General features: G+C 37.1%; 6 protein-coding genes across 6 annotated transcripts; 4 read left to right on the forward strand and 2 right to left on the reverse strand.

Moving 5' to 3' along the window:
- Positions 1–20,239: 20,239 nt before the first annotated feature.
- Positions 20,240–40,696, forward strand: LOC121388485 (acyl-coenzyme A thioesterase 8-like). Its single transcript, XM_041519839.1, has 6 exons — positions 20,240–20,432; positions 24,908–25,047; positions 31,068–31,293; positions 35,345–35,502; positions 38,451–38,654; positions 39,920–40,696. Exons 1-6 carry the CDS (start codon positions 20,329–20,331, stop codon positions 40,024–40,026), a joined length of 939 nt encoding a protein of 312 aa, XP_041375773.1. The 5' UTR covers positions 20,240–20,328; the 3' UTR covers positions 40,027–40,696.
- A 10,785-nt stretch (positions 40,697–51,481) lies between these two features.
- Positions 51,482–59,908, forward strand: LOC121388602 (nuclear transport factor 2-like). Its single transcript, XM_041520008.1, has 4 exons — positions 51,482–51,686; positions 52,967–53,035; positions 56,884–56,982; positions 58,613–59,908. The coding sequence occupies exons 1-4, from the start codon at positions 51,573–51,575 to the stop codon at positions 58,733–58,735; spliced, it is 405 nt and encodes a 134-aa protein (XP_041375942.1). The 5' UTR covers positions 51,482–51,572; the 3' UTR covers positions 58,736–59,908.
- A 6,332-nt stretch (positions 59,909–66,240) lies between these two features.
- LOC121388389 (proteasome subunit alpha type-7-like) lies at positions 66,241–75,955 on the reverse strand. The gene is made up of 6 exons (XM_041519695.1): positions 75,804–75,955; positions 72,976–73,102; positions 71,393–71,517; positions 70,434–70,556; positions 68,778–68,960; positions 66,241–67,292 (listed from the first exon to the last, which is right to left on the reverse strand). The coding sequence occupies exons 1-6, from the start codon at positions 75,903–75,905 to the stop codon at positions 67,197–67,199; spliced, it is 756 nt and encodes a 251-aa protein (XP_041375629.1). The 5' UTR covers positions 75,906–75,955; the 3' UTR covers positions 66,241–67,196.
- Positions 75,956–77,052: 1,097 nt separating this feature from the next.
- Positions 77,053–86,814, forward strand: LOC121388742 (dual specificity protein phosphatase 3-like). The gene is made up of 4 exons (XM_041520227.1): positions 77,053–77,146; positions 81,713–81,899; positions 82,686–82,909; positions 86,395–86,814. The coding sequence occupies exons 2-4, from the start codon at positions 81,727–81,729 to the stop codon at positions 86,586–86,588; spliced, it is 591 nt and encodes a 196-aa protein (XP_041376161.1). The 5' UTR covers positions 77,053–77,146; positions 81,713–81,726; the 3' UTR covers positions 86,589–86,814.
- Positions 86,815–90,354: 3,540 nt separating this feature from the next.
- On the forward strand, positions 90,355–99,186 carry LOC121388830 (respirasome Complex Assembly Factor 1-like). Its single transcript, XM_041520344.1, has 4 exons — positions 90,355–90,530; positions 96,119–96,222; positions 97,104–97,233; positions 98,094–99,186. Exons 1-4 carry the CDS (start codon positions 90,432–90,434, stop codon positions 98,136–98,138), a joined length of 378 nt encoding a protein of 125 aa, XP_041376278.1. The 5' UTR covers positions 90,355–90,431; the 3' UTR covers positions 98,139–99,186.
- Positions 99,187–100,702: 1,516 nt separating this feature from the next.
- On the reverse strand, positions 100,703–115,272 carry LOC121387994 (PRELI domain containing protein 3B-like). Its single transcript, XM_041519184.1, has 6 exons — positions 115,189–115,272; positions 114,106–114,274; positions 111,343–111,429; positions 109,050–109,120; positions 107,991–108,093; positions 100,703–106,768 (listed from the first exon to the last, which is right to left on the reverse strand). Exons 1-6 carry the CDS (start codon positions 115,218–115,220, stop codon positions 106,640–106,642), a joined length of 591 nt encoding a protein of 196 aa, XP_041375118.1. The 5' UTR covers positions 115,221–115,272; the 3' UTR covers positions 100,703–106,639.
- Between the last annotated feature and the right edge of the window lie 6,624 nt (positions 115,273–121,896).

Consider the following 121,896-nt stretch of genomic DNA (forward strand, 5'->3'; position numbering starts at 1 on the left):
TGTATCAATGACGGTGTATCAACAGCAGTGTATCAATGGTGGTGTATCAACAGCAGTGTATCAATGGCGTATCAATGGCAGTATATCAATGGTGGTGTATCAACGTCGGTGTATCAATGGCAGTGTATTAATGATGGTGTATCAATGGTGGTGTATCAACAGCAGTGTATCAATGGTGCTATATCAACGGCAGTGTATCAATGATGGTGCATCAACAGCGATGTATCAACAGTGGTGTATTAACAGTGGTGTATTAACAGTGGTGTATCAACAGTGGTGTATCAACAGCGGTCAACAGTGGTGTATCAACAGTGGTCACCAGTGATGTATCAACAGTGGTGTATTAACGATGGTGTATCAACAGCGGTCAACAGTGGTGTATCGACAGTGGTGTATTAACGATGGTGTATCAACAGCTGAACATAATGCAGATCAATATGCATGGTTGTGCAGTGATACATATTAGACAGAACCATATTTGGTGTGTCACGGCTAAAAGAGAATGTCCAACATCTGCTGTCATTGTAAGATGTTTTTACTAACAGCCTTTGTATAACAACTAAAAGGGGCTGTTCGAAAATTACACACAGTGGTGTAGAAAGGTGCCAAAAAGTCTGAGAGAGGCACACATATATATATCTATAAATATAAATACATGTATATATAAACCATCGCTGCTGCTACTGGATCAAGAAAAGTGGGGGGAGCATATGCCCCCTTTGCCCCCTCCTCCAGTTCCTATGCCAGTGACATAACACTGTGGGGGGGAGAGGGTATCATGGAATGCTTTACAAAACATTATGGGGGAGGAAGAGATGTTTGTCAGGAGTTTTGTAATGTTTTCAAACCAATGTCTGATTTTTAACTACGAAGTGCATGTAAAATCAAACCAATCATTGATAATTTGTCCTTTAATAGGATTTTTGATCCAGTATTTATTATCATATCAAACCAAACCACAAACAGAAAATCCAAAAATATTGCTCAACTTACATGTATGTCATCATGATAGGGAAAGCAACATGTGTGTGTTGCCAAATATTATGTATTATAGAGGGGAGGGGGTTGGTCTTAGTATTACAAAATATTATGAGGGGTATATTAAAAAAAACCCTCTAATTAAGTTGTTGAATGGCCCCCAAGTAACATATATATTAATATATTAGAATATCAGTCTATATACACAGAGAATACTACATATAACATATTATATATTAATTTAAACTATATTGATGTTTAGAATATCAGTCTATATACACACAGAGAATATTACATATAAGATATTATATATTAATTTAAACTATATTGATGTTTAGAATATAAGTCTATATACACATAGAGAATACTACATATAACATATTATATATAAATTTAAAATACATTGATGTTTAGAATATCAGTGTGTATATACTTGACTTGAAGATTTTTACATGCTCATATACCACGAAGGTTTCGAGCATTGTGTCTATATACACATAAAGAATATACTACATGAGTGGCCATTAAATACTATTATACAACAAATTGTTTTAAAACATACTGAACGAGCGATATCAAGTTGGATACTTTTTTAAACGAGTGGTGAGATAAATGGTATCTAATGGACCCGAATATAGTATTCTATGTCTTATATATGTTCAGAAACCACGTTCAAAATTAATTAAAATGCCTTTTCCAACTAAAACCTACATATATGTACGGCCCTAGCACTGGTAGTTAACTTGTGCATCACAGACAAGTCCATTTCAGGTTATCTGGCTGGTACATCATAGCGTAATCGATTCAATAGTGCTGGTTTTTTCATTGGATAGTATGGCATTGGCAACCTGGTCATCACCTAGGAGCAGCCAAGCATATGTCTTGTGAATGTTGTCATACGTATATATATATATTATGTACTAACAGTATGTGTTATCAAAAATAAATAATGATGTTCTCACCAATGGGTGTGTAAATGATTTTTGTTATTTTTTTATTTTTAAAACTTTTGGTCGTATCAAATGTTTTGGATGTAAAATCCAGCATGGGCTATATTAGCATGACCAAAAACACAATGCATATACTAATACTGATATCTAAACAAGAAAATATGTAATTTTAGCTGCCAAAAAGGCTGTTAGTCAAAATGATCCTACAATGGCAGCAACCCGAGGCCATTCTCTCAAAGAAGAATACAGGTAAAAAGGAAGGAAATGAAGGAAATGGTTTATTTAACGATGCACTCAACACATTTTATTTACAGTTATATGGCATCGGAAAAGGTAAAAAAATAAACAGTCAAACATTGAACATAGTTTTCATCGTACCGGCTACATTCAATCCAAAAAGTGTTTATATTTTCCTCCTTGTAACGCCGTATCCGAGTCAGCTCCCATTCACGTATTATGCGCTTATTGGAGTCACACAGTGACAGCCATCCTCCACGTACACGCATCACCATTTCTCCTTTGACTGTGAGAAATTGATTTGGTACTAAATACACTGGAAATTCATCTGCAAGAAAGAAACCATATTGCTCAAATTGGTTATCATACCATAGGTATTTAGGAGATAACCATATGGAGTTTTTAGATTTGCGGGTGTTATTGTCTATTTGATCCTGCAAATGTCATTTGCGGGCATCAAATAGACAATAACACCCGCAAATCTAAAAACTCCATATGGTTATGTCCATTGTAAACTGAATCGTTTTTCTACAGAACTAACTGCATATTTGGCATTCCTTGAAAAAAATACCTGGCTACAATCTAACTGTAGACCCTTGAATCATCAAATTCGCCTGTTCCAATTGCTAATGACGTCACTTTCTAATGACGTCATTAGCTTTCCGGGTGTTATTGTCTATTTGATCCCGGAAAAAGAATGTATTTAACCAATCACAATACAGAACACACGACAGTCAGTTTACAATCCTAAATATTAGCACATGGAAATACACAAATACATTAATCAACACTATCTCATGGTCCATTCATTGACGTGGTGAGGTAGCTTGCATGTCTCAATGACTTGGAGAGCTATGCCAACTGGAGCATCAGTTCCTGGTAGGGTCACCCAAGCTGGACTGGTCAAAGGGTAGAGACTAGACTAATATGGACTGGACACACAGAGGACGTGAGTCAAGAAAAATAACTGTCTAGGAGAAGCAAACTCCCTGGGCTGGAGAGGCTCAGAATCCTAGTAAGAAAACTCTCCTAGGAGAAGGAAAATTTCAAACTCAAAACAAGTCTACTGAAGTCAGTGTAAAGAAGCTATGCATAAGGTTTAGCGTGGAAACCAAAAGAAAATGTCTGTACATGCACCAAGCCGTATGATCATCATCATCATTTATGGACAATGTATATACTGGTAGCACTTTCCTCAATGCCATAAAACTGGCAGACAATTTTTTTTAAACGACATGATGTATTCTTCACCATTAGAGCTAGTTTTAATAATTGAAATCATGCAGACATTACTTAGATTTTATTGTTTAGATGTGTTTCAAGTCATCCTGGTGTTCCTAATACTATGAAATGTATTTCTCATATTTTATAAAAATGTGTACCTCTGAGAAGTAAGAGTTATGAAGACGAGCTCTAGTCTAGTTTTTAAGGGTATTTTCCCATTTCAATATCAAAGAGTCCTGTTTCGCTCTATTGTAAATTTATCCAAACGTGTTATGGGTTTGTAGATTAATCAAACTAGGGTTTGTAACCTTAAGGGTAAATTATGCATCAAACTTAAAATTCATAATGTTTGTAACATTGCTAAGGTAGTGTGGTACGTCGAAGAAACTGCACCATAACTGGTACATCAAAGGCCATGGTATGTGCTATCCTGTCTATGAAATGGTGTATAGAAAAGATCCCTTGCTGCCAATCGAAAGAAGCAGCCCATGAAGTGGTAACAGCGGGTTTCCTCCTTCAATATGTGTAGTCCTTAACCATATGTCTGATGCCATATAACCATAAATAAAATGTGTTGAGTGCGTCATTAAATAAAACATTTCCTTCCTTCCGAAGGAACTGTAATTGCACATGTTTTAATCAAAATGTTATAAACTGGGTTTTTTCCCACCTTCCCATAAAAACAAAGAAAAGCTTACTCAGTGGAGAATTACCAAAACCACCCATTTTGTTAGTCAAGCATGTACATGTATTATTCCAGTTAGGAAGTGTCTAGTGTATATTGTTAATTGTAAAACAGTAACTCTTAACATTAATAATTGTGTAACGGCCCCTAACATTACATGTACTAATTCTGTTTAATACCATACATAAAATTTATAATAATAATAATAATGTATTAATAAAGAATACAACAGTTGAAAGTGAAAGATTTACTGTAACAATACAAGTAACAGAATCCCTACCATTTAATGATGACAAGCTTGCCATTTCTTTTTTAATGTGTTCCACCCAATCATTAGCTTCAGTGTCTGAAAGAAGAAAAAAAACATGACACAACCTAAACAAATAATCAACCTATGGACTTAAGAAGCATTTGAATTATTAGGACTATGCACCTATTGCCATGTTCACCAGGAAAGACCCTATCACAGATTGCTTATTTAACTTTCTGACACACCCATTGGTGAGAAGCTCATTTGTTTTGGGGGTTTTCGCCAGCCTCAGTGGTGACATGGTTAAGCCATCGGATGTAAGGCTGGTAGGTACAGGGTTCGCAGCCCAGTACCAGCTCCCACCTAGACAGGGCTAGCTTTGGGTGAGCAAAATGTTTTGCCAAATTGTCTATTAAACTTCAAAAATAGCCCTGCCTAGAGCAAGTTTTAATAACTCAGTGGGTAGGTGTAAGACCACTACACCCTCTTCTTTCTTACTAACAACTAACAACTAACCCACTGTCCTGGACAGACAACCCAGATAGCTGAGGTGTGTGCCCAGGACAGCGTGCTTGAACCTTAATTGGATATAAGCATGAAAATAAGTTCAAATGAATGTTATTTTTGATAACATACTGTTAACATGTACATGTGGCAACAATTTAAAGACATACAGTTGGCTGCTCCTAGGTGACGACTAGGTCATCACTGTCATACCATCAAAAACAAAACCATGATCGAAACTGATTACTCTGTAGTGTATGTGTCATCCTGATGTGTAAGTGACGCATAAGGTCCATGAATATGTTTTAGTAGGAAATAACATTTGAATTTATTTTAAATCTGGGGGTTTTAAGATACATGTATGTAAGGAATAGAATACTACATTCGTATCTGTTAGATATCATTTATCTTACAACTCATTGTTCAGAAACATATCCAGATCCAGATTAGATTTATTTTAAAACAACTTGTTGTAAGATAAATGTATCTAAAGGCCACTCATGTAGTGTTATTTATATATGCACTTTCCCTAAAGACAGGGCAGCACATATCACAGCCTTTGATTTAATAGTTGTGGGGCATTGGTTGGATGTAAAAATTTACAAATGACAACAAATGAAAACCCAAGAAAATTTACATCAATTCCATCGTCTATACTATAGGAACATATACAGTGAACATTTTTCGTGTCAAATGATTATGTATTTTTATAATCAACAATTACATATACACTGGTGGAGTTTAATTTACCGATCAACTGTCAACAAGTATAATCGATCACTGGAACATGACCACAACCATCTAAAGTCACTGGATATTCTGTTGTTTCCCCAAGTTTATATGATATTTTTTATGTTATAAAGTAATTCAAAATAGGACTCCATGATGACAATTTGAAAATGGATTTTGTGGAATATATTACTAAATAAACCTATCACCATTCCTCCACCAAATATCTTTATTAAGTATTTTAATTTCCTTTTAATGAAGAAACCTGACAGTATAATGGACATGAACACATACCTGAATTACAAGAAAACGTAACATCTGTGATGTCTGCAACACTCTCTTTGATGTAAATGACCACCGCATGTTTTCGTTGATCCTGTGGTAGACGTTCAACAGACCAGAAATTAGTAACCATATATTCAGCCCGTTGTTTGCCAATCTTAAAACTCTCTTCATCTTTGTACTTGATAAGTGAAGCAGTGTGTGATGAAACACTTTTATACAACACCAGCCATCGTCTTTTATATATCTGAAATAATAAACACCAGCCATCGTCTTTTATATATCTGAAATAATAAACACCAGCCATCGTCTTTTATATATCTGAAATAATAAACACCAGCAAGCATCTTTTATACACTGTATATCTGAAATAATAAACACTATCCATCGTCATTTATATATCTGAAATAATAATCACCAACAAATATCTTTTATATATCTGAAATAATAAACACCAGCCATCGTCTTTTATATATCTGAAATAATAATCACCAACAAACATCTTTTATATATTTGAAATAATAATCACCAGCCATCGTCTTTTATATATCTGAAATAATAATCACCAACAAACATCTTTTATATATCTGAAATAATAAACACCAGCCATCATCTTTTATATATCTGAAATAATAAACTCCAGCCATCGTCTTTTATATATCTGAAATAATAATCACCAACAAACATCTTTTATATATCTGAAATAATAAACACCAGCCATCATCTTTTATATATCTGAAATAATAAACTCCAGCCATCGTCTTTTATATATCTGAAATAATAATCACCAACAAACATCTTTTATATATATGTAATAATAATCACCAACAAACATCTTTTATATATTTGAAATAATAATCACCAACCATCGTCTTTTATATATCTGAAATAATAATCACCAACAAACATCTTTTATATATTTGAAATAATAAACACCAGCCATTGTCGTTTATATATCTGAAATAATAAACACCAGCAAACATCTTTTATATATCTGAAATAATAAACACCAGCAAACATCTTTTATATATCTGAAATAATAAACACCAGCAAACATCTTTTATATATCTGAAATAATAAACACCAGCAAACATCTTTTATATATATGAAAGATGTTTACTGGTTTTATTATTACAGATATATAAAAGACGATGGCTGGTGTTTATCACTTCATATATATAAAAGATGTTTGCTGGTGATTTTTATTTAAGATGCTAGTGGATGGTAACACTCAAGTGAAGACCTACCTTCAAGTGCTTGCTCTTCACCTCCACATAGCCAAACTTGGCCATGCTGTCTTTAGCTTGCTGACCATGACTATCAGATGCCATTTCTCATTAGTTCAGACATTTCTCATAACCATGCTTGCATGCACAGATCAAACTAACTCTATACAGCTTACTATAAAAAAAAAAAACATAATGAAAAAACAAATTAACAATAACTAGAAGTAAAACAAAAACCATGATTATTTGCATGTGCTGGATACTTAAACAATACAACAAACCATATACCTGGTAAATATTTTAGTCAGTAAATGTTTTGGATTCACCTTGACCCGGCAATACAGCCAGTGCACCATGATTGGTATATGAAAGGCAGTGCATGGTATGTGCTATCCTGTCTGTAGGATGGTGCATATTAAAAAAATCTGTTGTTACTAATGGAAAAAATGTAGCAGGTTTCATCTCTAAGACTGTATGTTAAAAGTACCAAATGTTTGACATCCAGTAGCCAATTATTAATAAATCAATGTGATCTAGTGGTGTCGTTAAACAAAACAAACTTTAACATTTGACAAGGCAATAGTGCCTGACACTATCTAGATGGCTTAATGCTATAAATTATAGTGATAATAATTATAACCAGGTTATACGTGAGAGTTCAGCTGAGTTCAGTCAAATTAAAATGTGTTATGGAGAGGAAGGAAGGAAATGTTTTATTTAAAGACGCATTCAACACATTTTATTTACGGTTATATGGTGTTGGACATATGGTTAAGGACCGCACAGATATTAAGGGAGGAAACCCACTGTCGCCACTTCATGGGCTACTCTTTCCGATTAGCAGCAAGGGATCTTTTATATGCACCACCCCACAGACAGGGTAGTACATACCACAGCCTCTGATATACCAGTCGTGGTGCATTGGCTGGAGCGAGAAATAGCCCAATGGGTCCACCGATGGGGATCGATCCCAGACCGGTGTTATGGGGAGAGACAGAAATCAATATATAAAGCTTTCAACCATGCACATGACATTACATTTACAAAATATTTTAATATAGTAACTCCAGGTACCTATATAGTCTTTTGAAAGTGACATTCAACTTGTGTTGGTAAGGGATTAAAATACTGCCAACTCACATATACAGGTAGAATGTATACCACCAATAGTAACATACATGTATGTGGCTAAAACTCCTACCTGCAGCGTATCAATCAACATATACACCACAGATATAATAACGACCACCCCTCACCCTTAAAGTAAATCAGAAAAAATTAGGGGTTCAGCTTGGGATGTATGATTGAAAACACACTTGTTAACATAAACGGTATCACATGGGAATTTGTATAGTACTGTCTATGACTATCAGCCTCTACTGAATAACTGTGATACATCAATGTGCTCGTGTGTGTGCTTTATGATAAAGCATACTGGTACCTTTGATACATATATATTAGACAATGGTTAAGGGTTGGATAGGAAAGTCTACATAGGGTCAGTAACACATGTGACATGGAATAGTGTAATGAATTTTGCTCCCGTTTCACGAGAGATTATAAATTTTTACCAGGGTTCGCTACCCCTTTTGGTTGTAGTCTCCAAAAATAACTATTATAACTTAAAACACAAGCAAACATAAAATACCACTCTAAATACTATGATCAAACAGATAAAAAAACATTACAAATTATATATTTATTCAGGTTAATTATAATTATTATTACAATTTTTTTTCCAGAGAAACCAAAGACTAGAAATAACTAAAACTAGCAATCAGTTACAAAAATATCACCCTCCCTTAATTTAATACCACCTCTTCTTAGAAACATTCATAAGTCTTGCAAATTTAGATATCTGTTAACCAACCTGCATCATATAAACCGCTCCCTATTAAAGTCTGAGAGGACCTTTAAAACGGTTCTGTCCTTGTTTATTAAAAAAGTGTTTACAAACTGTACCCCCAGACGTTACTCCCTATTAAAGTCTAATGGAACCCTTATGCTGGTTCCACGTACCCTGGCTTATTTGGAAAGTGCATCCCACTTTAATTTACTCAGATATCCCCAAATTGCACAGACAGAAATGAATACTATTACTTAGTTATAACTACGACATTTTACACATCTAAAGGTAGACTATTTGGAAGCAAGCACAAGCATAAATTATAACAAGACTATAAGAAAAAAACCAACACTCACTATCAAAAGCCAAACTCGAAGTGAGGGCTAATCAGTCACCACTGTACAAACCATTTTCATTGGCCAGCAAATAAATATTATACAATACGATTAGCTGGGTAATTAAAATTCCTTTACAAAGCCCATAGTTTTCCAAAAACACCCAAGCAAGTTTTCACCAAAATACCAAAATAAATATGGTCTCATTTCACACTTAATTTCAACAATTTAAACAAAATACCGCAATATAATGCAACTAAACTTAACGTAACATTCCTGCCATAAGCAGGCAGACCAGGGTCAGTATAGCAGGTGAGAGTTGGTTTTGGTGCTATTGAATTTACAAATGTCCAGTAGGATTAAAGCCAAATAGAAAATGTAGCGAAATTTATTGAAGGTAATTTTGACGCATAATTTATAATGGTTTATCAAAATAGAAAATGGAGCTAATTGGTTGATTTGACTTAGTTGGTTGAAAAGTAGCTCCTTGCTGGAACCTTTTGGGATTTGGTAGAGTGAGCCAGTATTCTTTTGTTCGACTCCCCATGACTTTTGATATTCCAGTTGTAGGCATTGGCTGGGACAGGGGAAAAAAACAGAGGATCGGACTAAAGAATCTCAGGTGATTACTATTCCGATTCAGCTAAATCCCGCCCCTTCTTAAGCAATGAAGATACTAAGTAAGATTTTTCAGATATGTAAGCCCATATGACTCAACATCAATTAGTCCTGTATCCACATGGCAAATCCACCCAACCATTTAATTTTCAGATTACCTGCCAATGCTGGATCCAGCATATATATCTTATACAGGGAATGTGTAAACCTTCCTGATACATACTACTTCAGTCTTTCTTAATTTGTGTCAAGTGTGATGACTTCAGCTACAAATTTCCTTTTAGATTTGTTTGTTAAAAACCGTACCAGCAAAAATTCATCAAGGTAAATTAAATGCAGCCCTTTGAAAGAAAGAAAAGAAAGAAATGTTTTATTTAACGATGCACTCAACACATTTTATTTATGGTTATATGGCGTCAGACATATGGTTAAGGACCACACAGATTTTGAGAGGAAACCCGCCGTCGCCACTTTATGGGCTACTCTTTCTGATTAGCAGCAAGGGAGCTTTTATTTGCGCTTCCCACAGGCAGGATAGCACAAACCATGGCCTTTGTTATCCAGATATGGATCACTGGTCGGTGCAAGTGGTTTACACCTACCCACTGAGCCTTGCACTCACTCAGGGTTTGGAGTCGGTATCTGAATTAAAAATCCCATGCCTCGACTGGGATCCGAACCCAGTACCTACCATCCTGTTTACCGATGGCCTAACCACGGCGCCACCAAGGCCGGTTGCAGCCCTTTGGGTCTTGTGTAAAAGTGCTTGGGATTAGAGCATTCTCCTCTACCCTTGGATTTCTGCTGCTAGGACTACAACCAATTGGAATTACCAAGAGGCATCTTATCATCTTCGCTGACTTGGAAGTTGTTCTGGGGGTGACATTATTGAAGAAACCAGCCATGACGTTCCTTTATCTTTAATCATTATTGTATAACAATAGGTCTCCATTATGTACCAATGGTTTCATTAAGTGTTAGAATTAACAGGATTATTGTTTATTTTTGACATTGTTGTTTCTTCTAACTTCTATTCATGAAACATCAATTTTAAAATACAATAAAAAGACACCATCTAATGTAAACAGTCCTGACAATAAGCATTTTCCTGACGGATTTTCAAAGTGTGTGTGTGTGTGGGGGGCTAATTTTTATGGTTGTTCTATCATCAAGTTTCCGTATTAACATTATAAGACATTTTAAAGTCCCGAAATAGAAACTGGCAAAAAAAGTCTGATAACAGGACCTACATTATGTAATTCCATATAGATCAGGATAAGACAAAGAAATTTTGTCCAGGATGTCACGTGTGTTACCCATTAAGTCGTGCATGTGCGTTACTTGGGTGTCACATGTGTTACCATGGTTTGTAGGAAAAAGGTTAATAATTTTTATTCATCTTGAGTGCAACGGCCCCCCAAAAACAACAATTTAAAGCCTGCCCACAGCAATTTAAAAAAAAAAAAAATGAAAAGAAGAAGTTTGTTTTGTCTAACGACACCACTAGAGCACATTGATGTATTAATCATTGGCTATTAGTAGTAAGGGATCTTTTATATGCACCATCCCACATACAGGATAGCACATACCACGGCCTTTGATACATGTATACCAGTTGTGGTGCACTGGCTGGAATGAGAAATAACCCAATGGGCGCACCAACAGGGTCGATCCCAAACCGACCGCGCATCAAGCGAGTGCTTTACCACTGGCTACGTCCCGCCCCTTAAAAAAAGGAGACTTTTGCAGTAAATAAATAAAACTAAAAGGTTATTTTGCTTAATGTAGTCATATTTTAAATGTACTAATGTTATATACTGGCAGATAATGTACACCAGGTGTAAACAATTTGCCATCATTGAGGAGCATTACCAGTGGTCATTAATATCTCAACGATGGCAATTGCCGTCATTAAATTCTAGCCCTGTAATTTCAATCTTCAAAATGGCTCTGCATATCATAAACATGTTACAATGATTGTCCCTTTAAAATGTTTACATTGGTTAAATTCAGTTTGATACTGACTGGCACTTTAACTACAGCAACCCTGCATTTTCTAGTGCTGACCCACTACCATGACCAACTTCACACTTGAAAAAAACTGCATAAAGCCTTTTCTCCCATCTCAAAACAATTTAACAACAAACAAAAAATATGAAAGAAAGTCTTCCTGTGTTGAAGTTTTTACCCTGTACAGTATATATACAGCCTGTAGAGTATTTATTCCATAACACTCCTTAATACAAAAGTATCGATATAAAGTTGCTATGGCTGAACCAGTGTCAACATATACCGCAATACTTGCAGAATACTAGACAAGGAAGAAGTGACACTTACATATTTACATTTCTAGCTTTCAATCATGCCTGGCTGCAGTGGCACATGTACTTCCTCTTTCAAATAATATCACTTATACCTCACTGGTTATATGCCCAGCACTTTGTTTGTTTATTCTCCTGAGGATGTTGGTTTTTAGACTAACGAAACATCGAATATTTTAAATATTTTTATGTAATTTAAAATTTTAAGGTGGTTTCAGTGGAAACATATATTTTTATATGTTTTTTTTTTAAAATAATATCACTGGTCAACACATTCCTCTTTACTGCTTTAACACTGAAAAATCAAACACTGCATACATAAACTACACTATAAACTAATCCTGTGTACCAGTACTTCCTGAATATCAGATAACCTGCTGTATGTCCTATTTCTCAATTTTAACTCACCTGTTAGGCTATACCGTATATATAGGCCATTGTATTCAAGAATGTATGTATATCTCTGTTGTAACGTACACTCTATAGGTAAGGCAATTGCGTATCCAGGGCTCACCCTGTGCATTGCCAAATTAGCCAATTGCTAAATTTTATACAAAGTGGCTACAACATTTAGTCTTTGGCTAATAAAATATTTCTTAAATTAACCACATCTTAATAATTTTCAAAGAAATACTCTACATATCTCAAAACTGGCTAAAGCAAAAAAATTTCCAGTGTAAGCAGGCTGCATATCTATGCACACCCCATAATGCATTAAATGGTGATTTGATTAATTATGTTTCTTGTCCATTTATTTACTGGAACAAAGCATTTGTAAATTAAGGTTTATTTATTCTAGAAACATTCATAAACACTTCACCTACAAACTTATTTATTCATCTGCAGAAAAATGCAGTCCAAATTATGCAATGAAATAAAAATGTAACAACTTGATTATAGAAACAAAGTTGAAAAGATTAATTTGTTAAAATATTTCTAAAACAATAATTCAGTGTAACTTGGCAAACACTGGTAAGTAATTGAACAGAATTCTGAAAAACATAGAGTTATGACCTGATCAGCGGTAAACATGTAAGAACATCAGGCATATTTAGAAATTTCATCTAGCCCTAGAGTCAGGGAGATTGACCTAGCCCCAGACAAAAGCTGGCTAATCAAGTCCAGTGGTTAAGAAAAGTTATTATTACCCCTATGGTTAAAAATATCTTGGTACATATCAAAGTGATACAAGACCGTGGGCCCACTATAACCCCCCTGCCCCTCCCCCCCCCCCTCCCGGGATTTTTCAAGATGAGTATATCTTTGAAGCCTATCCATAGACATATTCAAATCAACTTGTCTGCAGGCAATCTATTGGTGGGTGTGCCTGTAGGGCACGTTTGAGTGTAGGCACCCTATTTATTTTTAACAGAGCAAATTTCTGATCAAGGTGAATGTTTCACATAATTTTCAAAACTATTTGAAAATAATTCTGGACTATATCACTGCTTTTACTTTAAAACTGGGTTACTGGTGAATGTATTCCACCAAAAACTAATACATTTTTGGCATTTTACTAAGTATAGTGAGTCAATGAATTTGAAATGTCCTGAGTATTACAAACATAGTATATGAAAAAATTGCATGGCAATGTTGAAGTTAACATGCATACATATTTTGAACTGGTTTAAGACCAAATTATGAATGCTATTCATGCTAAATTACATGTTCATAACAAACCACAAAGCAATGCAATATATGTGGTATGGATATAGTACCAGGGATATACTCACCAGCAAAAGTTACACAGTTCCCGATATACATTATTCTCTATGTACATGTGTATATATACATACCGTACCTAAAACATTCTGATTCTTTTATTATTGTATTGTATTTAATATTGAGGGCAGCATTACTTAAATATTGATATTTTGAATATTTTTATATTACACACAAGTCTTACAAACATAAAAAGTGAATTTACATACCATTCTAGGCAAGTCTGCATTACATATACAATTTATCTATCTCACAACAGTTCATCTTACAATAGCTAGGTTTTTTTGTTGCTTTTTGTAATATTTTAGAATTGCAGTTCTATTTACATTATGCTTAACTTATGTTTTGGTGTATATAATTGATATCTGCATAGAATATTGTCATCAGGCAAATATCTAGCACTATAAAAATTTAACTTTCATTCCCAATTCTCAATCATTTTATGTGACCCAAATATGATATACCGGTATGTGAAGTTTACAATTTTCTATTTCTACATCCTTTCTTTTATTCTATAAAGTAGATGTTAATAACAATTACAAAACAATATAATACGATGTATGAATAATTATATACTTTTCAAAATAAGTTACTAGTAAGCAATGTTTAATTTCTATGTATATATACACATACCTAGGATTGCCTGAAGCTTTTATTATTAAAAAAACAAATAGACCTGGCTTTTTTTAACATATTGAGGTTTCATTATTCAAATGTGGTTCAGTATATGGAGTTTATATACAATGTTCACAAATTTATGAAGATGTCTCTCTGTTCTTAGTACCAGCCAATTATAAGTACCTTTCCTCGGCATGTGTGTTAAACCATTTACAATTCATCTATCTCACAGAAGCTTGTACTATTTTTAAAAACATATTTGTATTTAAATTGTGCTTAATTTATGCTTAGGTTTATATAATTGACATCAGATATAGTCATCAGGCATATCTAGCACTTGACTTTCTTTCCTATTTCAGTGTTATCATCTGACTCAAATATAATGTCTATTATGTTCACAATATTTGTAAAAAAAAAACATTCCTCTGGGCCTTTGCTCTTGTTCCTTCCTCAATATGTCAACAGCTCTTGCATTATCAGATCACAAACCATCCAATTCAGCTTCAGTATTTCTTTGGACATTTCTCAGACATTTCTATGTGGTTGAGGAATACCCTGGACTTTGTGATATAACTAATATGAGACCATGGCAATTTGCTCTCTTCCAATTTGCTCTATTGGTACAGCATATTTTCAGGGAATATCTACTGGATGGAAGGTTTGCAACTAATCCACAGTAGCATAATAACAGCATTTGTGGTTTGGCAGTAAATTTCTCATGTGAAAGGGGTTCTTCCAAGCCACACTTGATCAAGAAATCCCTACAAAGGTCTTAAGAGACTGGAAGACCTTTTAAATTAAAAAAAGAAAACTCTGCCCTCAGCTTCTTGGGAAGAGGGTTCTATTTGTGAGATAAAGTACATGTTTCAAATGCAAACCATGTCTGGGGGTGTTGTAAAGTACACAAGAAGATGCAGAAACAAAGATTATACTTCAATATCTGTACATTGCTGCCAGTTCACCATCCCAGATACGAAAATTGTTATACACTCAACTTGGCAACAAGAGGCATCTTATAGATGTGCACAGCATCATTAAGGATGCAATGAAGACACCAACTAGCAATTCCAGCTGTGCTTGCCATTACTGGCTATGATACCAACAGTGCTTTTATGCAGAATGGAAAACTGGAGGTTTTGAATATTCTCAAGTAACACCAAGACTTCCTTGAAATGTTGTTAGCTCATGAAGTTCAGCAAAAATTGATGTTCATATATTTAAGAAGCAGATCATTTCATATACCTTCTCTATGGGAGTGCAGGCATGAATAACATACAAAAACATTATGACTTGAGAAATATCTGGAAATGTTTGTTGCCAAACCAAGGATGATAATATTGAACTACAGTAGAGTGTAAATCAGCCTTCTCCACTCAACTCTACATGTATGTATTCACTGAGAATGCTCTGACAATGCACATAAAGAGAACAAATTGCCAAGTTGTCATTTGGTATCAGTCATGCCAGGCAGTCCAGGCTATTCCTCAACCAAATTGTCATATGGTTGAGAAATTTTAGAAGGAACACTAGAGATGAAATAGTGATATTATACTATGAGCGCTGATGGACATACTGATGGAAGAACCAGAGCAGAATCTGGAGAAGGAGAATACCAGAAATTGTGAACATGACAGACATATTTTAATTGCATGAAAATGCAAAGGAATATGAAAGGAAGTCAAAACTTTCCTAGACAATATTTGATGTAGAAACTAATTATATACACCTGAGTATAAGTTAAGCACAATGTAAATATAAAGGCAAATCTAAAAATATTACAAACACAGACTAGTAATAAGATGAACTTTTGTGAGATAGATGACTTGTACATGTAATGTAAAAGAAATTATGGTAGATACACAAAACTGATGCTTTAAATTTTAACACTGGTGTTTAGTAAAGAGGGACATATTCATAATATTGATGCACATACATGTATACTCAACAAAATTAATTAAGGGCTAGTAAACTTTCTTATATTATAATATAATTCTTTGTTACTGTTATATTATTTTAGCATGTTTTGGTCATATACATGGCTTCTATACATTGTTTCAGTAAACGTTTACTGGTTATACACACAAAAAACACTGGGTATTTCACATACTTATGAAAAATATTGAAATGAGCATTAGGCAAGTATTTCTTACACATTTGTTCAAAATGTTTTTTGTTATTGTGTTCCCTCAAAATTGTTATTTAAGTCATTAAGTTCAAGAAGATGCCACAATGCTGACAACTTTCAACGGTAGAAGTTGTATTTCCCCCCATATTTAAAGAAAAATGCTAAAATATCTACTGGACCTTAATTAATTTTGTTGAGTATAGTATAGGCAGATATACTGAACCATATTTGAATAATGCTGCCTCAATATATTAAATACAGTGCAATTTTTAATGGTAAAAGGTTCAAGCAAACCAAAATATGTGTAAATATAGAAAATAATGCATTTCAGGCATTGCTTAACTTTTGCCGATGAGTATATCATTATTCATACCACATATTGCATTGTTATTTGGTTTGTTACTATTAACATCTAGTATAGGATGAATATCATTCATTTTGGCCTTATATCTGTTAAAAATGTATATGGATGACAACAACATTACCCCCATTCAAATGGTGATATTTTTTAATCCACCAACATTTTTGCTGCAGACAAGCAGATATTAAATTCATATATGAGGTATCTAAAAATACTTGTCTCCAAAAATCCCTAGGGGGGGTGAGGGTTTCGGTATCTGGCCCATGGACTATATGGGTAATAAATAGGATATTAAACTCGCTATCTCGTCCTTTGCTGCTAATAAAGCCGGTCTGACCCATGGCACTAACAATTGCAGGTAGTAGGACAGCTAGTACTGGTATTGTAACACTGCCAGAAGTAACAAGTAACTTTAGTGAGTGACAATAAACATTATTTCACAAGGGACATAAACATGATACGAAATGAAAGCTTGTTTAATATCCTATAATTCTGTAGTATAGTAGGCATGTGTTGACGAATCTTCCAAACACATTCCAAGCAAATTTTCTTTTTTTTAAATGTACTTTCAGGGAACAAATTTTTGCTGAGCTAACCATTTTGAGGTGTACAATTTTTCACTCACTTTTCAAAAACTAATGTCGGGCATTCCAAATGGATGTTTGTTGCTCTTTCAACTTCTTTTACTGTCCATCTCCACATCCCTGTCCTTGTTTTGCCAAAGGGGTGGCACATAGCTCAGTGGTAAAGTTATTAGTCTAGGATCAATCTCTGTCGGTGGGCCACTTGGGCTATTTCTCGATCCAGTCTGTGCTCCATAACTGGTGTATCAAAGGCTGTGGTATGCACTATATCCTGTCTGTGGGATATAGACTGTCTGTCTGCATATAAAAGATCCCTTGCAGATAATCGGAAAGAGTAGGTCAATGCATGACAGCAGCGAGTTACCTCTCTGTGTGGTCCTTAACGCCATATATAACCGTAATTAAAATGAGTGTGTCGTTAAATAAAACATTCCTTCCCCTCTGGTCTCTCCAATCTCAACAGAAGAGCGGGATGTGGTCCAGTGGTAAAGTGCTCGCCTGATGCACGGTTTGTCTAGGATTGATCCCTGTCGGTGGGCCCATTGGGCTATTTCTCGCTCTACCCAGTGCATCACAACAGGTTTATCATAGGTATTGGTCTGTGCTATCCTGTCTGTGGGATGGTGCAAATATTTAACATCCAATAGCTGCTGACTAATAAATTAATGTGCTTTAGTGGTGTCGTTAAACAAAACAAACTTTATTTCTTCAGTTTTAACAGGTGAATATTTTTTGTGACACACATCTGCCATTTCCAATCAGCTTAATTTACATTCGGATCACGTGTTCAGAATTTACTTCTGGCAGTGTTACAATACCAGTACTATCCTTCTACCTGTGATTGTTAGTGCCATGGGTCAGACTGGCTTTATTAGCAGCAGAGGATAAAAATGCCAGGTGGGTGCAGGGAAGTACATGTCCCTGTGGAGGAAGCTCAGACATGTTGATCACAGTGTGGTAACTCCAGGCCCATAGGAACTTGGGGCACTTGAAGACGAAAATGAGGGGGGGGGGTCTTACTCTCCCCCTCCACTAGAGTTTGTCCCCCCGCCCCCATACATGACCACTAAATCCAGATAGCATTCCTACAGGCCAGCTCAAAGCTGAGGAAATAGACAGAAGAGGGTCCAAATGCTCATGTCTATTAAAACTGTTTTTTCTATACTGATAATGAAAATGATAAGCATTCTAATAGGTGCAGGGGTGGGGAGGGTTACACCCCCTCCTGAAATTTGAAGTGTCCCGAGAAAACCCCAGTGTTCAGCAGATGAATACAATGCATTTACTGGAAGGAAATGTTTTATTTAACGACACACTCAACACATTTTATTTACAGTTATATGGTGTCAGACATATGGTTAAGGACCACACAGATATTGAGAGTGGAAACCTGCTGTTGCCACTTCATGGACTACTCTGTTCGATTAGCAGCAAGGTATCTTTTATATGCACCATCCCACAAACAGGGTGGTACATACCACGGCCTTTGATATACCAGTCGTGATGCACTGGCTGGAATGAGAAATAGCCCAATGGGCCTATCAACGGGGATTGATCCCACACTGACCACATGGTGTACCACTGGGCTATACAGATGCATATACAGATTCGATTAGCAGCAGGGGATCTTTTATATGCACCATACCAGACAGGATAGTACATACCACAGCCTTTGTTACACCAGTTGTGGAGCACTGGCTGGAAAGAGAAATAGCCCAATGGGTCCACCGACGGGGATCGATCCTAGACCGACAGTGCATCAAGCGAACGCTTTACCACTAAGGGACGGTCCATAAATATCGATGTGCTTCACAATCCGAACAATGTTCGGAAGGGGGGGAGGGGGTAAAAGCCATGTTCGGATTGTTTTTCAGGTAAAACATCGGTCCATCGAAGGTCAATGTTTCGTACACATATCAATGTTTTTATGTTAGGATTAGGGGGGGGGGGGGAGAGAGGGGGTCAAATTTACATTGTTAGGATTATAAAAACCATTGACATTTATGGACCGTCCCTAAATTAAATTCTTTGGCCTTGTTGATCTGGCACGTGTGAGGTCATGTGACACGCACTGAATGTTAATTCATCTTTTTCCATTTTAAGTCAATTTCTACGAGTCATGTAACATGTTGACCCGATATTGGTAATTTTAAGGAAATAAACAAAAACAACTTAGTAAAATTAATGGTTTTAGGGGTTTGTAAAGTTTTGTATTTAGATACTTACTTTTCTCATCTTTATTGTTTATAAAAATGTTCCTGAACTGTGAAGAAAAACTTCATAAATGAACGACATGCCGATGATAACAAATGGATGTTGATTGCGCGAACCGTGCACAAGAAAACAGAATTTGAAGCATAACGCAGTTAGGGACTTGTAGTTGATCAAGATTAATTTTGTCTACAAGTCTTGTCTTGATCAACTAGGGCTCCCTGGACTTTTTTTTAATTTTTAAATTCATTTCATAAAAAGGGCATGACATAAATAATGATGTAAATTAAATGAAAGAAGTGTAAAATGTGGTGTGAATAATAAATAATTTTAAAACTATATAATACTGTTGACGTCTAGGCTAGCCGAAATTAAAAACTCACCTCATTGTTCAAACTTCTGTAGCAGACGGTGTTGTGTGGAAGACATCAAGGGTACATAACTCTATACGACAGAAAACTTCCTGGTGTCTTGTGTCGGCTACTTTCGACATAATACCATTATACTGTAACTCGTGTCACCATGAATAACTCGAATGGAATGTCAGTGGATAATAAAACTGACCTCGATAGTATTGTTACAAAAGCGTTTTTAGATCTTGAAGAAATAGAGGTCAATCTTTATAGGTAGGCATAGACTACAGTCTCATTAGTACAGTGTATCCCGTATCATAATCGCGGCCTGTGTCGGTTCACCGTCCAGTCTAACTCTAAGCTTAGTCACAGTGCACGGGGCACATTAAGGCAATACTTTTCTAAACCACACTTACTACGTCCCTTCCTCCGGACTACGTTCAGTCTAGCCCATTCCGTGATTCCCTGCCTTCTCTTTGCACAAAATTTCAAATCGTAGTTAGTGTGTGTGTGTGAGAGAGAGAGAGAGAGAGAGAAAGAGAGAGAGAGAGAGAGAGAGAGAGAGAAAGAAAAAGAAAGAAAGAACAAGAACAAGAACATTTGAACAGTTAAATTCAGTGTAAATATCCGAACAGGAGAGAGAATGTATCCGTAAAGCGCTCAACTGATGCATGGCCACTCTAGGATCAATCCCCATCGGTGGGCCCATTGGGCTATGTTTTGTTCCAGCCAGTGCACCACAACTGGTATATCAAAGGCTGTGGTATGTGCTATCCTCTTGTGGGATGGTGAATGTAAAACATACCTTGCTACTAATGGAAAAATATAGCGGGTTTGAACATTTATTGGATTTAGGCCCATTAACAGAGTTTATACATACATTCAGGAGTTTTAAAAGTGTCCATTTTAGTGTTTTAATCCATGTATCCGTGTGCAAACACTATGTACTGTATTTAGTATGCCATCTGTTTTGTTATCTTTTCCTATTCATATGTATCTCTTGTGTGACTGTAACAGTATATTTTTTAGCTCGTGTAACTGAGTGCAACATTAGGCCAAATAAAAAAAAAGAATTGGTGATCGTCCCCACCTGTACCAGAAAAATGCGCCCGCCCCTGAATTTATTTTATTTTGTATTTTGTTAAAAACTGTTAAAAATGCATCGCAATAGCAGCAATTCAACTTTCGTAAGCACCGTAACAGGTTAAACCATCACCAGGTCCATCTAGCAGCCATGCAGTGAAGGAACTACAACATCCAGGGGACCATGTTTGCTATAGAGTTGCCAGCTCTGTACCTGGTCTCCAGGGTTTTATAAAGTGTTTCTCAGAAAAAAATATTAAATACCCCCCCCCACCCTGATTTGTGTGATCAAAAGGACGATCATCAACTCTTCTTTTTCTTTTTTTTGGCCTTATACATACATTCATGAGTTTTAAAAGTGTCCATTTTAGTGTTTTAATCCATGTATCTGTGTGCAAACACTATGTACTGTATTTAGTATGCCATCTGTTTTGTTATCTTTTCCTGTTCATATATATCTCTTGTGTGACTGTAACAGAATTGGTGATCGTCCCCACCCGTACCTGAAAAATGCGCCTGACCCTAAATTTATTTAATTTTTTATTTTGTTAAAAACTGTTAAAAATGGGTCGAGATAGCAGCAATTCAACTTTCGTAAGCACTGTAACAGGTTAAACCATCACCAGGTCCATCTGGCGGCCAGTGAAGAAACTACAACATCCAGGCTTATGCGCTGTTGGCTGCTACACCCGCAGACAAAATGGTCTCCAGGGTTTTATAAAGTTTTTCACAGAAAAAATAAAGATACCCCCCCCCCACCCTGATTTGTGTGATCAAAAGGACGATCACCAACTCTTTTTGTTTTATTTGGCCTTAGTTTAGATGGAACTCGCCCATACTGAGGAAGTTGCATGACATTACAGAACAATTGTTCGTGTTCAAACATTAATACATTAATGATAAATGCTGTTTTGATTTATTAGTTGTCTGACGCGCAACTCATGTCATAAAATCAGGATGCCAGACTAAACAGTGGGTCATCAGATAAAAGTTAAAGTTTATTTTGTTTAACAACACTACTAGAGCACATTGATTTATTAATGTTCAGCAGTTGGATGTCAGACATGTTGGTAATTTTGACATATGATATAGTCTTAAGAAAGGAAACTGCTACATTTTTCCATTAGTTACAACAGATCTTTTATTTATTTATTTTTCATTTCAACTTATTTTTCGTGCTTATATCCAATTACCATTCAAGCACACCTGTCCTGGGCACATACCTCAGCTATCTGGTCTTTGTCTGTCAAGGACAGAGCATTTGTTGTTAAGTGTTTAGTGAGAGAGAAGAGGGTGTAGTGCAACCCATGTAATTAAGAAAATGTCCACAGCAAGAAACATGCCTTAAAAAACATTCTAATATAGTCCACAGAAAAAAAAAAGTGCCTTGGAGAATAAAAAATCTCTGTGGGCAATTACAGGGGATACAGTGGTCTTACACCTACTCGCTGAGTCATTAAAACTCGCTCTGGGTGGGAGCTGTGAACCCAATACCTACCAGCCTTATGTCCAATGGCTTAACCATGCACAACACCACCGAGGCCAGATCTTTTTTTATATGCACCATCCCACAGACAGGATAGTACATACCATGGCCTTTGGTGTACCAGTCTTGGTGCACTGTCTGGAATGACAAATAGCCACTGACTGGGATTAATCCCAAACCGATCACACATCAGTCGAGTACTTTACCACTGAGCTACATCCTGCTCCTCACCGGCCTCGGTGGCGCAGTGGTTAGGCCATCGGACTACAGGCTGGTAGGTACAGGGTTCGCAGCCCGGTACCGGCTCCAACCCAGAGCGAGTTCTTAAGGGCTCAATGGGTAGGTGTAAGGCCACTACACCCTCTTCTCTCTCACTAACCACTAACAAACTAACAACTAACCCACTGTCCTGGACAGGCAGCCCAGATAGCTGAAGTGTGTGCCCAGGACAGCGTGCTTGAACCTTAATTGGATATAAGCACGAAAATAAGTTGAAATCAATCCTGCTCCTCATCACAGATGATTGGGACAATTACTGGAGCAAAGCTAATTAGGGGGAAAACACAGACATTAAGGGTTGGGTGGGGGTCATATACTTTGAAATGGAGAATGTATGACAAGGTGTAGATTTGTGAACAGTAATTTACAAGCCCTGTAAGGGCGAGGTTTTTATTTTTTTAATTAATGAGTTTATTGCCCCCAGATCAGTTGACAGTGTCAAGGTTGGTGAGCCTTGAATCATTGCCTTACAAAAATACATGTATATATTCATACCTTCTAGTTACATACATTTGAATTTGTTAAAAACAATACATAAATATGAATACAATAATGGTTTTGATCTGAGGGGGACAGGGGATAGAGAATGGACAGATGAAATGAATGGGGGAAAAAAAGAGGAAAGATAAACAGAAACTAAAAAAGAGAGAAAGAAGCATGTATTATTTACTCGTATTGTAGATTAAGATTGGTTTTCTGATTCTACTGAATTTTTAGTATATCCAAGCAAGCCCAGATTTTCCTTTAGCTTAACAAAACGTGCAGTTATGAGATTGAAGAAAATAGTATCAATTAATTCTCCGATTTTCAAGCAAAAAGATTCAACCATTTCTCCCAATGTTCATTAAATTTGTCATACTGGCAATTTTTAAAATAAATACATCTTTCTATTTGGAATTTAGTTTTCAGGATATTTTCAATGGCCTTTTTGTGCAAACTTTGTTTAAGTATTTTCATGTTGTAAATGTAATATTTTATATTGACAGTTATCCAGTTTACTACGTATCTTAGATCACCATCTGTCATTCCAAACATAACTACATTTTTGCTTAGTGGGATGCAAAGACCAGCGAGTTATTTGTTATTCATGAATCCATACTTGCAGGTGCATTCTCCAGCTTAATTCATTATTCGTTTTAAAAAATTATGTGACTGCTAAATTAAATGCTTTTTTATATATTTAAATACAAAATTTGGTTAAAATGGCAAAGAAACTTTACAAAACTAATAATCCAAAACCATAAGATCCCTTTGGACTAAACCTGAAGATTCAACCATGAAATCCTCAGCAGGGTACGGCTTACATTACGTGGCTCCAGTTTCATATATTAGAGAAAAATTGGGTCGTGATTTAGCTCAGTCGGTTGAGTGCTCACCTGAGGTGTTTGCGTCGCAGGATCAAACCACCTCAGTGGATCTACATGTATTAAACTGATTGGGGTTTTTTTTTCCATTCCAACCAGTGCACCATAACTGGTCAAAGGTCGTGGATCTCATTCCAACCAGTGCACCACAACTGGTCAAAGGCTGCGGTATGTGCTTTCCTGTCTGTGGAAAAGTTCATATAAAAGATCTCTTGCTACTAACTTAAATGGAAAAATGTAGCGGGTTTTCTCTCTAAAACCTTATCAGAGTTACCAAATGTTTGACATCCAATAGTCGATGATTAATTAATCATTGTGCTCTAGTGGTGTCATTAAACAAAACAAACTTTAGAGAAAAATCTGCAAAATTTGTAAAATTTTATTAGCCAAACAGGTTTTGTTTAGCTAGGCTAAATAAAAATAGACATTTGTAAACTTGTTCAAAGTGTCCAGTTATAAAAAAGTCCATGCCTTCAGTTTATAACTCCTGTGTTTGGAATTTTTAAAACTGAAATGCATTTTTTTTTTTTTTGCAGGGGTTCCAATCTGTTCCGTCCTGTTGGGTCACGAATTGTGTTTGGAGGGCAAGTTGTTGGTCAGGCTTTAGTTGCAGCAATAAAAACTCTGCCTCCTGACTACCTCGCACACAGTCTGCACTCATACTTTCTCAAAGGAGGTAAAGAATATACTTTTTTTTTTTTTTTTACAAAATGTCATTCACGGTTTGGGATATAATATGATGTACATTTGTGACTTGTCCATAATATAATATAAATTTTCCTACAATTCTGAGAAATTTGACTATATTTTGAAATTAAGTCTGTTAACTTAAAATAGTAAATTCTCTCAACCCAGCAATCGTTAACTTAAAATGGTGAATTCTCTCAACCCAGCAATCATTAGGTATTAAAATTCATTCTTACAAAAAGTTGGTAAGAACACCATGTGTTATTTTTGATAACACATAGTTGTTTACACACGTACGTGTGTTAACAATTTCAAGACATACGACTGGCTGCTCCTACATGATGACCACCAATGCCATACGTCCAATAAAAAACCCAGCACAGTGGAAATTGATTACACTGTGATATATAGTTAGCCTAACAATCATGTGTCTGTGACGCGTAATTAAGGCAGCTACAAGTGCAAAGGGCTGTAAATATCTTTTAGTCGATAAAGATGTTTAAATTTGCTTAAAACCTGGTTTTTGAGGATATGTAAGAAATAGAATAAAACATTCGTGTCCATTAGTGGCGGATCCAGAAAATCCATTTAAGTGGGCCCCCAATGACATGAGGCAGAATGCCAATGGAACTTTGGGGGAGGTTTGGAGGGGATCATAAAAAAAAAGAAGAAAATTAATATATAATAAAATTATAACTGTCGCAAAATTTAGGGGGGCCCCCCCCTAGATCCGCCTCTGACCATTTATCTCACAACTCGTTTACAAATGTATCAAACTCGCTTTTGTTCGTTAGATACATTTTAAAACAACTCGTTGTGAGATAAATGGTATTTAACGGCTGCTCATGTATTATTCTCTATTTAACAACTATGACCTTGACCTGTGTGTAAGTTGATTAATCATCTCCAAAGCAGACATTTTAGTGGTGAAAATTTAGTTTATTACTTTTGGTGTATTCGAAATGCCTTGTTATTCTAGATTTGTAGGTTGGTTTACACCCTGACAGATTGGCAAAAGGTCTGAAGCTATTCACCGGCCTCTGTGGTGGTGTGATTAAGCCATCAAGCATAAGGCTGGTAGGCACAGGGTTCGCAGCTCGGTGCCGGCTCCCACCCAGAGTGAGTTTTAACGACTCAATGGGTAGGTGTAAGGCCACTACACCCTCTTCTGTCTCACTAACCACTAATAACAAACAACTAACCCACTGTTCAGGACAGACATCCCAGATAGCTGAGGTGTGAGCTGAGGTGATAGCTGAGCTGTGAACCTTAATTGGATATAAGTTCGGTAATAATTTGAAATGAAAATTAAAAAATGAAGCTACTCTTAACTGTATATCAGTATGTAATGGGCACTTTAGCCAAGCTGTAAATCAGTAATTGACTACGAAAGTTTGTTTTATTTAACGACGCCGCTAGAGCACATTGATTTTTTATCTTATCATCGGCTATTGGACGTCAAACATATGGTCATTCTGACACTGTTTTTAGAGGAAACCCGCTGCTGCCACATAGGCTACTCTTTTTACGACAGGCAGCAAGAGATCTTTTATTTGCGCTTCCCACAGGCAGGATAGCACAAACCATGACCTTTGTTGAACCAGTTATGGATCACTGGTCGGTGCAAGCGGAGCACTCACTCAGGGTTTGGAGTCGGTATCTCGATTAAAAATCCCATGCCTCGACTGGGATCCGAACCCAGTACCTACCAGCCTGTAGACCGATGGCCTGCCACGACGCCACCGAGGCCGGTGTAATTGACTACGAGTGATAGAACATACTTGTATATGGGTACATGCATGTATATCAGATCTACATGTATACAGTATTGTACAAGTACTTAGTGTCGTTCTGAAGTGTGAGGGGATCCTAGTCTTGCAGTGGTGATATTTTAATTAGAAATATGGGCTTGTTTATGTTTTCTGTTCCAGTGATTGACACATTTCCTGATTCAGGACACCATGTCCAAGTTCGCATTACTTCCTAATTGTATGTACACGTGTGACATAAATACAGGTGTAATATGAATACAGGTGTAACAAGTTTGAAAGGGTTAATCAGGGCTTCTAGAATTTTTATAAAATTCACTAGCCATGGGATCAGTGATTTAAAACATTTACTAGCCACAATTAAAACTTTACTTGCCCTGCTTTACTGTAAGTTAATACAATTTTACTAAATAATAGTAATAATTAGATATGTTATCTAAAGAGGGAGATAAAGCTTAAAAACAATAACATTGGGGGGTGGGGGGGGGGTAGCGGAAGGATATTCATATTTACAAAATGGACTGAACTGCAATATTTGACAAATGTTTTTCACAAGTCGTTGGGCATGGCAATAGTAGTTATTTACTAGCCCAACATTGAATATCACTAGCCATGGGATTGGGGCTACCATAATCTAGAAGCCCTGTTTAATTCTTGTTTTTATTACATATGTATTCAATCCTACTATAGTGATAAAGACATTTTTAAACCGTGTGATAAATTTATCTTGTATCACACATATGTGCGATCTGGACCAGAACTTGTAAATGAGGAATTTCCTTTTTATTTTTATTGCAGTTAGCACTAAATGGTAGGGTTGGTAATTTTTTTTTTTATTATTTTAATTTTATATTTAAAAAATCTAATTTATTTGATTTCAATCAGATTGTTTTTATTTAAATCAGAAAATCTGATTTTTTAAAGTTTATTTTTTAATTGAAAAATATAAAATTCTCAAAATGTGACATGATCTTCCACATCCAAATAACAACTAACAACAAATTTAAAGGTTTCTGTAATGCAATTATCCATCAATTATTCAATTGTATATTTAAACATTTTCAAACAAAAATTCCTAATTACTAATGACAAAAGCCTTTTGATATTCCTTTTATTATTGTAAAATTATCACTTGACAAAAAATCATTCAGCCCTAAAAATATCTTTAGGCTTCTTACAAACATTTGATAAAGTTTCAAAACTACATTTTTATAAATTTCAAAGACCACATTATAGTGTACATTAATGTATTAAACTAAATTAAACTATAATCTTTCATTAACTTAGAGAAGTCACCGCAATACCGGTATTGATTACTTCATGGGGCGGGATGTAGCCCAGTGATAAAATATTCACTTGATGCGCGGTCGGTCTAGGATGGATCCCCGTCGGTGGACCCATTGGGTTATTTCTCGTTCCAGCCAGTGTCCCACAACTGGTGTAACAAAGGCTGTGGTATGTACTATCCTTTCTGTGGGATGGTGCATATAAAAGATCCTTTGCTGCTAATCGAAAAAAGAGTAGCCCATGAAGTGGCGACAGCAGGTTTCCTCTCTCAATATCTGTGTGGTCCTTAACCATATGTCTGACGCCATATAACCGTAAAATAAAATGTGTTAAGTGCATCGTTAAATAAAACATTTTCTTGATTACTTCAGAATATATTTCTAAACGTTTAAAGAGTGACATAACTTCTAAAACCTAAATGTAGTTGCAATTAAAGGATGACTTTAACTTGAAACACAAATCTGTATTTAAATGTGACACTTTTTAAATTTGTAAGTATTATTTAAGTAAAGCATACGTATTTTTAAAATAAGATATGCATATTGTCCAAGTAAGGTTTGACTTAGGCATTAGTCTGATCTTTTATTCTACACTAAAAATATCCATCAATATCACCATCCATCTTTATATATTGTACTTCTGAACAACTCTATGTATTTTTCTTTTTTTTTCAAACAAAGTTAGTTATGAGGATATCAGTTGGAACTTAGGGGCGGGATGTAGCCCAGTGGTAAAGCGCCCGCTTGATGCATGGTCGGTCTGAGATCGATCCCCATCGGTGGGCTCATTGGGCTATTTCTCGTTCCAGCCAGTGCACCACGACTGGTATATCAAAGGCCGTTGTATGTGCTTTCCTGTCTGTGGGATGGTGCATATAAACGATCCCTTGCTACTAATGGATAAAACTGGGTTGTTCTGTAATAATCATAAAACTGGGTTGTTCGGTAATAATCATATATTAGACACTAAATGGTCATAGTTAAAACTGGGTTGTTCTGTAATAATCATATGTTAGACACTAAATAGTCATAGTTAAAACTGGGTTGTTCTGTAATAATCATATGTTAGACACTAAATGGTCATAGTTAAAACTGGGTTGTTCTGTAATAATCATATGTTAGACACTAAATGATCATAGTTAAAACTGGGTTGTTCTGTAATAATCATATGTTAGACACTAAATGGTCATAGTTAAAACTGGGTTGTTCTGTAATAATCATATGTTAGACATTAAATGGTCAGAGTTAAAAGTGTTGTTCTGTAATAATTATATATTAGACACTAAATGGTCATAGTTAAAACTGGGTTGTTCTGTAATAATCATAAAACTGGGTTGTTCTGTAATAATCATATGTTAGACACTAAACGGTCAGAGTTAAAAGTGTTGTTCTGTAATAATCATATGTTAGACCCTAAATGGTCAGAGTTAAAACAGGGTTGTTCTGTAATAATCATATGTTAGACACTAAATGGTCAGAGTTAAAAGTGTTGTTCTGTAATAATTATATATTAGACACTAAATGGTCATAGTTAAAACTGGGTTGTTCTGTAATAATCATATGTTAGACACTACATATATATATGGTCATAGTTAAAACTGGGTTGGTGTTCTGTAATAATCATGTTAGACACTATATATGGTCATAGTTAAAACGGGGTTGTTGTTCTGTAATAATCATATGTTAGACACTAAATGATCATAGTTAAAACTGGTTTGTTCTGTAATAATCATATGTTAGACACTAAATGATCATAGTTAAAACTGGTTTGTTCTGTAATAATCATATGTTAGACCCTAAATGGTCATAATTAAAACTGGGTTGTTATTCTGTAATAATCATATGTTAGACACTATATATGATCAAAGTTAAAACTACGTTGTTCTGTAATAATCATATGTTAGACACTAAATGGTCATAGTTAAAACTGGGTTGTTCTGTTTCATCATATATTAGACACTAAATGATCATAATTAAAACTGGGTTGTTCTGTAATAAATATATTAGAAACTAAATGGTCATAGTTAAAACTGTGGGGTTTTTTGTAATAATCATATGTTAGACACTAGATGGTCATAGTTAAAACTGGGTTGTTCTGTAATAATCATATGTTAAACACTAAATGATCATAGTTAAAACTGGGTTGTTCTGTAATAAATATATTAGACACTAAATGGTCATAGTTAAAACTGGTTTTTTTTTGGTAATAATCATATGTTAGACACTAGATGGTCATAGTTAAAACTGGGTTGTTCTGTAATAATCATATGTTAAACACTAAATGATCATAGTTAAAACAGGGTTGTTCTGTAATAATCATATGTTAGACACTAAATGATCATAGTTAAAACTGGGTTGTTCTGTAATAATCATATGTTAGACACTAAATGATCATAGTTAAAACTGGGTTGTTTTTATTGTATAACCATATTCCTTCTCATGAATTCACTGGTACAAGTTACAGTGAATCTGTGACACAGGCTCCTGTGTCAGTGTCAGATCAACATAAAAAAATAGGTTATTTGTTAAACGCTGATTATAGAAGTTAATGAGACTTTTGTTATTAATCTTTTCTTGAAAGTAAGCTTTTATGGTTGACTGACTGTACAGTAGATGGCACATATTTTTGTAATATTAACTGTAATGAATAAGTGGGTTTTTTTTTAATTTTGACACATCTTAATATATAGTGAAACCCCTCTAAACCAGACACCCTTGGGACCAAGTAAAATGTCAGATTTTAAGAGGTATCCAGTTTAAAGAAGTTACGTTCTGCACAGATTTTTTTTAAAAAGACCGTGAAAAATGTCTGGTTTTGGGGGAATTCCGGTTTACAGAGGGTCCGGTTTTGAGGGGTTTCACTGTAGTTTGCATAATTTACATGTATAGTGTGTTATCGAATTATTCTTTTTCAAACTGACGTGCTATTAAACCTGTATTATATTAATTGGCAGGAAGTTATGAACAACCAATTGTGTATCATGTGGACCGAACACGAGAAGGTAATACTTACTGCAGTCGAAGTGTCAAGGCTGTTCAGAATGGGTCACCCATTTTCACCATGCAAGCCTCATTCAAGAAGGAGGAGTCAGACCCGTTTGAACACCAGTTTACAATGCCACACGTACCTGAGCCCGAGAACTTGATGAACACAACTGAAATTCTACAGCAAGTATTAAAGTATGTACCTGAAATTCAAGCAGCTACCATATCAATTGTATGTAAAGTCAGGCCTCAAAGTTAACATTCTCCCACGATTTCAGTCTGTTTCGACCCTTTCTGTCAATTTCCTCTGACTCTTTGTCTTCTGAGCTGTCCAAACCATCGCCTACCTGTGTTAACTTCCTCTACGGGTGCAGTCTCTGTGTATGTCCCTGCACCCACCTGGTATCCTCATCCTCTGCTGCTAATAAAGCTGGTCTCACCCACGGCACTAACTAACGACTGCCGGTAGAAGGGGTGTATAGTAGGTGGTTACAAGTGCCTCTTAACAATGCCAGAAGTAACTACTGAACACTCCCTGAAGTGGTCAGACTTAGCCCATAGCTAAAAGCTGATGGGGGAATATGCAGGTGTGTGGCATGGATTACCACAAGAGACAAGCTTCTGTCGCGGTTGGAGAGACAAGGACTAGGATGTGGAGGTCGACAGCGAGAGAAGTTGAAAGATAGTAGTTGCCAGATCAGGAAGATATGAGATAGAATTCAGAGAGAAAGGAAGGGGTCAGTGGGATAAAAAAAAAAAGAAAAAAAAAAAGAGTTAACATTCTGAGCTACATTGTAGGCATAAAGTGCTCCTACAGTAACAGTAAAAACAATTAGGAGCAAAATATTTATTTAAGGAGTAAATGTATGACACTTTACTGAAAGTTTATGTGTGGAGTGATGTTGAAATTGCAAGATACCAGTTTAGATATTTTGTTTACAATAAATTTAAAGTAGGTCTTTTTGATAGGAAATGTGTTCACTGTATTGCCTGTACATATTGTACTATGTTTTTGACAATTTAATTAGAAGAAGCCATATCTTGACATGTTATCCCTTGTTTCTACACATTAAAAATTCATGTTTTCGCAAACATCTGTCAGAATTTGGCCATTTTGGTTCATCTGTGTGGACATACTCCATGTTACTTTGTTACAAAGAATCCCTTGCTGCCAATCGGAAGAGTAGCCCTTGTAGTGGCGACAGCGGGTTTCCTCTCAAAATCTGTGTGGTCCTGAACCATATGTCTGACGCCATATAACCGTAAATAAAATGTGTTGAGTGCGTCGTTAAATAAAACATTTCTTTCTTTGTTCCATGAGTGCTATGTCAGTTCCGTGTGCCATGTGGCAGTAGTGGGGGGGGGGGGGGGGGGGTAGTCGCTAGGCTGTTACGCAATTACCATGTTAGAAATATAATTTTCCTCTGTTTAATAAAACACTTCTTTCTTTGTTACAAAGAAGCTGTTTTAGAGGTATAATATGTTGTAGCCTGTGTCACTGGCAAAGAAATACAATAATTATAAGAGGATAATAGAATAATGGTGAGTCTTCAGGTTGCCCTTTGCAACTAAATTACTTCATTTATGTGCAGACCTAAAATTATAGTGTCATACATGTATATGCAGCCAAATAGTTGTTAATTCGAGCCTTGTTTATTAAGCATCTCCCAGATCTATAATGAACACTTTACTGTACCTGTAGCCTTCATTTCATTTCAACTTATTTTCGTGCTTATATCCAATTAAGGTTCAAACACGCTATACTGGGCACACACACGTCAGCTATCTGGGCTGTCTGTCCAGGACAGTGGGTTAGTTGTTAGTTGGTTAGTGGTTAGTGAGAGAGAAGAGGGTGTGTAGTGTGTTGGTGCCGATACCGGGCTGCGAACCTTGTACCTACCAGCCTGTAGTCCGATGGCTTAACCAATGTGTCGCCGAGGCCATGTAGCCTTCACAGACACCAAAAAGAAACAAATGTTTTATTTTACGACACACTCAACACATTTTATTTACGGTTATATGGCGTAAGACATGGTTAAGGACCATACAGATATTGAGAGAGGAAACCCGCTGTCGCCACTTCATGAGCTACTCTTTTCAAGTAACAGCAGCCAAGGGATCTTTTATATTCACCATCCCACAGACAGGGTAGTACATACCACAGCCTTTGATATACCAGTCGTGGTGCACTGGCTGGAATGAGAAATAGCCCAATGGGCCCACCGACGGATCGATCACACACAGACCACACATCGAGCAGGCACTTCACAGCCACCATGACATGCAGCTAATCTGTAAAACCATCTTCAGTAAAGTTAAGGAGAGCCTGGATTCATTTTGCTGCCATGGTGCAGGGTTTTAGAGTGCACCACAGCTGAGGTGATGAAAGGTGTACCCAAAATAAGTATGCCCAAAGTAAGCAAAAGTAATGTTGGTTTTATTTAACGACGCCACTAGAGCACATTGATTTTTTATCTTATCATCGGCTATTGGACGTCAAAGCCCAAAGTAAGCAAGGCCAAATTAAGTACAAAAATGCTAACCTCAAAACATTTCACCTCAAAACCAACTGAATGTTAAAGTCACAGACCCTAGTTTCAACCAATAAAAATGGACACTAAGTTTGGTTAATCAACAAACCTGTAGCACATTTGGGTAACGTTACAACTGAGTGAAACAAGAGTCTGTGACGATGAAACGGTAATATACCCTCAAAAATGGACTAAAACTTGACTATAACCATTACTTCTCAGATGCACATGCGTTTTTAAAATTATGAAAAATGCATTTTGTGGTATTAGAAACACCAGAATGACCAGAAACACTTTGGTTGTACAGAAATGGATAATCTAGACAATAAAATATAAGCAATTTTTAATTTCAGTGATCATAAACGGCTCTAATAGTGAAAAATATGCCTGAGTGTTTAAAGACTAGGGTCTATCCCTTTAAGCTGTAGGCCTAATTAGATTAAAATAACTTGAAATTAATTTCTGAATATTTAGCACTCTTTACTGGATATCATTGACATTACTGAACTAGAAAGACCTCAGAGTGCTCAAAATGTTTGTTGTGCCCAAATTAGTGAGATCTAAAACCCTAATGAATGAATGAATCTTATTTCTTTGCTTGAACAAATAGTTGAGCATTTTCACTAAGGGAAGGGTGGAATAAATATAAATATTTTGTTATCGGCTACTAGGCTAGAAAAAGAAGAGAAGGCAATTCAGACATTGAATTTTTAATGGCGGACACGTACAAGTGTTGGTCACGTGTTTCACAAATACTTTGGCTCAATATGTCTAGGGGTTAATGGAAATGCATTAAATTAAGTATATAGTGATATCAGTTCGGTTATTTGAACTGTGATAGAAAAGTATTGAATTATTACAATCTTCAATTTCCAATGAGTAATGCAAAGAAACTATTCAACATGAGTAATGCAAATAAACTATTCAGCATGAGTCATGTAAATAAACTATTCAGCATGAGTCATGTGGCTTTGTGAATCAATATGACCTTGGGCAATACACAATGACAGTTTAGCCAGAGTTATATTACTACTAATAATTTGTAACATTGCTAAACTTTTTGGATTCCACAATGGTGGTTTCTCGCTTCATTCTTTTCTAATCAACACACAAATACACTTACAATCAACTTAACATAACCAGATTATTAATTATTTCAGGTTCCTGAATACTTCATGAACGTAGATTAATAATCATATAATTGGGTATTAAATGAAATTACCACAATTACCTAGAAAAAGAAGAGAAGGCAATTCAGACGTTGAATTTTTAATGGCGGACACGTACAAGTGTTGGTCACGTGTTTCGCCACGTCATCAATCATCCAAAGTTTCCTCCCTTCCTACGTTGACTAATTTCCTCCGATTACCATAGTCACTATAATTAAGGTTGGCTCAACAGTTAATACAAAAATATATATATATCGTTTATCATGGTTATTGCCCGTTAACCGTGATGTTTATTTTAAATAAAACATGAGTGGAGTAGTCAAGGTTAACATTCAGTTTACACAATCCTAGTGTCGAATCAGAACATTACAATTTATTGGTATTGATAAGAAGGCTGCCTGCATGCTAACTGGACACTATTTGGGACCGTGGTAGATTTTCTTAGCTTTTTTTCATAATTTTAAAATTGGAGCATCAAAAGTTTATTATTTGGCTTTTAGATTAGACAATGAAAATAAATAAAAACATATGTTCTTGTGTATTCAGGTTTCCAAATATCAGCCAACGTCAGCAAGATTACATCCATAAGCGTTTGGCTGAGGATATTACGGTGGAGATGAGGCCTGCTAACAAGGATGAGTATATAATGCAGAAATCTTTGGCACCAAAACAGTGTACTTGGGTGAGAGCGATTGGGCACATAGGTAGGAAATCTTGCTGCTTATCTCTGCTTTTGATTTTTAGTTTTATTATGGTATTTATCAGCAAAGCTTTTCTGATACCAATTTCACATCCATCCATTCATTATCTGCCATCGATAAGACTGAGTGAACTTTTTCTGAGTACGATTCTCTGGGGAAGTCTCCATCAACTTTGTATATTTTATTGCTTCATATTTTGCTTTTAGCAATTAAATTTATAGTTAACGTAACTTAATTCCTGTCAGAGATGAATACACACATTTCTGTCAAAATTATGTTGCATTTTTTCCTTGCCTGGTTCCAGGATTTGAACACAAGGACAGCACCAATGGCAAGGAAGGAAGGAAATGCTTTATTTAACGACGCATTCAGCACATTTTATTTACGGTTATACGGTTAAGGACCACACAGATATGGACTACTCTTTTCGATTAGTAGCAAGGTATCTTTTATATGCACCATCCCACAGATAGGATAATACATACCACAGCCTTTGTTACATCAGTTGTGGAGCACTGGCTGGAACGAGAAATAGCCCAATGGGCTCACCGACAGGAATCGATCCTAGATCGATCGTGCATCAGGTGAGCGCTGTATCACTTAGCTACGTCCTGCCCCCCCTGAACAGGATACGGTTTATATCTTACATTTTAAACCTTTTTTTTATGCAGCTTAACAATAAGAGTGGGGAAATCATCTTTATTCCAGGGCTTCTAGATTATGGTAGCCCCATTCCCATGGCTAGTGATATTCAGTGTTGGGCTAGTAAATAATTACTATAACTAGCCCGACGGCTAGTGGAAAAAAACCCTTGTCAAATGCTGCATTTACATATTTTGTAAATATGAATATCTTGCCCCCTCTTTCTACCCCAATTTAAGAATTTTTAAGCTCAATCTCCCTCTTTAGGTAATATATCTGATTATTACTATTAGTAAAATTGTACTTATTTAAAGTAGGGCTAGTACATTTTTTATCATGGCTAGTACATTTTTAAAATCACTGATCCCATGGCTAGTGGATTTTTATAAAATTCTAGAAGCCCTGTTTATTTGTAACTTTCAATATGTTCGAACTATACAAACAAGAAAGCTATTTGCAGTATGACATACATATGATTTTTGTGAACTGCAACTGGTATATTAAAGGCTATGGTATGTGCTATCCTGTCTGTAGGATGGTGCATGTAAAAGATCTTTTGCTACTGATGGAAAATTGTAGCGGGTTTCCTCACTAAAACTATAATGTCAAAATTACTAAATATTTGACATCCAATAGCCGATGATTAATAAATCAATGTGCTCTAGTGGTGTCATTAAACAAAACAAACTTTATTTGTTGGAAACATTACTGTTATACAATGGCTGTAGGCAAGCTCAGTATTGCCGTATATGTTAATGAGCACATTGGCTATGTCAAAAACATTTGAAAACTGCAGAAAACAAATTCTTATGTTCGAGCCCTGTGTTTCAGAATATATATATATATATAGACAATAAAAGTTTAATGATCAGCTTTATCCTGTGAAGGTAAAAATAGGCAGGTCCAACATGCTTGTCAAGTGAAATTCTCCATTCATCCTGAGCAGGATAAAGTCTATAACATACATTTTTAACCCTTTTTTGAAAGAAAGAAAGAAAGAAATGTTTTATTTAACGACGCACTCAACACATTTTATTTACGGTTATATGGCGTCAGACATATGGTTAAGGACCAAACAGATTTTGAGAGGAAACCCGCTGTCGCCACTACATGGGCTATTCTTTCGATTAGCAGCAAGGGATCTTTTATTTGCGCTTCCCATAGGCAGGATAGCACAAACCATGGCCTTTGTTGAACCAGTTATGGTCGGTGCAAGTGGTTTACACCTACCCATTGAGCCTTGCGGAGCACTCACTCAGGGTTTGGAGTCGGTATCTGGATTAAAAATCCCATGCCTCGACTGGGATCCGAACCCAGTACCTACCAGCCTATAGACCGATGGCCTACCACGACGCCACCGAGGCCGGTTCCCTTTTTTGAATGCAGCTCAACAATATGACTGGGGAAATCATCTTTATTCCTAACTTCCAATTTGCAGTATGTCATACACATGATGTTTGTAAGATGTCATTTTTGCAATGTCCAAAAATAGTTCTTAAAATAATAATTTTAAAATAAATACAGTGTCGTGTTATGCAAATGTATTTCTTTTCACACAACACAAAAAGTTATTTCCATGTTGAAATTACTAAATGTAAAGCATATACATTTAAAAAATGTTCTCAAAGCAAGATAGTGGAGTGAGACAGGTGTATTATTTTGCTATTAATGGTTGCTATAAAGTTACAGTGGTTGCAGGATAAAAAAAGCAATTAGCACTGTTCAGACCACTCATGTTCTGAGGACAGACAAATCAAAGTCATAATTTTAGACATGGTCAACATTAATGTTTGCTGTGACTCTAGATAGTAGCCTTCCAGATCGACAATCCTTTCTGGGACTCTGGTAGCTAAAACACTGTGGGCCACCAACAAGGCCGAGGCCTATCAATGTTGATACTAATAATTAAAAAGAATAACATATGAATTGGATTTTTTAGCAAGAGATAACATGATGGTGTAACAAGTTGATCAGTTGGTGCCAACCAGTTGGTGGATGGAGCACTGGCATAGCTAGGATTTTTTTTTTTGGGGGGGGGGGGGGGCAACCCACACTATGTATAAGTATATATGTAATACATATACTGTATTAAATTTTATAAAATCATACATACATACATACATATTACATACAACCCACACTATGTACATGTATCAGTATATATGTATGTATGATTTTATAAAATTTAATACAGTAAAAAAACATACAAAAAAAACCTTTGATTGGGGGGCAATGGCCCCCATGGCCCACCCCCCTCACTAAAACACTGGGATGGAGATATTACAACTGATTCCCAACACTATTTGCAGGTGATGATGTCCAAATGCATCAGTGTGTCGCCGCCTACATATCCGATACCATTCTGCTGAGGGCTGCAATACTGCCTGCAGGAATGAACAACGCCGTGTCACCAAAGCGCTTCATGATGATGTCTCTTGACCATTCCATCTGGTTCCACAACTTGATGCACACCAACGAGTGGATGCTCTATGAGGCTGAAAGTCCATTTTGTGGTATGCAATTTTTATTCAGAGCTGGTCAGAACAATACTAATATACTCTATCATATGTGGTCATGTGGGATAGAAAAAGTACACCCGAGGTGGTGGAAATTTCGATCCGAGACGAGGCTTGCCGAATCCCAGTTTAGAAATTTCAATCACATGCTCAGACTGGGTTATTTGCCTAAATTAAATGAAAATGCCCAAATTGAGGTAACAAAAGTTTTTCATATTAACATTACTGCTAAACAGCTATAAAGGGTTGCAAACAAATCACTATGCATTTTTACATGGATTACAACTAATTTTGCCAAAAGAATGATGGAAATACATGGTAAAATGGCCACAGGTTAGCACATGTTGCCCGAAAATCAATATAATTTTTGCCTGAATTTGATAATTTGCTCCAGCACTAGGATATCAGTTGCCCCCCCCCCTTCCCCCCCCCACCCACTCCATCCCCTATGTTTATGGTAACCAACTCCTATATTTTAAAATAGAACATGTTAAAACAAACTGTGTTAGTCACACACCATCAAAACTGTCATCTTTGAATCAACATCAATATTGCCATCATCATCATCATCATTATTATCTACATGTATCTGCAACATCTTTATGTCCTCCTCAGCACCCCCTCCCCCCAAACCCCCCACCCCCATCTCGTACGCTTATGCATGCACTTTGTGTTTTACATCCTCGGTCTGCAGACTGACACAGCATAGAAAAAAAGAAAGAAAGAAATGTTTTATTTAACGACACACTCAACACATTTTATTTACAGTTATATGGCATCAGACATATGGTTAAGGACCACACAGATAGAAAGAGGAAACCTGCTGTCGCCACTTCATGGGCTACTCTTTTCGATTCTTTTATATGCACCATCCCACAGACAGGGTAGGCCTTTGATATTCCAGTCGTTGTGCACTGGCTGGAACGAAAAATAGCCCACTTGATGCGCGGTCGGTGTGAGATCGATCCCCGTCGGTGGGCCCATTGGGCTATTTCTCCATTCCAGCCAGTGCACCATGACTGGTACATCAAAGGTTGTGGTATGTGCTATCCTGTCTGTGGGGTGGTGCATATAAAAGACCCCTTGCTGCTGATCGAAAAGAGTAGCCCATGAAGTGGCGACAGCAGGTTTTCTCTCTGAATATCTGTGTGGTCCTTAACCATATGTCCAATGTCATATAACTGTAAATAAAATGTGTTGAGTGTGTCGTTAAATAAATAAAAATAATAAACAAAACAAAACTTCTTACTGTTCTATTGTAGGTGGGGGAAGATCTCTGGTCCTTGGTCGACTGTGGCGCAGAGACGGGGTGTTAGCCATGTCAGTGGCGCAGGAGGGTGTCATAAGAACTCTCAAGTCACAGTTATGATGGACAACAATCAGCCGTAATTTAAATAGAACAATATTATTTTAATATGTATTAAATGCTTTATTATTGCAAAGAAATGTCAAAGAAAACCCATTCGAGAGTGTGTAATTAATTTTACAGATGAGTTACGTGGAACTAGACATCGTTCAGCTTGCCGCTTGAAATTAATTTCACAGATGAGCTACCCAGATGTAGATAGCATTCAATTTGCTGCTTGAATTGTACAGTTGTTGTGTCCTAGACGATTTCTGGATTGTCTTCTCAGTTGGTCCCTAAGATATCTGACTGTGACAGTGTGTTGACGTAATCTCATGTTTACAAGATATCGGTCTTCACGACGTGATGCTAATTTTAGCATACCACGACGAGGGCGATTCTAAATGGAATTGGTCACATGAAAAGCAGCCCCACAGTCTGCCAATAACACTTGGACTACTTTCCAGTTCTCTGTGCTTATAATCCTCTGATGAGTGAAACATGGGAAAGGTGAAGATTTGGATGCCAAAACTACGCAAGGACTACACAGACTGCGCATGCAATCCACAAACAAGGTCATAAAGTGCTGACATGTTGTTCGTGAGATGTATTCACTTTCATTACACCTCGTTTAGTGTTTCAGTATGACATTTTTTTTAAATCATCCATGTACTTCGTTAATGAAGATGATTTGCATGAGAGCCTATACTTTCTTACAATTTTGTTCCATATAAAAAAATATATATATAATAAAAAAAATAAAGAAAAAAATAATAATTAAGCATTCTTGTTAAAGAACAATACATTGACATACTTGAAAACTCCTTTGACCCATAACAAGTTTTGAGTAGTATAACATATGTAACACGTCAAATGAACAAAAACAATTTAAATTTGTCCAAAGAGTTGTTCATGGAATGGAGAATTATTATTCCTTCTTTCAAGAAAAATTGACATTAAAAATGTCAAGGTGCTCATTTATTTTCACTTACATATAACTGGTTAAAAATTATGTACAAGTCAACTGTATAGATGGGAATGGCATGCACACCATAAATAACATAGTTGGAAAAGATGTTTTTATTTGGAGGGTTTTAAAGATGTATTTTAAAAATCCAGAATACTACATTCGTGTCTGTGAAATACCATTTATCTTATTAAATATGTTGAAATGTTTTCAAATAACTTGTAAGATAAATGGTATTAAACAGCCAATCATGTATTTATCTTTTATTTATATCAAGACCAAAAATGTATTAGATATATGGATATTCAAAGCAAGAAAATGTAAGTGAATTGTAATGTTAATAATAATAATAATAAAAGGGCTTTTTTTCTTTTCGAAAATACATGTATGTTAAAATGACTATATATTCAGGTGACATACCTATATATTTCACATCCACCTTTGTTTAGATGAACAAAAACTATGCTTAATTAGGTTTACTCAAGACGAGAGTAACCAATCGGATCACAATTATGTAACTATGGTTTACAAATTTAGTTCCAGCAAGTGACTAGTCTATACAAATCAGATTTGTAGAAAAAGTTGCATATTGCAAATATATTATTTTTAAAACCGTTTTTAAATTCCAGTATGCCCAATGTAATTCATACATCTTCACCACAACAGACAAAAAGTCAAAATGGATTTTTAAAATGATTTTGACCCAATAGCAATAAATTCAATGTTAGAATACATCTATTTGTTTTTATTTATTTGTATAAAATGTAGTTGTGTTAATTTGGGATGGATTGTTTTTGTCAGAATAATTATTTATAGTTTGTGTTTGTATCTAGGAAGAAGAAAAATATGGTGAAACTTATCACCACTAAAACTTCGAAATCTAGTCGCAAGTATGTGATCGTCACCACACATAGCCACAGCTTTTGGAAAATTAAAAAAGTATACAGTTCCATTCATACAATGTGTTGCTTGTAATACTGTTTTGATTCATCTTATCACAGATGACTAAAACAACACATTTGAGAAAATTGTATTCTAATGGTTGCAGTACATTATGTGGACAACAGTAGTGCTGACATAATATACCGTAACTGGAGTTTGAATAAATGTTGTGACTTGGTTTATGAGTGGTCAAATTATTTTGTTACCCATGACTGTAGATATTTGAATAATATGTAATTAAAACCAGATGTCAAAACTCACTTCCTTTGTCTTTTAACATGAAAGAGGCGGGACATAGCCCAGTGGTAAAGCACTCATCTGATGTTTTGTCAGTCTTAGGATCGATCCCTACCAGTAGCCGATTTGGGCTATTTCTCGTTCTAGCCAGTGCACCACAACTGGTATATCAAAGGTCGTGGTATGTGCAGTCCTGTCTGTGGGATGGTGCAGATAAAAGATCCCTTGCTACTAATGAAAAAATGTAGCAGGTTTTCTCTATAAGACTATATGTCAAAATTACCAAATGTTTGACATCCAATAGCTGATGATTAATAAATCGATGTGCTCTAGTGGTGTCGTTAAACAAAAACAAACAAACTTTTGACATGAAGATCATACATACACACATAATTATGCTTGTGCAGAAAATTCAGCAGGGGGAGACTAGACAGAAAGAAGGAAATGTTTTATTTAATGACACACTCAACACATTTTATTTATGGTTATATGGTGTCAGATATATGGTTAAGGACCACACAGATACTGATAGAGGAAACCTGCTGTCGCCACTTCATGGGCTACTCTTTTTCGATTAGCAACAAGGGATCTTTTATATGCCAACAGGGTAGTACATAACACGGTTTTTGATATACCAGTCGTGATGAATTGGCTGGAACGAGGAGACTAGACAGTGGCGAGCTTTACTCCCCAGGAAAATATAAAACGAAAATTTGTTTGGAACAGAGGGGTTCAACCGCAACCCCCACCCCTGCACATGTGCCTGTACACACTTGCGTGCACACACATACATACATATGTATGGACACACACAATATTTGGTATTCGAGATGCACCAATGAACCCAGCAATGCACTCGCTTGGGATCAGAGACCAATAGGATTTAAAATTCGAAACCAGCACCTACCAACCAAAAAATTAATGACCATATCACTGATCTGCCAATATGCATATTCTGCATGTAGACCCCGATGTAAAAATCAATAGATACAGGGGTTAGTCTATCTATGAATGTCACTAATTGCAGCCCGGTATGTCCCTGGGGAAGAGGTTTCTTCAAATCTGCAAGGGGAGAGGGGAGGGGAGAGAGGGAGGGAGGAAGGGGGGAGAGAGAGAGAGGGAGGGAGGGAGAGGGAGGGGAGAGAGATTTGCGCCTTTGATCTCAGTCAGGGGCGGGACATAGCCCAGCGGTAAAGTGCTCGCTTGATGCGCAGTCGGTGTGGGACCGATCCCCATTGCTGGGCCCATTCGGCTATTTCTCGTTCCAGCTTTTGCACCACGACTGGTATATCAAAGGCCGTGGTATATGCTATCCTGTCTGTGGGAAAGTGCATATGAAAGATCCCATACTGCATTAGGAAAGATGTAGCAGGTTTCCCCTGATGACTACGAGTCAGAATTACCAAATGTTTGACATCCAGTAGCCGATGATTGATTAATCAATGTGCTCTAGTGGTGTCATTAAACAAAACAAACTTCTTCGATATCAGTCACCCACCACACACTCCAACGTCCACTTGCTTCCGCCGTGCCTGGTTTCCCAAAAACCGTGGACAAGTTCAAATTCAAGATGTTTAACATACCAGTGGCGGATCCAGAAAATCCATTGGGGGGGGGGGGGGGGGGGGGGGGGGGCAGTAACATGAGGTGGAACTTTGGGGGGATGTTTGGAGTGGGATCGTAAAAAAAGAAAATTAATATATAATAAAATTGTAACTATTACAAAATTTAGGGGGGGGGGGGGGGAGAGCTTCTGCATACATTTTGTAACTATGTCCCCTTCATTGCCTAGCTAGATCTGCCAATAACGTAACTAAATAGACGGCAAAGGGGCGGGATTTAACTCAGTCGGTTGAGTGATCGTTTCAGGGACTTACGTCGCAGGATCAAACCACCTCGGTGGATCCATTCAACTGATTGGGGTTTTTTTTTCTCGTTCCAACCAGTGCACCACAACTGGTCAAAGGCTGTGAGAAAGTGCATATAAAAGATCCCTTGCTTAATTAGAAAACAATGTAGCGGCCCGGTTTCCTCTGATGACTACGTGGCAGAATTACCAAATGTTTGACATGCAATAGTCGATGATTAATTAATCAATGTGCTCTAGTGGTAAATAGTCGGTAAACAGCTAAATCTGTATGTTAACTGGGCCTCCCGTCCCAGGGCTGGCCACTGGCGAAGTCAGTAAAGTTTGTTTTATTTAACGACGGCTCTAGAGCACATTGATTTTTTTATCTTATCATCGGCTATTGGACGTCAAACATATGGTCATTCTGACACTCTTTTTTTTTTAGAGGAAACTTGCTGTCGCCACATAGGCTACTCTTTTATGATAGGCAGCAAGGGATCTTTTATTTGCGCTTCCCACAGGCAGGATAGCACAAACCATGGCCTTTGTTGAACCAGTTATGGATCACTGGTCGGTGCAAGTGGTTTACACATACCCACTGAGCCTTGCGGAGCACTCACTCAGGGTTTGGAGTCGGTATCTGGATTAAAAATCCCATGCCTCGACTGGGATCCGAACCCAGTACCTACCAGCCTGTAGTCCGATGGCTTAACCATTATGCCACCGAGTCCGGTAGAGCCCAAACCTGGGATGGGCGTGCCTGAACCTTTTGGATATGGGCACGTTAATAGAGTTCCCAGTTCCCAGTTAATTGGGCTTTACATGATGTAATATCAGTGGCGGATCCAGAAAATCCATTTGGGAGTGGGGGGGGGGGGGGGGCTAATGACATACCAATTAAACTTAGGAGAGGTTTGGAGGGGATCGTAAAAAAAATTGAAAATTAATATATAATAAAATTATAACTGTCACAAAATTTAGGGGGCCGGGCCCCTGGCCTCCCCCCCCCCCCCCCCCCCCCCCCCATAAATCCGCCTCTGAATATGCTACCCTTCAATCATAGACCTGGAAGCAGTCCTCGAGCAGTCAACCGAGTATAATATCGTCTACATTCAGTAGGTGTTAATCTGTGTGAAATGGCTGGGGTAATTAATATGTGTATTGGTAGCAGGCTGACTGAGATCGAGGGCGCAAAGTAAATTTTTTAGGAGGTTCGGGAGTATGATCCCCCGTAAAAGTTTGAAAACTAGATGTCCAAAAATGCCAAATCCTGCATTCTAGAAGTAAAATTCACCTTTGCCTTAAGATTTACTACCAATATTTTTTTATTAAACCCCATCCCCCCCCTAACCTTCACCCCCCATTCCCCGCCATGCCCGAGTCCCCGAGCTATTAGACATATATTGTGCGGGTACATCAGTAAAACAAGATTCCGTCAGTCTACGTTGATTAGGTGTTAATCTATGTGAATTGGCTGAGGTAATTAGTCTGTGTATTAGGAACAGTCCCCGAGCTATCAGATATAGGCTATATTGTGGAGATATATCAGTAAAAACAAAATTCCGTCAGACTACATTCAGTAGGTGTTAATCTAGATGTGAATTGGCTGGAGTAATTCGTCAGTGTATGCCTTATACTTGGTAGCAGGCCAACTATCCGACGTATGCACGCGCGCAAACACACACAAATACACACACACGCACACACGCACACACACACACATACGTACGGGTCAATCTACAGAAAGCATCACTTTTCAAAATACAAATACAAGATAAAACAATTAAAAGACATAAAGTTTTATTGTTAACTTTTTGAAACTAGATGAACACAAAAACATAAAATGATCAATGTCATCCGCCTGCATAGCATGTGCAGACGTATCTTATTCCATGAACAAGGTCATTATGTCATTGGTGTTACCGGACAAGTGTGATCCAATTGGTTTATAGTGTCCAAGAGCACATGGATGTGTTATTTGGGTGTTCATAATAACATATTTCGAATAATTTTAGCATTAAAAACTATCCAAGGGTCACTGGGTGTAATTTTGCATTTCCACACAGATATTCTACATGTGACTTAAATTATTCATTGTGGTAGTTTTAATTATTTAAAAATATGGAGTCCTTCAAAATAAATTTCATCAAAGTCATAAAGGTAGAACCTATGCTTTCCTTAATAAACAATTTAAATTTCAAACATAAATTTCTAGAGAAATGACAGTTAAAATATTCTTGAGTAACACCAATGACAAAAAGGTAACACCAATGACAATGTGTAGCACCAATGACATTCAAGACTATATCCTTGAAACACTATTGTTCTTGAGACTACCACTACTTCTCAACAAAAGTATGTAATTAATATTTCCTTAAATTTGGGGTGTATTTCTGTTGAATCTTTTAATATATATATATATATCGTCGCGTGAGAGCCAAAAGGACGTTAAGTGCATCAAAATTCATTTTTAAAAAGCCGAGATAATGAAGGAAAACTGTTTTTCTTGATCAGTAGTTAAGATGTCAAATTTGTTTTAATGACAATGAAAGCTGAACACATTTACGATTTCTTTGTATATATTTGCGGTATTTATAGCATATTGGGTGTTTTAGGTATTTGCTTAAATAGTTGTAGTTACGACAGTTATTCATGATTGAATTAAATGCGTCACTTACGACCAACAGTATATCAAGTAAATTTGAATATTTATTCTGAAAGAGCCATCACTTCTAAAACATTTCAGTTTTGCAAATCACATATTTATTTTTAAAAAGGAGAAAGCTTATAAATAGAACACATTTAGAAGCAAACATTCAAAAAGGAATACAAGTAGAAGTACGTATTAATAAAATCACCGCTTGAACAAAATATTACGTGAAAAAAGTTATTTTACTTTTGTTAATAATAATACGATAAATAAAATCAAACTACTCTGACTCGTGAAATCCTTGTTTTCTTTGACCCACCCCTGATTTTGTGTGACTACGTCTGGTTCAGGGTTTCTGCCAGAGGGTAAAAAGGTATGGTGCCATACCCAAATATTTTTGCAGAATTTTTTACAAAATTAATTACTCTTATCATTACTGTATGATTTTCTTAATCCTAACCCTAGACGTAACCCATTTTCTTTCTGAAGCAGGACCCCCCCCCCCCCCCCATACCCCTGTTGACTGGTTGCATTCAATTCCATAGAGCCATACCCAGACATTTCTTTCTGGCAGAAACACTGTGGTGGTAGTGCTTCATGTTCGTTGTTTGATGATGGTACATCAGAATCAGACGACTTGTCCATACAAAACCTCTTTTTCCAGGCAAGTATTCGTTCCTGATGAGTCATCAGAAAAGATAATGTCATGTTGTGTGCAGTGTTCTTTCCGTGTTCTTTGAGCCATAGGAGTCCTTTTGCAGATAGTTCCTGGTTCTGCTGCCTCAGGGTGAACTTCACTAGTTTCAAGAATACCTGGTTTATCAGCTAGTACAACAGGCAAAGCAGGATAGTTAAGCAAACTGAAGCTGGCATCCTTAATGAAGAAACTATGTTTAGCAGCTTATTGGTTTGGGATACACCGGGTTCAAGTGAAGCTCATTCAAAGGATATAGGGTTTACATTTCCAATGAGGGTGTGTACTGAATATCAAATCCAGAAGTAGTGAACACTATACCATGTCCACCTGTTGAGTATGCAGGATTCTCTCCAGGTTATATTGAGTGAACAGTAACCCCTACAGCTTCTACTGTGCGTTGGGTGTACTCTCCGGGTTTTGTTGTATGTTCAGTGCACACTCCTGGTTTTGTTATATATTTGGTGATCTCTTCGAGTTCCGTTGTGTGTCCAGTGATCTCTCCAGGTTCCATTGTGTGTTCGGTGATCTCTCCAGGTTCTGTTGTGTGTTCAGTGATCTCTCCGGGTTCTATCGTGTTCAGTGATCTCTTCAGGTTCTACTGTGTTCAAAGATCTCTCCAGATTATGTATGATGTGTGTTGAGTGATATCTCCAGACTATGTTATGTGCAGTGTTCTCCCCGTGTTTTATTGAGTGTTAGGTGATCAATCCTCCGGTTTCTGTTGTGTGTGCTAAATTATGTTCTGGGTCTGTTGTGAGTGATATGTCATGTTCAAGTTCTCTTGTGTGTGCTACGGCATGAGTATGGTATGTTGTATGTGTGTTCTGTCATGTTCTTCTTCAGGTTCTGTTGTGTGTACTATGTCACGTTCAGGTTCTGTTGTGTGTGCCACGTCATGTTCAGGTTTTGTTGTGAGTTCTCTTTTATGTTCAGGTTCTGTTGTGAGTGCTATGTTATGTTCAGGTTCTGTCGCGAGTGACTGGATAAGGGCCGTGCTATGTGCCGTCCTGTCTGTGGGGAAGTGTATATAAAAGATACCTTTCTGCATTAAGAAAAATGTAGCGGGTTTCCTCTGATGACTACGAGTCATAATTACCAAATGTTTGACATCCAATAGCTGATGATTAATTAATCAATGTGCTCTAGTGGTGTCGTTAAACAAAACAAACAAATAAACTGTCGCAAATGCTATGTCACGTTCATTTTCTATGGTGATTATTTTCTCATGTTCAGCTTTTTGCTATGTTATGTTCAGGTCTTGTCTTCATTGATGTGCCAAGTTCTGTTGTGTATGCTATATATCATGTTCAGGTCCTGTTGTGTGAGCTATGTCATGCTCATGTCCTGTTGTGTCTGCTATATCATGTTCAGCTTATGTTGTGTGTGCTATGTCATGTCCAGCGTCTGTTGTGCGTGCTATGTTGTGCTAATGTTTTGGTGTGTGTGTGTGTGTGTGTGTGTGTGTGTGTGTGTGTGTGTGCGCGCGCGTGTATGTGTGTTGTGTTGTGTTGTGTCATGTTCACGTTCAACATTCTGTTGCAAATATTCGTTAACTGTAAAGTTAATCAAAATTCATAGATCTTGCTATCGTTTATGTTGAGGCCACATTCACTATTCGCCTTTTAACTGTACGTCTGATTACACTGTCTTCTGTTACTGGACTTTGTCCTGGATAACTTACAATTGCGTTTGTATGTGCAATATTATTAGATATTCAAAAGCAGCTGAAAGACGGAACTTGATCACCGTAACATACAATTAAATACATCCAAAATCAGTGTAATTACACTTGCCACATACAACATTATTATGAATTAAAATTGTATCTACAGATAAAATTACATGTTGGAAACTTTGCTTTGATTAAAAAAACTTCAAAATAGATATTTGTTTTTCAAGAAAATTCACCAAAACATGTTTATTATTATAATTATGGTGCACATAAAATAGCAAACCATACAAACATTAATGTTACTGCAATTCCTATTTATATATACAGACATGATTCTTGTCTGTTGCCAAATGGTTCGTTGCATGTATAAGCGATACTATTAGGAACATAGCTACGATTTTTTGTGACAATATGTAATCGGAGATGGCGATTCTAAATATGCAAAAAAGACGTTTTAGGTCGTATCTGCCACTTACGACCTTTAGGCTCTCACGCGACGATATGTGTGTGTGTGTGTGTGTGTGTGTGTGTGTGTGTGTGTGTGTGTGTGTGTGTCTGTCTGTCTGTATGTATATGTGTATATATATATATATATATATATATATATATATATATATATATATATATATATATATATATATATATATATATATATATATATATCAATATTTGTTGTATGTATGCATGTATGTATAAAGTCATTAATATTTCTGTATTCACGCACCTGGTCTAACTATTTATGGATGTTTATTTTTAATTAAGCATACAGGGTTGAATATTATCATGAAAACCAAGGTCGCCAGCAAGGCCAGTTAAAGAAAACTCTTACTGGCCCTTCTGAAATTCAACTAGCCCTCCAATTATCACATTGGAATTCAACCGCACAAGTACAATTATAGTGTTTTGTTCGGGGTTTTTTTGTTGAATAATAACCCTTTGCGTTAAAGAAAACTGATGAATTGACGTTTTAACTTTATACGGAATAAAGTAAAAATGTATATAAAAAAAAAAAAAAAAAATGAAAAAGAAATCCAGTATAAATAAACATGTTTCTTTACAAAGTACCATTAAATTAAAAACATATTAAATCTCATTTTCAATACATGGTAAAAGATAATGCAGTAGAAACAGACTAAAATTAGGTAGAACTGCGTGTGCTTTAGTGAACTAGTCTGGGAGTGGCAGTTCTCTTTGTGGCGATGCAAGAGGGATGGAATAAACTTTGTAGTGATACAAGAAGGGTGAAATTCCCCGCAAATGATTTCTTCGGGAGTGGCTGTTCTCCTAGATAGAGATTCATGGATCTCTACTGTTTTGCCAAAATGCCCATTCGACTCTGCTTTGTGCAGAAATACGGCCCTGATCATGTATTACGGTTGTGTCATTCAGATTACCTTGGATGTTCCATCAATTGCCTTAAAACTTGTATGACATAAAAAAAAGAGTTAACCTATGCAGTTTGGTAATTTGTAAAGAATTTGTTTTAATTTAGGCCTACACTGCACTTTTAAACCCAATAAAATCTTATTTTAGATGGTATGGCTTTAAAACTTAAATTAATATGTTTTTATATGAATGTTATCTTTATTCATTATGTCAATTGGCGATGTCAAAATATAGAACCTGTACTAGGTCTTCTGCTGCCAGATCTGTAGTTCGCGCCAACATAGACGCGGTTAGTTTTGTCACATTCGATTCAGTATCAGTATGTTTCTTTTTTAACTAGTACCATACTCGCCAGACACTAAAATCGATGTCGGCCAACGGACTACCTTTGTAAAAATTCTTAGTCGCCCTCGGCCAGGGGCGACCGGGCGACCGCTAATTTTCAACCCTGAGCATACTGAATGAACACAAACTAGAAATAATGATTGACTGTCACAAATGCTGTAGTAATTATTTGGCCTAGCATAATTGTATTTTCAGTAACACTAGTCTTGTGTCCATCATTAAGAATATTATTATGTATAGGTTAAAAAAATTTAATGGTCAAATTCACATCATGAAAGTAGGAAAGATCCGTGTTCAAATATCAACTTTAAAAAAGGATTTTTAAAATCCGATTTATTATACTGTATTTCGATTAGTGCATGTTATACAGCAGTGATGTTTATGCATTCAGACCCCCCCCCCCCCCCCCAATTTATTTATTACCAATATTACAGTACATGTATTTCAATATATCGTCCAAATGCAGCTTATTTATTAGTTTAAAATTATTTTGGCGGGAAGCTGCAATTATATGTAACTATGGGACTGCATCTTTTAGACATGTGACATTGTGAAAAGGCGCTTTAAAAATATACAAGTACTACAACACATTGAAATTTAAGCTACTGTCACACCTTGTAGTACATATAGGCCTACTAGGAGTAGGACGCACGTCTGTAAAACGGTAATTTACTTTTCTACTTTTGGACACGATTGAGTTGAACGAGACTACGTTGACGGCTTAGTCGTAGCACCGGTAATAAGACCAGTAGCAATTTAGACCGATGGTAAAAATATTTGTCGGCGCAAAGTGGTGACAAACATTGAAAAGCAAAATATATTAGAATGGCAGATGCCGAATCGCAGTTTTGTCAGTCGGTAGCATCAGCATTTGTCGATGCTTATTATCAAAAATTTGATAATCCATCAACAAGGCCCGAGTTGGTGGACTTGTACACTGTAAGTTAGTAGGTCGACTGGTACCAAGTCAATGTCGAGGCAAATGTTCTCATTCATGAATACAAAAAATTAAATGTTATTTAGAATTATTTGTATACATATAAAATAGGCCCAAAGGACACACAATCGCATTTAAGCATTTTTTTTTATTTATTTTTTTAAAGTAATTGCCTTGGATGAACATTATATTTAGCATTGTTATGGGTTCATTGTTGCACAGGGCAGTTAAACTTAAAAGTTGATACTTTGTTGTATGATTTTCTTGACCCTAACCCTAAACCTAACCCATTTTCTTTCAGGGGGAAAACTGGTGCATGCAGCACACACATTGTAAATAGTCAATTCCATAGCACAATACCCTAAAATTTATTTCTGGCAGAAACCCTGGTACCGGTCCCCAACTTGAATGTATTTTAACGACTCATTGGACAAGTGTAAGGACACTACACCAACATCACCCTCATCAACTACTAACTAATGACTAACCCATTGTCTTGGACAGACAGCCCAGATAGCTAAGGTGTGTGACCAGGACATCATGCTCAGGGCTAGCTCTGCCACTCGCCAAATTCGCCATTTGTGAATTTTAGGAACAATTGGCAATTTTTATTTTAATTTGGCAAAAAAAAATTCATGTACATAATAATTGATATTTGCTGAAAAGTTTTGCGTTTTTGGAAATAATTTGGCGAAATGTATTACACACCCAGAGCTAGCTCTGATGCTTGAATCTTAATTTGATACAATATGAAACAATTATAAACTAAATATTCACATTGTTTTGTTATGAATCAGACCTTTCTTTTTAAGGTGCGCAGGTGAGATCGCACTCATACAGCGCATATAATTTCAATCTGACGAGTGAAAAACAGTACACGTTACTCAACAAACAGTGCATGTTACTCAACAAAAGGTGCACGTAAAATAGATGGGTATATTTATTTCCACTGTTTACAAAAATCAACAGTTTTCATAGCTCATTTAGCTGATAGGAAGGTCCTTTTATTAAAACAAAAATTTAAAACATGGCAGCAGCCTCCATTCAGTCTTTAAACTTGTATTTCTCTTTGTTGAACAAATCGGGAAATACTGGTTTAATAAACAATTTTGTACGCGTACCAGTCAAAATCCAATCGGAGCTACATTGCCTATTTTATTTATTTTGAAGAGTGATTTTTCACTCGTCTTAGCATATTGAGGTGTGCGATTTTCCACTCGCCTATAATTTTCAAAAACCAAGGACTGTTTTGTTATGAATGTTATATATTTTTTTTTATTAGGCAGAAGCCAAGTTGACTTTTGAGGGGACACAAACAGTTGGTCAAGTGGCTATTAGAGAAAAACTAGGGGTAAGTTTTTATTATTTTATTTTTAGGCTATACCTGGTATAGACATTTGTTATACAAAGAGTGGGATGTATCTCAGTGGTAGAGCACTGTTAATGCAGGGAACAATATTTCGAAATCTGAGGTAACCAGAAGTCGGTTCACGTGGTTTTTACCTAGGTAACCAATTGTTCGGTTACGTGAATTATATTTGCGTAACCCATGGGTTATTTGATCGGTTACCTCAAAATAACGTTGAAATTATATTTTAAATACATAGTTTTAAGCTGAAACATAAAGTTAAAACAAATACAAAAGAAAACATTTAAAAAAAAAAAAAAAAATTCTTTAATGCTTGCTAAAGTTAACAATAATATTATAAAAGAACTGACTATTATCCCTGAAACAAAATATAGGAGCATTGCCAGAAATATTCTTAGAATTACGCACGCCAAAGGCGTGCCCAAGCGGGAGGATTCGGGGGGCCTCCCTCTGTGAAAATTTTGAACTCAGGACGCCTGTAGATGCATTTTTAAAAATCTTTTTTCGAGTCAGTTTTAAGAGGTCTATTTTATAGAACAATTACAGACAGCCTCGACCTATTCCCGGATTTTGTTTTTGAATTACGCACGTGCGTAATGGGCGGTACGCCTTTGAAATAGATAAATACTCATTTGTAGGGATTCCTTTTGCGATTTGCGGTGGCTATGCTACTTTCACTTCATCGATGGTACTTATATACTACAGTAACGTTCCAAATGTTGTTGTTTTTTAAGGCTCATTATGCGATGTTAGTATTTTTCAATTTTTGTGACACTTTTGGATTCCTGTTTACGTTAAAATTGTTTTTAACATATGTAAAATTATAGCCAATCCAATAGTATGTCTACATATATTCCTTTAGAGATAAAATAGCAGCAGAAAATTTAGCCGTCCCAAGCAGTCCGAGCACATTTCTTTAAAACTGTTTTAAAACTGTAGACTGGTCGCAAGTTACAACTGTTGCAATATAACATTGTTTACTGGTTTGCTGCGCATCAAGTATCTAAAAATCAGTCTAAAACATTTGTCGGAATACCAGTAGTATGTCTGCATGAATAAACTTCCTATAATCGTGAAGTTTGCAAGTTTTAATTTCTGAACGTTTACAGGTCATGACGTAAACCGATTTGCGGTTCGCGTAAATTTAATTTTGCGTAACCGACATGCGAACAGAACGGTGGTTCGCGTAAAATATTGTGCCCTGTAATGTATAGTGAGTCTTAGAATAGATCACCCTCAGCAGACTTGAGTGTTTTCCACAGGGCGTCTAGATTATGGTAGCCCCACTCCCAATGTGTCCCATGGCTAGTGATATTCAGTGTTGGGCTAGTAAATTATTACTATAACTAGCCCGACAGCTAGTGTAAAAAAACCCATGTCAAATGCTGCATTTAGATATTTTGTAAATATGAATATCTTAATTGCCCCCACTTTCCACCCCATTCTAAGGATACTGACATGAAAAAGATACTGACAACCAGCAGGGGTGCACAAATGTGAAATGGTGATAGTTGCCCGGTGGGCAACCAGTAGCTGAAGTTTGGTTGCCCAACATCATCTCTTGGTTGCCCACATTTCATAAAACGTTTTATGAATATAATTTTGAACGGTCTTTAAAATGAAACTGAAATTTAAAATGTTTTTATTATCATTACTTATCAGTTTAGTTTTATTTATTTCTTTTTTAACATTATTTATCTACAGATCATCTTCGCTTAGGCTGAAAAAAAGTTTGTTTTGTTTAACGACACCACTGGAGCACACTGATTAATTAATCATCGGCTATTGGATGTCAAACATTTAGTAATTCTGACACGTAGTCATCAGAGGAAACCCGCTACATTTTTCCTAACGCAGCAAGGGATCTTTTATATGCACTTTCCCACAGACAGGGAGGCACATACCACAACCTTTGTCAGGCTGTTGTGCACTGGTTGGAACGAGAAACAACCCAATCAGCTGAATGGATCCACAGAGGTGGTTCGATATCGCTTGGGCTGTCAGTCATAATACTCGATGAACTCAGGGCTCATTCCAAGATTAAAAATACCTGTTGCCAAAAAAATTGCCAAATGGGATTTTTATTTGCCATAATGAAATTGTTTTAGCCAAAAAAAATTGTGTAGTACTGTATAGAGTATTTATATATGAATATGAAACTTGTATCTTTTTCAGCTAATTATGTACAAACTGGAATACATCTCAATAACAAAATTATCCCCGATCAAAATCAAAGACAGCAATGGGGGTAGGGGCAGTTAATATATTACTTTGATTTTTCAGTGGGTGAGGGGAGATATGCAGTTGGAAGCCAATGCCCTCTGCAAACACTCAAAATTCTAAGGCATTCATAAAAATCTGAGAGCCAGTACTCTTCTTTTTCTTTTTAAACAGTGCTCATTATTTCTGTAAAATAGCAATCTTTATTTTGGTTTGAACTGCTTTTAATTGTATTTTGAAATAACCCATCTATTCCACACCCCAACAATTTCGTAATTTGCGCTATTTTGTTTATTTCCGCGTCGTGTTAAATGCTTGTTATTGATTTCAGCTTGTAAAATACGTAACCTAAGAATGCTGACTTCACGTTATGACAACTATCCATTTACGTCAAAAGGTTTTTGATTAAAAAGATAATGAATTCAAATTTTACGGTCTTTTTAAAATCTAGCTAACTTTTGAGATGTCACCTCACAGTCAACAAATTTATATAATATTTTATCTAACAAATATCATGATTATTGTAAACTAATTGTATTCAGTGTACGTTTAACCGCAATTTGTATAAATACTGCATGTTCCTTTCCCGCGATCGCGAAATGCATTGAGTGCGAAATTAACAAAGACAACGGAAATAAACAAACGAAACAGCTATTAAGTATTCATTAATGCGAACAACTATTTGGTGGTGGGGTTTTTTCTCACAAATTTACATCAAGATTTACTTGCGTTTAATCGTAATGTCTTTTGACACGTGCAAGTCTCGGCTGACTGTCAAGCGTGACCTATATATGCACACTGAGAACAGCCAACGAACGTTTTCCAAACGTTCGCGAACTATGCGATTGGTTTCCGACGTGGTTTTGCTCGGTCTACCTGAACTTTGGCTCAAAGACTTTACAGAGTTAAAATAACACGCTACAGATTTTTCAGACTTTTGTTGCATACATGTTGCCGTTAAAATTAATAACTGATTATTAAAATAAGCAAACATCGTTATGCTGAATTTTTGATGACACCGCTTATCGTTACCAGTCGCGAGATCCCTGTTAATATTTGGTATTATTATTATATGTTATGTGTCGGATAGATTATGTAACCTATTGTTCACATCGGAAGATAGAAAATGGCTTAGCCAATTTTTTTGCTCAGAACTGGATGCTTGTTGGTGTAATTTGTGGCCTTTCACATGTCTTGTGCCCTTTGCTAATAGCCACCATTCTGAAACGTATCTGTCTGCATTGAACTCGTCAAAATCATGCACGGTGGACGCTGAGTGGATGGCAGCGTTAGGGTGGATATTTATATTGTCAGTCAAGTTATCAGTTTCGATACTTTTCAGTTGCCCGTGACTGTCCGAGTGTCGGGAAGTTTTATTTTTCATTTTACTTGTTTTATGATTTTCTTAAGAATGGTTGCCCGCAACATATTTTGGTTGTAGTAGGGTTTCTCTCTCTACCAAGTGTCAGAATAACCTGATAGTTATAGATTAAACTCTACTGTGATGTCATTAAACAAATAACAAAAATCTCTTTCCTTTTGGTACAAATAATTTATTAACTGAAGATGTGCATTTTGACCCCATTGTGAACACATTGTCTTTTTTTCAGACTATTCCTCTAGGCAGAATCCAAAGAGCTGTTACTGTGGTAGATAGTCAAGTGATACCAGGATTGGGAGTATTAATTCAAGTCATAGGACAGCTACAGGTATATATTTTTTTAACATTGATGTACAATGCCATGTAGTCATTTCTATATGCCTGTCTATGATGGGTCGTATTATGGTATGGCTTTGTCCGTCTGTTAACTTGTTCTTGTCCGGTACATATCTTGCATACAGAACCATCAAACCTCACATGTAGGAACAACTTGGGATGGCGGTGTGTCGCGTACAATTACTAGGTTACTGTGATACAAATAAATAAAATAATTTGTTTATATTCACATAATTAGAACTGAATCATACCGTACGGTAACATATTCATTAATATCTATGGTTTTCCATCGAACTCCTAACGGGCGTATCATGTACCTCACCGGTACTCTTGTTTGTGATGACATCAGCTTTGTGTGTTTGCTCCGATGTTAAGTTTCTAGATTTTTGTCCATTTTTAACCAATTGAAAAATATACTTAAAATTGTTGGCAGCTTTGATGTTTAACTATAGTAAAGCTGGGCTTGTATCTATTTGAAGCTTTATGTTAATTGAATTAGGTTGTAGTCCCTTCACACATGTTGTTGCTTTACCATTAAAAAGTTTGGTTTGTTTAAGGACACCACTAAAGCACATTGATTAACTAAGTAATCAGCTAGTGTATGTCAAACATTTGGCAATTCTGACACATAGTCATCAGAGGAAACCCGCTACATTTTTCCTAATACAGCAAGGGATCTTTTATATGTACTTTCACACAGACAGTAAAGCTCATACCACAGCTTTTGATCAGTTGTGGTGCACTGGTTGGAAAAAAAATTAAAAATTAGTTAGTTGAATGGATCCGAGGTGGTTTGATCCTTCAATGTTAGCACCTGAATGGACCGAACTAAATCCTGCCTCCTGGTTTACCATTATGCCCTAATATCAATGGATTTAATTCACTGCTTCCATTTGCAATGTTCGTTTAGCAAAATCAAGAATGAGCAACGGTGCAAGTCTTTGACTCAGCATGGTGAAAAGTTCATGTTCATCAATAGCTCATTGCATTTTCAAGTCAATTTTCAAAATGGCAGAATATTTGATTGTTGATGTTTTTTGACAGTTTTTGTCACATTAGTAAGATTGGAGTTATTCCATAAAGTTGTCATTAAAAGTGCTGTAAACTGCGTATCTCTCAAATCAGACTTTTACTTAGACAAGTGAGTGTCTAGTTTAGAGGCGTTTCACTGTATATTCACCATTTGCCTCTTAGGCAATCCTTTCGACTTTTTTTCTGATCAGTAAAATATTTCAAAACAAAAGGATTGAAACCCCTTATGAAGAGTGAAACACAGCTGAAGGTTGTTGTTTATTTGGGGGGGGGGGGGGATTTGGAGTTTTTTCACTGTGTCAGCTGAAATGCTGAGGCACTTTAAAAATTTCAGACTGGTTTTACCTGTATTTAAAAAATTTCAGACTGGTTTTACCTGTATTTAAAAAAAATTCAGACTGATTTTACCTGTATTTGACCATTTTTCAGACTGATTTTACCTGTATTTAACCATTTTTCAGACTGATTTTATCTGTATTTAACCATTTTTTAGACTGGTTTTATTTCTATTTAATTTTAACCATTTTTCAGACTGGATATACCTGTTTTTAACCATTTTTATCTCACTCTCTCTTTTTTCTTTTTTTCAGAATGAACAGGACAAAGCACTGGGGTTTTCACACTCGTTTATTCTCAAATCTATGAATAACAGTTTTTTCATTGACAATGAGATTTTTAGATTAGCATTGTACAACTTCCCCGATTCAGCTTGAAGTGTTATTGTGACTGCTTTACCCTATGATGAGCGTACCAGTGTACGGGACAATGCCTCTGACTGGATCGGCCTCAGATGTTTTGTAAGACGTCGCTAATTGGAGTGTGCCATCTCTGGGCCTCCTAACTGTTCCCAAGTTTTCAATTTTTAAAAAACATTTTTAGTTCTCTTCTATTAATGGCTAAAACAGTAAATTGACCCCATAAACACTCATTGACATTAGTTTATATTATAGTGGTAGCAGTTTTCCATTAATTGCATTATTTCAAATTGAAATGGCAAATAATAAAGATGTATTTGCTATGGCGACATTAAAATTACATTGATCTGTAGCATATACGATGAATATGTCATACATGTATGTACATAAAGTAACAAAAAAGTTTTCCACATTTTTCAGACTATTCCATGTGCCATGGTTTTGTTAATTCACAATACACAGTTTGTTAATAATAAAAATGGGACAGTCTTATTAAAAAAACAAAACCAAAAAACCCCCCAAAAAACCATCTGTTGCTTTATTGCGTTATTTGTGAGATTTATTTGTTTTAAGACAACTCAAATATATGCTAGTTATTACTTTAAGTGGGACCATGAGGATGTTCCATACCCAGTAGTATTCGAGTTAAACATTTGCCCATATGTCCGTTGGTTGCCGTGTTGGTCAGTTTGCACTGGAATGCTTGAATGGTGCACCTTGGAGATTTTTATCATGTACACGAAACACAAATTTCAGTGGAATGAATGTTGAATAACTATTGTCATGCTAATTTTGTGTATTTTTATTTTCGTAAGTTGTCTTTATAATCATCTGGATTGAAAGAACAATCAGATTCTTAATGTTAAAAATTATAAGCTTTAATAACAGCAAACTGATATGTTTAAGACAAACGTCAGCTTCAACTATGTATTATATTTTTATGGTAAATCGTTTGTATTTGGCCGTAAAATGCAATACCGTTTGCCATATGCAGTTTTTCAGACTGTATTTTACCAATTCTTATTTTGTACTAAAAATCCTCTTTAAGACTAATATCTTACAAATTTGTCATGAGACATGAAAAACATGAAACTGTCAATTAGGTTTTAGTTTGTTTTATTGAGAGAAATAAAAAACATGTTCCAGAAGATATATTTTGAGATTTAAGTAAAAATAAAAATAATCATGTGATTATGGAGTTGGTTTTTTTGTGGGGCTTCTACAAATGTGAAGGTTTCTTATGAGACGGCCAAAATACACGGCGAGTAGAATTCTATAGGTTACACGTTGAACTGTAGTGAGTAAAAACTCCACAAGCTTGAACTGTTTTGAGCAGAAAACAGTTTACAAGCTACACTTTGAATTGTATGCAGAAAACAGTTTACAAGCTACACTTTGAACTGTAGTGAGCAGAAAACAGTTTACAGGCTACACTTTGAACTGTAGTGAGCAAAAAAACTGTTTACAAGATACACTGAACTATTGTGAGCAGGCTACAGGATACACTCTGAACTGTTTTTAGCAGAAAACAATTTACAAGCTACACTTTGAACTGTAGTGAACAGAACACATTTTACAAGCTACACTGAACTGTTGTGAGCAGAAAACCATTTACAAGCTACACTTTGAATTGTGAGCAGAAAACAGTTTACACGCTACACTTTGAACTGTAGTGAGCAGAAAACAGTACGGCTACACTTTGAACTGTTGTGAGCAGAAAACCATTTACATGCTACACTTTGAACTGTAGTGAGCAGAAAACAGTCTACAGGCTACACTTTGAACTGTTGTAAGCAAAAAACAGTCTACAGGCTCACTTTGAATTGTGAGCAGAAAACCATTTACAAGCTACACTTTGAACTGTTGTAAGCAGAAAACAGTCTACAGGCTACACTTTGAACTGTTGTGAGCAGAAAACCATTTACAGGCTACACTTTGAACTGTACTGAGCAGAAAACAGTGTACACTTTGAATTGTGAGCAGAAAACACTTTATAGGCTACACTTTGAACTGTTGTAAGCAAAACACAGTCTACAGGCTACACTTTGACCTGTTGTGAGCAGAAAACCATTTACAGGCTACACTTTGAACTGTGAGCAGAAAACCGTTTACAAGCTACACTGAACTGTTCAGCAGAAAACAGTCTACAAGCTACACTGAACTGTAGTGAGCAGAAAACGGTCTACAGGCTACACTTTGAACTGTAGTGAGCAGAAAACAGGCTACACTTTGAACTGTTGTGAGCAGAAAACAGTCTACAGGCTACACTTGGAACTGTTGTGAGCAGTAAACGGTCTACAGGCTACACTGAACTGTTGTAAGCAGAAAACCATTTACAAGCTACACTTTGAACTGTTGTGAGCAGAAAACAGTCTACAGGCTACACTTGGAACTGTTATGAGCAGTAAACGGTCTACAGGCTACACTGAACTGTTGTAAGCAGAAAACCATTTACAAGCTACACTTTGAACTGTTGTGAGCAGAAAACAGTCTACAGGCTACACTTGGAACTGTTGTGAGCAGTAAACGGTCTACAGGCTACACTGAACTGTTGTAAGCAGAAAACCATTTACAAGCTACACTTTGACCTGTTGTGAGCAGAAAACAGTCTACAGGCTACACTTGGAACTGTTGTGAGCAGAAAACAGTCTACAAGCTACACTTTGAACTGTAGTGAGCAGAAAACAGTCTACAGGCTACACTTTGAACTGTTGTGGGCAGAAAACAGCCTACACTTTGAACTGTCGTGAGCAGAAAACAGTCTACAGGCTACGCTTTAAATAGCCTGAGTACTCTGAGAGCTAGACGGACATTTGGACATAAATACGCCGTCATTACAGTCAGAGACCAAGCTATGTAATTTTTTGGCAATCGCCGACCACAAAAAGTAGTCAAAGATTTCCGCTCTAATACCACAACAATGCTATGTTTGACGTTAAATACATTTACATCGACCATTTTCGAGTTCCTTAATTAAAAAATTCAGATATTAATCACTAATACACACACTACAGAAAGAAACCCAACAGCACCCACATTCAGCTAAGCTTCGGTAAACTCAAGACAGCAGAATTCTAAGTTCGCCGACCTATATCATGACGTTGCGTCACATGATCGCCCACTCGGCCATTCCGTCTTCCAGGGGCCATCTCATACAATAATACAAGTGCCCGACGATCACCAAAAAAAGGAGTTTGTTTTGTGTAACGACACCACTGGGGCACATTGATTAATTAATCGTCGGCTATTGGAAAGAAAGAAAGAAAGAAGTGTTTTATTTAACGACGCACTCAACACATTTTATTTACGGTTATATGGCGTCAGACATATGGTTAAGGACCACACAGATTTTTTTAGAGGAAACCCGCTGTCGCCACATAGGCTACTCTTTTACGACAGGCAGCAAGGGATCTTTTATTTGCGCTTCCCACAGGCAGGATAGCACAAACCATGGCCTTTGTTGAACCAGTTATGGATCACTGGTCGGTGCAAGTGGTTTACACCTACCCATTGAGCCTTGCGGAGCACTCACTCAGGGTTTGGAGTCGGTATCTGGATTAAAAATCCCATGCCTCGACTGGGATCCGAACCCAGTACCTACCAGCCTGTAGACCGATGGCCTGCCACGACGCCACCGAGGCTGGTCGTCGTCGGCTATTGGATGTTAAATATTTGGTAATTTTATCATAGTGTTGGAGACGAAACTCGCTACATGTTATCATTAGTAGCAAGGGATCTTTAATATGCTCCATCCCAGACAGGATAGCACATACCACGACCTTTGATATAGCAGCTGTGGTGCACTGGCTAGAACATGGATGTTTTAAACATAGTGGGGGGGGGGGGGGGGGGGTGAGACTGTCACCAGCTTTTTTATCTTTCGTCCTTGAGTAGAGTATTTGTCTGAGATCTCCATTTGGTGGACATGGACAAACGAAGAAACTGCAACCAGTGCCAGACAACCCGTTATGGTATGCAATATCGCGGGTTTTCTCTCTAAGACTATGTCAAATTACCAAATGTTTGATCTCCAATAGCCGACGATTAATACAGCAAACTTCAGCATCGTACAAGTATAGCGTTGTTTTGTACACCCCATCTCATATCACATGGGGCAATACCTGTTACAAGTGAGTCCAAAAGGTGAACCTAATCAATATTTAAATTAAATATCGAATGTTCTGACATTAGTTCATATGATGATATGACTGCAAGCAAGCTGGACATTTGTGTGTGCCAATTGTCAAGGAAACGTTTGTTCTGTTTAATAACACTACTAGAGCACATTGATTTATTACTGAGCAATGGGATGTCAAAAATTTGATAATTTTGACATATAGTTTTAGAGACGACGCAAGCTAATTTTTTTCATTGGTAGCAAGGGATCTTTTATATGCATCAAACCCACACACAGGATAGCACATAACACAGCCTTTGATATACCAGTCGTGAACTGGCTGGGTCAAACAAACAAAAGCTAAGGTCACCAATCCTAAACCAACCATACATCGGATTAACGCTTTACCACAGGGCTACATCCATCTTCATAAATCAAGGCTAATATTCGTTCCTCGTATATGAGGAACGAATATTAGCCTTAATTTATGAAGATGGGCTACATCATGACTGACCCCCTTTAATTGTTGCACAATGTATCAAATACCTGTACTGTTGTGTGCTATAAAAAAAAACTGAATCCAAAACCGGTTTTCATAAGTATACCAAGACAAAAAGGTTTATTAATTTGGTAACAAAAAATGCTTGAATAAAAGAAACCTGTGACTTTCAAAGTGAAATCAGACACTGGATTTAATTAATGCATCATTAATCAGTATATATAACAGATTTTCAATAAAGATAAATAAATGCATCTTACATCATTAAAGGCATACTGTCACGGATTTAAGGACCATATTTCTCTAAAAATGGATATTAAGTAAAAAATTACATTAATTGTTGGAAACCAAATCTAGCTATCGTATCACCTTAACTGAACCATGATGGAGTGAAATCCATGTCATCTCTCTCGGCAATTTTAGTTTTTGAATTGTGGACCATTGCCATAATTCAATTATTTTTACAAAATGTCACTAATAAATGGAGTATGGTGGTTATAAATAAATTATGTTTGAATAAAGTACATTTAGGGACAAATCAAATTATTTTTGTTCAGGTTATACTTTGTTACACCATTAAATAGGTCAGTGGTCTGTGACAATATGCCTTTAAATAGAACTTCCATTTTAAAGTACAAGCAGTAGTACCAAATTGCTAAACGTCTTTGTCTTAGAACAGGGGCGTAATAATACTGCTAAAGTTGTTTAAAAATTTCCTCCAATATGGAAGGGTGGTGGGTGGATGTAGATCAGTGGTACAGCGCTCGCTTGATGAACGGTCTGCCTGGGATCGATCCCTGTTGGTGGGCCCATTGGGCTATTTCTTGTTCCAGCCAGTGCACCACGACTGGTTATCAAAGACCGTGGTATGTGGTATCCTGTCTATAAAAGATCCTTTGCTGCCAATTGAAAAAAAAGAGAAGAGATGCCCATGAAGTGGCGACAGCAGATGTCCTCTCAATGTGTGTGTGTCGTTAACTAAAACGTTTCCTTTCTTCCTTCCAATATGGAAACGAGGGGTTGATTGACTACTAGAATATGAATCAGTTTTAATTAGAAATAGTTGGGTTGTAGGAGTCATTATCTTGATTATATAGCTGAGACAAGACTCATGTTAAACAGACTTTTTGTACTAAAGAGAAAGAAGCATACATGTGCACACATTATACACGTGCTAAAGTCTGCAGCAGACAGAGAGTTAACAGCTGACCAAAATGTTACCCAAGTTTTTCGCCTTGCTGTGGTTGTGAGGAAAATATTATGAACAAGGTATTCTTGGAAGTGGTATGGGACTTTGATTTGGTGGTGGTAGATTTAACCAGTTTGGTAACATAGGAAGCAGTGTTGACACTGGGTTTGGTAACGGGACAGGGTGGTGGATTTAATCAGTTGAGAACTAGGGTACAGGGTATTCCTGGTAGCGGTATGGACACCAGCATGGTAACGAGACAGGATGGTGGATTTAATCAGTTGAGTACTGGGTATTCCTGGTAGCGGTATGGACACCAGCATGGTAACGAGACAGGATGGTGGATTTAATCAGTTGGGTACTGGGTATTCCTGGTAGCTATATGGACACCAGGGGCCTAATTCACAAAGGTCTCTTAGGCTCGGCTAGACAACAAAGCGTCCTCTTTGCAAGTATTTTAGCACTGCACTGCGAGATCGCAAAGTTGCCAGAGTTCAGTGAATTAGGCTCCAGCTTGGTAATAGGAAAGAGGGTGGTGGATTTAACCAGTTGAGTACTTGGGTACAGGGTATTCCTGGTAGCGGTATGAACACCAGCTTGGTAACTGGAGAGGGTGGTGCATTTAATCAGTTGAGTACTAGGGGGACAGGGTATTCCTGGTAATGGTATGAACACCAGCTTGGTAACAGGAGAGAGGGTGGTGGATTTAACCAGTTGGGTACCAGGGTAAAGGGTATTCCTGGTAGCTGTATGAACACCAGCTTGGTAATGGTGGTGGATTTAACCAGTTGGGTACTAGGGTACAGGGTATTCCTGGTAGCTGTATGGACACCAGCTTGGTAACAGGGGACAGGGTGGTGGAAGAAACCAGTTTGGTACTAGGGGACAGGGTATTCCTGGTAGCTGTATGGACAACAGCTTGGTAACAGGGGACAGGGTGGTGGATTTAACCAGTTAGGTACTTGGGGACAGGGTATTCCTGGTAGCTGTATGGACACCAGCTTGGTAACAGGGGACAGGGTGGTGGATTTAACCAGCTGAGTATGAGGGTATTCCTGGTAGCTGTATTGACACCAGCTTGGTAACAGAGGACAAGGTTGGTGGATTTAATCAGTTGGGCAATAGGAGACAGGGTATTCCTGGTAGTGGTATGGATACCAGCTTGGTAACAGGGGACAGAGTTGGTGGATTTCATTAGTTGGGTACTAGGGGACAGGGTATTCCTGGTAGCGGTATGGACACCAGCTTGGTAATGGGGGACAGGGTGGTGGATTTAACCAGTTGAGTACTAGGGTATAGGGTATTCCTGGTAGCTGTATGGACACCAGCTTGGTAAATTTAATCAGTTGGGTACTAAGGGACAGCACTGGCACTCGCCAAATTCGACAATTGTGAATTTTAAAATTGGCGAAATAATTACATGAAATAATTGATAGTCTGTTAGAAAATAACCAAGTTTTTGCAATTTTGGAAGTTTAACGTGGCAAAAGTTTCTGTTAACCCAGAGCTAGCCCTGGAACAGGGTATTCCTAGTCACAGCGGTATGGACACCAGCTTGGTAACATGGGACAGGGTGGTGGATTTAACATGCTGTTTGATATTTTTGGGCATGCAGGTTTACCAATTGCTATGAGCTACCACCTGAGCAAAATGTCTTGCGTAACCTTTTGCTCAGTTGATGGTCTGCGGTAGGCTTATAATAGGAAAAACTAAGATAATTTTGAAAACATGTTATCTTTTAATCATTCATTGTACACATTTTGTTGAGAAACGTTTGTTCAATGATAAAGATGAAATTAAACATGCAACTCTGAGAAAGATGTAACAGTGTGGCATATGGTATTCACAGGGCTCGAACTTAATGATGGCAATTGCCGTAGCTTTGATAGGAATTACCATAGGTAAATGGCTTGACTGATGACAGATTTTTGCTGCTAAATAAAAATTATTGCCATCGGTTGAAGGGATATGTTTTAGCTTTTTAAGTTTGATTTATCTGTTGCAAATGTTACTCAAGTTATATATTTATCCGTAGTAAATGTTGGCAGGCTTTAAATTGTCATAGGTAAAACACTTATTAATTTAGAGTCCTGTAAATTAACTATGAGAGTAATGAATATAATTTAAACACAAATTCCTATATCTTAAATAGGTAATAGAGTGTACTTTTTAGTAAATTGCAGCTAAACCAAGAACTCTTTACATGTCATTTCATAAATTCAAGCCCTGTAAATCATCTATAAGTGAATGAATGAATGTTTAATGCCAACCCAGCACGAAAAACACATCGGCTATTGGGTGTCAATCATCTATAAGAGTAGTTAGCATGTAACAGTGTACTTTTGAGTAAATGCAGCTTGAACCATGACCTTTCTACATGTGATTGGACAATTATGTTTATAGAACTTTTAAAACTAAAACAAGCTTTCTTATCTGAACAGATGTCCTTAATTAACACCGAAATATAAATCCAAGCCTTTGATATTCACTTCACTCCTAGACAAGATTCATAAATTATCTTGCAAATGGATCTATCCACAAAGAAATGACATATTAGCATTTCATAGTTTCTCTCAGCTTATTCACTGTTCCACAACAAGACATGCATTTAAATGTGCATGCCACCAACTCTTAAGAGATAACTTTCAAATAACAATGTCTATACGATAATAAATCATTTCTTAGATTTAGATTTCTTCTTTTCTGCCTCCTCTTCTTTTTCCTTTTCTATCTCTGTTATGTAACTTTCAATTTCTTCAGAATTCAGCATCTGAAATTTACAATACACAGAATAATGTACAACAGGGGTAACATTTTAAACTGGGTGAGGGGGGATGACAAGTTTTGCCTTTGGTTTAATAACTAAAATTAGGGCACAAAAGCAAACTTCTTTCAGAGGGGCATGAAGGCAACTTAATATTATTTCACCCTGCAGTTTTGTTGGATACAGAAAGTTTGCTTTGTTTAATGACACCATTGAAGCACATTGATTAATTAATCTTTGGCTATTGGACGTCAAACATTTGGTAATTCTGACGCATGGTCATTAGAGGAGGAAACCCGCTACATTTTTCCCAATGTAGCAAGGGATTTTTATATGCACTTTCCCACAGACAGGAAAGCACATACCACGGCCTATGTCCAGTTGTGGTGCACTGGTTGGATCGAGCAAATAAAAACCCCAATCAGCTGAATGGATCCACTGAGGTGGTTTGATCCTGTGATGCAAGCACATCAAGTGAGCACTCAACTCTAAATCCTGCCCCTTTTGAATACAGATGCCTTTTATCATATTACCAGTGATAATTTTACTACAATTTCTTACATACATATATGCAACATGAAATGTACTGTGGCAAACTAGGCAGGGCACCAGAACTTTTTTGTTGCCATTGACTACTCAGTTTCAGGGCTTAATGACAAGTAAGTAGGGAGGGCACCCATGGCAGTGTACAGCTAATTAAAGATTTAGGAAAACCAAATTTTCCCCAGATGTTACACTATCAAATGTTAATTTAAAGATACATGCATAAGCAGAAAAGGTACACAAAATTTTTGGGTTTGAGTACAACAAAAATATCAAAGTGTATTGCACACATTAATCAAGGTTGTAATATATTATTTTATCTTTTTATCATGAAGATTTTTGGTATAAAATAATTTTCACAAACCAGAACACTGAAAAATAACCTCTAGTTTAACTATCATCATTTTCAATTACGGACTGTCTGTTATTTCTTTTACGTTCATCAGAATATGAACAAAAAAACTGTATTTTTTTGTTCATACCCAGATGAATGTAAAAGAAATAACAGAACATATTTATAGATAAATTTGAAACATACTACTACTACTACTACTAATTTGAAATATTTCTTTTGTTAAAACAATAACGCTCAGTAAGACAAATTATCAATATAAAATGCTGTCATCAGGTATGATGTTCCCTGACAACGTAATTTTTACTTTCATCAAGAAATTAACAAACTCCAGTTGCTACAGCTGGACCAATGGGATGACGTTATATTGTAATGAATGTAATGGAAATTTAATTATAATCTTATAAACTGTCTGCCAGCTTATGCATTTTAATGGGGAGGGTGGGGTAAGTTGACCCCCCAAAAACCTGCTGAGATCGAATGGTGAATTAGCCTTGCAGCATTAGTTATTCTAATCTTTGCAGGATATGTTATTCTTTACAAAACACAACCTGCATGCTTCGCAATGGATATCAACATCTCAGTAAATAACACACCTTGAGTGGTTCACCCCTTTGCATTACGGCCACCTCCATATTCTTGCCACCGGACTGAACGACTTCCAACAAGGCCTTCAGTGTGAGCTTGATGCACTCGTCATTATCAGCCATTAACTCATCCGTGTAGTGCTTTTCAAGAAACTCACGCACCGTCTTTGCACTTCTTCCAATTGTGTTGGCCTGACAATATATTATTATAACAACCATTAAAGGGACATTCCTGAGTTGGCTGCATTGTAAGATGTTTCCGACTAATAAAATATTTCTACGATTAAACTTACATATTAAATATATTTTCGTGTTTAGAATATCAGTGTCTGTGTATTCAATGTGTTTCTGGTTGTCTTAATATTTATAAGAAGCCCAAACTGGATTCTGTTTTCAAATAATTTCGTACGTACGAAAAAACCATATTTCAAGAAATAAAATAAAATATAACCTAGTACAAATATTAGAACATCACAAACACGTTTAATATACAGCCACTAATATTTTTTGCAGAAAAATATATTTGATATATAATTACAATCGCTAAAAGGTCTCTGTTAGTCGATAACATCTTAAACATTGCAGCAAACTCAGGAATGTCCCTTTAATGTCAGCTTTTCAAAGTAAACTTCCAGCCTAAATCGGCCATCTATTATATATATTTTTTTTATGATGGCCAATTCTTAATACATGTTCAGGGTTTAGAGTTAGACAGTATCAGGGAACATTTTGCTCAGTATAGCATAGCAAATCACTTCGTAAGAGTCAGGAAATATTAAAAAGTAATTGCTAATCAATTTTCAATTGACTATAAATACTGCTAATCAAGATTTTGAAAACAAAACGTTCCCCGAGTACAACCATCACATTAGTTAGAGACTTAAAAAAAAAAAAAAAAACAGCTTTTGTATTCATCTTTTTTTAAATGTAATAGTTTATACATGAGTATAAATTGTTCACAGATTTGAAAACTAGAATCTGCTAGTTCCTAGGCTAGGACTGAAGACTAAAAATCTATTTTTAGCATACTTTTTGCCATCTTGGATATGTAACTGGGCTAGCTCTGGGTGATTAAAAAAATGTTGCCAAATTATTTAAAAACTGAAAATCCTATAGCTATTTTCCAACAAAATAGCAATTATCACCCACATTTTTTTCACCAAAATTAAAATAAAATTTGCCATTTGTTCTTAAAACTTGCAATTGGTGAATTTGTCGAGTGACAGAAAGAAAGAAGTGTTTTATTTAACGACGCACTCAACACATTTTATTTACGGTTATATGGCGTCAGACATATGGCGAAGGACCACACAGATTTTGAGAGGAAACCCGCTGTCGCCACTACATGGGCTACTCTTCCGATTGGCAGCAAGGGATCTTTTATTTGCACTTCCCACAGGCAGGATAGCACAAACCATGGCCTTTGTTGAACCAGTTATGGATCACTGGTCGGTGCAAGTGGTTTACACCTACCCATTGAGCCTTGCGGAGCACTCACTCAGGGCTTGGAGTCGGTATCTGGATTAAAAATCCCATGCCTCGACTGGGATCCGAACCCAGTACCTACCAGCCTGTAGACCGATGGCCTGCCACGACACCACCGAGGCTGGTGCTTGTCGAGTGACAGAGCTAGCCATGTGTAGGTATGAAATAAATGTTACTAACCTTCCATTCATGGTATGTCCCCGAAGGGTCAGTCTGATATAGATGAGGAGTGCCATCATAGTCAAAACCTATGATCAGTGTAGACAAACCAAACGGCCGTCTTCCATTACTCTGCGTATATTTCTGGAAAAAAACATTTTACTCATAGTAGTGGTTTAGCATGCTCCAAAGACAACAATGTATCAGAAAGATCTGCTAAAAAAACCCAACCCCACCAGAGGAAGTGTTCCAAGTCCCTAGTAATGGAGGGGCTGCCATAGCCACCATTAACCCCATGCTATATGCCTCTCGAATTTTAAGTATAATACAAAATGTATACAGTGCTGTCATTTCACTGTCATAGGCATTGGCAATTTTTCTTCTGGTATATACTAGTCACAAGGTAGACCCCCCAACCACAAGTACTCATGGCTGTTATTTTTGTAATTAACTAATAAAAAATTTATTACTAATATTTAAGGTTTTTCTTTCAAAATGAAGAACTGCTTGAAAAAAAATACATGGAGAGAGAGGGATTCATCCCCACCCCAGTTCACAACCCTCATGTGATTCACTTAAAGGTTTTTTCAGTAATTAACAAACAAAAATAACAAATCTTAGCTCAAATTGTTTTTTGCATTAATACCATCTTGCTTACTAAACATGATTACTGTTCAAAAACTTTAAAAACTGTATTTCACACATGTGCCCGACTCCCTAAAAATGCACGTCTGCACCAAATTTAACAGATGTTTCTAAAATTTGCAATTGATTACCGAATACGGCAGATCGTCTGAACATTTTTAAAGAGGGTAGATATATTCCTCATAGTGAGGGTCTGCCCATAGCTGACATTTCATAAATATAGTTAAACCATGGATTGAATATTATTTAAACCAAAATGCATTGTGGACAAATTATTAAAAAATTAGGCCTTCTAAATCTATGTGCATCAGTGTCATTTTTTACTTTCCACTCACCTGTTTTAACTGGGCTATATGTCTCGTTATGTACTCTAAGGTGACTGGGTCCTCCACTGTTAGCTTGTGACTCTGACATTCTATGCGGGCTCGGTTGATTAAGATACGGGCATCCGCTGTTAAACCTGCCCAAATAACAACTATACATTAATCAATCATGTTCATGGAAATGTACTCTTACCAGTATACATGTATGTTTACATCACATCAAAATAATACACTGCAATATTCAAATTTTGTAACACCAAAGTTAACATTATATAATTTGATCAGGAAATCACTTCACTTATCACAAATCAATTATTTTTCAGGACATGCATCTATTAACTTATTACAGCAAGCATCCTGAGAGTACTGCTACAGCATTACATGTCCACTACTGGGTCTAACAAATTTCCATATCTTTTAATTTCAAAGGCCACAACTCTGTCAAAAATGGTAAATCGCCAAGAAAGTCAAACGTGACCAGTAACAGTACATGATTTATATAAAGCTATAAACAAAATTCCAGCTCAATATCTTGAGGCATTGTGAAAAAAATATATCAGGAAAACTATAAATGGGACAGATAGACAGAGATGAAAACTGTACTGCTCTCTGGTGGCACTGTCACTGGTATAGCATTAATAATGATAGATCAAAGCAAGGCTTTATTGGAAAATAATCATGAATTTTTTTCAATTTTTCTGTTCACCTAGAGCTATCCCTGCATTTTAAGGATTTAAATATAAGGATGACATACTTTTAGTGAAGATCGACGACAGTCACTCTACGCACCCTTGTTTTATATTGTACACAATAAATAAAAGATATCCAACTGGGTTTTTTTTTTTTATATTACTGACGAAAGGTACTTTTTATTGCTTTTATCGTTTAAAACTTAAACATAATATTTTCACCAGAATTATGAAAAATAAAAACATACCGACCTGTAAACAGCCTTGTCTGCTCATTATTAAATTTTGACAGGAGTCAAGGCTAGCAGACCAGTTATGTTTTCATGTGGCAAAGCTTTGTAATTGTAATAATATTAATACAACTAATTTTGAATTTGAATGACGTCGGTATTCCAATGATGTCACTTTACATCTTGCAATAACAATAAAGTGGGTACTTGATGTTTCTGTTTTCAGAAAGCTGTAAAAATTCCACTTCAAAATTGCTAGTAAATTATTTTTTCTTGAACATTACATTACATTACTTAATTAATAAATGCACCTGAACAGGGAACGTTTTGTTCTCAAAATCTTGATCAGTGATATTTCTAGTCAAGTGAAAATTTATTAGCAATTACAGTTCAATGTTTTAAAATTGTGTAGCGATACTGAACAAAATGTTCCCTGCTGAATGTGTTTGAAGAGAATCTTGTAATTAAAAAATTAAACTTTTAACGAAATACGGATTTCAAATGAAATTACAGAGAGATCTATACATGTACACTATATTTATTGTGTACGAAGCCAAAAATTACTGATAGATGTTATTTTCATTTAAACTTTCTGAAACCAAAAGGAAGGTGAGGGAATGTCCTGTCGCTAAACTTAAGTCTTTGTTTCTAAGGTGCTTTAATACAGCAGACAAACCTGCAAAAGCCAGTGCGACGTGATCATCCAATAAGGCTATTTTGCGAACTGTTCGGTCTTCTTGGAGCTTTGCAACTGATTTCTTCTCAACACCAAGCACGACAATATTCTTGCCTCGTACACCAACCTAGAAATGAAGAAACATTATGATCAAAGTGTGTTTTATTTGATGACACCACTAGAGCATACTGATTAAATAATCATCGGCAACTGGATGTCAAACATTTGGTAATTCTGACACAGTCATCAGAGGAAACCTGCTACATTTTTCCTAATGCAGGAAGGGATCTTTTATATACACATTACCACAGAGAGGATAGCACATACCATGGCCTTTGATATACCAGTCGGTGTGCACTGACTGGAACAAGAGATAGCCCAACAGGGGTCGAGCCCAGACAGACCATGCATCAAGCAAGTGCTTTACCACATCCCACCCCTTATTATCATAAAGTTAAGTATACTCCTTGCTCACGATATCGCAGCATTTACATTTTTGCGGGTTAGCACGCGCAATGCTCCCTGATGGCATGTTTATTATTAGAAATGTGATTACAGACAACACATTGTTTTGTCAAAATTTTGGGTAAGTATTCATAGTTTTACTGTTTGGTCATAAAATAACAGAGAATGATTTTACTGACACCCCCATGCTTATAAATAGCCCCAGTACTTAACATACACACATACAATTCTACTGTCGTCTGGTTGTTTACAATCAAAACGAGACTATACACGGTCACAGTGTTATTATATTTAGAACGCGCGACCTCTAGAAAAGTATGGAAACATTTAAGGGCCATGCCTATATTTATTGGCAATTTAAACAAAACACATATATGTTCTATTTTTGGTTTCACTTGATAAATATTGATTATATAACTGTTGAATCTTACTAATATGATGAACAATTTTTAAAATGCCCACACTGTCTTGCAGAAGAATAATAATTATTATTACTGACTTTTCCATTGGAAAATGTAAATATTTTACTATAATTGAAAAAATAAAAGTTTTAAGTTGACTTTTCTTCGTTCTTGTGTTGAAGTTTGTTTACTAGACATTACTACAAATGTGCGTACAAAAAGAGACATTTTTGACCCGTGCGGTCCACCGTATTGTAACGTTTGCGATTTACTGCGATATCATGGTAAACTCCCTTGAACGAAGCCAGTGCTATGGTGTACTTCCATCAACTGTTTTAATGTTAGAACTGCATTTATTTGTCAACACAAGTATATTTACCTTCATATATGTTAGGACCGGCCTCGGTGGCATCGTGGCAGGCCATCGGTCTACAGGCTGGTAGGTACTGGGATCCCAGTCGAGGCATGGAATTTTTAATCCAGATACCGACTCCAAACCCTGAGTGAGTGCTCCGCAAGGCTCAGTGGGTAGGTGTAAACCACTTGCACCGACCAGTGATCCATAACTGGTTCAACAAAGGCCATGGTTTGTGCTATCCTGCCTGTGGGAAGCGCAAATAAAAGATCCCTTGCTGCCTGTCGTAAAAGAGTAGCCTATGTGGCGACAGCAGGTTTCCTCTAAAAAAAATCTGTGTGGTCCTTAACCATATGTCTGACGCCATATGACCGTAAATAAAATGTGTTGAGTGCGTCGTTAAATAAAACACTTCTTTCTTTCTTTTCAAATATGTTAGTACATTTCTTTATTTTTTCCAAATAGTTAAGTACCGTATTTTCCCATGTATTATGCGCACCCCCCCCCCCCCCCACTTTGAACGTTTATTCCAAGAAAAAAAACATGAACCACAATATAATGCGCACCGTTTTTTTAAACCACAAAATCGACAGTGAATGCAAGATGTACCGCTTTTCCCCCCGTCACCAAAATTAACGAAAAGCGAAAGAAGCGGTATATTCAAGAAACCAAGAAACAAAACTTAAGTTAGGTATTTTTGAGTACATAGACTTACATGTCACATTAAACAAAGGCTAGTACTTGCGTACTTACATGTCACAGACTCACACGTGCATAAATCAAAACAAAGTTATATACCCCATACACTGTAAATGACTAATAAATATATGAAAACAAAAATATAGCATATTACATTTCGTTCTCGTGGCTAACGTGAATGCGCGAGATTTTTAAATTTATAATAGTGTGGTATATTTCCGGTTTGCCAGAAATGGCCGAATTAAATGTTATGGAAATTAAAAATATTTATGGTCCAGTGTTGTCATTTTTGTGCACTTTTTGGCGAGGTATGGATACTTTTGTAGATTTATTTTGCATTTATTACAACCATCAGAAATGAAAAGCGATTTTTAAGAGGGTTTTGGCGTTTCGTTGTAATGAACACTGTCAATAACCTGTAAAGTACCGTAAACTACCGATTTTTCATGGGTGTTCGCTGGACATTTTTAAAAGATATTTTTTCTATTGCTATGTATAGTGCGCACCCCCATTTTTAACCTGTATTTTCTGGGGAAAAAGTGCGCATAATACACGGGAAAATACGGTACCGCGATATCGTGGTACCCCAGTATATATGTATTCAGTATAATTGGTTTACCAACTTAACCAAGTGCATGTGCAGAGGGGGCCACACTCCCACTCAAAGCAAATCTACTTTACTTTTATTTTTTTAAATATATTTTTTGTGGAAACCTCTTTAGAAACTTCACTTTCTACAATGTTGACCCGACTGCACAATTTAATGCACATAATCCTGTTTGCGTTAACAGTCAATGTGATTTCCCAATGTTTTTGAATTAATGTCTACAACGGTAATAGGAGGATGAACGCAAAGAAACATTCACATATTGATGCTATTACTACCTCTCTATAATTTTAGTACTTACAGCTGTTGAACCTTTTTTCACAGCTTCTTGTGCATATTCGACTTGAAACAAGTGACCGTCGGGTGAAAAAACTGTGATGGCACGGTCATATCGGGACGACATGATTTTTGCTGTTTCACAGGAAGTACATTTATACAATGGTAGCAACGTCACATCCGCTTATGGTGTTCCGCTAAAGGTTGGACTATACCAAATAAAATCCCATAGGCAACAATGTTAACGTAAGTGGTTAAAACACTATAGATATAATATATGAAATAAAATATCAACCAAATTATTATATGCCCCATAAATATGACAATTACACCCCTCCACCAAACTTCTAGGCGTAGAAAGTGAAACCTTTCACAGTTCTTTTTTAGTATAATAATGGGATGTTTTTACAAAATGTGTAATTTTTTTTTTTTTGAGGCCCATGGCCGATTATTATTAACACAATTTTCTAATGCAAATGATAATTCAAATTCAAATTAATTGCTTCGTAGGCAAACAGCAATTACATGTGTAGTTTATAGGAGGTGACGTCACTTTCTTTCCAAGCTAGAGTAATGGCTGCATCAAAAAGGATACAAAATGGCTACCCCAAGTTAGCAGGAATAATCATGTTTTTGTTTTTTTATTAATTATAAAATTATGCGTTTTTAATTTGTTAAACTGTCAGTATGCGGGTGTTGGTGATCCGGGTATGTACATTTCCAACATATTTGACATTTGACATTTGTTCACATTTGACCTACACGAACCTCCACAGCTAAACATATATGGCTACTTGCATCGCGTGATTTAGTGGGTTCCTACATGCCTAAGCCCCACCTCCATCCCCCGCAAGAAACCAACGCATTTACTAGTACTTTATTTGTCCTTCTTTCTTTCTTTCTCTCTCCACACACACACACACACACACACACACACACACACACACACACACACAAACACACCACACAAACACACACACAAACATTTGCGAGCGCGTATTTATATATTGGTTATTACCAATGTGTTTCGGTATAAATATTGTATTATGCGAACCCAGTTGGATATTTAAGCACGAAAATAACTCGAATCAAATGGAATTAGACTAATGAGTAGGCCTACATATGGCTTAAGCCCGAGTACTCTGACGGTAAGAGAGCCAGACGGATATTTTGACAGTTATAAATTATAACGCTCCAAATGTCCGTCTAGCTCTCTTACACTCATACTACTCGAGCTAATATATAGCTCGTAAATGAAAATGTGTGGTGCGTCGATAATTATAAATAAAACATTTCTCCCTTCTTTCAAAACGAGGTTGCATATTTGTTTACGGAAGTGCTTGGTATGTTGACCCGGAGAACGCTGCGGTAAGTTGTGTTACACATGTATATATAATATATAGAGTGTACATCTTATGAATGGTCTAAACCGGTGTGGCAGACTTGCAGCTCTCAGACACATTTCAAACAGAACCTGAATGATTTACAGTTTACATAACTCTTAGAGCGGTTGTCTTAATTGAATGAATACAAATAGCTTCGGGAAGTCATACTAATCTTAGTCACTAGCCCTGAGGCTTGTTCAGGAGGGCGAATCATCGCGGTCGCTCGTTACATTATTGTTTGCACATAACGTTAGATGAATGTGATGTGACGATGGTACCAGTGCAATATTGTTCGCCAGCGCTCGGTTTCTTGAACACGCTTGTTCATATTTTGAGTTAGGGCTAGAAGTTACTCTATGTAAATAAATAAATTTAAAAATATAGATAGCTCTATATAGCAATGTGTGTGTGTTTGTGTACATACATACATACATACATACATACATACATACATACATACATACATATACATACATACATGTATACATACATACTATACTATACATATATATATATATATATATATATATATATATATATATATATATATATATATATATATATATATATAATAAATTAAATATATGGGGGGGGGGGGGGGTCTAGGACGAAAATGTACGAGATTTTTGTCTTATACTCTCTCTCTATATATAAATAAAGATAAAAAATATGGCTCGTGTTATTTGTCTATAGGAATAGTAATAAAAGTGTATTCGATATGAATAGCATGAAGATTTCATGAAAAATATAATTTATGAAGCCAAATACATACAGATAATTTAGATGCAAATAACATTTTATGGAGTTCATTGTTCAGTTTTAACCAATATAGTGTGCTAAGAGTACACAGAATAACCAATATACAATAACGAAGAAAGGAAATGTTTTATTTAACGACGCACTCAACACATTTTATTTACGGTTATATAGCGTCAGACATATGATTAAGGACCACACAGATATTGAGAGAGGAAACCCGCTGTCGCCACTTCATGGCCTACTCTTTTCGACTAGCAGCAAGGGATCTTTTATATGCACCACCCCACAGGGATGATAATACATACCACGGCCTTTGTTACACCAGTTGTGGAGCACTGGCTGGAACGAGAAATAGCCCAATGAGTCCACTGACGGGGATCGATTCCGGACCGACCACGCATCAAGCGAACGCTTTACCACTGGGTTACATCCCGCCCCATACAATAACATACGAAGTACATGTAATACGCTATAGTAAAAAATTAAAATAAAACATAAGTGATTTTAGTCACACACTATCATGATTATATTCAGTTTGTCATCTTCATTATTAGAATCAGTATTAGTGATAACGTCATCAACACCACCACCACCATTATCACTATTACCACATCTATTCACTTCCATTGTGTGAAAAAAACAAAAACATTTGGCATCTGACTGCTGGTAAACCAGTAATAGAAAATTTGCTGTTAGCTTTTTTTCTAGCCATGATCTGTGATTGTGGGTTGGATGCTCTTTATTTCATGAACAGAAAAAAGAAAGAAATGTTTTATTTAACGACGCACACAACACATTTTGTTTACAGTTATATGGCGTCAGACATATGGTTAAGGACCACACAAATCTTGAGAGGAAACCCGCTGTCGCCACTACATGGGCTACTCTTTATTTGCGCTTCCCACAGGCAGGATAGCACAAACCATGGCCTTTGTTATGGATCACTGGTCGGTGCAAGTGGTTTACACCTACCCATTGAGCCTTGTGGAGCACTCACTCAGGGTTTGGAGTCGGTATCTGGATTAAAAATCCCATGCCTCGACTGGGATCCGAACCCAGTACCTACCAGCCTGTAGACCGATGGCCTGCCACGACGCCACCGAGGCCGGTGGATGAACAGAAACATGATCCTTTCTAAAACGTTTTGAGAACAAAAAAGAAAGAAATGTTTTATTTAACGACACACTCAACACATTGTATTTACGGTTATATGTCGTCAGACATATGGTTAAGGACCACACAGATATTGAGATAGGAAACCCGCTGTCGCTACTCTTTTCGATTAGCAGCAAGGGATCTTTTATATGCACCATCCCATAAACAAGGTAGTACATACCACGGCCTTTGATATACCAGCCGTGGTGCACTGGCTGGAATGAGAAATAGCCCAATGGGCCCACCGACGGGGATCGATTACACTATAACCAGAAAAACAAAATGAATTCTTTTTGCTACTGAAAAAGACAAATGCTAGCTGTGCATATTTGGTCCAAACCTTGGATACTATCCAAACATGACTTCTATGGTCAACTATGGACGAGACGTAGCCCAGTGGTTCGCTTGATGCACGGTCGGTCTAGGATCGATCCCCGTCAGTGGATCCATTGGGCTATTTCTCGTTCCAGCCAGTGCTCCACAACTGGTGTAACAAAGGCCGTGGTATGCACTATCCTGTCTGTGGGATGGTGCATATAAAAATCCCGATATAATATCCGCCCGGTCCTCCCCCCCCCCCCCCCCCCCCCCCACTTTATTATTTTTAATTAGGGTTAGGGGTTAGGGTTAGGGGATGTTGCAAATATGCAAACATGTTTGGTGCAAATTTTAACGTGCAATTAATTACATGGCACATCTAAGTGGTCTGCAAGAGGACATTCAGTCCTCTAGAAAGATGCTAATGGAGGTTTTTTGTTTCTACCACTCAGAATTAGGCCAACTAACAACGTTTTCTTTATACCATGGAACCTGAAGATGTTGCAGATGGATGATGATGATGATGATGATGATGCTGGCAATATTGATGTTGATTCAAAGATGACAGTTCTGATTGTGTTTGACTAATACAGTTTGCTTTAACATGTTCTATTTTCAAATATAGGACTTGGTTACCATAAGCATATGGGACGGAGGGGGGGGGGGGCGGACAAGGGGCAACTGCCCGCCCCCCCCCCCCCCCAGTACTGGAGGAAATTCGGGCAAACGCGATAGAGATATAAACGGGCAAAATGTGCTAAACTGAGGTCTTTTTACCATGCACCAGCCTCGGTGGCGTCGTGGCAGGCCATCGGTCTACAGGCTGGTAGGTACTGGGTTCGGATCCCAGTCGAGGCATGGGATTTTTAATCTAGATACCGACTCCAAACCCTGAGTGAGTGCTCCGCAAGGCTCAATGGGTAGGTGTAAACCACTTGCACCGACCAGTGATCCATAACTGGTTCAACAAAGGCCATGGTTTGTGCTATCCTGCCTGTGGGAAGCGCAAATAAAAGATCCCTTGCTGCTAATCGGAAGAGTAGCCCATGTAGTGGCGACAGCGGATTTCCTCTCAAAATCTGTGTGGTCCTTAACCATATGTCTGACGCCATATAACCGTAAATAAAATGTGTTGAGTGCGTCGTTAAATAAAATATTTCTTTCTTTCTTTTTACCATGCATTTCCATCGTTCTACCCGCAAAATTATTGTAATCGTTGTAAACATGTGTAGTGATTCGTTTACAACCCTATATTGCTGTTTGGTAGTAATGCTAATAGGAAAAAACTTTTTATTCAGAGAGACATTTTTGGGCAAGAACCAATAAGACTGCTATTTATGGAATCTGCACCACTCTTTACGTAAAGTAGGGTTGTCAAACCTTCCTTACCGAAAATTCTAATTAAATCCATCTACCTCTTAGACTACTTATACTAGTCGTAAATACAGTGTTAAATGAACATATACGTTAATGTTTAATAATAGAGGACTCCATGCTGCAAGTGCCCCGGAATCGGCCACTAGCGATGTGAGACTGAATCCGGGGTAGGCGTGCCTGAACCTTCGGGACATGGGCACGTAAAAACAGTTCCCAATTCCCATGCTCCAAGATAACGCAATGAAAGGTCTAAAGAAACTATGTGTGTTTACTATTTAAGATCCTTTAACAGGGGCCGACCTTGGCGACCGGTAGCCCGGTGTGTTTTGGCTATAGAAATCCATTTCGGGCTGCCAGCTTTTCAAAACATGTAGTCCGATGGGCTACTAGAATTTTTCACCCGTCAAATGCAACTAGGCCTACAGTCACAGCAGTCGCTAAATGTCTCAGTGTGAGCTGTCATAACAGTGGTGCCACCAGTGTATATCTCCTACTCCGAATTGCAATTGTAGATTGAGCAATACGATTTCTATTTTATTTATCTGCTTGCTTGTTTGTTTGTTTGTGTATATATTTAGAGTTGTGCTGTTATTATACGTTAGCAAACGAAGTTATAAGTGTCCAGTGGTTGCAGCCTAGCTCCACCGCTACATATAGGGTGGTATGTAGCTCAGTGGTAGCTAGCGATTATCTAGGGTGTAATCGGTACCAATATCGATTTCACTCTGAGGATTCGTGGGCGTTTTCCCCATTTCCAACCAGTGCTCAACGACTGGTATATGAAAGATTTTTGTGTGTATCTTTGTGCTTATGGGAAAGAGCATGCGTTTTACAAAATAGCTGTTGTTTAAAATGTCTATGAGGTAACGTTAAACAAACATATATGCATTCATTTCTTTTCCCAGTCACATGTATATGCACGTTATATTATTTCCTGCAGAATAAATTGAGAGAATGACGTGCGATGTTCAGCTGTTCTCTCAAGTGCGGTCCTACCTCATGTCGTGCAATGACGAAAATTTACAACGAGGCCAGAGAAAGCCAGATGCCTTCATTCTTTTCCAGTTCCCTTCGCAAGCCAAACATAAATATGATGAGGTGTATCCAGGTGTATTCCTCGGAGACAGGTAATGGGTATTATATGTTAATTGTTATACAGGTTCGTGGACTTGTTACAGCAATATAAGATACTGCTGGCTAATAGTACGTTTTAATATATATTTCACATTTAAACATGGTAGGGCTAGATCGTATCTGTTGTGTTGAACATTTTACATTGAAACAGGGTAGTTTTAGATCATACATGTAGTGTTGAACATTTCACGTTTAAACTGGCTAAGCCTAGATCGTACATGTTGTGTTGAACATTTCACGTTTAAACTGGCTAAGCCTAGATCGTACATGTTGTGTTGAACATTTCACGTTTAAACTGGCTAAGCCTAGATCGTACATGTTGTGTTGAACATTTCACGTTTAAACTGGCTAAGCCTAGATCGTACATGTTGTGTTGAATATTTCACGTTTAAACTGGCTAAGCCTAGATCGTACATGTTGTGTTGAATATTTCACGTTTAAACTGGCTAAGCCTAGATCGTACATGTTGTGTTGAACATTTCATGTTTAAACTGGCTAAGCCTAGATCGTACATGTAGTGTTGAACATTTCACGTTTAAACAGAGTAGGCCAATCTACAATCTGATTAAAATTAGCTCCACTGGTCTACCAGTAATTAACCAGTGGAGCTAATTTTAATTAGATTGGCCTAGATCGAACATGTAGTGTTGGACATTTCACGTTTAAACTGGCTAGGCCTAGATCGTACGTGTCTTTTATTAATCTTTTGTTTTCTTCTTTATTTTACTAGAATATATATTACTAGAATCAAATTTAGTTTGTTGATTTTTTCCTTTCAGAACGGCCGCAGAAGACAAACGTGAATTAAAATCGTTGGGTATTACGCTGGTAGTGAATGCTGCGCAAGGAAGCAAGTTCAACCAGATTAACACCAATGCAGAGTTTTACACAGATGTTGATATGAAGTTTCATCCCATCCCCGCTCTAGACATTATGACGTATAAAATCAACAAATATTTCAAAGATGCCGCTGAAGCAATAGATAAATGTCTTTTGTCCAAAGGTCAGCATGCATATTAAATTTATACAAGCCAATATGACAAAAATGTACGTTTAAGACCTACTCTATGTAAAGATAAAAAACATTGGCCTGTGCCACCCCGCCCTCCCCACCCCTCATAGGAGACTGCCCTCTACTAGAGATTGTGCTCCCTTCCTTTCTCCCACTAGAGATTGTGTTCCCCTCCTTTTTCACACTAGAGATTGTGCTACCCTCCTTTCTCCCACTAGAAATTGTGCTCCCCTCGTTTCTCCCACTAGAGATTGTGCTCCCCTCGTTTCTCCCACTAGAGATTGTGCTCCCCTCGTTTCTCCGACCAGAGATTGTGCTCCCCTCCTTTCTCCCACCAGAGATTGTGTTCCCCTCCTTTCTCCCACCAGAGATTGTGCTCCCCTCCTTTCTCCCACTAGAGATTGTGCTGCCCTCTTTTCTCCCACTAGAGATTGTGCTCCCTTCCTTTCTCCCACTAGGTATTGTGCTCCTCTCCTTTCTCCCACTAGAGATTGTGCTACCCTCCTTTCTCCCACCAGATTGTGCTCCCCTCCTTTCTCCCACTAGAGATTGTGCTCCCCTCCTTTCTCCCACTAAAGATTGTGCACCCCCCCTTTCTGCCACTAGGTATTGTGCTCCCCTCCTTTCTCCCACTAGAGATTGTGCTACCCTTTCTCCCACTAGAGATTGTGCTCCCCTCCTTTCTCCCACTAGGTATTGTGCTCCCTCCTTTCTCCCACCAGAGAATGTGCTTCCCTCCTTTCTCCCACTAGAGATTGTGCTCCCCTCCTTTCTCCCACCAGAGATTGTGCTACCCTCTCCTGCTAGGTATTGTGCTCCCCTCCTTTCTCCCACTAGAGATTGTGCTACCCTCCTTTCTCCCACTAGAGATTGTGCTCCCCTCCTTTCTCCCACCAGAGATTGTGCTACCCTTTCTCCCACTAGGTATTGTGCTCCCCTCCGTTCTCCCACTAGAGATTGTGCTCCCCTCCTTTCTCCCACCAGAGATTGTGCTCCCCTTTCTCCCACCAGAGATTGTGCTCCCCTCCTTTCTCCCACCAGAGATTGTGCTCCCCTCCTTTCTCCCACTAGAGATTGTGCTCCCCTCCTTTCTCCCACTAGGTATTGTGCTCCCCTCCTTTCTCCCACTAGAGATTGTGCTCCCCTCCTTTCTCCCACCAGAGATTGTGCTACCCTCCTTTCTCCCACTAGAGATTGTGCTCCCCTCCTTTCTCCCACCAGAGATTGTGCTACCCTTTCTCCCACTAGGTATTGTGCTCCCCTCCGTTCTCCCACTAGAGATTGTGCTCCCCTCCTTTCTCCCACCAGAGATTGTGCTCCCCTTTCTCCCACCAGAGATTGTGCTCCCTCCTTTCTCCCACTAGAGATTGTGCTCCCCTCCTTTCTCCCACTAGAGATTGTTCTCCCCTCCTTTCTCCCACCAGAGATTGTGCTACCCTTTCTCCCACTAGGTATTGTGCTCCCCTCCGTTCTCCCACTAGAAATTGTGCTCCCATCCTTTCTCCCACCAGAGATTGTGCTCCCCTTTCTCCCACCAGAGATTGTGCTCCCCTCCTTTCTCCCACTAGAGATTGTGCTCCCCTCCTTTCTCCCACTAGAGATTGTGCTCCCCTCCTTTCTCCCACCAGAGATTGTGCTCCCCTTTCTCCCACCAGAGATTGTGCTCCCCTCCTTTCTCCCACCAGAGATTGTGCTCCCCTCCTTTCTCCCACTAGAGATTGTTCTCCCCTCCGTTCTCCCACTAGAGATTGTGCTCCCCTCCTTTCTCCCACTAGAGATTGTGCTCCCCTCCTTTCTCCCACTAGAGATTGTTCTCCCCTCCTTTCTGCCACTAGAGATTGTTCTCCCCTCCTTTCTCCCACTAGAGATTGTGCTACCATCCTTTCTCCCACTAGAGATTGTCCTACCCTCCTTTCTCCCACTAGAGATTGTGCTACCCTTTCTCCCAATAGGTATTGTGCTCCTCTTCTTTCTCCCACCAGAGATTGTGCTCCCCTCCTTTCTCCCACTAGAGATTGTGCTCCCCTCCTTTCTCCCACTAAAGATTGTGCTCCCCTCCTTTCTCCCAATAGAGATTGTGCTACGCTCCTTTCTCCCACTAGAGATTGTGCTACCCTTTCTCCCAATAGGTATTGTGCTCCCCTCCTTTCTCCCACCAGAGATTGTGCTCCCCTCCTTTCTCCCACGAGACTGTGCTCCCCTCCTTTCTCCCACCAGATTGTGCTCCCCTCCTTTCTCCCACTAGAGATTGTGCTCCCCTCCTTTCTCCCACCAGAGATTGTGCTCCCCTCCTTTCTCCCACTAGAGATTGTGCTCCCCTCCTTTCTCACACTAGAGATTGTGCTCCCCTCCTTTCTCCCACCAGAGATTGTGCTACCCTCTCCTGCTAGGTATTGTGCTCCCCTCCTTTCTCCCACTAGAGATTGTGCTACCCTCCTTTCTCCCACTAGAGATTGTGCTCCCCTCCTTTCTCCCACTAGAGATTGTGCTCCCCTCGTTTCTCCCACTAGTGATTGTGCTCCCCTCCTTTCTCCCACTAGAAATTGTGCTCCCCTCCTTTCTCCCAATAGAGATTGTGCTACCCTCCTTTCTCCCACCAGAGATTGTGCTCCCCTCCTTTCTCCCACCAGAGACTGTGCTACCCTCCTTTCTCCCACCAGATTGTGCTTCCCTCCTTTCTCCCAATAGAGATTGTGCTACCCTCCTTTCTCCCACCAGAGATTGTGCTCCCCTCCTTTCTCCCACCAGAGACTGTGCTACCATCCTTTCTCCCACCAGATTGTGCTTCCCTCCTTTCTCCCACCAGAGATTGTGCTCCCCTCCTTTCTCCCACCAGAGATTGTGCTCCCCTCCTTTCTCCCACCAGAGATTGTAATACCCTCCTTTCTCCCACTAGAGATTGTGCTTCCCTCCTTTCTCCCACTAGAGATTGTGCTACCATCCTTTCTCCAACTACAGATATCGCTCCTACGGGCCTATTATAAATAAACATTGAATACATACCTCATTAGTAAATGATACGTTATGAAAATGTAAATATCTACCTAACCCATAACAAATTTAACTACATCCGGTCTCTCTCTCTCTCCTGCCCCCACGGGGGCGGGACGTAGCACATTGGTAAAGCGTCCATCTGATGTGCGGCCGGTTTGGGATCGATCCCCGTCGAGTACACCACGACTAGTGTATCAAAGGCCGTGGTATGTGCTATTCTGTCTGTGTGATGGTGCATATAAAAGATCCCTTGCTACTATTAATGGGAAAAGGTACCGGGTTTCCTCCCTTAGATTATATGTAAAAATTACTAAATGTTTGACATTCAATAGCCGATGATTAATAAATCCATGTGCTCTAGTGGTGTCGTTAAACAAAACAAACTCTGTGTGTGTGTGTGTGTTTTAAGCAATACTTATGTTTCAATCTATAGCATTGTTTTAAACTGCATTAATACAGTACTTAATATAACTGTTTTACAGGAAAGGTGTTTGTGCACTGCCAACAAGGCATCAGTCGGTCCGCGGCTATCGTGCTGGCGTTCCTCATGATCAAGCGAGACATGGATGTGATGCAAGCAGTGAAATCCGTCAGAGCAAAGAGAGAGATTTTCCCAAACGAGGGCTTTTTAAAACAGCTCTGTGAACTTGACGAAGAACTCCACAAAGCCTGTTGATTCGAATTTTGGAACAATTACACTGTAATATATATAACTAAGAATACGGGTACACACCAGGCATCGCTAGGCTCGTGGAGGGGAAAAGGGAGCCACCAGCTGAAAGAGCTAGGCCTCCCGATTTTTGACCTGTTTCTTTTTCTATTCTATTAGGCCAGTATTTTTTTAGTATTCGGTTTACGAACCCGCCGACGTAAATTTTGCTCAAATAAAAATATAAAAAAGTCGTATTTTTCACTTTTATTATTTTATTTTTTTCCGCCAACTTCCACAAATAGCTTTAAAGAAAAAAAAAGTTACCATTCTAGTCTATTGTGGCGCATTTCGTAAGGTAGCACTGAGAAAAAAAAATCACCCCTACTGATACACCCCAAACAATTTATTTCCGTGCTTATATCCAATTAAGGTTCAAGTACGCTGTCCTGGGCACACACCTCAGCAATCTAGGCTGGCTGTCCAGGACAGTGGGTTAGTTGTTAGTGGTCATAGTGGTTAGTGAGAGAAAAAAGGGTGTAGTGGTCTTACACCTACCCATTGAATCGTTAAAACGTACTCTGGGTGGGAGCCGGTACCGGGTTGCGAACCATGTTCCTACCGGCCTTATGTCCAGTGGCTTAACCATGACACCTCCGAGGCCGGTCCGAATGATTAAATCCACGTGCACGGATATATCAGTGGGCTTGAATTAGTTGTTCGTGCACACGAATGATTAAATCTGTGATGATGATGATGATGATGATGATAACTAGTTTAACGTGCCCATATACCACCAGGGTTTCGAACACGCCCATCCAGAGTCCGACCTCTGATAAGATCGGTAGCCTGACTCGGGATGGAGAGGGTTGAAAATGGGCAGAATTTTGAAAATAGCAATTAGTAAAAAAAGTTAATAGAATAAAATAAAAATAAAAAAAAAGGTTACAAGCCAAAAATGAAAAAGAATTGACTGCTCGGCCGAATATTTATATAATTTGGAGCATTTTAGAAGGACAGTCCAAAATTAAATAAGAGAAAAAAGAGAGGATCGGACTATTTAATATTTTTAAAAAAGAAGTAATTTCGACATAAAATTTTGAACGCAGATCTAAAAGTTTAAAGTCCGATCGATATGTCCACGCGAGTGGCCTCGTTAAGGCCGTTTGGGTGCACAGCTTAAAGGGACGAGATGGGTTGCATCCCGTCAAGAAAACCCCTAGATTGACAGTCGATAGACGTCGAAGGTGTAGTGCTGTGCTGAAATACAGATCTTGAGAAGCCGGATTCGTCTGAACGAGAGAGAGTATCAGACTAGGGTATAGTCCAGTCGTCATGGGTTGGTATACTGGTGCGGACGGGCCCGACTCCGGAGGATACGAGATGGTATCACTATAAAGCAAGGTAAAGTCTAGAAAAAGAGTAGTAGGGGCCGACCCCGCTTCCTATTTCTTCTTAGAGTGAGGCGGTCAATCTTCCAGTGCTGCTAGGACAGGCTCGGACATGTAGAGACTAAACACGAACAACCGTGGCGTTCTGCAGAATGGCCGTCATACGAGTCACGAAAAAAACAAGTCGACAGTCAGACGGAGAAATGACGTGGAGGCAAGGAATCTCGCTAAAAAAATCCAACCTGGTGGTGCAAGCTGTCGAAACGAGAAGCGTTCCAGCGTTCAATCAGTTCCAATGGCCGCATACATCCCAGTAGAAAACTTCATTTCGCTGACAAAAACAACGAAATGAAGGACTCCCCAAGTCGAGCACACGAAAGCACGTGCAGTGTGCACAAGCGAAACAAACACGTCTTACCGCGTGGAACTCCAGACTGGGAACTGATGTAGTCGCCGTTGGCATTGGTTTATTCTCAGATTCGGCACTTAACACTTTCTCAGACTTGAATAACAGGGCCGCTATTTTCGAAGCTATCTTAGCCCTACGAAATCGTAAAACCATCGTAGGGTGTGAATGAATGAATGAATGAATGAATGAATGAATGAATGTTTAACGACACCCCAGCACGAAAAATACATCGGCTATTGGGTGTCAAACTATGGTAATGCAAATAAATATCAATATAAAAATTCAAGGTTTAAACAAAAACAGTGTAAAGAACTGTGCAAAAATACAAATACAAATATCACAGAATTTTACGGACACCGAATTTTACTCTAAATTTCAATTTGTGCTGTATTGGCCATTCTCAAAGAGAATGTTACACCCCTGCACCACGGTGAGGTTACAGCACACGCAGGGGCGTAGGGTGTGACGTCACTACAACATACGCCATAGTGACGTCATAGCTTACGATTATTTTACGATTTCGTAGCATAAGATTTCTTCGAAAATATGGGCCCAGCTATGCTGAAGCTTGCAGTATCAGCTTTTTTCGCTGTTTTCGTGCGGTTTGGGTGCGCTCTCGCCCATGGTGCCAATGTTAATATCCTTGCGACAACAGGAACACACGGCCTGTGACACGTCCTTACTCTCTCTGATCCACGCATATTTTCGACACCACGTTTTGTTAAAAACACATTTTCCACTAGGCATGTTTAAATTTGAACATGTGCTTGCAAAAACTTCAAAATCTAAGTGATTCCGTGTCGTCTCGACTATTGTTTGCAGTTCTCAAAACGAGGCTATTACGCTCGTCAATAATCGGTAAATCTCGGCTGAGGCATTCGGAACATAGCATTTGTCTCGGAATGGGCCGAGTACATTCGGGTCGCGGAACGTCGCGAGTGCTGGAATGAAAGTGCGAACACGGAAGTAAAAATGCTAAATTTCTTTCGAGATTGTTCCGTAATTTCTGGTTAAAATGACGCGCTAGTCGCACTGACATGAAATTCAAGCACCTTTCAAGGACTTTGCAAGCACTTTTGCACTTTTCAAGCACTTTTTCCCAAAAATAAGCACTTTTAATTTCAAACTCCTAAATTCAAGCACTTTTCAAGACCGTGCGAACCATGTGTATATAGCACACTATTTGTTATTAATGTCTACTGCCGAATTTATTTGACAAACCAAATGATGGAAATCATTTACAGGCACGGCGGACGATCGAGGACGCAAAGCAGTTTCTATGGGATACGGGGTGTATGCTCCACCGTAAAATTTTGAAAACTAGATCTCATGAAATGCAATTTCCTGCATTTTACAAATAAAATTCATCTCTGTCTTAATAATAATATTTTTTATTCAGAATTTACCGGCCTCGCGGTTAAGCCATCGGTCAACATTCTGGTAGGTACTGGGTTCGGATCCCAGTCGAGGCGTGGGATTTTTAATCCAGATACCGACTCCAAACCCTGAGTGAGTGCTCCGCAAGGCTCAATGGGTAGGTGTAAACCACTTGCACCGACCAGTGATCCATAACTGGTTCAAGAAAGGCCATGGTTTGTGCTATCCTGCCTGTGAGAAGCACAAATAAAAGATACCTTGCTGCTAATCGGAAAGAGTAGCCCATGAAGTGGCGACAGCGGGTTTCCTCTCAAAATCTGTGTGGTCCTTAACCATATGTCTGACTCCATATAACCGTAAATAAAATGTGTTGAGTGCGTCGTTAAATAAAACATTTCTTTCTTTTTTTATTCAGAATTATTGCTACGCCGAGCCTGACTTTTTATTTTAGGCATAATCTGATAACGGACCAGGGAGTGCGCGACTATTGATTACTTCACGATAGATACATATTTCAGCATGTACCCTAAGAAACAAACAAATTCGCGAGCGTTCGTAATCTCTTGCGCTCCTGAACACGTACCAGGGAAGCCATAAAAGCACAGTTCTATTACAGTGTGGCGCAGTACATTTAAACGTGGCCTTAAGGTGAATCAGTCTATCGCTTTTTTGGTAGATTGTTGCAAATAAATCATGACCACGTCTGTTCGTAAACGCAATACAGTCGACGAAAAGGAAAATATATCCATTTATTCAAAAGTATTCACCCCAGATGCAACTTGGAAGGATAAGGTTTGAATCTGGATTGTTTTAATAGGTGTCACTTAATGGTGTATTACTTATGTTTATGTTTTCATCAGTACCCTATTTTCGGGCGGTTTCTAGACGTTTCGTACCCAAACACGTTCGTACCATACCGTTTCGTAACCACTAGCATACCAGTTCGTAACCAATTAAATAATGTCATACATTACACCGAACATTAATTTTTTTTGGTAACATTTAGCAAAAAAATTGTAATAATTACTCAGTATCTTTTATAAGCATTAAATAAGCAATTATATGCTGTGCATCACTGAAGCATGCATTTTCGTAACCAAAAAGCATACCTTTTCGTAGCCAAATTGTAATTTGGTGTCGATTCCACAGTGTAGCGATGGTGTTTATTGTTATGCATACCTGTTCCGAGATATCGATCGGAATATTTTGCAAGACCGATCCTCTTTTCGTACGTATATATGCTCAAAACAAAAACATTCATACACACACATGTGCGCACACGCACGCACATATAACAAAACTATAATAAGATCTGATATCCCATGTTTTTGGAATGTGGACTTTTTTTTAGGTCTAATAATGCCTACATTGTCCGAAATAATACATTTTTGATAGAAGAATACAACTTTTTTGTTTTAATTTATGCCTTTGTTTGGTATGCCTTTGGGTATGAACTGGTATGCCTTTGGGTATGAACTGGTATGCTTTTGGGTACAAACCGGTATGGTACGAAACGGTATGGTTACGAAACGACCTGATACCTTTTCGGGCAGATGTACAACATGGGCTTACATTAGTCCAAGTACTCGAAGTCTGACTGTAAGAGAGCAAGACGGACATTTGGACAGATATCACACTCTCATTATTGCCATAGAAAACTATATCGAAACTGCAATCTGTGCCAACAAAACTAGTCAAAGATTCCCACTAAGCCTTAGGCCAAAAAAGAAAGAAACGAGTTGTTGATCGTCCTTTTGATCACACAAATCAGGGTGGGGGGGAGATTATTATTATTTTTTTCTTTCTGTGAAAAACTTTATAAAACCCTGGAGACCATTTTGTTTGCTGGAATAGCAGCCTTGCAGCGCATTTGTCTGGATGTTGTAGTTCCTTCACTGGCCGCCAGATGGACCTGGTGATGGTTTAGCCCGTTACGGTGCTTACGAAAGTTGAATTGCTGCTATCTCGATGCATTTTTAACAGTTTTAAACAAAATTAAAAATTAAATAAATTCAGGGGCGGGCACATTTTTCAGGTACTGGCGGGGACGATCACCAAATCTTTTTTTTAATTTGGCCGTAGGTCGACGATGCATTAACAGTCATGTTTCGCACACTTCTTTTGACTTTATTTGTTTAACTAGAGCACATTGATTTATTAATCATGGTCTGTTGGATGTTGTTTTGACTTTGTACACAACAGGCCTTTAAGAATTGCGAGAACGATTGTTTTTCGTTTCTGTGCTGCTCACGCAAATGGTTGCATGTACGTAAAAAGGAAATGGGTCATGCAAATTTTCAATTCTCAGAGGCCTGCACAATAAATAAGACATTTCAGACAGAATTTTTTTAATATGATTATATATCTGAATAAGGTCCTTTTATTTCGTTCATCTTTTGAAACTTAAACTTAAGGTTGACGACAATCACTCTTCGCACCCTTAGTTTGGCTTCGTATACAATGTCTTAACGTAATTTCACTTGAAATCTATATTTTGTAGAAGGTACAACTTTTTAATCACAAGATTTTCTTCCAACACATTCAGGTGCTTTGGTAATGTTAAAAAAAATGTGTTTGAAGAAAATCTTGTGATTAAATATTTTTACCGTTTACGAAATATGAATTTCAAGTGAAAATAGGAAAGATATGTTATATTTATTGTATACAAAGCCATCATATTAAAATGGAAAAAAATTAAATCATTAATTTTGATTTAAACATGTATTTAAATTTTTTAATCATGAGCAATATACTGTGAAATTTACATTTATGAAAACTACATTATAACCCTTAAATTGTTTTGTTTAAATCATTAAACTGAAAATATTTCGAAATCTGAGGTAACCGGAAGTCGGTTCACATGGTTTTTACCTAGGTAACCAATTGTTCGGTTACGTGAATTATATTTGCGTAACCTGTGGATTTACCTGATCAGTTACTTCAAAGTTATGCTGAAATTATATTTTAAATACTAAATTTTTAGCTCAAACATAAAGTTAAAACAAAATACAAAAGAAAACGTTTTATAAAACAGTTTCTGTAATGCTTGCAAATCGAAAGAAGTGACTTGTAGATGTTTCTTTTGTTTTCGTACGATCGTAACGTTGTAGATTTATTATTATTATTATTATTATTCACCACTTGCCATCGGGATCGCAAAAAGTAATTTTTAGTTGCCAGAATCTAAAAACCACTGTCCTCGGGCATCGGGCCACCGTATTCTAGAACCTCTGTGCAGCTTGCTGAAGTTAACACTATTACTAGTATTAGCCCAGTACTGAAACAAAATAGATACATTTGGAGGGGAAATGTCGATTCCCTGGTTCCTCTGAAGTATAATGCAAAACACTCAGTCACTCACTGGTGCATGATTAGACTAATATTTTTTTATATAAATAACAAATAACGGCTACCATTTGTCACTGATAATATGTAAAATTTAGTATACAGCAGATTTTTAAAAACCCACCAAAAAACCCAAACAACAAATGTCCAGTTCCTCTGAATTATAAAACAGGCTACTCATTGGTGCATGATTAGATTAATAAAAATAAATCTTATAATAACATAAAAAGAAAGACCACAATTTGACACTGATATTTTGCTGTGGTGATGCTACTTTCACTTTATCGCTGGTACTTCTATACTACAGTGACGTTCCAAATGTTTGTTATTTAAAGCACATTATGCGATGTTAGTAGTTTTCAGCTTTTGTGACATTTTTGCATTTTTGTTTAAGTTAAAACCATTTTGAACCTTTGTAAAATTATGGGCAATCCAATATTATGTCTACATATATTCCTTTAGAAATAGAATAGCAGCAGATTATTTAGGCGCCTTAGCGGTCCGTGCACATATCTTTAAAACTTTTGGCTTGACTCTATACTGAGCCTTTGGTCGCAAGTTACAACAGTTGCAATATACCGTTGTCTACTGGTTTGCCGTGCATCAAGTACTAAAAATCAATCTAAAACATTTTTCGGAATACTAGTAGTATGTCTGCATAAATAAATTTCCTGTAATCGTGAAGTTTGGTAGTTTTAATTTGTGAACATCTACAGGTCACGACGTAACCGATTTGCGGTTCGCGTAAATTTAACTTTGCGTAACCGACACACGAACAGAACGGCGGTTCGCGTGAAATATTGTGCCCTGAAATAGCATATTTTTAGATGTACTTGGACAAGTGAAAAATTCAAAATTTTTTCTATCACTAATGTTTGGGTAGAGTTAAAACCTGAAATATTCAAAACAACGACATTAAAAATAACAGAATCTGAATCAAATGTCTCATATGTGGCATTATATGCAAATGATTTATTTTATTCTCGCCAAAATATGTATGAAGCCCCCAAAAAACCCTACGAAAACAAATTCCTGCCTACTTCTATTTGAAACTTCTGGTCTGAAACGGACAAAATATTTTTTAAATATGGCCTCAAAGGAGGGAGTAAATATGGTATGAAAAAAAAAAAAATTCTAATTAACAACCACCACCAAAAAAACCAACCTATTCTACCTACAGTAACTTGTTTGGTATGATTTCAGAAACACATAATAGAATTTAAAAAAAAAATATTATTATTATTTATTTTTTTAGGTCTAATCTTGTATTATGAAGGCTTACAAAATATTATTAAAACCGTTTTCATGTGTAGAATGGTTTGATAATCGTACGATTCTAAAGATTGATATTGCATATTTTAATACTTAAAATGACTAACAATCTTTGATAGGTGTCATTTTGAAGAATCTTAACAAAACTTGCCTTTATTCCACAACAGTAGCGGTTTTTATTGATGACAATAGACTTGTATGTTATAAGCCAATTATCCCAGCCAGGGGATTGCCATGTGTGTGCATGTTTGTTTGTGTTATAAATCACGTGACACGGTCAGATGTCATTTCGATCGAGGTTATCACACAAAGTTATATAGTAAACGATGAGAGAGATTTAATTAAAAACAATTTGTAAGAAAGATTATTATTTTTAACATTAAAAATATGCGTCAATTTATACATTTCTTTAACATACTAATAGATATTAATTTTGAAAACAATAATCTGACAATTTGTATCTAGGTAACCTAGAAGGAAATAAACTGCGATTGAGTTATGGTTTAGTTTAGACTTCAGCTGGCAGCAAATAGTGTTGATCATACCCTGGAGGCATTAGTTATAAGTTGGCGTCAAAACAACGGGCTGTGTTGTTGATTGTGATAAATGACTACGAATGGATAGCCCAAATGAAACTTTGATGACTTTCCAGGATTTCCATGACCCGTACGAACCTTGTATATTTGGCCACTGAATTACATCAAATTGTTTGTATATTACTATTATTAGTCCGCTATGTTAACAAATCCTATAACTGGCAAATATACTTCTGTATTTTACTAAATCATATTGCACAATCGAGACCTGTGGGTCAGACTAGCGGAGCAATTAACACTGTTACAGCGACTCCTAGCACATGGTGGAATTTCAACGGTGGAACTTCAGACAACGATGAATTAAATGTCTTTTTGATTATGGAGTGACAGACATGCCAAAACATTTAGTAGCCCGGCGGACTACCAGGTTTAGACAACTGGTAGTCCGAGTGAAAAATCGGTAGCCAAAACACCCTGGGCTACTGATACGTTCAAGCCCTGACATATATGTAGATATCTGGGCCATTGAGACATGCAAGCCTTGGTGCCATGTACTGGTGAATTACAGTGTACATGTAAGTACCTGCAACATACAGGTACAGTATATTTCTATGCAGATTTGTTTCATACTTAATTCATACCTGTAGGCGTAGATTATTTTTTAAGAATCAACACCTGGGAAAATGCAATTTGAATATTTTATGCATTCAGGTCAGGAATTCGAACCCATAACTAACAACATGCTTTTACTGGGTAACCCACAATGCCAAACATCTGCATCATTCGTCAAGTAAATATGTAATGTAAGCCATATAAACTTGATACTAGTGATAGATTAATGTATTCTGGCAGAACACTGAAGATTGTCAGAAACTTAGCATACATGTGTATCACGCTTAATACCAGCTATCCACTACTGAGGATTTCTAGACCGAATCATTCAGGTTAGGTCTGAAAGGATCATATTTTTGGGGGGTTATTATTTTTGTAAATATTCTCTGCCATTTTGATTAAAAAAGATAAAATAGTAGTTAATTTAACAGTAACATAATTTGTTTTAATGAATAATGGATTAAGTTGGAGAATGCACTCGGAATTGTATGTTTATAAAAAATGAATAACTCACCCCAACAGAGTTCGTGAATTATTTTTCACGAATCTACACCCCCTTGTACATTCTCCATTACATGTATGTACATGGACTAATCATTGTTCTTTTCTTTTCAGGATGAATTTCTGGATGTCATTTACTGGTTGCGTCAGATCATTGGTGTCATTCTTGGTGTTGTTTGGGGAGTTCTTCCACTCAAAGGATTTATTGGTTTAGCTCTGTAAGTGCTGGTATTCGATGTCATTCTCAAAAGTTCCATTAATTAGATTTATATATATATATATTTATTCTATGATACTGTAAAATACATTAATGTCGAGACTCGTAATTTTTTCCCAAAACAGAAATCACCATGGATGTTCACAGAAATAAATTATTAAGCTTGAAAATATTTTTTTTAATAACATGCATTTTAGAAATTTCAAATACTTCGGCAGTCGAACTTCATCAATGTTCAGTAACAAATTGTGGTGCCCATGTTAATGCAATTTGATTCTAAAGCCCTAAGTATTACAATATATTTAGAGGCCCTAATTTGGTTGGCAAAATGGAGCTTTTGTTCACAGAAAATCGGCACCAGTCGTTGAGTTATTAGTAATAGTGAGAAATCGAAGTCCCCATAATATTTTGGACCTAATCTGATCTTAAAACAAAATCACCTAGCAAACATCAAGACATCGACTTATTTTGTGTCTTACTCACAGCTCACTTAACATCAGTGTATATTTTCTGAACCTTTCCTAATGGAAGTGGAGTGTGATGATTGGTTACAATGTTTTCTCATGAATCTTTACTTCATCTTCTTTTTTATTTTATTTTATCAAACTTCGACTTTTTCAGTTGTAGATTAAGCACACTGGGTTGTTAACTATAATAATATTTTATTTATATAATTAATATTTTGTTATATTGCTTTAATGCACTAGCTTCTTAAAATGATACATGTACTTGTTTATATTTCTCATATTTAAAATTACCAGACTGAGTGTAAATAAAATAAGAATAAAATTTCAAATTAAACAATAAGTATACATCTTTAAAGTATGGCAGAAATGTATTTATGTTGGAAGGTTTATCTAACGTTATTTGTTTTTCTTTTAGTTTTCTCATTATAAACGTGGTAGTAGTATATCTGTACTACAGTAGTTTTCACAAAATAGACGAAGAAGAATATGGTGGAATATCAGAAATATTGAAAGAAGGCCTTATGACATCATTTTCTTCATTTTTGGTAAGATGTTAGATGATATACAGAAGTTCACATATGTTGTTTTCGCTTCCTATTTATTGCACAAGTTTATTTTGCACAAAAATGCGTAGCGGTCAAGTGGTACACGGTATGTTCTTTCGCAAAATAAATGTTTGCAATAAATAGGAAGTGAAAACAATGTATATGAAGTTCTGTATTTATTACATACCTTCTTTTGTTTTTTACTAAAACGTTTTTGAATTTAAAGTCATAACAGCACTTTGTTAAATCTATGATTACATGTAGAACTCCTTTCATGGATTTTTTTAATGTTAAGAATCATACTCTGCAGAAGCCTTGTGTAATGTTTCAAATGTGAAGTGACGTCACTTGTAAATCATATATGACATCATATAAAAGGCGCCAACTGCAGTGAAAAGAAAAGGAATTTCCCATTTAAAAGTTCGGGTCCAGATCACACCTATGTGTGATACAAAATACGTTTATCGCACGGTTTCAAAATGTCTTTATCACTATAGTAAGATTGAATAGGTATGCAGGGCTAGCTCTGGGTGAGCAGAATATTTCGCCAAATTATCACAAAATTAAAGAAACCCGGGGGGGGGGTGGGGGGAGTGCTTGCGTTGCAGGATCGAACCGCCTCAGCTGTTCTTTTCTTGTTCCAACTAGTGTACCACAACTGGACAAAGGCTGTGGTATGTGCTTCCTGTCTGTGGGAAAGTGCATATAAAACATCCCTTGCTTCATTAGAAAAATGTAGTGGGTTTCCTCTGATGACTACGAGTCAAAATAACCAAATGTGTGACATCCAATAGCCGATGATTAATTAATCAGTGTGCTCCAGTGGTCTTGTTAAACAAAACAAACTTCTTCTTTTGCAGGTGGCGTGGATCATTTTTTACTCTGCTCTTCATGCAGACTCCTAGCAGAAGCCGACTGTGGAATTCATTCAAACGCGGCAAGATAGCATTTGACATGAACTGACCAGAACTAGCATCCACTTGTTTACATGTGTACAACAGTTTTCCATTTAACACCGTAGACTGGTCGACGAGCAAAATGGTTAAGATGTTGGTTACTAATCAACGTTAATTCTAGAATTTGTACTTTAGATTCCAACTTCTTTGTAAAAAAAATCTCAACATGTTTGTCAAGTTTTTGTGATCATTCAGACTGCCTTATTGCACCATAAATGTATAAAAACAATCTTTACCAGTGTATAAAGATTAGTAAACCACTTGGTAACCATTTTGACTTGCTCTATACGTATATATAGAGAATAATATATGAGTGGCGGTTAGATACCATTTATCTCACAACTCACAAGTTTTAAAATGTATCTAATGAGCGAAAGCAAGTTTGATACATTTTTAAACGAGTTGTGAGATAAATGATATCCAACAGACACAAAATTACATGACAAATGTATTATTCTATTTCTTACATATCCTCAAAAACCAGGTTTTAAGCAAATTTTGACATCTTTTTTTACTAAAAGTTATTTACAGTCGTTGTACTTGTAGCCGACTTACACGTGACAGGCACATATTGTCAGGTTAACTATATGTCACAATGTAATCGATTTCCATTGCGCTGTTTTTTTATTGGATGTATGGCTTTGGTGACCTGGTCATCACCTAGGAGCAGCCAGTCATAGGTCTTGAAATTGTTAACACACGTACATGTGTAATCATAAATAACACATGGCGTTCTCACCAACGGGTGTGTAAGAAACATGTTTATATAATCGTTCTCTAGCTAGTTCGTTAAAGCATCTAATATTATTCAAGTTATTTTATGTATACAGTGTTCTCGCTGGGTGAATATTAAAAGAGGGCGGCTGGTTGGCACCACACCCTTCAAAAAAAATACTGTTAAATTACGTTACGGTAACTGTCGTAAATGTTTCGTCAATTGCTTTTTCGTACACAACGCGGCTGTTTCCTTTGATGTCCAGTGTGCAGACTGATCGTTGTTTTTTGTGTGGAAAAAAGTGTGCATTTGGAAATAGCGGAAATAGGTGCTGGAAAATAAAGAGGGGCGCTTAAAAATAAAGGAGGGCGGGGAATGTGAAAGGAGGGCGGCAAAATGGAATAGCGGGGCGTGGCGTCCCGCTTAAATAGAGCAGCGAGAACACTGTGTATATGTATTTTACATGTCTGTACCATGGATTATGACTAGCTTGAATTGTATGCCCTCTGGTCTGGTATAGTGGTGAGTAAAGTTCATGTATTTATTGTCATTGTCCATTATGGCAACTCTTTTATTCAGATCATATACACATGTACAGAAATTTTGAATTTAATAAATGATTATAATTATTTAAGTATTTTGTTCATTACTTACATGCTTGTTTGATTTGTACCTTAGAAGTGAAAAACCCCAAAACGTACTTGGAGAATGGAAGGTGGTGCATATAAAAGATCCTTTGCTACCGATAAGAAAATGTAGCAGGTTTCCTTTCTAAGACTATGACTATGTCAGAATTACCAAATGCTGCTTGACATCCAATAGCTAATGGCCAATGTGCTTTAATGGTGTCGTTGAACAAAACAAACTTTAACTTTATAATCATAGCTAGAATTTTTTTTTTTCATTCAGCAATGTTTTTTGATGATTTAGCAAACTTGACTCTTAGATATTAGCATTCTCTCTAAAACTTTGTGGTGTTGGACATAAGATATTGAGAGGAAACTCACTGTTGGCACTTAATGGATTAGCAGCAAGGGATCTTTTATATGTACCATCCCACAGACAGGGTAGTACATACCACAGCCTTTGGTATGCCAGTCGTCGTGCATTGGCTAGAATGAGCCCACCGGCGGGGACCGACCCCCGACAGACTGCTTTACCCTGGTGGGAGTGGGAAGGAAGGAAATGGTTTATTTAACGAGGCACTTAACACATTTTATTTATGGTTATCTGGTGTTGGATATATGGTTACGGACAACATAGATTTTGAGGGAGGAAACCTGCTGTTGCCACTTTTTATTCCTTTCGATTAGCATCAAGGGATCTTTTATATGCATCCCATAGACAAGATAGCATGTACCACGGCCTTTGATGTACCAGTCGCGGTGCACTGGCTGGAGCAAGAAATAGCCCAATGGGCCCACCAATGGGTATCGATCCCAAACCCACCGCGCATCAAGTGAGCACTTTACCAATGGGCTACCGGTGGGGGTGGGATTTAGATTGTTGAGGTACCAGGATTGTAGGGATCACCCACCTTGGCAGACCTATTGGGATTTTATCCCTCGGAACCACTGCTGTTCTCCAAATGGAAAAAATGTACCATGCTGATCAAACAAGCAACAGAAATTTCTTTTCTTTTTGTTCTTGAGCTGACAGTGTTAAATGTTAAGTTAACCAGTCATGGTTAAAATATAAACAAAAGCAATGTTGCCATGCATGTCTAAAATGAGCAACATACAGTGTAATTTATTATTCCTGTAAGATCGATATAAAAAAACAAACAACAAAGGCATCATTATGCATAATGGTTTTATACAAAATAACATTTAAATCAAAGTCAGTTTCATGTTAAAACAAAAATATAAATACAATGAACATCATAATAGTCTTATTATAGTGTCATGTCTAAAGTTGGCTCACATGAGAAGAAATAGATGGTAATCCTCTTTATCTGTGAAGCTGCGACCGTGAGACTATTTAACACAAGCCATTCTTTGATATATTTTAGCTGCTATCATCAATCAACATTTTCTGTTTCCAAACTGGTCAAAAGCTGAGCACACTTTTAGTAAAATGTATCAATACAGCTGATCTTATCTGTTGATATGAAAACACACCTTTATTAAACCAGTGGCCTTTTGTTTGGTAGACTGGTTTTTGTGCCTAATGTTGGATGAATATGATGTGATAGAAGACGATGGTACCAATCAATATGTTCATGAATGCTCGGCCTCCTGAACAAACCATAGTTGTTGTTTTTTGGTAACAGAAAACAATAGTATGGGATGGCAAGGCAACATTAATTTACATCTTTTATCATGCATGAATCCTAACAAGCCATTTAAATTGATAGACATAACTATAAGCATACCCTTTAGCAAACATGCAATAGCTTTGTTCTCATGCATGTTCGTTTAGTTACATTTGTATCACAGATTTTTATGAAACTGGTTTTGAGACTGAGAATTGCTGTAAAATCCCACCATAACACTTCAAGTTTCAATAATGCGTTACTTATTCTTTTACAACAATCATTTTCGAATGCTACACATATTTTAACCCGTTAAATTGAATTTGGTGAATATATTTCATTATAAAATGGCCATGTAGCCGATTAGGTTTGTTACTCGTTATTTCTCTAACTGAAACTTACCTTTGGCTACAATTTTTCTGATCAAATTTGCAAAATTGCTGATGATAGTTTAAGGTGCTTAAATCATGCTATCTAAAGCTTTGCATTTTACCTTTACATTTACATGTAATATCAATCTTCAAAAAACCCAAAAACAAAACATACACCATTCCAAAATATACACTATAGAGGCTTTTCGAGAAACGCCACAGCACCAAGTTGAGATCTATTGCTGTATACAAGAATAACGGGCATTATGCAACAAATCTGTACAGAACTGCAACTTACCGGTAAGTGAAAATATTTGGAATCAACATGCACTGAACTAAATCCATCAAACAGGTCTTGTACACAACCACATACAGCTGGTAATAAAATGCTGACATTACGACTGATAATACTGCAACATTGGTTCCTTGGTGAAATCGTCAACAGATATTTAACTAGGTCTAGCTGCAATATATTTTACATTGCTGATAGACCTACAACGTAGTTAATTCTCGGTTGATGAAATCTAAATGCATATTTCTAATTAACAAGCCACAACGATATCCATGGTGATGTAATACAAAGTTACTAAAACACCTGTCAAACTTGGTAACACATCACAAAATAAAATTATCTTTTAAACCTTGTAATTATGCCTGCCACTCTAAAAATATATATATATACATGTATAGTGATATTCACATATGAAAAGGCACAAGCTTACTAAACTGAAATACCTAGCTAAATAAGCAAGGAGATCACTGTTACATGTATGATGTAGATTATTCCTAGCATCCAATCAATGTTCACAGATTTTCTGTTTGTATGTGTATGCTTAATAAAGCCACAGTGAAAAATGTTGTGACAAAAAATGTGTTGTCTCTTATTCCTTACATTATGTGCAACACTACATTGTATATGCATAATGTGCACCAATACATTAGGAATGTTGTTCTGAAAATACAGGGATTAATTTGTATTATGCACAACATATTTTAATAGCCCCACCCCTGGTAAAGCTAAAGAAAATATTTTAAAATTTCACTTGATGGCCAATGCTACCTGTACATTGTACAAATTGGATAGTTAAGAAACATGACTGTGCTATTATTACATTCAAAACAAGTGATTAATTCTTATAAATGATGTGTGGGAAAAAAAAAGGGTGCAATTTCGATAATCACAACTAAACAGCAATGTTTATGAATGGTACATGGCTTCAGTATTATAATCATTAAAGGCACATCAGTAATCCGTGACTATAAACAACAGATACAATTCTACACATTGTGAAATGACAGATCTCAATTCAACAGTGCAGTCTGCTCATGCAGGCATCTATAGTTAACCTGAAAACAAATGCAAATTCTCCTAAACTTAATAAACACATGTAAAACCGATTCCAAAATGAATTACATATCATGTTATGAACGTTTCCTTCCTAACCAGGATTTTATATTTGGAGGTGGGGAGGGAGAAGAAGCAACAACCCACTAACATTTAATACTGTAAAAAAAATATAAAAAAAATGTTGGACTGGGGGGATGGTCCCCCATCTCGCTTTGCCACTGTTCCTAATATCCCTGCAGTTATGTCATACAGATATACCAACGTATTGACCTGTGATTGGCACTATCTGTAATTAGGTCACATCACTCCTTCCTGCAGCTCAAGGCCCAACCCTTTCCATACCAATCCTCCAGGGTACATTAATAATTTAAGCTGGGGCTAAATTTATTTATGTAAGGTATTAATTCGACCGTGCCCATCAAACTTGCATCAACTAAATTTAATATATAAGCCTAAGTCTATAACACTGACTTTGGCAGACACAAAAAGTTATACTCACTCCCCATTATAAATACTTTTGAATTTGCTAGTGGAACCTCATGAAAGAATTTCCCCTTGAAAGTGGAGTGTTGTTTTCATAAATGTTTCTGTCTTCATAAGGTACAAAAACAGTCAGCATTATGATAACAATTAAACAAACAATATATAATCAGACAAAAAAAAACCCCACACCACACAACCCTTCACGATAACAGACCACTCTTAATGATATCTTGTCACTTTCCAAATATAAACATTCAACAATGGATATCACATAAAATGGGCACATTGTGTGTTTTGCAAATCAATGCATTATGACTAAAAATATTATTTACATACGGTACTGTAAGTCCATGCCACAGTACTTTAACTGGTGCTTTGCTGCCACAAACAAGAATAAAAAAGCCTGCCTTTCTAGAAGCTCTGGCTTTTGTGGTCACCAAAGTAAATCTGCTAAGGCAGCTTGAATGTCTTTTAAGTAACTCCAGCCAACAGAACAAACACAAAATGGCTGCTATTATTATAGTAACCAACTGAACTGCAAGGAAACACAAAACCACCTAACAATCCAGAAGATTGCATTTAGTGTTTTTATACAATATAAAAAAAATTATATTATGAGACCCATTTGCTTTTATAGTAATAATGAACTTCTTGACCCATTCCATAAAAATTAACTGTACATATTTTCAACATAAAAAAACTGGTACTACATGGTTTTGAGGGATCATCTTTCTTAATGCCATCACTGTAATGACATTCCATGTCAGCTAGGCTAAGCAGTCTAGCTGGGGATGTTATAGGTCTTTACTTTAAATAGATTACCCTTATTATTAATATTTTCAATTAGAAGTAATGTATAGTATTGTAATTCTGATAAAACATGTGTTTAATGTCATAAAGTACCACCATAATCATTCCAACAAAATAGAGATTCATTTGGTAAAATATATACATTATTAATAATTCACAGTAAGTAAGATTATATAAAAATCACTGATTAATGTGCACCTGATAACATTGTAGAATTTTTTTGTCTTATTTATCCTTTTGATCGCTTGATTAGAAAAAACAAGCATTTTGAAAGTACTGCTAAAGCAATACATATCCCCTACTGGGCCCCATAAAGTTTCTTATCTCCTAAATTCAAGAGCCATAACTCTGTGAAAATCGGTAAATTGCCATTAAAGTCAAGCTTGATCTGTAACAGAACATGATAAAGATAGATACAAAATATAAGACCAATATCTTGAGGCATTGTAAAACAAATGTCTGGAAAACAATATGTGGAACAGACAGACAGACAGACAGACAGACAGATAAACGAAGGACAGAAAAGGATTTCTTGAAACTCAGTTATGAATTTGATTTTGTATTACTTGATTATGTACACACGAGACTTGATTAACAACAAAAAGCTTTTTTTAACAAAACTTGTTTTTTCTTTAAAAAAAAAAAGGCATACTAGTACTTAACATCACTTCAAATTATAATGCAGTTTTCCCTCCTTACAATGAACTCGTACAATGAATTCATCCTACATTGTAATTTCCATGGACAATGGATTCATTCAGGGTTTTTTTATACTAGAGATTTATTCAAATATTTCGTGGAATGGTTTATCCAATTTTCCACACAATGGATTCATCCTATTTCTACACAATGGATTCGCCCTATTTTCTACACAATGGATTCATCCTAATTGCTACACATTGAATTTCCATGCCAAGAAACATCATCTTATACTTTTTGTTGTCCTATTAATTGTTAATCTTAAATTAATTTGTAACACAAGCTTAGTTATTGTGCATTACCGGGTAATATACATGTAGAGTGGTATTATTCTAAATTTAGAAAAAAGAAGTAACTTATAATATTTAATAGCCTCAGTATCAAAATGAAAATTATAGTACTGGTCATGGTATCCATCAATTTTATTTCCCTGCATAATATATACCGGCATGACAGATCTCGTGCACATAGTGCACATGAGAGAAAGCTACATCAAACATAGACTGAAGCTATAAACAAATAAAATGAATACACATTATGATGAACTAGTTGTGTTCATGATAAAAAAAGGCACTACAATTTTGTGTTTTAACATAGTGCCAGTACAAGAAAACATAATTCTTGGATTGGCTTACTAAGCTACAGATGTTTTCCCAGATATAAAATGTGGTGATAAAGCACCCTATATAATCATGATTCTGAGCATGTCCATCAGTGACCTGTGAAATGTGACGCCTACACTGGACACATGTAGGTTTAAAACAAAATCCAAGTAGACTGGCTGTGTCTTCTGTTGTCCACAGTGTTCCTCTATTGTGATGCAACCACAAAGTCCACTGTAAGAACCAGTCTAGCTGCCACCTTGAACTAATTATTAAAAACTGAAATGACTGCAGTATATTGAGTTATTTACTTAGTATTTTAACAAACCATGATCAAAGTAACAACCCTTGCAATTTAGAAAATATCCATGGCAAAAGCACATGCCATTGAAAAAATCCTGAATATAGTCAAAGGCCAAAAAGTGCCGATGAAAGTTAAAAACTCCACAGCATTGCCGATTGCCGTGGGCAATTGCAGGGGTTGAGTAATCAGATCGAAAATTTGTCACATGACAAAATCGGATATCAAAATTGCACAACAATGTTAAAATGCCAGATGTTGACATCACCCTGTTGGTAGTAGTTTGCCACTCAAGTAAATCATGTGCATGGTTACATACAGTTAGAAAACCCAAACTCTTCAAAACAACCTACATGTAATTGGTTGAAGCAATTGATTCCTACATAACATACTCATTGCTCTGTACATGTATATCTAATGGTTTCACACAAACAGAGATAAGCACATAAAGTGAGAGTAAACACAGTTAACCTCCTGACAATGACAATATTAACAGTAGATAGCTGTGAAATGTGACCCCAGATTGAAAAAAGAAGAAAGAAAAACAAAAACAAAGTTAAACACATTTTAACCCCTCCCACTATTGCTATGAAATAAAATTGAAAGAACCCAGTTACAAAACTTCAAAATCCACAAATATACACCCTCACAAAGGAGCCTTCTATTCAACAAAACTGGTACAGTACAATGACATGTATAATACATATTGAGAACATTAAAATATCACACAATGGAAGCTTTAACCGAAAAGAAACCATTAGGTATGCATGGTTGGTTTGTTCACCTAAAGACCATCAGCGTAACTTGCACCCGTTATCACATAAAGCTTGATTGCAAGAAAACAAAAGAAGCTAAAATGGACTGCGGTTACATGGAATCCGGACAAGCACTGGACGTTTGAGGCAGGACAGTATCCATGGCTTTCTTGGCTTCGTGTTTCAAATCTTGTGCCTCACACTTCAGTCTGGCTATCACCCACTCCATTGCCTGACGACCCTATAGCATAAAGATTTATTTCAAACACAAATTTTAACACAGTTGGTGAAGGCAGCCTAACAGTTTGCGATGGAATTAAGATTGGATGTGATAGTATTAGTAAACACTGTTTTGTTTTTATTTTTCTGCTGGTCTGAGTTTGCACATGCATTTCAAGTGTGTTGTAAAAATAAAAGAAAGAAATGTTTTATTTAATGATGCACTCAACACATTTTATTTACGGTTATACAGCGTCAGACATATGGTTATGGACCACACAGATATTGAGAGTAGAAACCCGCTGTCGCCACTTCATGGACTGCTCTTTTCAATTAGCAGCAAGGGATCTTTTATATGCACCATCCCACAGACAGGGTAGTACATACCACAGCCTTTGATATACCAGTCGTGGTGCACTGGCTGGAACGGGAAATAAGTGTGTTGGTTGTATTTAAGTGTAGAGAACTCCAATACAACTCTTATCATAGCCAATGTCATGTTTAGGTGTGTTAACTGGATGGTGAAGGTTTAATAACATATCAACTCATTTAAAAAATATTGTCAAATAATAATTCATTTTCACACTTCACTGACTATTGCTTAACTTTTTGTGAGGAGTATATTATTATTACATCCAATTAGGGTTCACGCATTCTGTCCTGTACACACATATCAGCTATCTGAGCGGTCTACTGGATTGGTCCTATCATGATTCAGTTATATTTAATGGATGCCATGATTTAACAACCATCCTATAGAAATATATAAATGGATCAGTTGTGACATAAAATGAAGTGTGAGAACGTCCCCACATTAAGCATGCATGCTAGAATCATCTGAATACAGGGTTTCTAGAATTTTTATAAAATCCACTAGCCATGGGATCAGTGATTTAAAAAATTTACTAGCCACAATTAAAAATTCACTAGCCCTACTTTTTAAGTTAAAACAATTTTACTAATTAATATAAATCATTGGATATATCACCTAATAGAACTTAAAAACACTAATATTGGGTGGTGGTAGTGGGGGCAGGATATTCATATTTACAACATGGACTTAACTGCAGCATTTGACCATTTTCTTTTCACTAGTCGTCAGGCATGGCAATGATAGTTATTTACTAGCCCAGCATTGAAAATTCACTAGCCATGGGAGTGGGGCTACCATAATCTAGAAGCCCTGCTGGATATAACGTTGCTAATGCCCAACAAAGACAAATAACACTCAATACAGCACCAACCTTGTTTGCATTGGCAGATATTGTGTCCGTCATGACATTTTCCAAATAGTTGGAGAGTGGTAATCCATTCACTGTGACCACAGCTTCCTGATGAAGGCTTGTTCTGAAGCACAATATTAATTATTACTGAACCGATTTTTGTACCCAATATTTCCTTGCAATAACTATTATTAAAGGGACATACCCTATTTTCAACCCGTGAAAATTAACACTATTTAGTTAATCTACAAACCTGTAACACATTTGGATAAAGTTACAGTTGAGTGAAACATGACTGAAATAGTGAAATACCCTTCTAAAAATAGACTAAAACTCGACTCCATAACTGTTACTTCTCAGACGCATGTGCATTTTTAAAAATATGAGAAATGCATTTTGTGATATTAAAAACACCAGGATGACCAAAAACACTTCGGATGTACGGAAATTAATAATCTAAACCATAAAAAGTAAAGTATGATTTCAGTTATCCAAAATGGCAATAATAGTCAAAAATATGTCTCAGTGTTTAAAAACCAGGGTATGTCCCTTTAAGGCATTATAATGAACTCCAGCACATTACGTATATATATATATATATGTTAATTTATGAAAACAAAATTGACATACTACATGTACATCTATGTTTACCACCAAAAAATTGTAGACAAATGTTTGGTTTGATGAAATTTCTCATTTAAAATGAGCTTCAAAAACAATTCACTATTACATGTATGTAATAATTATTATTACTGATCCATTTTAAGACTATAAATTGCAAAACTTCTCTCTGAAAATGCCATGCTGACATATTTTTAATGATAATATTAAAGTTGCCTCTGCCATAATACTGGTAACATAATTTAAGAATGCAAAATACAAAAACACCAACATCTTATACAGCATACTATAAGATGAAGAATTTCAAACATTTTTATAAGGAGGATCTATTCTTAACAACAAAAAATATACTTCAGATTACAACTTTAGCCATCTTATTATGTATGTATATATCTGTATGACATTGTAAATTACAAGACAAACCACATACATGTAACTTGACAATTTGTAAATACTTACTTTGATTTATCTGTTGAATGCTGCTTGTAAACTAACACTTCATCCACGTTGACAACATTGCAGAATGTTAACTGTAAACAAGAAAAAGATTTGTGTTTAAAATGTAAATAGCAATATTTAAAATACAAGCAAGCAGTATCACTGAGCTAAATGCAGTTGAACATCCATCCATCCATCCATCCGATCAATCAATCAATGTGCTAAAATATGCACTGAAGGTTCATGCATGTCTGCCGTGGGCACATCCTACCGGGAACACACCTCAACTATCTGGGTTGTCTGTCCAGGACAGGGGTCAATCTTAAGTTATTAGTGGTCAGTAAGCGAGAAGTAAGAGGAGTGGCCATACACCAGCCCAATGGGCCATTATGTTCTGAACGGAGGCTGGTACCAGGGTGCGAACTCAGTACCTACCAGCCTTAAGGCCCATGGCTTACTAGAAACCATCAGTGCTGGTCCTGTTAGATATCACATGATAAATGGGTCAGTCGAGACGTGTGTTCAGAAGGGCCAGTGGTTGCAGTTTCTCTCTAGGCCATTTTTTGCACCTAACTTTATTAATTATTTTCTTGCTTATATCCAATTAAGGTTCAAGCACACTGTCCTTGGCAAATACTTCAGCTATTTGGGCTGTCTGTCCAGGATAGTGAGTTACATGTAGTTGTTAGCGAGAGAGAAGAGGGTGTAGTGGTCTTACATATACATGTACCCATTGAGTCGTTAAAAGTCACCCTGGATGGGAGCTGGTACCGGGCTGCGAACCCTGTACCTACCAGCTGTATGTCCGATGGCCTAACCACAACACATCCGAGGCAGGTATAGTGTTAATATATTTAACAGAAATAAAATTCTGTTTCTCCTTCAAACAATGAGGACTTCTGATGAGAACAGACGTGTTGCCTTGTAATCTCGAGTTGCCCCCCTGAGGACTCTTATGCAGTTATGGAAAACTTTTAGAGTATCGCGTCTCGTACACTGGGTCACAGGCTTCCGTGACTTTGGTGTACAGTGACGTGATTGTACCGACGAAGAAGAGGAGATGGAGCAAGAGGAAAAGTGTGCCAGGAACGGTCCCTTCTGCGACGCCGCCCCCAGCCCTGCGGGAACCGTCGACCACCGAGAGGGACCGACTCAACACCGCTGTGTGTGAGACACCCCACAACGACCCTCCATCGCCGACCGTCACGTGGCCCAGGCAGAACTGGCCGGTATCGCCGGTACAGCCAGTCGCCATGCCACAGGCCCAATCAGCCGCCGTTGGCAAGAGGAAGGCAACATCACCGACCAACCAGCCAGCCAAGACCGAGAGACCAGCGCCGGTAGTAGCCCCCCTGAAGAGTCCGAGTGGACCGTCGCAGTGAGCAGACTGAAGAAACACCTTCATCAGTACATGCAGGGGGACACGACAGACCCGACCAAGCTCCGTTGCAGTTACCTCAATGCGGACTGGAGATCCCTGGAGGATGGCAGCGAGTACGAACTTCACAGCAAGATGTTCGGTACTCACCACACCGTAGTTGTGATGCACTGAAGGGAGCAGACCTATAGACAGGCCATACTTTCGAACAAGTTGGATAACTGGAATCTACATAAGATGATCTGATCTGTCTGCGGCCCCAACATCTGCTGCCGAACCTCCAGCCTCGCCGATGTAAAAACCTAATGGCCTTAACGAGGCCACTCACGTGGACGTATAGATCAGACTTTAAAAACTTTTAGACCTTCGTTCAAAAGTTCATGTCGAAATTACTTTTTTTTCTTTTCTTTTTTAAAAATATTATTAAATAGTCCGATCCTCTCTTCTTTATTTATTTTTGGACTGTCCTTCCAAAATGCTCCAAATTATATAAATATTCGACTGAGCAGTCAATTCTTTTTATGTTTGGCTTGTAACGTTTTTCTTTCTAATTTTAATCCTACTAATTTCTTTTACTAATTGCTATTTTCAAAATTCTGTCCATTTTCACCCCCCCCCCCCCCAAATCCCAAATCAGGCGTGTTATCTATCTAATTTCATTTTGACCGCCCAATCTAATCTAGCGACCAAATTTAATGAGTAGAATTTTCTTTATTAATTATATTAATTAGAGATGTGCATCAAAATGTTAAAGGCCCACTATTAATTTTTGGATGTAAATTTCAAAATTGTCCCCTTAATTTTGTTCTGTCCTGGAGCAAATCACTGGCTATCCAGAGACAGGCCCCGGGACGGACATGCTCGAAACTCTAATGGTATATGAGCATGTTAAAATTATTCGCACTCGCACTCAAACAATGAAAGTATAGTACTTACATTTCTGGTTTTCAGTTTCATAGTTTTTGTACTAGGGTCCACTTCTGAATGTTCTTTAGCATAACACACACGATCCATGCCCACCAACTGCAATGTCAAAACAGACAGCCATTCTACATGTATATAATATACACCAGTGATTTTAAGATTTGTTTTTTAATTAATTATATTACAGGGTTGAAAATTAAAATGAAACCCATGATCATCAGCAGGGCCAGTTGAAGAAAAATCTTACTGGCCTTCTCAAATTCAACTAGACCTCCAATTATCACAATGAATTTTAATTGCACAGTCAAAATCAAAACTAGAATGTTTTTTGGTTGAATAATAACCATGTGCTGTTTGCATCAAAAGAAAACCGACCAATTGGCACTTCATAATGAATAAAGTTAAAATTCATATAAAAACATGTTTCGAACCATTACCAACTGAAATAAAAAAAATAAAAAAAAAAAAAATAAAAAAAAAGTATAAATAAAAATGTTCCTTTACAAAGTACCATTAAATTATACATATTAAATCTCATTTTTAATATGGGGTGAAGACAAAATGCTAGAACAGCCAAGGTATGCTGCTTGACTTGCATTGTCTCTGAAGTAAAATATAATGCAGTACAAACAGACTAAAGGTAGAATTGTGCGTGCTTTAGTAAACTAGTCTGGGAATGGCAGTCCTCTTTGTGCAGATGCAAGAGCGATGGAATAAACTTTGTGGCGATGCAATAGGGGTGATATCCCTAGTAGATGATTTCCTTGGCAGTGGCTGTTCTCCTATAGACGAGGAACTAGATAAGAAATTTATGGAATCATCCACTATTTTGCCAAATGCCCATTCTACTCTGCTTTGTGCATGTATTACGGTACCTTTTGTTATTCAGATTACCGTAGATGTTCCATCAATTGCCTTAAAGCCTGTATCAGAAAAAATGAAGTTATCATATGCAGTTTGATGATAATTTCTAAATAATTTCTGTTTTAATTTTCACTGAACGTTTACCCACAATAAAATATCATTTGGGATGGCATGGGTTTAAAACTTAATAAATTAATATGTTTTTACATGAATGTTATCTTTGTTCATTATTTTGGAGCTGTAAAATTATAGAACATGTTCCATGTCTTCTGCTGCCAGATCTGTAGTGTGTTTTAGAGATTGATGCACAATTACAAAATGTTAAATAAACAGTAGGAGAGCAGGGTTTCTGCCAGAGGATAAAAGGGTATGGCGCCATACCAATTTAAAATATATTTTTTTAAAGTTAACAATTTGACAAAATTAATGACTTGTCATTACTGTATGATTTTCTTAACCCTAACCCTAAACGTAACCCATTTTCTTTCTGGGGGAGGCCCACCCACACACCATAACTGTGGTTGCATTCAATTCCATAGCAATATACCCAAAACTTTCTTTCTGGCAGAAACACTGGAGAGGGCCATGATGTAATTTTGGTAAGTGTTTACAAAGATCTAAGAGTCAGACTGGGGAAGCCACATTAAATTATGACGTCGCTTCACAAAACTCTGTCATTCATTGTGCACATGAAATCATTTTGACACACATGGGTTATACCGGTTATATTTCTCTCAATATCTTTAACTATGTGGATAATACATGCATTAATATGATCAGAACAGCGATATGAACGAATAACCAAGTATCTGAGTGCATCTGTGAAAGGATTTTACAGTACCGGGTACTAATTATAATAATGATAAAAGTGTCGTAAACTATAGTCCGTCCTACAGGGAATGCCTTTTTTCATACTATAGAATTTATTACAAGTTATTTAATTCTGATCCGACTGCTTTCTAAATTGGAGACAAAAATAGTAATTTTGTGTTATTTCCAAAACACTTTTAACTTTTCTTCTTACGTCAAACCAAACTGAATTTACAAAAATATTTTTGTAGGACGGGCTGAATTTACGAAGGCTGTTATTCTTAAATACTGGTGTTTAACACTGTACATGCAGTTACACGTGTGTAAGACAAAAACAGGCTTTGTAAAGTTGGCCTGAAACTACATTCCATGAGCCTTATGCTTGACAAGTTAATTAAATCATAATGATTATTTCAGAGTCCAGACTGAGTCCTTGGTTTTTGAAAATTATAGGCGAGTGGAAAATTGCACACCTCAATATGCTACGGCGAGTGAAAAATCACTTTCCAAAAATAAACAAAATAGGCAGTGTAGCTCCGATTGGATTTTGACTGGTACGTCTACAAAATTGTCTATTAAACCAGTATTTCCCGATTTGTTCAACAAAGAGAAATACCAGTTTAACGACTGCATGGAAACTACTGCCATGTTTTTAATTTTTATTGTTTTAGTAAAAGGACCTTCCTATCAGCTAAATGAGCTATGAAAACTATTGATTTTTGTAAACAGTAAAAATAAATATACCCATCTATTTTACATGCACCGTTTGTTGAGTGTGGCGTGCGCTGTTTCTCACACTCGTCAGATTGAAATTTTGTGCGCTATACGAGCGCGATCGCACCTGCGCACCTTAAAAAGCAAGGTCTGCAGACTTAGTAAATGTAAATATATCTTACCCACGTTACCCAGCTTGGCAGTCCAGACTGAGTAAATGTCAGATTGAAATTACATGCGTTATACGAGCGCGATCGCACCTGCGCACCTTAAAAAGCAAGGTCTACAGACTTAGTAAATGTAAATATATCTTACCGGCGTCATCCAGCTTGGCAGGTTAATCACTACATCCAAGTCCAGACTGAGTAAAATGTAAATATATCTTACCCGTGTTACCCAGCTTGGCAGTCCCCATGATGTGCTCATCAGACGGTGTGTTTGAAGAACTCCATTGCTGTCGATGTATCGGTCCAACACATCAATTCCAGTTACTGATGGATTCATCGGATTGGGGTACTTTCTCCAGGCTGCCTTTACAACAGTTTCCCATGGATGGCTGTTGAAAAAATGAACAAAAACTAGAATACGCCTTCGATTACATTCGCTTTATACTGTAACAACAGAATACATGTCAAAAACAAACAGCTAGTGCTTTCCCAAGAAAAATATGCTAATAGTAATACGGCCCATGCTTCCTCACCTCATCAAGTATTGTGATGTCAGTGCCTAACTTCGGCACTGCTACGGCTTACTCAGGCATAATTTTTTTTTTCAAAATCTCGATGAGTAATATTTCTAGTCAATGAAAAAGTGATTAGCAACTAGTGTTTAATGTTTTAGAATTTTTGTATAGTGAAACTTGGGTAGCGAATCGCGACGCGATACTGAACAAAATGTTGCCTGTTACTTTGTGGCTTGTGAAAAACAAAATACAGCCATAAATGTGAATGGTATCGAGGACATGTGATTACACTTCCGACATTACGGTCCATCATGGTATCAATCACACGTTTTAAATAGTGCTGGTTACAGGGTACTGGTCAGTCACTGGGATAGATCACAAACCGCCATGGTTGGTGACAATTGTTGGCTGTGTGCGCTAGGCATAAGATATTATATAGGTTATACCCTGTAAATCAATACCATTCAAGACCTTACAGAAGTTACTAATGCTTAGCAAGATTACTTAGGCCTACCACCTGTTTTCTAATTCTGTTGATTTTGAGTATGATTCTACCCCGCCAAAAACGAAAGTCTTTTTACAGTCTATGATTCTTTCAGTGTGACACTTTTGGCTGATTACATTTAACGTGCGGATATAATTGCGTATCGAAAACTAATAGACCGCAAGTAGTAACCTACAGATGTAAAGTCACAAAAAGACCTAAAATATTACGTTAATAATAAAAATATATAAAGATGACGTCTACATCACATAATAAATATAAACAACATCAAAATGATACCCACTCAAAAACGTGATCCGACGTCCAAATTTTCATCTTTGGAGTTCTGACTTCAATGTCACACTTCGAACCGACCACACGTTTAGAGACTTCCGGGTTACTGAATGACGCAAGACAAGGTGTCAAGCCACAGATACTTTTCTTATGAATTGTTTGGGGAATTTTTACGTTATCTACTTTTCATGTTTCTATGGGGGTGGGGGTGGGGTTAGGGCGTAAATGGGCTTGCCTTGAACTTTTTCATCATGCATTTCCATCATTATCATGATCATTCTATCCACAATATATTATTATTAGTTATAATCCATTTTAAAATGCATAGTGATTCGTTTGCACTCTGATCAAACGGATAAAACAATATCGGTCGCATAAATAACTCTGCGGTCTTGAAAGATTGTATGCTATTAAATTGGGGTAAGAGTAAAGTGTTGATTCCAAGCAAGTTTCTCGTATTTCGTTCAAATAAAATTAAAAGTATTATCACAGTATATTTCTTCTTGTCCTTGTATATAAAAAGGGGGCGAGACGTCGCCCAGTGGTAAAGCGCTCGTTTGGGGCGTTGTCGGTTTGGGATCGATCCTTGTCAGTGGGCCCATTGGGCTGTTTCTCACTCCAGCCACTGCACCACGACTGGTATATCAAAGACACTGGCATGTGCTATTCTGTCTATGGGATGGTGCATATAAAAGATCCATTGCTGCTAATCAAAAAGAGTAGCCTATGAAGTGGCGGTAGCGGGTTTCCTCCCTCAATGGCTGTGTGGTCCTTAACCATATGTCTGACGCCATGTAACCGTCTATAAAACTTGTTGAGTCGTCGTTAAATAAAACATTTCCTTCCTTCCTTGTATATAAAAAGGTATTTGAAATGAGAGAAGCCATTACATACATGTACATATAACAACATATTTATTCCTGCTACTATTGGCTGCATTTCCGTTCATAATTATAGATATATAACAGGCAGTTGTGAAAAATTAAGTGCAAGAATATTTTTAAAGATAAAGATTACAGTGATTTTGGGATAAATCATTAGCGACCCAAAAGAAAGATTTTAAGGGCACTGGCCGTGGTTATTAGGCAGTGTAAAACAATTATGGTAAGTTGTAAGTAGGCCTACTTGTTACCTACTAATTCGCCACACAAAGCATTAAAAACTTGTATTAACATGCATTTTAAAATATAGATGAATTTCAAAACTAAGACATTTACTGACTTGGCACCGCAAGCTTTATCAAAGACGTATTTGGATCAATAGAACCTTTTTCTCCAGGATTGTCTAAAAAGTAACTTAAATTTCAAATGCCAGACATGAACCGTAAACATTTTACATGAAATAATCTGTAAGCAACTGTCAAAAAATTGTTTGCTGCATCACCGAACCCGCAGCTGTGTAGTAACAATACACGAATACCACTCGCAATTGTGAACATCCAGAAACAAAATGTAAATATTGTTATCCAAGGGAAATTATTGTTTGCAACGATTGCACCCTCGATCTCAATCATCCCCACCCCTAATGTCTACTTGTTTCCGCCGTGCCTAATTTGTAAGGTGTTTCTGCTTGTAATGTTTGTAGTAGCCAAAACTGGAGTTTACCTTCTAATAATTTTGTAAACATGTACAAAAAGATATAATATTATACATATGTATTAGGAAGTAGAATGACGGTTGAATTGCTAACATCATTAGGACGTCGTGAAACAAATCGGACACTGTGAAACAGACGCTGGTATTCTACACAACGTAACGTATTGGGTATGTAATTTAAGTCGCTAAAAAGGCTATATTATTCAGAAACAGTTTACAATAGCAGCAAATTCTGTGATTTTGTTTGACTAGACATCTAAAATATACATATAATAAGCCAAACATATACAAGTAAATATTGAAGTATTTCGAAGAGGCTTTAGCTACACAGCATATTATTATTTATTTCTTAATACCCGAGAATCAGGTTGATTGAATTAAGCTCTACTGGACTACCAATAATAGTTATAGACCAGTGGAGCTGATTGCACAAATGAAATATCTTGAATTATATATATTGAAGATATAGTATATACAACGATAGAAGTATTCGATTAACTTTGAACATGCGCAGACCTACTAGGGTATTTTCAATTTCTGGATTATGCATTTTTGTTGTTGCACTGTCACTGTCACAGGTTAATACAAAGTAATATTATTCTCAGTGGTGCAGTGGTTAAGCCATTGGACTACAGGCTGGTAGGTACAGGGTTGGCATCCCGGTACCGGCTCCAACCCAGAGCGAGTTCTTAAGGGTTCAATGGGTAGGTGTAAGGCCACTACACCCTCTTCTCTTTCACTAACCACTAACCAACTAACAACTAACCCACTGTCCTGGACCGACAGCCCAGATAGCTGAGGTATGTGCCCAGGACAGCGTGCTTGAACCTTAAATGGATATAAGTTGAAATTAAAATTAATTCCCTATGTCATTACATATACACACGAAGTCTTTCCACCTTGTAATAAAACAGTGCTAGGCTTGATCCATCTCCTGATTCAATACAGCTATAAAATTCTCAGCATTTTTATGATCCAAACATTATCGTTAGTTTTCTTTGTCTGTATTATGTTTCGTAATGTTATATTTGTCGATGTGATTATTTATGTTTGATGGTTGTGGTTATAAAACGATTGACAAGAACAGCAATTTCGGTGACCATCAATTGAAAGCGAGTTCAATTATTAATACTAAGTCTTGGCAATAGGCCTACCATTATATTTTATAACAACTATGTCATTAATTGTATGATGTAGCAAATGTTTTAATGCTTTAATTTAAAAGAAACGAGTTAAGACATTACAAATATTGTGTGATAATTGGTATCTGATGAATATTCAGAGCAAATAGCTTTCTAATTTAAACTCTGATTTGAATAGACTGTTGTGAGTTTAGAATAATTGTTTTGAGTAGTCTCTGATCAGAATATGATATATTTCGACTTGAGTTCTTGTTTTAACTTACGTGTATATCTGTGAGTGTATAAAGAGTCCCATATTGGACTACAGCCGAAATTGATTCACGTCATTTTTATATAAAATGTCCAGTTAAAATTAGATAAGTTATTAGAATAATATGATTGCATACACTACTGACGAACAATCGTGTGTTCCCAATGTAAACCAGTATTTTACTGCATGGGGTAAACATGTAATAAGAAGTGGGTGCTGGCCAAGTTCACCGCGTATAGCATCACGGGTGCTTCTTTTGTTAACACCAAGCAGGTATACCAAGAATTTTATTTGAACACTTTCAAATAGAATATTGTCACATATAGTTTTGAAACCTCAACGGTCTACTCCTGTGAGACAATAGGGACTCCAAACCTCACAGTTAGCACTGAAATGATATTACGGCTGTCTTAATTGGTGTGGGTATATTGTTTCTGACGTCAATTTGTTTGAGTTTAAAGATGGCTTTACCAAATTGGTGTCCTAATCACAGTATGTCACATGCGCTTTTAAAATTGCCAGATGTATTAAACATTATGCCTATCGTGACTTCCTGCCGTCTTTTTTCATACTACTGAATTTAGTACCAGTTATTTATTTTTGAAACAGTTGTCTAAATTGAACAAAAAAAATCGTATTTGTTTTAATTTTCAAAACACGTTTACTTTTTTTCTTACGTCAAACCAAACTGAAATTATTTACCAAAAACATTTGTGTAGGAGGATGGGACGGACTATAAGTAACAATAAGATTGAACAGTGTTATGTAAAACGAAATCTTTTTGAGGTGCAAGGAACTTAGGAAGTGCTGTCCTTGGCTACCAGCATTGTTGACGTCATCAATGATTGACGTCACATGATTATTTACCGTTATGGAATCACTTGGAACAGAAGATCGGTGAGCTTTTCTTAATAGTCCTAGCTCCAGATTCTGTTGGGGCGCTATTTCTGGTTGGACCTGACACGGCGAGCTGCAGAAGCTTTGTCATTATTTTATTATCTGTACATATCTCCTGAATGAAACTAGGGTGGGGATACTAAAATCAAATAATGGGACGATATTTGTGACGGTCCAGGCTGTCAATCATCAATGTAATTCCTTTTCTAAAGCACTGCAGTCCACATAATGATGGGATAATCCTGTATGCATGCCTGTATCAACCATATTACTATGTATTCCATATGGGGAACCCCCGAGATGAATTTAAAAATAAAAATAAAAATGAGATACACGTTCAGTATTGGTCCCAAAATGTCACGCTGATGTAATAAGCCACAACCCTTTTTTGATATATACTACTCAAAAGAATTTAAGGGTCAGACGATATTTTCGACATTATTTTCTGAATGTCAATTATATTAGCTAGACCATAATGTCACGCATGGTATTGTTCCATTTTGACGAAAGTGGGTCTAAGCAACCCATAAATGAATTAAAATCCACTGTCATTGACACTGTCGACTAGTTCTAATGGCGAAAACATGCTTACACTTGCACGTAAATTAGGGCGAAAGCAAAAGGTCTGCTAAGTGCCCATAACTTGCTTTTTCACAAAGCGCTTCATTTGCACGCTTTGCACGTGTATTCCATGTTCCCAATGCTGAATTTCCGTATAATTGGAGCTTGCGTTCGTGTACGGTGCACACTCCAAATTCGACAATGGTACGACTTCAACTGACTATCGAAGATCGAGGAAGGGTTATTGCTTGGCTTCAGGATGGCAATACGCAAAGAAATGTTGCTCTGAGACTTGGTGTCCGTCAGAGTGTCGTTGGCCGACTGTGGCAACGGTACCAAGCAACGAATTCTGTTCAAAATCGTCCACGTTCGGGAAGACCCCGAAGCACTACAAATAGAGAGGACCGCTACATCACCAATATGGCTCTACGTCAACGCACAACCACTGCACGCCGATTACGTGACAATCTGCGGACTGCGACTGGAACTCGAGTGTCTGATCAAACCATACGCAATCGTCTGAGAGCCAATAATCTACGCTGCCGTCGCCAGGCTGTTCGACCACCACTCCTACCACGTCACAGAACGGCCAGACGTCACTGGTGCACGCTTCATCTGCGGTTGCAACGTGTTGAGTGGGGTCGAGTGATGTTCACCGATGAGTCCAGGTTTAGTCTCCAGTTCAACGACGGTCGGGTTCGTGTCTACAGACGTCCTGGGGAGCGCTTCGCTGACGTTAACGTTAGACAACGTCACCGGTTCGGTGGTGGCAGCGTCATGGTGTGGGGCGGCATCTCTATCCACCACAGGACCCCCCTCTATGTGGTGGATGGCAATCTGAATGGAATCCGCTATCTGAATGAGATTATCCGGCCGTTGGTTCTCCCAGGCCTTCAGCAGATTGGCGGCGGGGCAGTTCTGCAGGATGACAAAGCCAGACCCCACCGCGCCAGGGTGGTAACGGACTTTCTCAGACAACAAGGTATCGCCAGGATGGATTGGCCAGCATATTCGCCCGACTTGGCCCCAACAGAGAACGCCTGGGACGAATTAGGCAGGAGAGTTCGGGATAACCATGCCCCTCCGGCTAACCTTCATGATCTGGGTCAACTTCTTATGGCAGAGTGGCAGGCCATTCCCCAAGAGTTCTTCAGACGTCTGATCAACAGCATGAGGCAACGATGTGTCGAGTGTATTCACACACTATTAAACGAATGTTCTAATGTGTAAAATCCATGTTTGACAACCTTCAACTTTGATAGCATGTCATGTGACTTTCTTGTATACAGTGACGTTTATTTGTTTTTTTTTGTAAATATGGAACAATAAATTAAAATTTTGGTGTAGTTTACATCATCAATCTAATACACTCTGAAACTTATTTGATTAAGCATGGAAATGTAATTGTTTTACAGAGTAAAAGTTAATATAAGATGAACCGTACATCGTCTTAGTTTGGCCACGTGACGTCATAATCCAAAATGGCCGTCATCAGATTTTGCATGCATTACCTTTATTTGCATTATATTTGAAGTTGAAACCTGCTTCTTCGTTTATTTTATTGTCTTCTCTGTTTGAAATGGTTCTAACTGAACTAAGATGATAAAACAGACCAAAAAAACCAAAAAAAAAAAAAAAGGAAAGAAAGGAATATTTGTTTAATCACACCCCATCACATGTTTTTGAACTATGTTTTCTTAATATCTAACGTGAAGTTATTTGGAAACTTGGTCGAGATAGCGAGGGAGGACGTGTGTAATAATAAATGTTATTCTTACTGAATGGAAATATGGTATTTTGCAAATACGCTTTACCAAAAACAGGAATGCAAACACCATCAACTGAAATGTTTTTTTTTTTTTTTTTTTTTTTTTTTTTTTTAAATTTGAAACTTTGAAATCCCTTTATGGGCATTTATATATGGACATTTATATAAAACTGACAGGTCTACAGAGGGAAATGAATCCTATAACCCATTACACCTGGGACAAGTACTCTACTTCTGAGCTATACCCACAATTCCAATACAAGAAGAGCAGGCAAAACCACCTGCACAAGACAAAGCTTAGTTGATATTAAGACCATTAAGAGAGAAAACACTCACGAATCACTGTGTTATTATGCGTTTGTGGAAGGAAAACATTTTCTACCCCACCGGTAGCACTTGTCATGAGCACAGCCAATAATAATGGTCAACTCTGTTGTTTTTATATAAACAATAATTAAGACAGTTTTCATCGAAAAGATTAAACAAATATATACAAGGTTGAAAT

Source organism: Gigantopelta aegis, chromosome 14, assembly GCF_016097555.1.
Source record: "Gigantopelta aegis isolate Gae_Host chromosome 14, Gae_host_genome, whole genome shotgun sequence".
In the NCBI taxonomy this organism is placed as follows: domain Eukaryota; kingdom Metazoa; phylum Mollusca; class Gastropoda; order Neomphalida; family Peltospiridae; genus Gigantopelta; species Gigantopelta aegis.

Bases quoted from the DNA above. Each gene is read 5' to 3' on its own strand.
- LOC121388602 (XM_041520008.1), top strand. From the start codon at position 51,573: ATGGCAGATGCCGAATCGCAGTTTTGTCAGTCGGTAGCATCAGCATTT. The intron at 53,036-56,883 runs GTAAGTTTTTAT...TCTTTTTTTCAG, and splicing joins CTATTAGAGAAAAACTAGGG to ACTATTCCTCTAGGCAGAAT. The intron at 56,983-58,612 runs GTATATATTTTT...TCTTTTTTTCAG, and splicing joins AAGTCATAGGACAGCTACAG to AATGAACAGGACAAAGCACT.
- LOC121388389 (XM_041519695.1), bottom strand. From the start codon at position 75,905: ATGTCGTCCCGATATGACCGTGCCATCACAGTTTTTTCACCCGACGGT. The intron at 70,557-71,392 runs GTGAGTGGAAAG...GTTTTTTTCCAG, and splicing joins ATATAGCCCAGTTAAAACAG to AAATATACGCAGAGTAATGG. The intron at 68,961-70,433 runs GTTAGTAACATT...ATATATTGTCAG, and splicing joins GGACATACCATGAATGGAAG to GCCAACACAATTGGAAGAAG.
- LOC121388485 (XM_041519839.1), top strand. From the start codon at position 20,329: ATGAATAACTCGAATGGAATGTCAGTGGATAATAAAACTGACCTCGAT. The intron at 35,503-38,450 runs GTAGGAAATCTT...CACTATTTGCAG, and splicing joins GAGAGCGATTGGGCACATAG to GTGATGATGTCCAAATGCAT. The intron at 38,655-39,919 runs GTATGCAATTTT...GTTCTATTGTAG, and splicing joins GGCTGAAAGTCCATTTTGTG to GTGGGGGAAGATCTCTGGTC.
- LOC121388742 (XM_041520227.1), top strand. From the start codon at position 81,727: ATGACGTGCGATGTTCAGCTGTTCTCTCAAGTGCGGTCCTACCTCATG. The intron at 81,900-82,685 runs GTAATGGGTATT...TTTTCCTTTCAG, and splicing joins GGTGTATTCCTCGGAGACAG to AACGGCCGCAGAAGACAAAC. The intron at 82,910-86,394 runs GTCAGCATGCAT...ACTGTTTTACAG, and splicing joins TAAATGTCTTTTGTCCAAAG to GAAAGGTGTTTGTGCACTGC.
- LOC121387994 (XM_041519184.1), bottom strand. From the start codon at position 115,220: ATGAAAATTTGGACGTCGGATCACGTTTTTGA. The intron at 111,430-114,105 runs GTAAGATATATT...TTGACATTGCAG, and splicing joins TGCCAAGCTGGGTAACACGG to TTGGTGGGCATGGATCGTGT. The intron at 108,094-109,049 runs GTAAGTATTTAC...ATTGTGCTTCAG, and splicing joins CATTCAACAGATAAATCAAA to AACAAGCCTTCATCAGGAAG.
- LOC121388830 (XM_041520344.1), top strand. From the start codon at position 90,432: ATGACCACGTCTGTTCGTAAACGCAATACAGTCGACGAAAAGGAAAAT. The intron at 90,531-96,118 runs GTTTGAATCTGG...TTTTCTTTTCAG, and splicing joins ATGCAACTTGGAAGGATAAG to GATGAATTTCTGGATGTCAT. The intron at 97,234-98,093 runs GTAAGATGTTAG...CTTCTTTTGCAG, and splicing joins CATCATTTTCTTCATTTTTG to GTGGCGTGGATCATTTTTTA.